The sequence below is a fragment of the Pogoniulus pusillus genome, chromosome 26, assembly GCF_015220805.1.
Source record: "Pogoniulus pusillus isolate bPogPus1 chromosome 26, bPogPus1.pri, whole genome shotgun sequence".
NCBI classification, from domain to species: domain Eukaryota; kingdom Metazoa; phylum Chordata; class Aves; order Piciformes; family Lybiidae; genus Pogoniulus; species Pogoniulus pusillus.
Genome location: NC_087289.1, coordinates 6,574,916 through 6,696,811, shown reverse-complemented (window position 1 = coordinate 6,696,811; position 121,896 = coordinate 6,574,916). Strand labels below are relative to the sequence as shown.

Here is a 121,896-nt window from a genome sequence, read left to right as displayed (position 1 = left end):
TCACTTCCAGAGACCCTCAATACACACCTCAGGGGCAGGTGAAGGGGTAGAGGCCCCCGCGCCGGGACAGCAACGAGTCCCGCCTCATAACAGGAGCGCCCTCTCCGCCCTCTCTTCCGCTTGCCTTCGGCGCTGCTTTTATTTGCACAGGACTCTTTTGTAACTTTTCCTCCTTTCCCCCCTATTTCTCCACTCGCCGGGGAAGGGGCGCTCGGAGGGAAGAGTAAAGACGGTGTCCCACCCGCCAGTCACCGACCAGACCCGCCTCAGGGGACGCGCGGGCCCGGCCCCCACAGGCACCGCTCCCTCCCGGCCCGCGGGGGCGCCCCCAGCTACCCGCCCACCCGCTCCGGCTGCGGAGCATGCGCAGAGAGCCGGCAGGCAGGCGCCGCTCCCTCGGCTCCTGCCGGCTGCCGCTCCGTGTGGGGCCGAGCGCAGTGGTTGGCTGCCGGCAGGCGGAAGCGGCGTCCTCCGCGGCCCGAGGCGGTTTGGCGGGAAGGGCTGGCGGGGCCTATGGTGTGGTGGGGCTAGTTTGGGTGTCCTGTCTGTGTGCGGGCCTAAGGACTGGGCTGCGGCGGGAGCGGCCGCCTTAGCCGAGCCGGAGCCATGCAGGCCTTCCTCAAAGGCCCGTCTTCCATCAGCACCAAGCCCCCTGCTGCCAAGGAGAAGGGCCCAGCAGGCGCAGCTGGGAGCAGCGGGGAGAGCAAGAGGCTCAAACCCATCCCCTGGGTGGAGAAATAGTAAGGGATTTCTGGGGCAGTGGGGTCGCTGGCCGGGATGCCGTTGCGTGGTCGTGGGTAGCGGGGGGGTGTTGGCTGCGGAGAGGATATGTAGAAGAGGGGAGGGGATGCGTAGCAAAGAAGGTCGCAGCTGGAGAAAGCACAGGTTTAACTCTTTGTATTACGGAGGAAAACCTGCACGCTGAGCTACTGTCAGAGCTCTGTGTAGGTATTAGCGACCAGGAGATGCTTCCGTTAACCACGTCGAGTGGTGCAGCTTCGTCGCTATGGAAATAGTAAGGATATATAAGCAGCTAGAACTGATTAGCTGTCTTTCTGAAACGGTATGAAACTTTGTAGTGTTTTTGAAGCTTTATTCTATTTGGTGGTCTCTATTCAATCCACTCTCCTTAATGGGGACACTAAAAGTACTCCTGGCATTGGAGCATTTTCCTGACTATATATGAGTCTCAGGTTCTCCCCAGTGGAAGTTTCTGTCTGCTGCATTAACTGAACTTCATAACACAACGGTTTTTTTTTGTTTCATTATCTTAACAAAAGGTTAAAATTCAGAAAGGAATAATGAAATCCAAGCTCCTTTCACTAGCTCCCTGTTTTTCTCTTCTCCCTCTGAGATATACAAGAACTGAAAATTACACATGCTCTATTCTGTTGAATCACATTCACTCAACATCTCAAGGTCCAGCAGATCAAACTTAGAGGGTTATGATACCTTCTCATTTGCTTAACTCCAGCATTTTCTCAAATGTGGCCTGTAGAAACTTCTAGTTTAATGCATAGAAAGGCCACTGTAACTTTAAAATTAGAATCAGATGGAGTCGCCGTCCCTGGGGCACTTCAAGGCAGGGTTGGACGTGGCACTTGGTGCCATGGTCTAGCCTTGAGCTCTGTGGTGAAGGGTTGGACTTGATGATCTGTGAGGTCTCTTCCAACCCTGATGATACTGTGATACTGTGATGTTCTATTCTGTTGAGTCGCATTCATAACCGTCTAAGTTTGATCTGCTGGACCTTGAGATGTTGAGTGAATGCGATTCATTACTATTTCGTCGCTATGGCTTCATGTAGAAGTGCATTAAATGCTTCATTTTAAAAAGGCTGTTATATGCTCACAGAGTGGCAGTCTCCTGTAAACTTCTGCTTCTAAAAACCGCACAGGTAGGTGTTTAGAATAGAAATAGACAAACAGCTTCCTGAGAAATTAGATCAGTAATACAGACCAGAGGCGTTAGGTTTCCTGCTATGATTTTGACTTCAGTTAGAAAATTCCCTGCAATTCTTCAGTACCTGATGTACCAGAAAGGGAAAAGTTTTTCTCTATTTCGTTTTTCTTGTGAAAATTTGTTAGCTAATAAATTGCATTTAATGTGTTTGTATCTAGTCGCCCCAAAAACGTGGATGAAGTCGCCTTTCAGGATGAAGTTGTTGCTGTGCTGAAAAAGTCCTTGGAAGGTGCTGATGTGAGTGTAATGATAACGTCTGTCAAAGTAGTTTCTTTAGGCAGGATCTTTGGCCAGTGATAATGAAAACTTTTAGTTTCTAATTCAACAATTACTACTTTCATAGTAGTACTTTATAGCAAACTAAGGGGCTTCCTCGTAGTGTGTTGTGATATATGTGTAAAACTTGTTATGTTTCTCTAAACATTGTAAATTGTCAGCTCTGTGATGCAGTTGGAATTTTTCTAGAAGAGCTCAGCTGGTAAACTTCTTTTTAGTAATTTCATGTCTGGAAAGGCTTTTGTTTTCTCTACAGTACTATTCAGTGACTGCTTTTGGCATTCATGTTGAAGAGGAGCAGGGAAATTTTTCTTTCATAAAAAAGTCTGAATTGCCACTAGTTCCTAAACAGTTATTAGTAAGGAGCTATTAACAGCTGAGGAGAAATGAGGTGCTGCCACCTATTCTGTCTGAACATATCAGTCATCTAACAGCATTTAGGTGATGGGTTGTGAAGTTCTATTTTGAGCAACAGCTATTTAAAACCCGACAGCTTCTAGATCAGCAGTGTTTCTTGGATTATGAGCCTGCTACACTTTTGTTGACTGTTTGCCTCCTGAGTTGAAAAGAAAAATGGTAACTTACGCTTACATGCTTTGCATTTTGTCGTAACTACCCAAACTGAGCAGGGCATTCAAGAACAAAATCATGCAAGTACTTGGAAGTATTTGACACTTCTAAAACTTGGACATTTTTGCTAGTTCTTGAAAGGACTCATTCTGTCAAAGGCAAAAGTGTAATTTAAACTCTGAGGTGGCTGACAATTTGGAGATCTGACAAGATCAAAGAAGCAGCTGTGACAATGCTGTAGGTTTGTGTAATGTGCTTTATTTAAACCTTGCTGTTGAGATCAAGTCTGTTGTTGATTGACCTGGATTTGTGAGCCTTGGTTTGGGACCTGCTAAATCGAGCAGGGGTCTAAAGTCCTTGGTATGTCTCCATCTGTAATAGCAAGCATCTGTCTTGTTATAAACTGTAGAGACCAGAGTACAAGTGGTTTTGAACTGGAGAATTTAGTGTCTGTCTGCAGGACTGTTGATTCGTTGTTTTTGCAAAGAAACTGACAAGTGTCATAGTATTCTTTGACTGCCACTTACTTGATGGTATCTTAATGACTTAAAAGAGAGTCAAGCATAAGATTGTCATTGCAATTTACATCTTCAGTCATACCCGCCTGGATGCATTCCTGTGTGATCTGGAATAGGTGATCCTGCTCTGGCAGGGTGGTTGGACTAGGTGATCTTTCAAGGTCCATTCCAGCCCCTGACATTCTGTGATTCTGTGCTAAAATACCTAGGAAAGGAGTTGAGGTTTGCACTGTATGTGGTAACTTTCCCCTAAGCTTGGTGATTCCTGCAGGTATCCTGCTTACCCCTAGCAAGCCTGGAAAATGGGTAACCAGATCAGATTGCAGTCTGTTTAAAAATACTGCCACGGTTACATAAGGCTCTGCATGGTGAAAAAGCAGTGTGAATCCTGGTGAGAACATCAGTGAGAAACAAGGATAAATGAGGTCGAAGCAGAAACAGTAGTAAAGTATGGGTTTAATGGAATTAGGAAACAGATTCTTACTACAACTAAAAAAAACCCCAACATTTATTAATACTCATTTTGAGAACTCAAAGAGTGTGAATTAGCACAGAGGCATGAAATTGTGACTCTCCACAAAAATGTCTACCTTTGGAGTATTCTAGTCTACCATGGGTGTTGGTGAATTTTCAGCTGTCATTCAATAAATATTTCCAATTTTTGGAGCTTTCCTAAAAGGTATAGAGGAAAAATAATGTTGTGGTTTCTAATTAAACTTGAGAAAACTTACAAGCACTGGATGATGTTTACTTTCTAGTAATTAGGGAAACAAGCAATGGATGATTGGCAGAAAGAGCAGGCAAAACTAGAAGTGGATTTATTTACTGTAAGTTGACTGTAGATTGAAAATCTTCTGTCTGTACTTTTTACAGTACATACACAGATGAATCTGTTTTCTGTGTCTTATCTTAGTTGTTAAAATGGGATGCTTGTTACCAAACTGGTCTCTTTCATTTTCTGATTATGGGTTGTGTACTACTCTACTTTCCTTGTCTCTCTGGATGACTTTGGGTTTGCTGTTCCCATTCTGTCTGCATTGCTTGCTATATTCAGCATAAAATTCTCTAATCTAAATTTACTTGACTCCTTTTTTTAATAAAACATTTATTAGGAGCTGGAAATTAAGTCAATATTGAGATGTTTGTCTTTTTGATAATGATCAGAGGAAATCACTCCTTCAATCACCTCACCCAGTCTGGATTGCTTGACTAAGGATGTCCTCAACTGTGTAGCTTTCCAGATAAAAGTCTTATTAGCCCCCTGTTAGTATTAGTAATTTTCCATCTGTATTGAAAGTATGCATCCTAGGACTGCTAGGCTGTTACACAGTCTTATGCTGTTTCTTTGACTGTCAGACAAAACAAATGATTTTATTCTAGCTGATGAATTCTGGGCATCTAGCAGATATTTAATTATATTCCCAAATTTTGAGATTTTTATGCTTTGTGCTGCTAAGCATCAGCCTATAATTATTGCTTCAGTCTTTGCTCAGCTGCTTTGATCTTCCTGTGTCAGCATATTTCTTTCTTTTCATGATGGTGATTATGAGGTCATTAATTAAATTATTTGAAAGATCAGTTAACCCAATCGTTTTAAGAAATGCCACTGGCCTTCTCCTTTACCAGTGCTATGCATTCCAGTCAGCCCTTGCCAGCATCTCTTTGATTAGTGTTGGACAATGTCTGCAGTGCACTCACTGCAGTATAGTGCAGGCATGTGGAGGCTACCTCGGATTTAATTCAGTAGAATTAATGGCAGCAGAGAATTCTCAGCACAGCTTGGAAAGGCTGTCTGGTGATCTGAGAAAGTAAGGAATAGTTAACCTGTGACAGATGTTGTCACAGCTGCATTGAAAGAATTGTCCAGACTGTTTGAAGGCATCCTTGGATAAATATCATGGCAATCATACTGTAAGTTCTGTAGGCTTTAGTGATCTCAGACTGAGCTGGAGTGGCTATATAAGAATAACATACAAACTGAGGTATCAGTTTTGGTAGAACATGTGGTTCCAACACAGTGCATTCTGTGTGATGATTCTCTTCATGCTACATTCTAAACAGCATTTTTGCTTTTTTACAGCACTTTGTATGATAACCTGGAAGTGAAAGACTTGGTATTATTTTTCAGGAGGAGTAGATAGTTTTTGTTCCTGTAGGTGCTCAGATTTTCACTAATTTTTCCTGTGTGTGGTTTGTTTATTTGCTTTTATTTAAAATGTTGCCTTGTTGTTTAGCTTCCCAATCTGCTGTTCTATGGCCCACCTGGAACTGGAAAGACTTCCACTATTTTAGCAGCTGCTAGAGAACTCTATGGGTGAGCAAGAATCAAGTTACTTTGGTGTAATCAACTATCATGTCTTCTAATAACAGCAGAGGGTGACTCTGGTCCTTGTCTAGATTCTGGTGTTTTTTTTCAGGAACATCTTCACATTCTAATTCAGCTCTAACATGAAATTTCTTTCTCATTTGTCCTGTTGCAAGTTGTTGATTTCAGTTATCAATATAGACTTCAACACTTGAGACTAGATCCATGTAGCCCTGTAGCAGATAGCATGAATACAAATTACTTCTGTATTCCTTACTGAACTTTGTTAAGGAATTCCAGTTTTAATGGTTGTTAGCTACACGTGGATCTCAAAGTACTTCATAAAATGTCTGAGTTGTAACCCTTCTGTTATGGAAATAATATTGAGAGTCAGACTAAAATTCGACATGTGTACATTCATCAACTCACTTGTAACACTTGAGAGTTTTCAGTAGTCAATTCAGTGTGCTATAAACAAAAAATGGATGAGAAGGTTGTTTGATGTTGTGATCAAATCTAAAGTTGACTTTAGTACCTCCCTTTCCTACCCCCTATTGTCATCTTTAATTTTTGGCTCATGTTGTTTGGAAATAACCATTTCTGGTATAATAGCAGAAAGACAACTCTACATTGTATATCTGTTTGAATTCCCAGAACTTAAAACCTACTGTATTCTTTTTTATCTTTTAATCAGAGGCATTGCTGCTAAATATTGCCTATACTACACTTTCTAGATATTTCTTTCTGATAGTTTTGCTATGGCAGAGTGCTGCCAGTGACTGTATCTGGGCATTTAACTTGTTTTTTCCACATTGCTCACAGCCTATAAGTAGAAAGGCATATATTACAGTGTTCTGAATGTAGGGTGCCAGCTTCCTGCTGTGTGGTGTTTTTTTTTTCTCCCTGGATAACTGATGTAATTTTACACTTCATTGTTTTCTGCAGTCTGGAAGGCAACTGTAAAAATAGCTAATGGTAGTTCTTACCTGGCGCTTAATGATCTCAACTGTCTTTTAATGAAGTCTGTTGTTTAGTAATGCTGGCAAAAATAACACCTGGCAGTCAAAAAGGCCAGAAGGGTCATTGATAGACTTTGTAATGTAACAAGAGTTAGCAGCTAACATGTTTTTAATAAAAAAATTGCAGACCTGAATTATTCCGGCAAAGAGTCCTTGAGTTAAATGCTTCTGATGAGCGTGGAATACAAGTGATTAGGGAAAAAGTGAAGGCTTTTGCTCAGCTGACTGCATCTGGAAGCCGTTCAGAGTAAGTGCTGGATCAAATTCCTCTTGCTTAAGACAAAGCATCTGATCTGATGGTTTCTATTTAGATCATTTTTTTAATTTTAATCTAAATGATTGGTCAGCACTGCCTAGAAGTTTGCAATATAAACAGTGCTTTGGCTAAGCTCTGACTTCATGTAATTTCATGTTGAAAATCAGGTACTGGATCATCCACAGTTGATAGCTTGAATACCTGAGAGGAATTTTCAGTAGTTCTGTTAGAGAGTCAGACAGGGAAAATCCCAAAAGACCAAACTTTCTGGATTTGGTGATATATTGTTGGTTTTGCAAATATTGTCTGATTGCCGCACAAAGAAGAGTTTCTTTGGGTAAATTGTGAAGGTTACTTCTCTACTACCTCTAATTTATTTAGGCTTGAGGTGAGGAGAAAGTTCTTCACTGAGAGAGTCATTGGATACTGGAATGGGCTGCCCGAGAAGGTGGTGGAGTCGCCGTCCCTGGAGCTGTTCAAGGCAGGATTGGACGTGGCACTTGGTGCCATGGTCTAGCCTTGAGCTCTGTGGTAAAGGGTTGGACTCGATCTATGAGGTCTCTTCCAACCTTGGTGATACTGTGATACTGTAATATGCAACATCTCATACCAGATGGGTGCTAGTTTATAAGACTCGAACAAGATTCTGATGGTGAGAAACCCTGTGTAGGTGAAGCTGCGTGTGCTAAAAGACAGATTGTGGAAAGTAGCAGGAAGAAACTGCATGCCAGGACCATCTGGCAAGAAAGAGTCGTGTGTACTGAAATTAGTCTGTGACAGTGTTCTTTGAAGTTCAAGGAATTAGGAAGCCTGTAAAAAGAAGAGCTGCATTTGTTTTTAAAAGAAGAAACTTAAGACTGCAAATCTGAGAAGACTTTGTAGCGTTCAGGTGTCCATTATTCTATGGGAACTCAGATATGTTTCCCTCTCCCCTTCATTAGTCCTTTATGTGGAAATAAAGAAAATTGAATCTCTGAATGTTCTATTTGTATAAATATTTAAGTAAAATATGAGTTGTTATTTGCAGTGAAGTTTTTTCCTTCACTGGGACTGTACATTGCGTATCTCCTGGGTTTCTTATTTTTCAGTGGTAAAATGTGCCCCCCTTTTAAAATCGTGATACTGGATGAAGCAGACTCAATGACTTCAGCAGCACAGGCAGCATTAAGACGCACAATGGAAAAAGAATCTAAAACAACACGTTTCTGCCTTATTTGTAACTACATCAGCAGGTATGTGTGGAATTTGTTGCTGGTTTGGGCTTGCTGCCCTTCTTGTTATAAAGTCTCTTCCCCTATCCCCTTGCCCTGGAAGAGCTGGCACCTGGCTTTCACAGTTCTCGGTTACTACACAGATGTAGCTATGTGATACAGGACAGAAGACAATGTTCACATTTCAACTTTTTTTTCTTTTAACTGAATTGCAATTTTAAGGCTTTTTTGCACTTTTGTGACTTGATAGCTTCATATGAACTTGACCTGTGTGTTTGTTAACCAAACACCTTCCTTCCTTTAGAATAATTGAACCTTTAACATCTCGATGCTCCAAATTCCGCTTCAAGCCTTTGTCAGACAAAATCCAACGGCAGAGGCTATTGGATGTTGCCGAGAAGGAACATGTGAAGATTAATAGTGAGGTAACTTCATGGTTGTCATATAATTTTATTCCTTAATTCAGTGTGTAATTTCATTGCAGCAAGGGGGATACATCAGCAGCCAGAAGGGGGATAAAGTGAGCTGCCAGACTGCTCAATTGTATTAAATACAATATATAAACTCAGTTACATGTTGTTCTTCCATAGATGGAATGAATTTTAAGAGTCTTCCTGAAACCTGAGCCATTTAATGCAAAACCATAGGGCTTTTTGTTCTGTGCTGAGTATGTTTGCATTAAGTCATGCTTTGTCCTGAAATTGCCAACACACATTAATATTAGTAGAGAAGTTGCTTTGCAACTTGCATATTGTGCCCGTCTGTGACAGTCAGTCTGCTTTGGGCACTACTTGATGTTTTGAAATCAGTGTGCTGAGGAGATGCACTAAATTTCAATCAACAGTGAACATGTTGTGGTGTTACTTTTTAGGCAGTGTCATACCTTGTTAAAGTGTCAGAAGGGGACTTAAGGAAAGCAATTACTTTTCTTCAAAGTGCCACTCGCCTGATGGGTGGGAAAGAGATCACAGAGAAAATAGTCACTGAAATTGCTGGGGTAAGCTACGCTTTACAGTTTTTCCTGTAATTACTCTGAAAAACATTTGACTAATCTACTTGCTGCCTTATCTACTTCTGGTCAATGTTTGATTAAAAATTTGGTTTATACCCATTAGTATTGCAGTGTGGTCCTGATACACCATCCACTAGAATTTTAAAGACTGCTTGATTATGTACAAGGAAAGCTAGAAAGTAGTCTTATAATTCAAACAGAAGTTGAAATATTCTGCCCATGAATGTGAAATTTACTGCCTTTTGAGGGACAGTAGGCTAGAATGCCTTTTGGCACTTCTCTGTGTGTGTCTCTATGTGTGTGAGTTTGTGTATAAATATAGATCAGTGCAAAATATAGTTTGGAAACACCCCAAGGGAACGACATTCAGTAGCAGCTCACTTTCAACTTAATGTTCCCAGTGACAGTGTCTCTTCAAGAATGTCTACATTTTGTTTTAACAAAACAGCAATGATGACATAGATAATGCTGACAGAAGCAGGAGGAAATGTATTTAATGAACCTTGTGTGAAGATGTTCCTGTAGCAAAAAGAACTACCCTCTAAAGCAAGAAAGGGAAGATTAGGAGCTGAGAATCTGAAAAATAAATGGAGTTTACTGATAGATGCACTTCCCTTGAAGGTGCTACCATCACAGCAAGTTGTCCTAGTTTCACTTTAATGGTGTCTGCCAACTTTTTGTCTTCTGACTTACTGTCTGATCTTGTTGTGTGTCTTTTATTGTATGTTTCCCTGGTGCATAACTGGAGATGAAACTGATTTTCTGGTTTACTTAGGCATAGCACAGTGCAGAAAGAACTGTCTGATCTAGTTGATGAAGTAGGTCCTCTACTTAGTGTCCTGATTTAAGCAAGTGTGTATTTGGTTTATGAAGATGACTTCTGACAAATCATTATCATTCTATAGTTTTTATTTCAGATAAGACAAATATTACAGCCTACTTCTTGCTCTCAAAATTTAGCTTGTTTGTCTTACTGGCTTGAAAGTGGTTGGGTGTGTAGAGAAATTCAATGATGAAATTGCCTCCTTCATAAACAGTTCTATCTGTTACTGTAATCATCAACCCCAATTTTAAGTTTTTGAAGTTGAAATTAAGAAATACAACTTCCTGTTGCAGGTCATCCCTAAAGAAACAACTGATGAACTGCTGGCTGGCTGTGGGAGTGGTTCATTTGAGAAGCTGGAAACGCTGGCAAAGGTAGAGTCCTCTTAGTGCTCCAGCTTGGATATTTTTCTAGGTCACTTCCCTGCAAATGCTTTGTTGCCACACTGCAGCTGAAGAACACTTAGCCCCAGGTCAGTTAGGATGCACATTTTAGGAAGCATGTCTTTTACCAGTTGGTCCTCTGATCTTCTACTTCTGAGAAAGAACTGTCAAAGCTGCAATTAAGATTACCTGCTAGTGTGATTCTGGCCTTCCCTTGAGTTAAAGTGATGACACGTGGAGCTATTGTGCTGAATTAGAGTAAGAATTCCTAGCAAGACACTTGGCTCAGGCCTTTAGAGCTGTGTTTTCAGTAGATTGGAGTAGTTGCTGGACTAGACACCTTCTTCATTGCATGGAAGCTGTGTCAGACTGGAAGTACCTGAATAATGCTGTAATAAGTATTCAATTTTAAAGTATTTCTTGTCAGTCTTACAGTACATTAGTGATTACGTTTGTCTTACAAACTGCAATAACTTAAAGCAGATCTTACTGGAGAAAGCCCAAGCTACTGCTTTTGTACAGAAGGGATTCTTTTTTCGAAGAATGGGAAATTCCTAATCTCATGGATTTAAAGGAGACCTAGACGTTCTTGAACTGGATTTTACATCAACTTGCTGTCTCTGACAGAGTGGAGCATCCCATAGTATCAGTCTCATTTCTGGTAAAGTGTTCTGTGCCTCTAAGGAAAAAGCCAGTATCAGTCAGCCTCCTGCTTTTCACTTGGATGAGCCTCACTGGGTAGTTCTGGCAGAACCTGTGGTTTTGAGTCTGGGTTTATTGTCCTGTAAACTTGCAAGAGATCTTAGAACATGGGGGTTGGCCTCTTCTCCCAGGCAACCAGCAATAGAACAAGGGGACACAGTCCCAAATTGTGCTGGGGAAAGTATAGGCTGGATATTAGGAGGGAGTTCTTCACAGAGAGAGTGGTTGGTATTGGAATGGGCTGCCCAGGGAGGTGGTGGAAGCACCATCCCTGGAGGCATTCAAGAAGAGATTGGATGAGGCACTTAGTGCCATGGTCTAGTTGACTGGATAGGGCTGGGGGATAGGTTGGACTGGATGATCTTGGAGGTCTCTTCCAACCTGGTTGATTCTATGATTCTACACCTTCACATTTACCTACCATGATACCTGATTATGTGTTGATCTTTAGAAAACCTGCATTATCATCTCTTAATCCTTAGAGCTGTTACAGTCTTTCATCAAACTGTGATCTAGTCTAATGCAGTAGGTTGGAACTAGTCTCCAGTGTCTGGAGTAGGTGCTTTGTGACAGGGTTTTGCTTCAAATGTTAGTGCTTTATGTGCAGTTGATAAAATTGGTGCACAATATGTGAAGCATAGGCATGTATTTTGCTGTACAGAAAAGTAAGGCTGCACTATGTCTTTTTCTGTTTTCATAAACTTCTCTCTGCTTAATGGCTTCATGGCTTCGGTATTTACTGGTTTTGTAACTGGGCACTACCTATTAATAATTCAAAAAAGGAGGGGGGGGGAGCTAGCTTTACTTGCCACACCTTTCATTTTATTCAAAAGGTTTTGGCCTTGCAGACCCAGACCTCTGCCTTCCTGAGGCTACCAACTGCCAGATGAAGAAAATAAATCAAAGTAGGTGGCACTTTAAAGTGTGAAGGCTGTGAAACTGCCACATGATGCTGTGGATGTTAAGCTTTCCTAATTTTAGAGTAAGATTGGACAGGTTCAGTGGAGGTTGTTAAATGCTTAGTAGTTCACTAGCTCATGAAATCCCTGAGATGTCAGAAGCTGGAAGAATGTTTGGGCAAAAATGATGGCTATATTCCTGTCATGCTTCTGCAGTCTTTCCTAGGTGCTCACATCAGGACATTGGCAGGCAAGTTGCTGACTTGGCCTATCAAAGTTCCATAGTAATTTCCAGTACAGGCAGAATTTATTCAATTGGTTTTCCATTTTGTGGTGTTTCTGCTGATAAATTATTTCAATTTTCCTCTTTCCCTGACACAGAATCTCATAAATGAAGGGTATGCTGTTGCTCAGCTTGTGAACCAGCTGCATGATGTTGTTGTTGAGAGCGAAGATTACAGTGACAAGCAGAAATCTGCCATAGTCGAGAAACTTGCAGTAAGTCTTGTAGTAATTGAGTTGAAAAAACCTACCACACTAACTTTCACTTTTATCAGATGTTTTGTTATGTGCTCTCTCTCCCAAGTACACAGTGGTTGATTTTTCTAGTTCTGAATTATTTCTTGGTAGAACCTGCATTTTTTTTTCCTGAGAGATGGTAGAGGAAGAAATTGAAATCCACTGAAGAGAATTATTAGCCATATTGTTCTAAGGGGACTCAATCAAGAGATCTGAGAATTTGGGTTTGCTTAGGTTTGTGGTTTTTTTTGTGTGTGCTCTTTGTTTTTTTTTAATGTAAGGTGGGAGGGAGAATGAAGATGGGATTAAGTCAGCACTTGAAAAAAAGGAGCTGTAAAAATGCAAACTTTTGTTCTGGTGTGCAAAATTCACCTGTTCAAATAAATTAACTTGGTGTATTTTGGCCAAGAGAGAAGAGAGTTGTGATGGGTTGATAACCTGCAGTGATGGCTCCTGCAACTCAGTTGAAGAGAAATGATGCATCCCTTCCTGTGTATGAACTGTTGTGTTTGGGCCTCAAACAAGTGGATGCTGGAGAAGCCATTTTACCAGTTTGGTGTGAGGGGTGTGGGATGTGTGACTGGACGAGTCATTGCCAATTAAGTAGTTCTCCATTCTAACCAGAAATCACTGCCTTGAGCACCACCATTTTAAGAGCTTTATCTTCTCCATTCTTTTGCAGGAAGTAGATAAATGCTTGGCAGATGGTGCTGATGAGTACTTGCAGTTGGTGAGTCTCTGTGGCCTTGTGATGCAGCAGCTGACACAGAACACTTAACTCCTCCAGCAGCGGCTGGCTGCAACTGGAGCAGCTTTTTCTTTCACTGGTGGTTGAAGTTCTGAGAGCAGGGTCTTGGGAGGCTTTTGTACTGTTTTTTTGCAATAAAAGTACTGCTTAGCAGATGGAAAAGCTTACTCGAGTATTTTTTTTACACTACATCAGAGATCAGTGGTTACTGAGGGGTCAGTAATGCTCTTGAGTTGTGGTTCTTGCAGACTTAGGTAAATGCACCAAAGTTTACAGTTGGGTTAAGTAATCAGCTGAAAGCAGGGAAAGGATGAGTTGCTCCTTTAGGCCCGCATTGGTTTTTAAAGTACTGATGTGCAAAGTAGCTCAATGGTTGTTGAGCACAAGTGATGCAAGCAGTCGTGCAGGTCCATAGTGGGTACAAGACCTGTCCCTTTCTACTGAAATGAAAAGGTATTATTTCAGTGTTAGAGATATGTCTATCACCCATACTGTGGCACTTCAGGCTCCAGCCTGACTCCAAATGCTCTAAAACCAGCCTCTGCTATTACTTACTAAACTCCCCCAGAAGACCACGTCTGGGCACTGCATAAACATACCCACTGAACGCTTGCACCAGCTGACACTTTCACTTTCCACACTTCAAGAGCTCCCAACCCGAGACAGGTTGACACAGCTGCTGGCACCCTCTCCTCTAACCAAGAAGCCACTATTTACAATTTAAGTGAATATAGAAGTATTTTATTGAACATTCAAACTTCATTAAGACATGTGCAATATGGCAAATTTTACTGGGTTTAACCCTAACTAAGACAATAGTATGATTGCTTGCTGGGGCTTAGCAACAGGGTCCAAATCACACTTACCACTAATTAAATACTTTATTGAATAAATACATATGAAACAAATGCATTTTAATGCTCTTATAAAAGTTTAGAGATTTTGAAAGGCCTTTCCAATTCAATCTGACATGTTAATAAGTACATACAATAAAGGAAGGTAGGCTAGTTTAACATAATTGGCTGACTTTATACAGCACTTATATCTTTTAGTCCATAAGTAAATTATTAAATGATAAAGAACATCTAATACAACCACTTCTACAGAACTAGGAAATAAATTTCTAATAAAGAAAAAATTTACAGACCCCATGACTTTCCACCCAACCCCAACAGTCTAACCCTAAAGTGGATAAAGCCAATGGCTTTCCCCACAAGAGCCCACGACACAAAGTCGCTTCGCTTATCAAAAATCTGTTTTTCTGATCCGTTATGAGCATTGAGACAAGATTCAATGTATCCCCAAAGAAAGAAGCACAATGCGCGTTGTGAAGTGCCTATTCAGCAACAGCGAGCACTGCATTCACAACCACCTCATCTCTCGGGGATTAAATCAGATCAGCCACATTCATCGGCATCTCCTCCACTGTAGTATTGTAGAAAGTCTCAATGTCTCGCAGGATCCTCTTGTCCTCTTCAGTGACAAAATTGATAGCCACACCTTTTCTGCCAAAACGACCACCCCGGCCAATTCTGTGAAGAGAAAACACATGTACACAGACGTGAACCACTTCAATCCACTTCCAGTGTCTCCAAGATCCATTCATTAACTGCTGCTCTTCTATCTGCCACTGGCCAGTTTATGCTGTGTCTATAGGACCAGCTGCTACCAAAGTCATGCCTGGTCCAGAGAGACTAGCAGTTAGTGCCAGCAGTACAGACGTGGTGTCCATCCTATGAAGGGTAGCAGAGCAGAAAAGGTTACTCTTTTTGGCTGCAAAGCAAAATCTTTATTTAATGGTTGGTACTGTGTTATCAAGTCCTAGCTTGGTCTCCCTCCCCTCTGGTTCAAACAGCCAAACCACAGGCATCCAGTCCCGAGCACATGGCACAGGATAGCTACTGTTCAAAAAAAATCAACATCCACTAAAATGAAACAGCACTCAGCTGGAAAAATGTAATTCAAACAGAACTGTTTCCAGTGGGAAAACTTAGCTTCTTTTTTTGACAACACTTGAAAAATCCAAGCTCAACGTTTTTAGGTAAGCCCAGGTCAATCACTAACACATCACAGTACAACTGCACCCACCATCAGTTCTACCTCCCTGCAGACTGCACAATAAAGCACCTAATCAGCAAGAGCTAAACACAGAAATGGCTCACAAAACTTAGGGAATAATCATGACAAAAGAAGTAAATAAATACCAACTCGCTCTTTATTCAAACTGTGCCGCTTACGAATCCACGTCCTAAATTAGGTCAACGCCGTTTCTGAGCACCATCTTGTGTCATCAACTGCTGCTATCGACTCCTGTATTTTTTTACATCAAGTAACAAAGCACAGTTTACTTAATTTAGGGACAGTCACTAGAAGCAGTTAACTAAACCTAGGGAAACAACTGAAAAGTGCTACCAGAAAACACACACCACAGAGGAAAGAATCCCACTGTAAGAGGAGCCACCAAGAGCAAACAAGGCACACAGAGCACAAACCCAGCTGGACCTCCACAGGTGAGGGCTTATCCTACACAACTAGATTGCTAGGAATATTAGTAAGGTCTGGTCATTGAGCAGCAGCAACTGAAGATCAACTAAGACCTAGCAAGCTGACAGTGCTGTCAAGATACCACACCAGTAATTTCTCTTACACTGCACAACCTACATGACAAAAACATACGTCAGTAGCTGATAATTATCTTGAATCTCAAAGAATCATCAGCCTTCACTGAACTCATCACACATCTAAGTTTTCCCACTGCTTTTATTGTACAAAAGTTCTGCTCTTCCCTTATTTCAGAACTGTGGCTTTTTTCAAGCAAACCCAGTTACTTTTACTTCCTGCTAGCTTTTTGGCAGTTACTGTATGAAAAGATGCACAACACCTCCAGTCACTGGCAAGGACTAAAGGAAAAACCAGGTGAGGCTCTGTGCTGATTTCTGTAGAGGACATGGCATTCAGTGTAGCACACCAACTGAAGGAGAAAGAAAACCAACCTGTGAATGTAGTTCTCACGATTGGTCGGCAGGTCATAATTTATAACCAGTGACACTTGCTGGACATCAATGCCACGAGCCTGAAAAGCAATAAAGAGTTTAGAATGCGAGGCACAGACACTAGGTTCAGCTGCTTAGCCCATGCTTTTGTTGACTATATGGTTAGTGATGAACTACAACTGTGCAGTCCATAGTGGAGCATAGTCTTTACTCTTCCAAAAAGCCTCAAACAGTTCAGGCTACAAGAACCTTCACTGGATTATGAAGCTTTTGGTACCAGGTTTAAGCGTAAACATGTTCAGTGAAAGCCAATACATACCAGCAAGTCAGTGGTGATCAGGACACGGCTCGATCCTGACCTAAACTCTCTCATGATAACATCCCGTTCCTTCTGGTCCATGTCACCATGCTGTGGAGTGAAAATGATTTAAAATTAATATAGATCAAGTACTCCAGACTGAAATAACCTTTTTTCAAATTGATGTATGAAACCAAGCGTCCCTACCTGCTGTGGGGACAAAACAGGTAGGGATAGATGGAAACATTTTTATTTAAGCAGGGGGAACGATAATACAGCACTGCACAGCTGTATTATAACTTTCCTGCTCCTCACAAATACAGCCAATTTCTTTCCATTTGCACACTGCAGTAGACAAGTTGTAAAAATGCCAATTCTTACCAGAGCTGAGACTGTGAAGTCCCTAGCATGCATTTTCTCTGTCAGCCAGTCTACTTTTCTCCTTGTGTTCAGGAAAATGACAGCCTGCGTAATGGTCAGTGTCTCGTACAAATCACACAAAGTATCCAGCTTCCACTCCTGAAAAGAGATGATCATTCCACTGAGAGCTGAGCACAGAACAAGACAACCTCCAACAACAAATAAGCCTGTAACTAAGCAACTACATTCAGTATGACCCTAGGAGAAGTATAGGCTGGATGTCAGGAGGAAGTTCTTCTCAGAGAGAGTGATTTCCCATTGGAATGGGCTGCCCAGGGAGGTGGTGGAGGCACCATCCCTGGAGGTGTTCAAGAAAAGACTGGATGAAGCACTTAGTGCCATGGTCAAGTTCATTGGACAGGGCTGAGGAATAGGTTGGACTGGATGATCTTGGAGGTCTCTTCCAACCTGGTTGATTCTCTATAGTTCTATGATCACAAGACAGTAAGCAGTATCTGCAGCAACTGTTGCACCAAATCTTCAGACACAGGACACTGGACATTAAGAAAGAGGTCCACCCTAGTCTTTGTGGATCCAGTGCATAGTTTTTCTCCTTCTTGTCTATACTCTGCTAGCATTACTACAGAAACCAAAGCTCAACTTTGGTTTCTGTAATTTTAGCACAGTGCTTTAGCAAGAAGGTGAGAACCCAAACCTTAAGTTTTTTCCAGGCAGAGAAAGTTCAGTTAATACCAACCTCTCTCTCCACATTAATGTAGAATTGCTTGATACCCTCCAGAGTCAGCTCTTCCTTCTTCACCAAAATACGTATAGGCTCTCTCATGAACTTCTTGGTCACCTCCAACACATCCATTGGCATTGTAGCCGATAACAACACAACCTAGAATGAATTTCTGGATGTTAACACGTGCTTACGATGCCAGTTTTGATTCAAGCAATTCAACAGATCTCAGTCACACTGCAGCAAAGTCTGCACCCACCAATTTTAATCCTGTAAAAGATTTTTTTACCTGGATGTTTGTGCTTAGTTTTTGAAAGATCTCATAAATTTGATCCTTAAATCCACGGCTCAACATTTCATCAGCTTCATCCAGAACAAACATTTTGATCCATTTGGGTGCTATTAAAAAAAGGGATATTATCTCATGAGGTTTCAGAAACACCAAATACTTATATTAACATCACACTCCTTTGGGAGTAAGCTTTCCAGTACAGCTCTTTCCAATGAATGCAACTTCATTATTACTTGAGGTTTTACTGGGTATGGAATTTATTATCAAGAGCAAAACTGAATTCATACTTACACAGGTAGCGTCTGTTTAACATATCAAACACACGCCCTGGAGTTCCCACCACAATGTGTGGAGCCTCAGCCTGAAGCTTTTGCATTTCATTGCGGACATTTGTGCCACCAATGCAAGCATGGCATGTTGCTCCCATGTAATCTCCAAGGGCCAGAATTACCTTTTGAATCTGAAATAAAACCCTTCCATTAGTAGCAGCTCTTGGTACATTAAAGATTAAGCCCTACACATTGGTGCTTATGGACAGCTTTGGAAGATAAGACAGCCAACAAGGACTAGGAAGCTTACGACTAGAAAAAGCAGTTACTAATGATTTTGCCCAATAGCTTCAATAACAAAGTCAGAGACACTCAAATTGGACTTTTGTTCCTACTAGTTGAACTAAGTGAAGAACTGACTAGCATCTGACGCGTGAAAAGCAGGGCCCCCAAAAGCACACCCCTGGTTAAGGCATCTTCCACACTTGCAGGATATTAAGGTTGTACAAATGCACTGCTATGTGCCAGGCTTCCAACAAATCTCACCTCACCTGTGTCTTCACAGTAGAACAAAGACTAAATATTCTGAAGTCCTTGTTCTAGTGATTTTTTAAAAACTATTTCCTATCTGATTTGCTACATTTAGTTTTACCTTCACTACAGCACTGGCACCTCAGTTTAAGCTAGCTGAAAAAGGCAGTTTCACTTCAAATTTAGTTCAACATTTCATCCTGAACCTTACTGATTTACACTCATCCTAAATTATCCTGTAAGCTTTGTTAAATGCTCCCATTTAGCAAAACAGAACGCCAAGCCTTGGAAGTGAAACAGGCATGCAGCAAGTCAGGAAACGTCACAAAAGTACAACAAAGTGACCACACACACACTGCAGTTTTCATGTTGCACAACTGCACACAGGTTCAAATGGCCTCTGAAAATAACTTTTGTTTCCACTCAGAACACTTGGCTTTAATATGTTTTCAGGTTTCTGATGAAGGTGCTCCCTCTCAGAACTATATACAGCATAGCAGCTGGCCCCTGCCTCCCTGCCCCAGCACATACTCCAATGCATCAGCTCAACTTCTTAAGCAGGCAGAGAACTTGTGGGACAAAAGCCAGCTTACACCCCCATTACTCAACACAAAAAGAGTTCTGAATGGATATAGGTTACAGCCCCTTAAAGAAGTCTGTTCATTGTCTCACAGTTGTGAAACCTGAAACCTATGCAACATACAAGCAGCTTTAACTACACTATCAATACCTGTTGAGCCAGTTCTCTGGTAGGGGCCAATACTAGTGCTTGGGTCTCCTTGAGATCAATCTCCAACTGCTGCAGGATGGAAATAGCAAATGTGGCTGTCTTGCCAGTACCTGACTGAGCTTGAGCAATCACATCATACCCTAAAAAAAGTAGGATACACATTTACTGATCCCACAGGTCATTCATATTTTCAGTTTTACTTTATTCCCTTTGAAGTAAAGTGATCAGTATTAAGAGTTCTCTCCATTTCAGGTCAGTCCCGAAAGATGGTGTACCATCATATCACTTGTTCAGCAATAATTAAAAATAAACACCACAGACTAGTAAAATACTGCATATATTTTACAGCACTTTACTAATTATCCGATGTTGGTAACAGCAAATGAATCACCTGCATACCTTTGATGCATGGAATAATAGCTCTCTGCTGAATAGCTGATGGCTTCTCAAAACCATAAGCATAAATACCCCTTAGGAGGGACTCTTTTAAGTTCATATCATCAAAATTGTCAACAATCTCATTCCAATTGCTCTGTAACAGAAAAAAAAAATACAGAAAATGTTAAATCGAACACCCATATCGATCAGTGATTAAATTCTTAAGTCAGTTCATATATGCTCACCTCAATGACACCATCGGGGTCCATTCCCTCAGGGCCGCCATGGTCTCTGCCACCGAAAAGAACAAGCCATTAACACAGGAGCAACTAACATGCAGAAGTGGGTTGACATCTTAGCTGCCAAATGTATCTGGAACCCGCGATATATCATCCCAGCAGGTGCTCTGGTATTTTGCCAAAGGGAAAACTCCGGCCTGCCTTGAGTGCCATGGACCCAAATCCTCAGACCTCAAACTGATAGAAGCTCATCCAAACCTTCAAGCCACAGAAGGACTCAAAATCCACCATGAAAACCACGTCTCGAACGTGGGCGAACGGTCTGGGCACACAGAGCTGCCACCACGTGCCGCGCAGGGCAGCCGACTGCAGGCAGGCCGGGCCGCGTAGCCACTGCGCGCTGCAAGCCAGCTCCGCTGCCGCAGCCGGGGCCAGAGCGGGGGGAGGTGGCGGGGGAGAGGTGGGGGGGAGGGGGGGGAGTGCGCCCTCCCGGCGGCGCTGCGCTTCCCCCGCCCCGCCCCAGAGCCGGCGGCTCTCGCGAGAACTCCACCCCCAGCATTGCGCAAACCCGCGATGGCTGCCGGTGCCGCGCCCCGCACCCCTCCCCGGCAAAATGGTTTCGCCCTTAGCCGGGCCGGCAAAGCCGGGGCGAGCCAACGGCGGGAGCCAGGTAGGGGCAAAGGGGCAGGGCGAGGAAGTTTAAGGAAAAAACCCCGAACAAGGCCTTCTAACATTAGAATTAAAGTGCAGCTCAATGGGGATGAGCACGTTAACGGCAGACTTATTTTCAGCGATGGTGATGACAGGAAATCAGCCACGGAGCAACGAGAGCCAAGGAAAGGAGCTAAAGCTCCATTTAACCGCGAGTAAGGGGAAATATGGAGCCCGAAACATCTAGAAACTGGAGGGCTCGGGCGCTGTTTAACCGCAGCGCCGAGCCGCCCTCGCAGTGCGCCTGGAGCATGCAGGCAACTCTCCAAACACACAACCTCGCTTCTTTCCCTCTCCCCGGCCCCCTCCACCCTGCTCATCGAATCTCCGTACGAGAAAAGGGCCCGCGGCCTCAGCACGCCCCTCCATACCTGCTATAATCCGCGGAGCCTCCTGACATGTTCCGAACACCAGCTCTGTCCTCAACTGAAAAGGCAAAGCCTCCGCCGCGCCTAGTTTATATATCCGCTCCCCCGCCGGACTACTTTCGCCCTGCTCTGCGCATGGATATACATCTCACGCCACAGTGAAAAAGGCACAAATCTCCCCAAACTGAGCCTCTTTCCTAAGAAATTCCACTCATCTCACTCTCTGAGGTACTCTGGACAGGACTCCCGAGCCATATCGAGGCCACAAACCCAGGGGAACGTGGAACTACTTTCCTCCGAGAGCGGAAGGATATTGCACCACTGGCGGCGTGACAACTCCTCGCTCCTTCCTCCCGCTCTGCCCCCTCCCTGCTGGCTCCTATGCACGGGGTTTCCCGCTCTGGCCCTGCTGCGGCGCGGGGGGAGGGGGAGCCTGGTGGAGTTGGGGGCCGTGTGGCCGGGTCGGCGCTGCGGGGGGGTGCGGGTAGCCGCACGTAGAGAGGCTCCGAGTGGGGCATGCGGCAGCAACGGAGGCGTAGAGTGGATCCCCGGCATGACCACTTTTCCCGCGCCGTGCCGGTTATTGTTACAGCCCTGCAGTGAGGGACGACAGAGCAGAGCGGCCTTCTGGGGCGGGTGCAGGCGGCGCCTGGGCCGTAGGGCTCGGCCCCTCCGTCCTGCACACCGAAATGGCATCCTTCTCCCCGCTAGGCAAAACACACCCTGTGTTTTCGCTTCTCAGCTTCTAGTGAGGGGCTGGAAGGAGCTGGAACCGGCTCGGTGAGCGAGGGGTGAGCGGTAGCTGAAGGGACCGTGAGATGAGGAGGGAATATGGTGGCGTTTGAGGGCTATTAGCAGCCCCTACCCCTCTCGGCCTGAGCCCCGGTCCTGCCGAGCTCCACTCACGCCGAGCCCAAGGCTCAGGAACCAGGTACCGTGATGAGCAGGCCGGGCAGGCCCAGTGGAGAGTCCGAGTGTGAGGCAGCAGCAGCAAGCTGAATCATGCAGATTTGTCACGGGGTGTTAAAAGCTGGATCATTTCTAAAGGGGATGATGACGGCGTATTTGGAGAGTGTTTGTAGGAGACAGCCAGGGTGGTCCTCAGGGTGCTGCTGGAAATGCGGTGCTGCGATGTGCTGCAGTTCCTCGTACAGCCATGTCCGCAAAAACAATCCGTCAGGACTGATTTAAAGGTTAGTGCAGTGTAGAATAAAGCAGACAGAGAATGTTACTGTGCAGACTGCTTCAGTGAAGGATCTGTGATCGTGCCCAGTGATCTACATAGCGTTGTAGGAAAAATACCTTTGTAATGCTCTTCTCACGTTTTGCAGTAATCTCTCAATTTCTTATGTGGGCAAATAATAGAAATTGCAAGCAATAATTTTTGCCCACTTTAATGGCTTTATGTGTGTCACTTCTCAAATTTGTTTCCATAGTGATTTATTGAGAGATATATATACACACAGACATACACAAATGGAGGCAGTGCTTGAAAAACCTGACCCATTACTTGTGTAGAATATTGCAAATTGTCTAGAACCATGTAGAATACCCTGATATCCAGGCAGGGAACCTCTGGAAGAGTGAATGTATGTTAGCTCTGCCTATGGTGGCATCTCCTGGGGTGATATTATCTGTAGAAATAGTGCAACACTTAGCAGTGAAATCGCAGCTAAATTACATAACTACAGCTCCTCTCTTGACCCACCCTAACGCTCTCAACTTGTGTCCATTTATGCTGGGGAGAAAATACTGAGAATGATTCTCGTACTTGCAGTTGAGACAGCCACACAACTATAACCACAGGCCTTTTGAAATGAGTGACAGCAGCTTGCATGGACCCACAAATCTGGCTGTAAGAGAAATAGGGTGGACTGAAGAAAAACATGAACACAGCTTTGTGCTGGCATGGTTAGATTTCCCATTTAAAATCACTTTGGGTTTAAGTGGAAGAAATAATACTACTGAATATTTGGGTTTATTAAGGATCTTGGTTAAGATCTTTATTAAGAAACATGTAGAATGTATCTGGGTTTTTAATGTAAGTATTGCAGCTAGGTCTTAATGTATTTGAAAGGCTGAGTGAAAAAGATTTTTTGATGTGGGTATTTCAGGAACACAAGCCATCATTTTCTACAGGCTTTAAATGTCTTTTTAAAAAAACACTTGTGATGTCAGAAACAAGTACCTGGTTTACCTTCTCCTGTAAAAAATTAGTGTCATTTCAGATTCCCTGTTTATTCACACCAGTTCAAAAGTTTGATTTTGACAAAAGTTGTTTTTAACAAGACTTTCCTAGCTCGCTTTGAGAATAGTTATAGGACATAGTTCCCCTTGCTCTAACCTTCTGCAAGTCTTGTTTTACTCCACTTGGCCAAACTTCATCCCATTAAAAAAAAATCCAACCAACCAAAAAAGCAAACAACCAAACAAAAATCCCCAAAACAGCCAAGAAACAACTTGATGTTGGGTTTATACTTCAACCAAGGGGTGATTTTACAAATTGAGTTTGTTATTCACTGTCTGCAGTAACAGCATCTGTGAGGGTCTCAGTCAGATGCCAAGACTTCTTTATGCAGGCATGAGAGAGCTATGGAGTAGAACAGCATCAGCTGCTCCAGAGCTGATCACTGGCATTTAGAGAGGAGCTTGAAACTTCTGTGTCTCAGGATCTTCTTCATCTGTGATTTACTTGGTGCTTGAATATTAACATCTGTGGGTGTATATTGGTATCTCTTGTCATGTGGTCATGACAGAATTTTGACAAATCTGTTGAGTTGGCCTATTATTTTATCTGGTTCATCATTTTAATCCACTGCTATAGATGCTCTGTATTTGCCATAAGTATTGTATGACTGGAACTATAAAATTGTCTTTTAAGAGATTCATATGGATGTGATATCAAGGCATTTGAAGAAAGGAATCCAGTGTCTCATCCAGTGAAAATCACTGACTTGTTTCATCAAAGGAAAAGGGGAAAGATTTTTTTTTTAATCATTAATTTTGGATAAGAGAAGGATTGGAAACAATTGAATCAGTTCTCCTTTTTGTGAAACAAGGTAGCAGAAATTCAGGACTGTTTGCCTGGCAATGACCCTAACTGTACTACAGAGAAAGTTCTAGATGGTTTGTACTTCAGTGTTTGAGAAATAACTCTTTGGCAACAGGAGGACAATCAGTCATTTAATTTGTGATCTCATATGTAATTTGTGTATTTTTAGACTGGTGGTAGCCATGCTCTGCTTGAGATTCTTTGTGATCTGACTTGGAGCATCATAGTGAGAGTTGTTGGAAGCTCAGATTTTGGCACTGACAAAACTCTTGGATTGACACTGGGATTTATTAAGGCTTTAAATCTTAGTAACCTTTCCAGTGCAGTTTCAACAGAAAACTTGCTCCTCAAGGAGCAGGTTCATGTTATCATCAGGCAGAGGAGATACCAAAAAGATACTAAATAATATGTCTGCACTGCTAAGGATAGGATCTATGGCCACATTTACATGTACACATAATATACTTAAGTAGATGTCTCTCCCCAAAAGACAATCCTGGTGAATCATGAGCTCTTTAGTGAGAGTGAACATAATTATACATTTATTAACAGGGGGTAACAGATGGACTAGCTGGTTTAGCAGCTGGGTTTCCAGTCATTATTCATGCAGTTTGAAGTAGAGAATGTATCTAAAGAAAGCAGTAGGAGCTGACACCTCCTGAAACTGAGCTCGAGTTGAGCAATCCCTGCTCATCAATATTCTGGCAAAGGCGTTGTCACAGTTTGCAATAGGAAATTTCAGAAATCTCTTTTTAGAAATCTCTTACCATGATTTGAATTTACCATGAAGCTGTCATGTACTTCACAGGAAACCTGGGAGATCACAAGTTCCTCTCCTGCATTGGCACATCTGGTGCTAGCATACATCCTGTACACTATTTGATTGCCACAACTAAAAGGGCAAAGAAAGTAATTGTAAACAGAGTTTGTTCATGGTAGGTCATGTTAAGAATCAAGATGGTTTGTTAGGGTGTTGTTGGTAAGAAGCAATGTTTTTCAGTTCAGCATTCCCAGAGGATCCTGCCTAAACAAAAGCATGCTTCCTCGGATGTAGGAGTGGATAGGAAAGATTCTGGAAAATCTCCAGGGCAGAGAAAAGTCCAAATTCCAGGACTCCCATGCTTGCAATTTAGATGCAGTCACAGGGTTTCATTAATGTAAGATACGCTTTTTTTGTTACTCCACTGAAATTATACTCTAAAGAAAATAATAAGAATTTCTAAGGTAGTGTGGTTTTAGTGCTTACAGAGAGCTCATTTTGTATTCTTCATTGTCCCAGGGTAATCTGAAATCCACATTATGATAACTCTAGTGCATTAGTCTGCTGAGCTTGCTTTGTCATGCCTTTTTTTACAGTCGTTTTACAACTTTGTTATGCTTTGACAGATATTTCTACTCTTTGTAACTGTAATCAAACTTATGTTGTGAAATCTCAATGATGTCTTCATTGAGTGAATTGAAAGTACTTCCAGACATGGAATTTTCTTTCCCAGTGGAAGTTTTGTCTCACTAAATAGTTGTGTGCTAGGCCAATAAGGAACGCTTTCAAAAATGTTTAAGGATCCAAGTACTGTCAGAAGCCAGTGAGAATTCGAGTTAGTATACATGCTCAGTCTGTTCAAAATATTCAGACCTATATGGGGTGGATAGGACCTTTTCCTGACCAGCTGACTCACTTGTCTGAAATGCTTGTGTGGTGGTTCCTGGCAGTGTGCTGCCTAATTATTTTGAACACCAGTCTCTAAGGAGTGTTCATGCTTCAGTTTGGTGTAGTTTTGTTTCTCAGCCTAAATTCCCTCATTCCAAGTAAGATACCTTTTTCTTGATGATGATCATCTGTTAAAATGTTTTAGACTAATTTACTCTTTCTTTTAAAAGAAGCAGTAAAATTATATGAATTCCATGTTGGAGGTTATTCATCCATTATCTCATGTTAGAGATTGGAGCTTAAATTCAAACTTGTAGAGATTTTAATGCTTTCAGAGCTATGAAGTTATCTGGTGCATATTTCTTATTCTGAAGTAATGAAATTCTCTACAAGAGAAATCTCTTTAAGAAAAAAAAAGAGTTTTTTTTTCATTTGTTTGTTTGGGGGTTTGTTTGTTTCTTTTTTATATAGGGGGAAAGTGCTTGTAACCTGCTGCTGAAAGGAAGTGGTGAAAATACTCTAGGGCCTCAGAGGAACCTGGGATTCTCAGTCCTGTCTCAGAGGACCAAAAATCTAAAGAACTAATGGGAAGTTAAATACTTTGTATTTTTATAATAGATACATATTATCCAAAGAAGGACAACAAAGCTGATGGAGGTTCTACACGACAAGTATTAGGAGTGATTGAGGGAACTGGGGGAGACGTTTTCATGCTCTGCAGCTCCCTGAAAGGAGATTGTAGCGAGGTGGATTTCAGTCTCTTCTCCCAGGTGATAGGAGGAAATGGCCTTAGGTTACACCAGGGGAGGTTTATATTGGATATTAGCAGAATTTCCTCTCTGAAAGAGAAGTGAAGCATTACAATAGGCTGCCCAGGAAAGTGGTGGGGTCACCATCCCTGTAAGTATTCAAACTCATGTAGATGTGGCACTTAAGGACATGGTTTAGTGGTGGACTTGGCAGTGTTAGATTAATGTTTGGACTTGATGTTTTCCAATCTTAATGATTCTGTGATCTTCCAGAGTCTCATCCAGTGACCTTTGAACTTTTGAAGAATTTTCCCCTTCAGTTAGCTTTACACTTGGCTTCTAGTTAAAAGCTAATGTTAGTTTTAGAAAATTAATATTTCCTTTCTTAGAAGTATGTACATTACTGTTAATTTTTTAGATGAGTGTAAAGTAAGAAAACTATTATATAGACTCACTTATGATGGTCCTGTGATATTAGTGGCTATTCTGGTAGTAAGAAGAATGTTGGCTCAATACAATCCCAACCCAAATACTTGGAACAGGAATACACTCTTCTCTACAACTTAATCATTCAGTCCTCTACATGCTGTAAAAGTTGATAATCATAGTTTTAGGTCTTGGATATCCTCCTTGATCAAGCAACTGTATTATTTCTTGCAGTTTTTGAGATGTGCAGTCAGGCCCAGGATGTGGAGTCTCAGCCTGGCTCTGTTTTCTGATGTGTTAAAATCTCCCAGTGTGACCACAAGCATGTAATTTTAGCACTGAAATTGAACAGATTATATTTGTTAGAGAGTTATGGACTTTTATTGGAATGAGAGCTCTTTCTGCACTTCAGTTTACTCCTCTGTAATGTGGCTATGTTGGTGTTTGCCTCAGAGGTGATGTGTGGGCATATGTTTGTAAAAAGTGGAGATAAGTAATGGTGAGAGATTTAGAAATCTTTAATAGCAGTTGCATGCATACTTCCAGGGCAGAACTTGTTCTTTCTATTACAAAAGTAAAGAAAGAGAGATTAAGCAAGTGGCAGCTGCTGCTAACATCGAGGCAGAGTACTGCAGTTACATTTGTGGTTTTGCTTTTTTTTATTAGCATGAAATAATGCATGTCATATAGTTCTGTGAGACACTCTGCAGAGTACATTTTTCCAGTTCAAAGACAAAGGTAAATATGACCCTCTGTGTTCTTTTGAAGAAAACATTTTTTCTTCTGATATTGGTTATCTCCCTATGTAAGTTACTTGATCCTATGGTTACTTAATTTGGAATTCATTGATGCTACTTGGGGTTTTTCATTGCTCAGCTGATTTCAATTGTTTAATTTTTGGAGCAGCCACTATAGGCAAACCTATGCCCTGTATTTAATTTTGACTGCCCTTCCTTACTGATCAAAAAGTTGAGTGTTATGTTCTTAGTAGGAGGAGCTAATGCCTGCGCAACAAGGCCAAGGTGAAAACACCAAAAAGGCCAAGTAGTTCTTTCATTTCACAGGGAGACATTCTCACAACCAGAGTTTGTGCTAAGAAACATCATATTCTCTAATACATGTTGTAGCTATACTTACCTTGATAGATGCTCCATGTCCTGACTGATGAAACCAAGTCATGCAACTCAGCCCTTCCCCATCCAAACTGCACTTTCACACTTTAGAATAAACACACTATGTTTTCCAGAGTTAATGAACAGCACTATGAGTTATGAGGGCCCATCTCAAATAAATGACAACAAAATGGCTATGTTTTGTCAACTGATACAGCACTGCACAGAAAGCTTTGGTAGGAGTGTCTTACAGGGCTTTATTCTCAGAATGTTTAACATGTCTGTGTTCCTAAACAGCAAAAGTGAGATACCTCTTTCTGTCCATGTTTAGCCTTGTGTGTTAACTGCAGACTCTTCCTCCTTCTCTAGCAGAGCATTTTAACCTCCAGAAGAGTGTTTTGCAGTTTATAGAGTTTGTTGCAACATGTAAATGTTAACAATAAATACTTTGTCATTAATAAAATGAGCTGCCTAGCCAGAAGTATTGCCTCAAGGTAGAATTTTCTGTAAACTGGCTGTTTTCTACTGAACTATACTTTCTAAGAGAAAATTGAGACCATTAACTTCTTCAAATATATGCAGCTCAGATTCCACAAGTTTAGTTTCTGCCACTGATACTGGCCTAATATGAAGTCACAGATGAGTAGTTTCAGATTTGTGCCCTTGTTTCACCTTCCTGTAAAATGAAATTTACAAGCCTGATTGCTTTAGGTGCGCTGCTTCAGCCTGCAAAGCAGTCAGTTCTGGGTAGAAGTTGAGGTTCTACCTGGGTAAAGTTAAAAAAAAAGGATCAAAATAAACATAGCAACTTGTTTAACAATTTTGTTTGGTTTGTTAAGGTGTCCGAGATTTTTTAGATGAGAAATATAAATGTTGGAAAGCTTTTCTGTTTAACAATGTAGCAGATGCATGCTGCTGTTGTGTTTGGGTCTGAAAGGTGTGCCCATGAAGCTGATGCTGCCAAGTAGGCTGCTAAAAAAATGTCACTGCTCTGCTCTGTTGTTTGGGGTTTCTTCTTAATGTCACAAAGCCTCTGTAGGCCAGTCCTGTGCTTTAACAAATTCCTGAATGCTATTATATATCATTTTGCCTACTAAATGAGCACTGACTGATGAGACAAAAATGAGGATAAAAGCTGTAGGATGGTAGAAAATTAATTCTTTTTCTCTCAGCTTCCATCTAGAAATACCTGCCTATGTTTTCCTGGAGTCCACTGACAGAAGCAAGCATGGACATTTGCTGATGCAAGCAGAGACAGGATGCAGGTGATCACCCTATTTTACTCAAGCATAGCTGTGGCATTGCTGATGCTAATCTAGGGCATGTACTTTAACATGCCATGTCACAGCAGCTGGCAGTGACCAGAAACCTTTGTTCTTTACACAGCAAGAGAATGAAATGAGAGTTCATGTTGAACTGCAGAAATATATCGATTCATTTATTTCATGCATGCATTTAAAGTGATTAGATTATCACTTGCTGGCAGTTTTTTTGCAGTAAATAAAATCTATATGCCTCTATTCAAAGTAGTTTTATCTTGTGCTAGGTACTTTAAGACCTCCTGGTAATAATTATTTGTCAGTCTTAAAGGGGCTGTAAATTTATTAGTGTAATCAGCATTTCTTTGTAGCTCAGTCTTCTGATTTATTTAAAAGTAGCAAATCATTGAAATACTAATTTTTAAGCAGGCAGATACTGTAGTGCTATGTAACCACCCAGTTACTGGCATATTTTCTTTGCTCTTTTGTTCTCTGTAGCTTATGTTACCATTTCTAGATCTATTCTGATAAACACTTTCTCATGCATTACAAGACTGCAAGATCTTGTATGTTGTTATTCCTTCTATTTCAGTAGGAATTTTAACAAACAACCCACTCATTGTTTGACTGAGTCTTTATTTGTTATTAATGACAAGATACTGTCATGGTTTAACCCCAGCTGGCAACTCAGCACCACACAGCTGCTTGCTTACTCCCCACCATTGGCGTTAGGGAGAGAATTAGAAGGACAAAGAGTTTCAAGACTTAATTTGGATGATGTATTTTGGTTATCTTAGACATTTCTATTAAAAAAAAAATAGTGAATTTAGACAAAGATGATTTTATGGCTAATTACCCAAAAGGAGTTCTCTGATTTCCTTTACTATTACTCATTTGCATTGCTTACATTCAGGAACTCTGGGAATACAACTTTGTACCCCCTGGAAGCACACTTTTTTTCCCTCAAATCACATTGGAATTGTGTTTGTTAATTTACATCACATCAGAACTGTCATTGCTAATTTACTGGCCAAACATTGTATCTTTATGCAGAAGGAAAGAAAATGAGAACTGTAAAGGAGTGCTGCCTTAGAGCTGCTGTTGCCATAGAGCTGCGAGGGAGGGGAAAAAAAGCTGCAGCATGGATTTCTTCTGCTGTTGAAGGTAAGATGAGGGCACAGCAAAGACTGTAGAAGGGGGAGGGGAGGAAGAGGGAGGGAGAAGAGGAAGAAAGTCTGCGTCCTTGCTGTCTAAAAAAGGAAATTCAGTTTCACTGTTCATGAGCAGAACTGCTGGTGCAGAAGAACAAAGCTATCTCAGTTGTTTAGGGTAGCAAGAGTGATGAGCAAGCCAGTGCACTCCAATCCTTTTGGGAGGAAATACTGCAAAGAAAGGAGAGTAAAAGAAGAGTGTTTTTATCATTTAGGAAATACTCACTGCTGCTTTAAGATAGCTGCTTTTTGATACCACTTTGGCATTAATATTGTTCCCCTGAGAAAAGACAGCTTTGAAAAAAAAACCTCAGGAGTAGATAAGCAAGAAGGAAAAGTGATGCTAAAAAATTCAGCATAATCCTGAGCTGATGGAATCTCTCTGTATTAAAATGTATCAGTTGTTGCATTCAGCTGTGCAGTGCTTTGAAACCTTTCAAAATGCAAGTGAAATTATGGCTCTTAATGGTAATATTGTTACAATAAATTGATCTGTTAACAACATTTTGTCGATGATCCTTAATTTTCTTTTGTCTAAGTAGATGTCTTTTGAGTGAAAATGTATACTAAATGATTGAAGATTAAATATTAGGTACTCAAGGGTACTGAGTACAGAACTGATATCAGGCATGCTTTCTGCAGAATTTCTTTAATGGGGTGGGCTTTGTAGACTAAGACTCTCCTGTCGCTGCAAAATTATCTTCAAAACACTCATCCAAAACTACTGCTGCTATTTATACATCTATCTAGCAGCTTACATATGGCAGCTTTTTACTACCCTTCACTTATGCCTTCAGTCTTCTGGCTCTTTGAAATGACTGAACCACATTCCCTGCATAACAAACCCATCGCAGCTGCCATGTTTGCAAAGTGAGGCCTTGAAAAGAATAAAACAACCTTTATAAGCAGTGATAACAGTGTCTTAGCTGTGTTGGTACTAGGGTGTAGTGCTTAACCAGCTAATTGCCATGTTGTTGAGTGTGCTTTCCGCAGAAAATCTTCTTTTGTGTGGTCACCAGTTATCAAATGGTGTTTGGCTGTTTCTCCCGGAGTCTTCAAACAGACTGGGTCAGGTGAATTTCTCCTGCAGCAGCCCCTTAGCGTGGCTGAGAATCAGTAATTCAGGCTGCAAATAAAAGCATTTTAGAGGTTCAGATCTTGTTTAACATTACAGGCTCTTCACTGTGAAGTTGTTATTCTTTGAGATTATAGCATTTAGTTCATACATGCTATTTCCCAGTCATGAATGGCACTGGGCATGGTATATTGATGAGTGGCTGTTTCAAAGATATGCCATGAGGAATTGGATGTGTGTGTATTTACTAGTCAGACACATTTTGTGACTCAGATTAATTTATTCAGACTCGTTAGCTGCACACAGATTGTTTTGTGGTCTTCAGAACCATTCTTTTTATTTACTGTAGTCTCCAAAGCAGTCAGTGGTTGATGACATCCTGATGAGATTTGCATGGGTTCCTTGAGCCAGCGCACATTAAGACCAAGTCTTAATCCATGACTGAGGCAAATTCTGGCAACCCAAATGACTGTGATTTCATTCAATGTCAGCAAGGGATTTAGTTATCTTCTGCTCTGAGCAATATTAGTATCTTCTTGGAGTGAAAAATTGTGTTAGGATGGAGTTCCAAGGGAGCATTAGGTGCTGCATTTCAGAAGAATTCGCTCGACTTGTGGATCAAAGTAGTTTGGGCTCCTCAGAGATCCAAGGTGATTAATCAAACAAGCATGACTCTGTTAATAAACACCTCCATGTAGAGTAACTAACTGTTCAAGAAGGAATGGATGGCCCCTCTGCAAACTAAAACTTGGTTACCTTAGGTAAACATTTAGTGGAAGGTTAGTGTTGCAGTCTTAGATCACACTAATGTTGTTCTTCACTGACAGCAACGGATAGCCAATAGCACATTGTTGCTAATTGACAGTTTATTCTCACAAGTTTGCAAACAGAATGCTTATTCATTGGTTGCACTACTGATGCTGGGTAATAGGTATTTAGAGTGGAAAAGAGAAGAGGTGCAGTAGTGCTAATACAGAAGTGTCTTGGCTGATTAACTGTGTGCAGTGTGTGAAGTGCAGATGCATGCTAACATTCATATTGACTCTATCCCTGTGCTAGACTATCAGGTACAAATAACAGGTCTATCAACTTCAGTGAAAATTTCAGAGATATTTTGGTTGGTGTTAGAAAAGTAACTTAATCTCAAGCTAAGCAAAGAAGAGGAATTGTTTGTAACATTTATAATCTTTCCATACATTTGTATAAAACACTGCAGAAAGAGACAATCTTGTAGTTTATGCTTGTTTATCCTGCTTATTCCATGTGGTTTGTATTCTGGCAGCAGTCAAGCAAACAAGGATGGCAACACCTTGCCCAGGACACTCTAATTGCTGTATTTGGGCCATGAAAAAAGCTATTAAGCAACCAGTGGTGCTGTGGTTAATGCCAGGACCTACACCAATTCCCAAAATGTCTTTAAATATAGGAGCTATATTGAGGGTTAATGCAACCCGTAATTACCTTATGCTTGCAAGCAGATGTTTCACTACTCAATGTCCATCTCAGCTTCTTCCAGGTAGAATCAATGTTCTATGCCATAGGCTTTGGCTGAGTGCACTAAGGCCTGATTTTTAGAAGTACTGAGTACCCACAACGCTGTTTAAAGTTAATGGGAGCACAGGTTTCTCAGCACAATTTCAAATTGGGCCTCTGTGCTAAAACAAGATTTGAATTTAGCAGTCATAAGACTGCTTAAATGATCAGTCTGAATTCTAGGGACTTTCTGGAACTTTTTTGTGTTTTGTTTTTTCTTTTTTACAAAGCATATTAGAAATCATACAGGAATCAAGCCAGTACTGAATGGGTTGATTCCTAGGAAATCAAGGTTTGTCCCATTATATTCCTTGATTTTTATGACTTTTATTAATATTGGTACTCTTTTAGCAACTAGAACACCATATAAATTAAGATAATTCAGTTGGAATAGATTTACGTTTCTGTGGCATTAATCTATTTTTGGTACTGGTTTGAATGGCAAGGAATTAACATCTGACATACCTCAGGTTTAGAATAACAAACCAAGCGATCTTCTTTTATTGTTCAGATTCCTTTACATGTGTTTTGGTGTGTTTTTCAAGGTACTGAACTGTAGTGTTTCGGGCCTGTCAGTCAAACATGCTGTAACATTCTTTGAACATGATGATGAGCATTACTTTCCTCCACTGAAATCAATAATCCTCCATTTTAGTCTACTCCAAGTAGTTTGATTTTTTTATAGTAATCTAAGTTTTAGCTAAAAAATATGTCCTCCCTGGATAAAAGGTCCGTCCTCATTTGTTCCCTGACTTAACCAGTTTTGTTTGTCCATTCTCTTGTTTTTTACTTTCACATTTTTTTTTTCCTTTCAAACCGAGAGGTCTCATAGTGTTCCTGTGACAGGTAATTCCAGTGAAGGTGGAGAATCATCCACTGAATTTATGCAGTGAATTCTCAAAGATATTTTGGGTTCAGGATCTTCAGTTTACCAGAAGTACACTTCTTTGACATAATTGGATTCTATGGAGATATCTGATTCTCTGTGTCTCGCTTTGAAGTGAAACAACAAGGTTCTGTAGTTTAATGCCTCATCTTCAGCTTGAGATCAGTGCTATCAGTGTTGATGACAGAAGAGAAAAGAAATGCTGTCAGGTTTATAATCCCTGTTACTCCTTTGGACCTTAGGTTTGAGTGTTTACTGAGCAGCTGATTGAAACCAGTTCAAACAATAGTAATATTAGTATTCATTGTAGCAAGATGCCTTACCCAATTAGGAAAACCTTCACTCTTTCTTCCTTAAAGCAGCCTTCCTCTTATTTTAGAACACAGTAGAAACATTGTGTTATTAATTACATTTTACCAAGTGAACTTCACTTAAAGCTTAATTAAAACTGTGGAGGCTGAATTATGCTAATGTAGTCTTGTAAACACAGCAGGAGCTGTGTGTGAATAGCTGGTTACAGAACTGAAAATATCTGTGCCCATTTGTTTTTTTAGGAATATTTGAGATTGTGTACATTGTGCAGCTCTGTCTGTGTGACAGTGGTCATGCAGTGTTGGCATTCCTAATTCTGTAGCCACTTAGACCTGTGTTACTTGCAGTTCCTAAACTGGCAACAATTTTCTTTCTGGTTTAGAGACCTGAGAAAAAAAGGCCAGAAATGGGTTCTTGTATCTTACCAAATGCCAGTGTTCATTGTTAATTCTACCCATTTTCTGTTGCTGGGTGCCTGCACATCTTCCTGCCATGGCTAGATAACTGTTAACTGTTTGAACTTAGCATTAGAAGGTCATTGGAATTGCTGTGTGATTAACAGGTCATATCTGAATTAAACAAACAAACAAAAAAACCCCAAAAATCCAATAGGCCATTTATAATAAAAGTGAAGAATGTTTCACTTAAAATATGTTATTTTGTCTTGTCACAGATGGAATGAACAAGAGCATATTAATAGGTTGGACTTGATGATCTCAAAGGTCTTTTCCAACCTGGTTAGGTGATTCTGTGATTCCGTGAAATCTAAACATCTGCAGAATGGCCATCAGGTGGCTCTATATCTCAGCAGTATCATGAGCAGAGGTTTAATTCAGATATATTTTCACACCCCAGACTCCTCGTTTCGATATCTGCATCAGTAAGAATGCAATTTCTCTGGTGCAGGACTAGCTATTATTTTCTATATTCATAAAATCGCCCTTGGGGCATTATTTAGGCACTTTGTTCATAATCAGTAACTGGCAAAGTGTATATGATCTGTTTATAGAGCTTGATATTTAAAACAGATTGCACAGATGTGATGTTTTTATCTGCAGTGTTGCTAACCCAAAAGAAACGCTGACTGCTAAGCTACTAACGCTTGCCTGGCAATCACAACCCCCTCATTTGGAGATCTTAAAACCCCTGGGGCCAAAAATTCTGCCATCTGCTGGCTCAGGAGGAAAGCACACTGCGGTGCCCTGAGTATTCTGCAATAGGAGAAAGTAGTCGTTTTGCAGAGCTTTCCAGGAGATCTGTAACACCCTGGTCAGTAGTTTTCTGGCAGTTTATTTTTCCATCAGAAAGTGTTGTTTTGGTATAATTAAAACTTTCTGTGGGAACACGTCAATGAGAAATTGAAATGTTCTGTTCAAAAAACACCAGAACATCCTGTTTCAAAATTTGCAAACTGAAATGCTGTGATTTTTATTCCAAAATTTTAATATATTTTAAAAGTAATTATTTCTGGGTTTGCATTATGAAAACACAAAGTCAAAATTGACGTCTTTGTGTGAAACATGAATAAAACCTCGGATCATTACTATAGCACATGATAAATTCAAGGCAGTCAACAACGTAGAAGTCACAGTATCACAGTATCATCAGGGTTGGAAGAGACCTCACAGATCATCAAGTCCAACCCTTTACTACAGAGCTCAAGGCCAGACCATGGCACCAAGTGCCACGTCCAATCCTGCCTTGAACAGCTCCAGGGACGGCGACTCCACCACCTCCCCGGGCAGCCCATTCCAGTGTCCAATGACTCTCTCAGTGAAGAACTTTCTCCTCACCTCCAGCCTAAATTTCCCCTGGCGCAGCCTGAGGCTGTGTCCTCTTGTTCTGGCACTGGCCACCTGAGAGAAGAGACCAACCTCCTCCTGGCCACAACCACCCCTCAGGTAGTTGTAGACAGCCATAAGGTCACCCCTGAGCCTCCTCTTCTCCAGGCTAACCAATCCCAGCTCCCTCAGCCTCTCCTCATAGAGCTGTGCTCAAGGCCTCTCCCCAGCCTCGTCGCCCTTCTCTGGACACGCTTAAGCATCTCAATGTCCCTCTTAAACTGGGGGGCCCAGAACTGACCGTTCAGTCTGTGGCTCACTACTTGTCATGGACTTGAGCTTTGTCAGGAATGTGCTTGTCTTATCATTTGGGTGAAGGAGATCAGAGACAGAAAGAAAAGAGTTTTCCTCAACTTTGAATCTAATTTTTTAATTGTAATTGTGCATGATTTAATTAAATTGCTACACTAATACAAAGAAAACTGATTTTGAGTTTATACTCCTTTTAATAATACAGCATACACAGAGTTCCCAGTTACAGTCAAGATCTTACCAGTCAATATTCAGAAAAAAAATAATAAGAAGAAAACAACTAGGGATAACTCAAGGCCATCCTTTGCCTGGCTTTGTAAATTCAATGCTTGTCATGTGTTAAAAAGAAAAGAGGCTTTGTGGTTTATCCAGCAAGGTAATGAATGAAAAAGAATAAGGGGGGGGAAAAAGCAGAATTTGATTAGTTATAGAGCCAGGAGTTATTTTTATATATTTCCTTCGAACGGGACAAAGTTGCATGACTGGTAACTTTGTTTTCAGAGAGGAAGTAGAGTGATCCTGATGATACATCACAAGGCATGACATAATCAGAAGGGCTGAGCGGTTCTGTTTACATTGTGGTTATTTTACAGCTGTAGGAAGTAGGCACTGGAGACGGGAAGTGTGCCTATGCTGTCAGGGAATGCATGTGAGTTAGGTTCTGAGATTTGTAGAGGGTTGCCCTGTCGTGATTAGGGAGATCATCCCTCAAGTCTTTTGTTTTTTGTTTTTGCTCTTACCTCCCCTCTGCAGTTCCTGTCCATTTTTTTGCATTCATGCATGCTATCTTCACCCATTTCTCCATTCCCTTCACTGTTTCCATTTTTGCTGTGGTGTTGCTATGGGTTTTTTGGTCTATTCACCCCATCTATATAATTCCACCTTGCCTCTCTCCTTTCCACTTCTGTATCTTCTGACCTTCCATTGTACTTATCTTCTCTATCAAGATCCTCCCAGACCTTTTCTGCCAAGACCTCCTGATCCTGATGGTTATCTATTTTGTGTTCTCTCAGGAGTCCTCATCTGTCTAGTTCTTCCTCAACAGTGAGGTGATGGCAAAAGAAGAACACAGCCCCACCTATTGAATGTATAGTCTTGATGCCACAGCAGTCCCAGAAGGTGGGATGAATAATTTCAGATAACATCCTTTTGGTCTGTATAGCTGCGTTGGAGGATACTTATGCTGTAGTTTCATGCAATGTGGTCTTCTACAACAAAATCAGTGAAGTGTTACCAATTTGTAGCAATTTTGTAGAACCAAGTAGTGATTCAAACTGGTGAACTGATCTTTTGCTGGGTGAATATGTTGCTGGGTCCATGCAGATGGAAAATATTTTAGTACTTTAATTTGCCAGAACTATTTGGTGCATTTCAGCTAAAAAAAACCTAACCTTTGTTAGACATCCAGTATAGAAAATTCAGTCCAGTCTCTTAATTATGTATACCTTGTAATGGGAGAAGACAAACAGATTTTAGGTAGCTCAAGTGTTTGAAATGTTGTCATCTTATCTGTAATATTTGTGCACTTCTGTCACGTGAAAATCTGTCAGCCATAATGCCTCTACTTGGTACTTAACATGATATGCATAAGGAATAATAAAGCTGCTTTGTTTAGGATTCTCTCAGCTGTCCTTGTTATCTTGTTCAGCAGAAAAGCCTGCTAGTGATGAACTGGTGGTAATATTAATTTATTTAAAGAAATTGACAGGTAAAACTAAGAGGTTTCTTTATTTTAAATTGTTCTTTAAAGTATTCACTACAGTAAATTAAAGAAATATTATTTCAGATATCTAAGAAAGGCATTCTTGCTCTATATTTGCTTTCCATTTTCCTACCTAAATTTAATTGAAATTCTTCATGTAACGTACAGAATTCTTTGTGCCATTGTTTTAGGCATGATACTGTGACATTTGATGCTGTGTTTCACTTTGTGTTTACAGCAGCTTGAGGCAAATGAGATACAGCTTTAATTCTGTAGCAGCATATTGACTTGCCTGGTACCTTTGCTAGCCTGGTTCTGAATCACTGGTGCCATTGCCTGAGTTACATCTTTGCAAATACATGCAAATGCAGAGTAGTGCCCTATGGTCTTAGGTCCCCAGAAGTGCTGGTCACTTCCTTGAGTATGTTAGCTAACAGAATAAAAATTTGCCTCTTCACATTTAATACATTTCAAAAGGTAGTATTTTTCTTAGTTTTCTATGTATAACATCTGAAAAGATCCTACAATGTTTGAATTATTGTAAGGCATCTGAGAGTTCAAAATCTTTGTTTTCAGAAGTTGTTGAGTCTTCTGTTGCTGGATCGATGTTTTCTACTGTGGAAGGCAAGAGATCCTCATCTCTGAATTCTCTGGGAAAACTAGAAGGAGCTGGCAGGTCTTCATTTTGTTTCCATGGTTTTCCAGGACATCCAGGAAGAGTTGATTCTGGGCGATCTGGCAATCCATGAAATAAAAACGTATCAGGAAGAGTTAGTGGTTCTACATGTGTACTGGTTGCCTTTCTTGCATCCCCTGGATTGACTAGCCCTGAAGCTGTTTCAGCACTGAATGATGGGAGGGTTTCATTTTGATTAAAACCCATTTCACTGGACTTCTCAGAAGATTTTGGATTTAGATGTTTGTGTTTATCATTTTTACTGTGTTTTTTATGCCCACACCCGTGTTCATTTCTGTGCCCACAACTAACTTAATGCCTATGCCTTTTGCTGTACTCATGATCCTTCTTACACCCATGTTTATGCCTGTGTTTATGCTCAGGTTCACCTTCTCTTGCTGATTCTTGTCCACCATCTTTTCCTGTTTCTTTGCCAGGACTTTGTCTTTCTTCGTTTTTAACAGAGCGTGAAATTGCATTTGGCAATTTTATGGCAGCAGAGCTTCGGAAAGGTGTGAATCCAGGAGGCCTTCTCAAAAGTACAGTCTGAAAAACATTGCAGTAATAGCTATAGTTAGATGAACAAAAACAATAACTTCAGATTTGGGAAATTCAGAAGTTGTCTAATTGCAGTACATGAGTCATTTTGCAAAATGCATTACCAGATTTTTAAGCTAAACTAAGATCTTTTCTATCTGTGACAAGTGTGAAAACACAAACATCCTCCCAAAAAAACTGCACAGTATTTTAGCAGGTATATCTTAAAATATTGGTTTATATAGCACTGAAATTCTGCCAGCTTAACATGGGAACAATATTATAGAGAATAAAAGGAGTACAGTTTTCTGTACAGTTGATTTCTAGGGCTACATGCACTTTTTAAAGTCTGAGACGCCAGTGTATAAAACCAGTTTATGCTAAAGACTATCACATCTCCAACTAGTCTGAATACCAGAATATTTGAAAGATCTGAGTTGTTTGGTGTATGAAATGTAACTATATTCGATTTTAGGTTTCTAGATTTGACACATGCAGTATGTAAGACTGCTTAGAAATAGCAGATGCAAGTTGGAGCTGATTGTATGAATCATTTGGTTGGTAGCGAGTAGTCTGTTTTCCCATCACTATTCAACTGGAAGACAAAGGCTGAATGCATGGTGTACAGTCACTATCCAACATGGGTTTCGTTTCTGTCTGCCAAAGTATAGCTGCAAATCAGAGTTGTTCAGGATGGAGCTAAATTTGCAAGTTGGTACAGATACAATATTGTAGTGAAAACTAAGAGGAGAGACGTTGATTAAATGGCACATAATGAATGCATAGGTAGTTATGAAAGTGCTGAGAAAGTGAGGTCACTGTCTGTAAATTAATCTATCTCATGTTATTCAGTGTATCTTTTCTCCTTCACTGGGGAGCATGGGAGTCTCTGCATTTATTAAAAGACTGCAATCAGCAGAACTAAAAAACTTACAATAATAAAATTTTAAAAAATTTTGTATTCTGTTCTGAAATTTTCAGTGACCCATGTTAGGGGCTAGTTAATTACAGAGGTGGGCAGGAAGAAAGTGGAAAGATCTTTCTGCAGTGATGATAGTTTGTGGCAGGAGATCTGCTACTCTACTGATATGAAAAGATTCATAGATGCATTTTTTAAACGGTGGAGTATAATTATTGTGTTGCCAAATACATTTTTGTCTCCGTTTTTAAACCTAGTATGAATAGGAATTCAAAGGAGCTGATGAGGCTTGATGCTTCAGAGCTTAACTGATAATAGAAGGGAGCAGTCACCCAACAGAATGTTCTCTTTGTCCTGTTGCCTTTGTATTTCTGTAATCACTGTGATGTTCACTGTCTCACCTTGTGGCGAAACTGGGATGTAACAAGCTGCTGAGGTTAGAAGGTGAGAGGAGGGAGTGTGGCGTTACTGAGGTCATTAAAAGAGCTATGTTATCCTTTTTTTGGGTGCAATATATGGGATTATTTGGAATGAGTAAACAATTTAATGACTGCTTTTGTTCTGTGCTCTACTTATGATGATGAGTAGTGAAGAGGAATCATACCATTGACCGTTCTTTAGAGCAGTTAACCTGGGAAAATATTTTATTCTCCCATGGGGTCACCAGAATTTGTGCTTCACATGGCAGTTGTACCTGTAGACAGAACAAAAATCAGCACATTAAGAGAACAAAACATCAGACACAAAGGAAGAGCATCATTCAGGAAGAAAAAACAATATTATTTAATAGTATTTTTAAAAAGAAATATACTTGGAGCTTGACCCAAATATCTGTGAAATCCATCCTAGTGATGGAGACTTCTGTATTGGGACACATCACTGCTTAGCTTTTTGAGGTTGCATTATATCACTTATGAACACTTTAATTCAATTTGGAATTGGAGATTTGATCTTGTAAAATTGGATTTTTCATCTCCATGACTTCTGGAGTACTAACTGTTTAATCTTCATGATGTTACTAAGAAATACTCGTTGATGGTATTTCTCCTACTAAAAACTGGAAAATTGAAAGACTTTTTTTTTTCTCTGTTTAGTTCCTGCTGTATTAACAGGTTTTAAAATCTCATAGACAAGCGCTGTTCGTATGATGGGAAAAGAAAAGGCAAATAAAGCCTTTCTTTTCCAACCAGCTCCCTTGCCAATGTTTTCTGGCCCTATCAGCATTATTTCCAGTGTCTGGAACACATTTTCCCAGTGTAAGCAGCATGCACTCCAGAAACACCATTCCTTTGCACATCAGTAACAATGCCAATCTCATGTTTTACTTAGCTGCAAGTCCACAGTCCGGAACACTGCAGCTATTTAATTTTGCAGCAGCTTCCTCCCCTCCTTTCTTTGCTTCATTATTATCAGAAGTTCCTTTTAGTTTGCAGTGAGCAGTGATCCTGCAGTTGGAGTGACTCAGTTTGAGCTTTGTGTTTTACTGCTATTGTCACTGGCTTAGGTTACAGAGAAAGTTGTCCTAGTTGAAACAGAAGTCTACAGAAAGAGGTAACAGAACTCAGGATGTGTTTTTACTTAAGTGTTTACAACTTCTGGTACAAATGAATTTTGTCCATTAGGAACATTAGAGTTGGCAACATCATTGTTACTTACACTGTCTGATATGGCTTCACAGTATTCATTAAGCTTTTCAAACTCTGTCTTTGAGCAGTTTGTCTTCCGGATTGAAAATTTTAAATGGTAGCTTTGTCCTGCAATCGTCTGAAAAATTAGCAAAGAGACTTTCTGTGGCAAAGGCATTTCATTGAAAAGGGTACACTGCAAAAGTGCTTTTCTACAAGTTTATACTCTAATCTTGAAGTCCTTACCACTGGGACAGCCTATGTTAAAAAAAAAATTATATATATATATATTTGGCAGCAAACCTATGTGCTTCTAATTGACTTATTTACTCCAGTTTCCATTCTCCAGCACTGAAACTGAAGGAAACAGAAAGGTCAGAGTAACATCAGGCCCACAGTTTTAGCTGTGTTTTATTGGATAGCTGTAGTAATTTCATTAATAACAAATGAAATCATTAGAGACACCACTGTGGAGAGCCAGGTATGATGTGAGGAAAGTGGAATGTGAGTAAAATGAAGTGTGCGATGAGCAGGCTCAGTTGAAAATTAATGTATTTGCCAAATGCATTAAGGAGGGAAACTGCATGGCTGCAAGAATGTGCCTGGTACAAGTTCTCTTGTGAATATTTTTCAGAGAGCCCAAGATAATGTATCTTGCTTCAGAGATAGCAGGCAGAACATGAAAATATGTCTCTTCTAACTCTGTTTTTAAGATATATGTATGCTAATATCAGTCATGATATGAAAAGTGAGAAAAACAGAAAGTTTACAAGAAGAAAAATGTTTAAGAGAAGAAAAAGCACAGACATTGTTAGTAAGATAATGTGAGCTAAGCAGAAAAATGCTGGTGTGCTTTTAGGGCCTTCTCCAGTGGTATAGTTTGTATTTAGGGGAAGTTGACAAAGTGTTTTCTGAACTACTCCACTGTCTTACTCTCAATTTTGTCTTCAACCTCTGATTTGATGTGTTGGGACAATGAGCAAGGCAACTACAAATGCTGTCCAATATTATGCTCTTGGGTCCTTGTTTTTCTTACTTGGTTGTATTACTCTGTTTACCTTAGGTTAGACACAGATGCTTTCTTGTGAATCTAGAATCAGTGCATAAATTAACAGATTTCCAAGGGAAGTTGGGAAGCCCCATTTCTTAGAGCTTACACCTACTTTAGGGTATACAGGGCTTAAAATAACATACAGAGTATTGCTGTGGTGGATCATGTGGGTTGTTTCCACTTTCCTACTTTAGAATTCCAAGGTTGGCTACAAAGGCTGGTAAAAATGAAATTAGATTCCTTAAGTCAGCTTTTGTCCCATGCTTTTAAAATCACATTAATTTAGGAAAAATGAAAAAAAAATCAAGAGATGGGAGATTTTTAAACAACTTCTGAACACAAGCCAAAAGGGATAAAAGTTTGCAAGAAGAACTGCATGGATCTTTCAGTGACCACGTGTATCAACACAGAGGGAAAAACATTATTTCACATCTAAGTACAAACTTCAGATAACATTGGGCTCAAACCAATAACACTGCCACATCTGTTCTTCATCTTTGTGCTACATCCCAACCTGAACTGTTGCTGCTTCTATTTCTCCGGCTTTATAGTAGAAGTCATCACTGTTTTCCAAGTTATACTTCTCCATAGAAATCTTCAGTAATTCCTTTAGTTCTGGATGGTCATTTGGGATAACTGTTGGACAACCAACGCAAGCTTCAGGAATTATCTCCTTAACTGAAAGAAACCAACAAAGATTGGATCTGAGGAACAAAAGAGTCAATGTAGATCAAGACTGGGAAAAGCAGTTATAAACCTCTGCCTTCTGGAGTGCTTTGAGTCTATCAGATGCAACAAAACACCTTGTTAGTTGTATACGTTCAGCATTTTTGTATCTTGGTTATCTAAAAGAGCATTGCTTAGTGTCACATTGGCCATTTAACAGCTTTGTCAAAACAATGCTCTGTACCATTTGTGGGTAGATGGCAAACAGGGAGGCAACGTGTGGAAGGACCTGAGTCATTTGAAACAAGTGGCAGCACATGAGTGTGTTGAATATATTTTCCTGAAGTAAAGCAAGTCTGAACAGGTGAGAATGCAGCCCTTACTACATGGAGTAGTACTGTATTCACTGTTCTAAAGCTCTGAGGTGATGACAGCCTTTGTTGACAAAGATGGCTGCAGGAGGTAGTAACAGTAAGAAAATTAGGAGTACAACTGTAATGAACTTACATATTCTAAATAATTTATTTACTGAGAAAAAAACAACCAAACCAAATAAGGCCTCTAAGATATCAAATGTAAATATAGCCATGCAATATGAAATAAATAATGATAGTATCAATAGATGAATTACCATTTTGGACAGAAACTTTAAGTGCTCAGTGCCTTTGTCTTTCAAAAGAATACATCAGAGCTGTTAGGAAAGTTAGAGGTTATTTACACAGTGGGATATCAACTCCCTTGTCATTGTGGTGGAAAATGAACAGATTTTTGTGGGACAATTACACTCTTGGAGACTCTCTCTTTTAATCTTCAATTGAGAATCAGGAAGCAGCTCCCTGTCATAGAAGTAGGGCAGTATGCAAATGATAAGATGTAACTTTGAGCTGCATATGAAAGACTTGGAAGAAGTGAAAAATTCTGTGGTAGTATTTCATTAAGCTGCAGTGCTTTTTAGTCCCAAAATAGTTGCTTTTCTCTTGTCACTCTGTTTCCATCTCTTGCATTTTACTTGTCTTTTCTTTACAACCGTAAGAAGCCATTGAAAACTGCAGAACTTTCAGAACTGGTAGTGCCTGCAACATACCTGGAAGCTTGCATTTGCTTGCGATATCTACGATCTGTGCCTGAAGATTTTGATATGCTTTGGCTTCACATTTACCTACACGCTGCAGTGAAAAGACCAAAATGGTTCCTTGTTATTTAGAAATAAAGAAGTAGTTCACATCCTAGCACCTCCTTACTAACACAGTAAGTCAAACATGCTACTAATTATTCCTTTCTCCCTTCAACAAAATGAGAGCAAGAAGTCTGACAGCCTGCAGAGCCAGTAAATGATCAAGGTTCAAAAGGACCGCTCAGAGAAAATAAAACTGTAAAAGAGAATCTAAATGAACTATTTGTATGTGTTCATTACTGAAGGAAATGGGGATGTTTACAGCCCAGAATCCTGTTTTATGGGTAACACACTGGAGTTTCTGCCCTAAACTGTAAAGACCAAAAAAGAAGATTACACAATTAACAAACCAAATGTTTCCGAGTTTCTTGTATTTACTCAGGTGTTCTGAAAGAACTGTGGTAGGTGGCTTGCTTAAAATTGCCTTGATATCTGAGGGCTGGAAGAAAGCAGACATTGATGCTGTTCTGTTTTGAAAAGGTTATAGAGCCATAAAACAAATGTCTGTACCATTCAAGTGATTAGAAATGGTAATAAGGAAAGAACTAGGGAGCATGAATACATGAAGGCAAGAGTGAGGGTTTCATTGTAAACGGAAGTTGTGTTTTGCAGATTTATCAAAGTTCTGCAAAAGTAGCAACAGAAGTGAGCAAAGGGACTTGTTGATAAAGTATTTTCAAAAAGGTTTCAGTAAAATCCCTTATCAAAGACTTTAAAGGAAACTAATCAACTGTAGAATAAGAAGAATGGTTCTTAACAACTCAGGATCAAGATCTTAGTGCTCTTACAGATACTTGAAAGTATTGTCCAATACAAAATGTGCTTAGTAGTGGTTTAGGGGGAAAAAAGTAAAGTCAAGGCTAGGGAGAGTGACACAACATCCAACTCTGTGGTTCAGATGCATGTTCAGTATAGGGTGCAATTCTGATAATCCCTTTTCAAAATGAATAGCACAGTGCCGAGTAATGGTATGAAACAACTTCCATGGAATTTGATCATTCCAAGACATGGAATTTGAAACATTATGAAATGTTTTTCTGAGACAACCAAGGAGTAATTTTCTAACAGGAGAGGCTCTTGAGTGTCATGCTCAATGGTGCACTTCCACAACAGCTGAAACAGATGCAAGTCAAGGCTCCTGTGTTTTTTCCTCTCCCATGTACCACCACTCTTCATTATGACTCTGCCTTTCTTCCTTCCTGTCTTCTGCATTGTATTTGCAAGAGCATTGTCTGACCTCAGACAGGGGACTGAGAGAGCAACTCTCTGGTTTTGGTACAGTTAATTTTGCTCCAGGTCAAAGAGGCTGAGGAAGTACCTGGTTGTGCAACATTGTTTAGCTAGAGTATGCATGTTTGTTAATAAATTCCACTTATTTGGACTATAATAGGTATTAAGTAATAATTCATCTACTTACTAGTCTTAGAAGATAAGTCTTATGCTGGAAAAGCAGTGCTAGTTTTAGTTACTTTTTTTAATTGCATCTGAGTAACTCCTTGAATAATAGAACTTCTCAAGTGATTTAATGCTTGGGTGAGAATGTTTAGATTCTATAGAACAATCTCTAACCATTTCAGTGGTCATCATTGCTGATTCAAAGGAAGACATATATGTTCTAATGCATAAATAGTTATCTACAAGCCTGGATTTAAACTTCATTCACAAATTGAAGCAAGCCTATGAATGTTTTCTTGAATCAGATCTCAATTATTTGTTAATATGATATCTTCCTAATAATTAGATTTTAAAGATTACTTACACCTCTAGAAGTGGTTTTACACTCTGAAGTTAAATCTTGAAATTCATCTTTGGAGCAATTAGTCTCCTCAATTTCAAAATGGATTTTATAATTCCATCCAGCTACCACCTGGAACAGATACATTATGTAAACCAATACAAACTTGGAAATTAAACTATTAAATGTGATTAGCAAAAAAAAAAAAAAAAAAAAAAAAAAAAAAAAAAAAAAGAAAGAAAAAGGCAAAACTGCTCTTCTAGTGCCTTCCATCCATCAAATCAATTTGCCATCACTGAGCCATAGAATATTCACGGACAGCAAAAAAAAAATCTTGTGATACAAAAAGTATACTAAGCCATGCATATATTAGAAGTGCAGTTTGTATTTGGAATCCACTTTTCCTGGCAAGCCTGCAGCCTCATAATTCTTGGTTTCTTGCACTTTCCTTCATAGAATCTGTTACTTATTATTTCCAGTAACAAGAAGCTGGTCTGGATAGATGACTGCACTAATAGAACTTGGCAAGTCCTGTATTCCTGAGCATGGGACATGGTAAACCAGCATCTAAATAATGTAACTTTATACCACTGGCATAATTTCTTCTGGAGTGTCCCGCATTTGTCATCTACCTATAACTGTGTCTCCTTTGGGCTTTACCTGCCTCTGCCTGCTGTTTTGTTCAGATTCCTGACCCTTTTTTTTTTTTTTTTTTTTTCGTTTTCTCTCCAGGAAACAGTTTGGTTTTCCTTGCTCTGGCTACTGTTGTGCCCCCATGAAATCTCTCCACATCACATGAGTCAGGTAGCATTCGACTAAAAAGGGGAAATGAGAATCAATTATAAGAGCTTTCCATCCCAGATCAGTGGAAGTGGAGGGCTCCAAGTAGTCTGTTGGCCAGGGTTGCATGATGGCTCTCTTTTCAGCTGCTGGATTGCAGTCTGTCTGTGACATTGTGTCACATGGCTTCGGTGTTGTGTAAGCTTGTCTTCTAGCTAAAGGGATTGTTGCCATCAGTAAATAAAAAGAGGACAGTCTGAAAGAAATTGTGGGTCAAATTGACATGAGACCAGAAGATGCTTTTTGGCTACATAAATGCATACACATTCAAATAAAAGGGCCTGTCTTTGGTGTCAGGTTATATAGTAGTTAAAAAAACAGGTGAGAAACTTTACTTCCTAGCAACATCACACACATGCGTAGGAGAGCCTTTCACAGGGAAAGAATTGTTCATGGAGTGGCAGATGACACAGTATTTCTGTGACCTAAGCAGCCATTTCTTGCAAGGCAGACATGCTTGTGAGCATGTGAAATTTTCTTGTGTGCAGAGATCTTTGAGCAGGTGACATGCTGGCTTTTTGTTGTTCTTTTTCCTATCTGGGCTTTACCCTTTCTATAGCGTATAGCAGCTGCTGACATATGGGTCTTCCTGCATTGCAAAGCCATAGATGCCGGCTGTTGTTTGAGAGGCTAAAGCATATATGAGACATCTGTGCAGGCTGGCAGTTTTGGCACAGAACCTAGGAGAGATCTCCTTCTGGTGCTTCAGGGAGAAGCCAGGTGGGATACCCAAGAGCATCTGAGATGACACGAGATGCCTGTGTCAGCACTGATTTAAAATAAACTGGTGCTAAGCACCAGTTAGATGCAACTGAAGATTAAAACAAAACAAAACAACAGAATTTTAGTATCAATTTCTAATGCTGACAGTTCTGAAAATCCGTAGGTAACCATTTTATCATTCCTTAATTTATAAGATAATTATTTCCAAGGTCTACATTCTAGATGTATTTTGTAAGCTTTTTATGAAACATAAGCCACTTTAAAATCAACCTGGTTGCTTCTATGATTCTATGATAAAGCAACCAACATACCTGGTTGGGGGTATTTTGGGGGTAAAATTTAGAGAAGAACCATATACAAACCTGTCTTTCAGCTTGTTTTATTTCCACAAGCTTATAAAGGGCAGGTTCAGCACTGTGGTTGTTAAACTTTTGAATGGCTTGTTTCAGAATTTCTGACACATCTGAACTGTCACTTGCTATAGGTTGGAAGCACCCAAGACAAGCACCCACAGCAATTCTTAGGTTTGGTGTAGCTGGAAAAGAAACAAACCAAAAACCATAAGGCTCCAAGTAAAGCAGTCTCATGTTTTCTTTTTTCATATCTGGAAATGAGACAAAAGATTCAGTGAGCAAGAACCTTTCCTGCTTTTAAGACATTAATTTTATTTAGGGCCATGCTTTGGTTTGTGGTGGTAGAGGCTACCCACAGCACTTGGATCCAGCCGTAGTTTTAGCAGCAAACATTTAGAGGAGTTCAGGAGTCACTGAGTCTCTGAAGAACCTTGCATGTAGTTTTGGCACCAGTAAGGAAGGGTCATCCCTCTCTGACTCAGGGCAGAACCCCTGGATACTACAACTAAGGAGATATTCTTCAGCATCGTCAAAGCTCACCCACCACGTGCAGCTGCTTACTGTCCTTGCCAGGTTTCAGTATGGGGAATTTGGCAGGAGTGTTTTGGCTCACCCATATGAACTGCTCTGACTCTGAGCTCCTAAGGGACTGTAGTTGAACTGTTCTACTGAGGTGTTGCTTGAACTCCCCTGGCTAGTCACTGTGGCTGCCAGTCACCACTTGGTGTTACTTTCAGGCTTAACCAACTGGATTGACAGTGGATAGACAAGCTTGACGGGGATGCTCAAACTTCTGTTTCCTACTACTAATCCTATTAACTCTCTTTCCTTTCTAGTAATCATGGACTGGATTTTCATAAATTAATTTTATAGTTCAATACATAAATTAATTTCATGATTCAGTGAGCTTGAGAATGAAAGTGGGACAATATGTGGTCTCTCTGGAATTGAAGTAAAATTTGTGTGCATGATCCTCAGCTGGCATAAACTGTCTTTAATGGAGTTAGGCCAGCTTGCACCAGCCAGGAAACCAGTCCAGATCAGTGTGATCGTGATCAAACTGTTCCACCAAGAACTCTGAACATTTCTCATGGTGGAGAAATCCTTTACTGGTCAGGGTCTACTCTTTTGCTTTTCCTGTTTGAATCATTTGGATTTGATTTGGCTCCTTTGTACATTTAGAATACCTCACTGTAAGCGGTACCATTTAGTCTTAGCTCCCCAAGGGGTACTTGAAAAAAAAACCTGGCCCTTTGTATTTCTAGCAACACTTACTTTGACTCAGTAATGACAAGTATATAGATATGACAGAAATAAAAGGACCATGTCTTCAGGGAGTGGTCACAAAACAACAGTGCTCCCAGCTCTAAACTGACTGTGGTCCCACAGAATTTTTGGAAGTGCTGAACAACTCTGAACTTTTTTTCAGAGTTGCTATAACTTGGTAAGAAGAAATGAGCTTCTTAAACCAAGTACAAGTCATGCAATTGGTGTGTATTTTTTTTTGTTGTTTGCTTGCTTGCTTGCTTGCTTTTTATCTGAGGAAAGTTTCAAATACAAATTTCTCGTGGATTCTCCGTGGGAGTCACATAGCTTTTTCCAGCACTAGGTGTCACCATTGCTCTACAAATGCATCTCGGTTAAGCAGTCTGTGTTCTGTAGCAGAACATGGAGTTTTGGTGTACTGCAGTCCCTAGAACCATACTAGTAGGCTGTAGGTACGGCCATTTAAGCTTTAAGCAAGATAACTAGGAACCAAACCAAACCAAACCTAAAAAGGAAAAGCAAACAAACAAACCCCCAAAACCCCAGCAAACCAAAACCACAAAACAACAAAACCAACCAAACCCACGCCCAAAATAAGCTACCAAACATCTCATAAATCATGGTAGATATTTCTGTAGTTAATATGCACTTAGCTCCCTGCTACTAGTTACATGGATATTTTAATACTAACTTTGATATGTCTTACACTAGGTATAGGCACATAGAGATCTCTGTTTCAAAGCTTTAAAACAATGTGACCCCTTTCTAAGAAAGGAAGTTACTATGTGAACATGAGTCAAACACAAACGACTTACAGGCAAGAAATCATAGAATGGTTTGGTTTGGAAGGACTATTTCAAACAATGTAGTACTGCTTCTTCTTAAGGTCCAAAAGGTATCACAGTCTCACATAAATACATCACTGCTAGGTTTTTCTTTTGTAAATTAAATGGGTTTTGTTCTTCTTTTGTTTTTATTTGGTTGGGGTGAATATGTGCTTTGTTAAACTTTAACAGAAATAGTTGGGTCATCTTTATTTTGGAGAAAATGAAGTACTATTTTGTCTTGTAAAGGTGTTTTTTCACATATATAATTTCTGGCACAATTTTATACTTGAATAAGGAAGGACAGAAAATTAAAGTGTGCCAAGTCTCTAAGTTACAGATATGCTTTTGGTCTTAAGCAAATTCACTTTAACTTGGTATAAATCCAATGGCAGGAGAAACTTAGTGCACGTACTGGTTTTCATTACCCTGGATAGAAACTACCAGTGCTTCACTGACTTAGCCTATGTGTGTGTGACAGTGAAGTGAAATTTCATCTCCAACATGTAGTTGCTTATGGAAGGTAATTTATAAATGTTCAAGAAGAAAGATAAGGAGCTCCTACCTCTAAAATCACATGAAAATCTCAGTATTGTATTTTCCCCATTCTTAACTTGTGGAATGCTGCCCCAAACAGTTACATACCTGGAAAAATGTTACAGTTCTGCGAAACATTACTTATTTGTTCAGCATTACTCAGGTGGACTCGAGCTGTGCATTCTCCTGTGCTCTGCAAAAAAACAGATGTCTTTACATAGAGTCCTATATATTCCTCTAGCTCTCCTCTGACAGTTGCAGATTGAGGTGGGGAACAAGTTCATATGTACATTTGGACTAATGTCTCATCTGCTGTTTTGTAACTGAAAAAGGAATAGTTTTGGTGATTGTGAGGAGAACAGAGAAGGAAGTGAGCAGATAATTGGAAAGATTGCTTTGTATCATGACTGATGCATGTTGATTAACTGAAAAATGCACAGTTAGAATAACGGAAATAAGCACAACCTCCTAAATGAAGTCTATATAAATTGTGTATTTACCTAATCTCCTCTCTGCTAGTACAAGATAAGCATCAATCAACATGGCATTTCACACCGATTCAAATGGTATTGTCAGCCATCACCCCTTTCTTTGCATTGTGTACCATGCAAAATAACAGGGACTTCCCCTGCAAATAGGCAGTCTTCCTCCACACTATTTGTGCCCCACCTGTACCTTCTCCAGGTGCTCTCTGGCATATTGCACTGTTAAAGCCCACTGGGATTTTTTTTTTTTTTTTTGCCATAGTGGCTTCCGTGTCAGTAATTTTGTTGGTGCAGATCTGAAGTCAATTTGGTTGTGCAAGTTCCAACTATGCATCATTAAAAACAAGTTTTATAGCCCTCGCACTCTCACAGCATATGTATCTTATGTTGAATTTGTTGTGAGCCTGCATATTGAAGCACTGAAATGTTCCCTTCTGCATGTGTTCAGGATGACAGTGGTGAAATCACAAGTAGAATGGTTAACTGTAGAGATGGAAACATTTGTGTAACTTTACTTTAGTCCTATGAACTCTCAAAAGCTCCACATCTAAGAAAGTTAAATTCTCTACTGTATTTTGCCCCAGGCAGCTGCAGCCTTGGTCATTACACTGATGTTTCTGCACGAAGGACTTGTAAAGAGGACAGATACTTACAGCATCTGCAGGTACTTTGTAATCACAGTCTTGCCAGAGTTTGTTTTCCTCTACGGCACAAGTGGTTTCTTTTATTCTGTATTTCACATAGAATTGTGGGTCAGGACCTGCCTGGATAAAAACAGTATGCATGTCATCATTTGCATAGTAACAAATCAAGTGAAAAGATAAGAGCTTGGAATGGTAAATAATATCCGTTGGTTACTGTAGGCTTTACAGAGTGGTTTCAGATTAGCTGCTGGTCTCCATGCAAGGTCTAGATCTTGGCAGTTCAATAATTAACTTACCTATTTATATTACTGGGCCCTTACCTACAATTACAATATATTGATACTATACATACAGTATGCTCAAATGTTCCAATGAGTTTAAAAACAGAAGGAAGTGATTAGGTTTTATACTTATATTCAAATGCCCTCCAAATAAGCAACTTCGAGTTGCAAGTTGGACAGTTAGTATAATTACCAGCTTGGACTGTGTGCCTTTCTGACTCTGGCTTTCTCCCAGAGCTGTCTACTTTCCTTCTGTACATCTCTACAGGAAGCCCAGCAACAGCAGCCAGCAACCCTCAGGCAGTCTGGCAGTGCCCAGTCTGCCTTTACTTTATGGTAACAGGGTACTTAATCTGCCCTGCCTTCTCAGGGGAAAAGGGCGAGGAGGGCATATGCTCTGGAGACAGCCTTTGGAAGTGCCTGCAGTTGTCCTATCGGCGTTACAGGCTGAGCTGCTCTTCAGCATAGGATCAGTAATCTCATGAGATGAATTACAGACAAGGTAGTAAGCAAAGTTTGGCCTGGCCAGTGGAAGTGGCTCTAATGTTGATAATCAGAAGGGAATCAGTGAGGGAGTATTTTCTCCTTGCCATAAACTGAGTACTGAGCCCGTAACATAACATCACATAACCACACAGCAAGGTGTGTTGCTCGTCCTTTAGGGGACCTACAAAGGCAGAAGTTACCTGTCTTTTACAACCACTTAAAGTGCACTGCCAATATGTCTTTTCAAATACAAACGCTGGCAGTTGCTTCGTCACTGGTTATGCTTAAATGATACTGCTGAGAAAATGAAATGAGAATTCCTGCCTCAGTGGTGCAGCTGAGCTGATGTGGGTAGAATGTGCTGGATTTATGCCCACGTAGAATTATATTCTGTGTTCTCTCAATTCGTGTTGTGCATTGCCACAGCTGTGAAGGGGTGCAGAGGTACCTGATAAATGGATGCAGGTTGTAAAACAGGATGAAAGGTCTCTAAAAATATAATGGATTTAATCCACAGCAGGTATAAATTGACATTTATAGAGCTGCATCAGATTATACTATCCAGAAAGTGGATTTGAAAAGAGCTAAATTCTGTTCCCTATTACAGTGTTCCAAATCTGTAATAAATCAGCTCAGTGAGTAAACAAAATAGGTGAGAAAAGACATTATTTCTGTAAGTTATTTGTTTATTTCATTATTATTATTATTATGAACAGCTATTCCTTTAACTGGGGCAGGTTCAGTCTTTTACCAGCCAGCTTTTATGTTTTATTACCTTATCAATAATGAATGTACATGAATATGTAAGACCCAGCTATTTAATTAATGTATTCAACATTGTGAGGCAAGCAATGAATAAAACCTATACTCTTTTTAGAAAAAGAATATCAAATATGAGGAAATTTCTGGTAGAGATTCCTTTTCTCTGTTTTTTACTTAACATCAATGATTCAAAGTAATAACTGATTTCCACCTCAGATCTTTGAAGAAAGGGAAAGATGGCTATCAAGAGAAGGAAATATACCTAACAATTGCAACAGATATTCATTCTTAAAAAGTAAAACATTGTTTAAGATAAAATACTGAAACCTGTCCTTTGGGAACATTAGCAAAAGGAAGGTGGTGTTACAGCTCTGATATAAAGATGTTTGAAGTAGCCTGTTGTTAAAGATGGATATAGTTCGTTGTAGACAGCAGGATCATTAATTTGTTTAATGCTAATTGTATAAAGGGTTTTTCCAGATTTTAGTCTTTGTCACTACATGCTAAAACCTCCCATCTGAAAACAGGAAAACCAGAGAGCACGTGCCAGGAGATTTGGGCAGTTTACTGTAAGGCACTTAGCAATTCATGTCCCCTTTCTGAGGTCAACGTCTATCTGATTAAAAGTATCTTCTAATTGTGGAGTGCAAAATATTCCCTCTGATACTGGATTTCTTCTGTTTTACATCTGAAAATCCAATCCACTAGAAAAAAATGCTAATGTTGTTTTCAAGCAAAGTAATGCTTGTCATTATTATGGTAATAATCATCTTTGTATGCCTCTCAGAGGTAAATACTCTTTTGTTAGATTAATGCTGTACAGGACTCCAGGCAAAGGATCACGACTCATTCTTCGTTTTTCTGTCACCCTGTTTGACTAAAGTACCACCTAATGCTTCTAGATAGATCTGTGACTCAGGACTGGAGTCAATCAAATGATGTTTGCTAACATTTTTTTTCAGAGCATTGCCACATTTTATGTCACTCTTTTTTGTGTTTGATGTCAGCTCTTCCCAACTCAAGGTAATGTTCAGGTTCTTTAGTAAGTGTGGTTTTGCCATGGAGCTGCAAACCTTACTGATGATGGAAAGGGGTAGGATTCCCAGTAGAGAAAGGAGAAAACAGAGTGGACTAGTAAGACACATTATATCAGCAACAGAAATTTTCTGTTCTTTAGCCCTTTCATTAATAAGCAGTTCACCAGCACACATAGTTGAGTTGATAAGAACAGAATATGCATCCCTGCTTGTCATGGTACTAAGTATCTCACTCTGCAAGTCATTCCTTTGGTTTTTTAAAACAATTTTGGAAGACACTTTGCTGTCATGCTTGCTCTCTTGTGAGCAAGATGGAAATAGTCTGATTCGGAGTACATAAACAGTTCCAGATATACTTACAGTTCTCTTGGCTTCCATCACCATGTATAGAGCAAATTGATTACCAGTTGCTCTATCTCCATTGTACTTCTTCAGTGCTGTGTCGACAGCTTTAAAGACATCAGGGTCATCACAGTTTGAAAATTCAAGTGGTAAAGGGTTGGCTCTGCTAGAGATAAAACTACAGCAGAGCGTGAGTACAATGAAAGTTTTCATAATTGGGGAGAAAAGGCCTCCTGAATTAGAAGGCTCATGAAAAATCAAATGGAAAAGGAATGCCTGTCAGGGTTTTAGTCAACTCTACTGTTTTTCAGGAGCAACAGCTAAGTAAACAGAATGAGTGGGTTGCTGGGGTTGGTTGGTTCTCATCATACCCTGTTTATACTGCAAATAAACTTCTGAGTTTATCTAAATAAACTTTGTGTGGTCACCAGAATGACACTAAGGTTATCCACCTGCCATCAAGATAACAGGCTAATGGCTGCAGCTGGGGACAGCAGTCTAAGCAGGACAGCTCCTGAGCAAAAGAGAAAGCAGAAGGTTTGCAGCTTTCTGGCTTCTTTTCTTTAAACTGTTACTGAGAGTGAATTTTAGAAGGCTTAAACAAAACACTCAAGAAGGTTGCAGTGGCAATGAAATTTTGGTTCTGAACAACAACTCTGTACATTTTATAGATCTGTTTAGAGTTCAGACTGCAATAGTTCTGAGAAGCTGGAACGTGTTTAAAAACATCTTTGGACACATGCATGGGACTGAATGTCACGTAGCTCTTCCAAAACACTTGCTAAACCTTGTCCTTCACTCAGCTATTGGAACTGTCCATTTTTGCTGCCATGTGGAGATACCTTGGGACCATGGATTAGTCAGTCTTTTAATGTTCTGTAGTCGTTACAGACAGGGAAAGTGGTGCCCAAGAACAAGGGGTTAAGTAATGTTGCCTGTGTTGGGCAGAGCAGGAGTAAAACCTGGCTGGGAACTTGTTCCAGTGTAGAGCACAAAACAGCTTTGCTTTGGATCTGTGAACATATTTGGTGTTGCCTCAGCTCCAGTGTTCCAGTTATGTCTTGCTACAGGCTTGGGATGAGGAAAATGCACTTTAGAGCCTCTGTGGATAGAAGTAAAGAGCCTCTGTAGAAGTAAAGTTTTCTCCATTTTGTTTCTTTTCCTTCAATATACTCATCTACTAAATTCTACTTTATGCCATTAGAAAGCTACTTGGAGGACAAAATTGCTAATTTTTGGAGATTGATGTCATATTCTTGCTTAAGAGTTAACTGATCTGAACTAACTCATTGGAGTCCCAGGTCTGTGTGAGTGGGATGTCTATGAGACATCAGTATTCCTTCTTCCTACTCCTCCCAACTCAGTTTCTAGTGAGGAAGTTCCAATGATAAAGAAAATGTTTTGGTTTTCTTTATCATTGAAACTTCCTCACTAGAGGAAGGGTGACAAAGCTGGTGAAAGGCCTGGAACACAAACCCTGTGAGGAGAGGCTGAGGGAGCTGGGGGTGTGCAGCCTGCAGAAGAGGAGGCTGAGGGGGCACCTCACTGCTGTCTACAACTACCTGAAGGGACATTGTAGCCAGGTGGGGTTGGTCTCTTCTCCCAGGCAACCAGCAATAGAACAAGGGGACACAGTCTCAAGTTGTGCCGAGGGAAGTATAGGCTGGATGTTAGGAGGAAGTTCTTCACAGAGAGAGTGATTGGCATTGGAATGGGCTGCCCAGGGAAGTGGTGGAGTCACCATCCCTGGAGGTGTTCAAGGGAGGACTGGATGGGGCACTTAGTGCCGGAGTCTAGTTGTTTGGATAGGGCTGGGGGATAGGTTGGACTGGATGATTTGGAGGTCTCTTCCAGCTTGGTTGATGCTATGATTCTATGATTCTGTGATTTACATGAAAGAGTTCTTACATGCATCTACTTTGTTTTGCTCTCCTGAGTGCAGTTATGCACTGCTTGAAAAGGGCTGTCCTTCAATGCAGTGTGTCTGGTACATCATCACCAGCAACTGTAGCAATGGAAGCACCTGTGCAGGCCTCCCTGAGGTGTTACAGTGCAAGTCATGAACTATTTCTAGACCTATTCTAGTTAATGGTGGTAATGCAATCACCATTAGTCACTTCATGCTCATGGCTTTTTACTAGGCAGCTAAAATTGTATAAATAGAACAATATACATATATAAAGAGGAACAAAAAGACAAAACTTTGACAACAGTATCAAGAAACAAATTTCTTATGGGTCTTTATTTTCTTTGATTCTTTATAAAGTATGAAGGTAGTGCCATGGGTCACTTTGTATGGGAGGTGGTCACGTTTCTTCAGAGAAGTACATTATGGATTATGAGAAAATGGAAGATTTCAATACTAGAGTATCTTCCTTTTTGTGAGAACTGAAGAGCATTGCTTGCTGGGGAGATTTGTACCTGCTGGCATTATCTGAGGGACACAGAATTTTGAGCCTTTCAGTTGTGGTGGAGTCTGTGATAGCTAGGATCAAGAGACAAATTGGAATACTTGCCTGAGCCATTTTCAGTGCTTCTCCCCAGAAATTATATCCTTTCTGTCCTTCTCCATGTGCTGCTTCCATCATTGTAAAACTATCATTGGCCCTGCACCTCTCAAGCCAGGAACATCTTTTCTGAGGTCAGGTAGGAGATTTTTTTGCCATGGAGCTATGTGGAAATAAAGGTAAAATTTTTGGAAGAACAAGTTTGGAGTTTCCTGGGCATGACTCTGATTGTGTAGGATGATCTGGAAAACTCAGAGCTTCTAGCATCTCCTTTTGATTTGAGTCAGTGAAGAGACTATCCTCCCCAGTTCTGGAGGAGTGAGGGTTACTTTGGGATACTTCAAGGAAGTTTGCAGTGGGAGGTGTGAGAGAATCCTGCTGATTTAGAACTGGAACATGATAGACAGCTCCTATTACCTGGAATGGAAAGTGCTTTCCTGACATGCTTGTCTTGTTGCAATGGTGTCTGTAATAATGATGATAAGGAGGATGGTGGTGATGTGGTCCATGAGGAGGGGGAGGATGGTGGCAATGTGATCCATGAGGAGGGGGAGGATGGTGGCAATGTGGTCCATGGGGAGGGGGAGGACAGTGTGGGCCATGATGATGACCAGGAGGAGGATTATGTGGTTCATCATGGGGAGGAGAAGAGGAAGGGTGTTGATTCAATTCATCTTGGGAAGGAGTAGGATCATGTGGTCCACCATGGGGAGGAGGAGGATGGCGATGTGGTCCATGAGGAGGGGGAGGAGGACAGTGTGGTCCATGATGGGGAGGATGATGGTGGTGATGTGGTCCATGATGGGGAGGAGGGTGGTGGCAATGTGGTCCATGAGGAGGGGGAGGACAGTGTGGTCCGTGATGGCGACCATGATTATGTGGCTCATCATGGGGGGGAGGAGGAGGAGGAGGGGAATGTTTGGATTCCTCTTGGAGAGGAGCATTTGGTCCACTCTGGGGAGGAGATTGAGGACAATGGTGTGGATAATGATGGTGATGATGTTGTCCACCATGGGGAGGAGGTGCAGGTCCTTCATGGCTGTCTTGATGTTCTTCATTGGAACTATCTTTATGCTCAGCATCTTCAGGTCTGGGTTGTGAAGAGGGTGGACACCCATGCTTATGATGATGTCTGTGACCATGCCGGTGACGATGTCTGTGACCAAAATGATGATGAGGGGGTCTGCAGTCATGTGGCTGTATATAAAATACACCAAGAGAGCAAAGATTAAGTGAAATGTAAATAGGATGGAAGAAAGTGGTGAGAAAGAGAGAGATGAAGGAGTTAGTAGGTTTGCATTTACAATTCTGGAAGGAAAAAAACCAGTGGTGTTTTTTCTTCCAAGATAGAAGAAAATCACCTGGAAATACTACACCCTGACAGAATAAAATCACATAACCCACGGAGAAAAATCTCGAGAGAGACCAAAACAATAGAAACCCCAATCCAGAGAAGCTGTTGTGATATAATCTGAAATTCCAAATACAAAAAAGATCCTCTCCCCTCTTCTTGCATTCAGAAAGTCCCTTAAATTTGTTTTGGTCTCTACTGTCTTTAAGGATTATGACTCAACTGAGAGAAGATAGCTTTGGAGGGAGCAGTGAGGACAGCTCAATTCTACTTCATTCTGGCAGCCAAAGGCCAGTCTTTCCTGACATGCTGCACCACACCCAAGCAGTAGTAAAGGGACAAGGGATGTAGTGACAGAAAAAGGGGTGATGCTTTTAAATTAGAGCAGGGTCGATTTAGGTTGGACATTATGAGAAAGTTGTTCACAGTGAGGAGTCAAACTTGTTGGGGCTCCGAACAACCTGATCTAGTCAAAGATGTCCCTCACTGAAGGGGGGTTGGCCAAGATGACCTTCAAGGGTCCCTTCCAACTTGATACTATGAGTCTATGATTCTGTGACACAAACAGCTGTTGCAATCATCTGTCAGTCCGGGCTGAGCAAGGTTGCTGTAGCCTGTGTGAGGCTGTAGCCAGAGACATCTGAGCAGGTGAGTACATACCCAGGGACGGTAGATTTCACAGCTTATATCTGTTCCATCGCTTTCATCTGGATCACTGATAATTCTTGCCTTGCAGAATCCCACATGCTAAGTAAAAGCAAAGGGAAAAAAAGAAAAAGCACATCTGGGTTCTTGTGATTGAGTTAATAGAAGCTATTGGAATGTCAACATTTTAAAAGCTAAGCTAATTCCTTCAGTACCTTCAGTATTTACACAACTTAGCTAGATCCTGATCTTTCTGACCAGTGATACTTACCAGTGATTCATAATGACTGAAATATATGCCAGTCTTGAGTGTTCCTGACTGTGAAGACCACTTCTTCATATGCATCTAGCAGGCTATCACTCACCATCTTGCTTCTCTTTTGGTGTCTGTAGGAACTGGCCAGCTACTGAATCCTTCAAAATTGACTACCCTGTGGGCAACTGATTTTTGTTCTTTTTTTTCCATCTTTGCTTGCAAACTTCTGTTCAGATTGGACTGTTCTGAAATTCTGCTCCAGACAGAGCTCCAGGCAGAGATTTCTTCCAGACTTACCTTTTGCAAAAGAGTCTATTATAGTAGTTTAGCATCACTTCCCTTAGTGTTCTCTGCGCCGTGACTTTCACCTGCCATCCAGTCATTGCATATGGAACTGCTCATGAGCAAGAGAGCACAGAGCTTGGAGAAGGACATCTGTGTAAGGTCTCTATAGCGGATGCATGACCTTGGTTATTTGGGCCATTAGTCAGCCATTATGATCACTGATTACAAAGGTTAATGGTATTTTACACATGCACTCCAGTGGTGGCAGCATTGAGAACAGAATTCAAAGCCTCTAGCCACCTGGCTTGTGCTTCAGTCATCAACTTTTGGCTCTGCTACCAGTTTGTTCACCTTTTCCAGCCTTCTGCCACATAAAGAGCCAGAAAAGAAAATGGATGTAGCTAAACCAAACCTTCTACATGGTTTGTGGTTTGGTTTGGTTTTTTTTTCCCCCCATACTTTTATTTAATTCCTTCAGTTTGATCTCTGGGGAATTATTTGTTCTCTATGATTTTGCCTAGTTGTTTCTTTGATGTAGATTACTGCTGTAAGGGGAAGATGGAGTGAGGAGACGACTTTCCTAGTAGACAGGCCTGAATTACTACACTCATTGTTCTTCAGTGGAAGAAGGGAAATAAAGTGACCCTTGGCTCACTGGGATGACATAATACATGGTTTGTTTTCTTTTTCCAAGATCTCTGACATGTATTAGTGTAATACTTTTTGAGAAAACAGCATGAATTATTTACTAGGGAGTGGCTTTCATTTGAATGTGAATGCCAGATCCAAACTGTAGAGCTCCTCACTCCTACATCTGTAGTATACCAGACTCCAGTTACATTTCAGTTTGAGAGTTCAGACTGGCTCCTAATAGACTAAAAAGAAGCAGAGGCAAAATTAGGATCTGGATTTGGACATGCTGGGTGTGTGCTTTTGAGGAATACTTGGAAATATTTTGGGAAAATCACCCTTGTCTCACCCATTGTATCAGCTCTTACTCTAGGACTTTACTTACAGCGTGCCAGTCATCCAGAAAATCACATTCCAGTGCCTGATCTGCTTGTTGTGTGGACTTGGAACAGTTGGTCTCCTTTATAGAGAATCCTAAACGGTGACCTTGACGGGAAGCAGTCTGAAACCAAGAGGTCAAAGAAGAAATAGTAACTAGGTGTATTTAGAAAAAACAATGCAGTCATTTTAAAAGCAAGCACACTTCTTATTGTTCATAGTGTTCATCCATTTGTATGTCTACAGTAAGAAAAATAGATTAGATAATTTGTACCTTACTTGTCACACCCCATTATGAGTTCTGGAATGGTTGTTTTATTTCTTTGTCTAGTATGTCTGTGTTATAAAACCTGTTACTTTTACAGCCTGTGTTTTTATGAAGTAGCATCCTTAGAGTCTTCTCCATAAACAGAACTGCTGCTCCTGTAGAAATACAGAGATCTACTGTATGGCAACCACTACTTTCCAGTGATGGGGGTGGTAACACTACAGTGGTGCTGTTAATTTGGCATAAAATTCTGCCAGTTGCTATGGGATTGTTACTTTCTCTCTTTCCAGTTGCATAATTAATAGAGAAGGCATTGCTCCACAAGAGCATGGCAGAAGGCCTGCCAGGTTCTGTTAGGATCCATAAAGAAGTGTTTCATTTTCATTTCCAAGTGCAGTGGTAGCTTACTTCAAGCTTGTATTGAAGGTGTCCATAGCATGTGTGCGCACATAAGTTTCACTAATGTAACTAAATTGCTTACACTACTTTATTTTTTACTATTTTTTTAAACTAGATTTAGGTTGGGGTTTTTTTTGGTGTTGGGTTGGGGTTTTTTTTGACTAATTGCTTAGCCTAGTTTAACTAAATTGCTGCACATACTTTATGGTATTTTTAACATTATAAGTCACAGTTTCTAAGTGTTATGCAGTCTGTTGAAATACAGTCATACAATCTAAATTGTCTATCTTGCTAAAGATGGCAATGTATGGAGTCAAAGGAATCCATGATTCCTGAATGTATCCATGATTTTTTTCCAGGCAACTTAAAAGCTAGCCATGGGCTAAATGGGAGTAGGGATATGTTCTGTGTGGGTGTACAGTGTAGAAGACTGTCAAGTTTCTGAGCAATATTAAAAACTGCAGGGAGGTAGGGTTGCATGCTATAATTTAGGCAGGTTCCAAGATCAACATGTATTACAGTAAACACCATGGGACTTGGTTATAGACGTGCCCTGAACTGACACATGTTGGCAGAATGATCCTGGTATGTTTGAGTGGAGGTCTCCAGTATCTACCAGCAAGAAATCATGGTGAAATCACCCAAAGGGCAAGTCTTCATGTCAACATCACTCAAAGATGGAGTCATTTGCCAGAGCAAAGAGTTCTTCAGCAGGTACAGCACAGATACAAATTTATCTCCCATGCCTGAGAGCTCTCAGAGCGCTGCTTTGCTCTGCAGCAGAAAGTCAAAATGCTACTGAGTATGTTCTACTTTGTATTGTAGCCATGTACTGACTAGTCCAAGAGTAAAAACATATCTGACTCCAGCGGACAGAATGTAACCATGATTTTACTGATGACTCTACAACTTGAAGAACTCTGGTCAGCAGTAAATAAACTCTTCTGTGTTGTGATATGATAGGTAGATAGGCGTTCAAACTGAAAATACAGACAGAAAGAAGGCTCTGACATTTTGGATGCCATCACACTGATACAGTTTTTGCCAGAGGAGAAATCCTTTTGCTTTTGCCTAAGTTACAGTTGATAAGTCTTTGCAGAATTAGGACCTTCAATTCTAAGCAGGTGATTTATGCTGAGAGGTGACAAACAATAGTTCTAATCCTACAAGGGTTTGAGTGCTGGTCCCATGGTTTTGGACCTGCTCACAGTATTTTGTTGTTCATAAGTAATTCTAGGACAAAATGCCACTTACCAGCTTTAAAGCCTTTTCAACTTTGTCCACACTGAAGTAGTTTGTGTGGTTACTCTGACTGTTGAACTTCTTCAGGGCCTTTGCAGCAATATTTTTATGTTGCTCATTGACTTCTAAAACTTCAATTTTCACAGGACAGTCTTTGCACTCTAATAAATCAGGAGGAACTGTGAAAACAGAAAATTGGCTGATATTGTAATGGATGTTAATACTCTTGATATCGTGTGTGTGCCTTCAGCGTGAGGTCATAAAGAGAAACTGAAATGCTAGTGTTTCCATGGATAGGTGAAATACCTATCACTCACTGCACAGATTTGCTTTGTCCTGTAACATGAAAAAAAGCCTTTAAGAAATAACGTTTTACTACATCTTTTAGCTCTGCCTTAGAGTCTTACCTCCCTAAACTGTCATTCTTTCCAAGTTTAATATTTTTTTCTGATACTCATTATTATGTTTGGGTGGACTGGCATGGTGATATCACCTGACATTAATAAAGTATGCTTTAGAAGAGCAGAGTAACCTTTATTCTGCTACTCATTCTTAACATTCCATTTGAATTATCCAAAATATGAATTGCAAGCAGATGAATGAATCTGTTACGGTTACCGAACACTAGTACTGCACAGACCTGTAATTTGGTATAAGGGCTGGATTGAGATATGCACTGGGTTAGAGCAGTGATTATTTTACCTGAGCTCAGGGTACAATTAAATCCATATAGCTGAGGTTTCTTCAGCAGCTGGTTTGTATATGTGATAATCTTACACTGGCCAAAGTCCTAAAAGAGAAAAAGAATACATGATTACTGTGTTATTTTTACTGGATTTAATTGGATATAGGTGATCACAGGAATTATGCCTCCTTTTAAAGTACAGTACATCTAGGAATATCAGATGTGGTCATTAATGGAATGTTTGATCTGGTACTACTCAAAATTTGTCTTCAGATAAAATAGGATCTCTGTCCACAAGATCCTTTATTTTAATTATCATTTTGCATGGCTGAGTAGACAATAGGAAACCAGACCAACCTTCTCAGTCATTCTAATGCTTATTTGCAGTAAGATAATATTAGCTAGCAGAGGAACTTAGGATGTTGCATTTAACAACTCTAGAATTCAACAGATCTTTTATAATAAGACATATTAAAACTTAGTCTTCATTTAGAGATTTTGTGACACAGGACAATGCCGATGAAGTTAATACAGACATGTAAGTCTGCCTGAGTGCCATTACTTGCCATGGAATAGAGGTCACCATATTCACAAGACTCCCAGTGTTTCCTGGATAATGCAGGGCATTCAGTTTCCACCACATCCAAAGTTAAGTAGAGGATTGATGAATTTCCCTGGAAGAGAAGTGCAGGTAAGAAAGAGTTTGTATGCAAGAAACTTCTTTTGAAGTAGATATGTTTAATTTTTAATGTAGGTTTGCCAGTTTCCTATTAAGGTTTTTCTGATCTGACAAGTGTAGAAAGGGCTTAGGCTGGAAGGGATCTTTGGAGGTCATCTTGTCTAGCCACTTGTTCAAGGCAAAGCCAACTTCAAAGTTAGATTCAGCCCAGTTCTGTATATCACCAAGACAGGTGATATACAGCGCAATATCCAGAGAGGTTCAACAAGCTCTCTGGGTCATTCCAGTACTTAACCACTTCCTCTATGACTTTTTCCTTTTTTAGGCCTTACATCTAGTCAGAATTTTCCTTTTGTATTTGTCTGTAGGAAAGTGACTCTCAACGCACATGTGGAACGGATTATAAACTTTAGGCAATGCCTGTGTGGACATTCAGAATGAAGACAGACATATTTTATTTTGTCATTTAGATAAAATAATGCAAAGCCTTTCACTGCAAATAAGTGTCCTCAGGTTTTATGAAATTTCATCCCTTGAAATTCCTTTTTCAGATTGCTTCTATATAGATGAGACCTTGAGAATGAATTACTGCAGCCTAGTGTAGTATTTTTATTAGTGAGACTCCACCGGCGTCGTCTTAAACACTGCAGCTACAGTGTGCCTATGTCTTAGCATTGCCTGTGGTTTTAAAATAGGGGCTGGGTGATTTGCACAGAGACAGGTTATTCAATAGCAGAATCAGGAAAAACATATCATTGTGCTGGGTACTCATCCTGCCCCCTAGCTATGTGATCATTCTCTACTTTGGGGTAGTAAGTATATCAGTGTTTATAAATCCCAATAATTCCAAGCTGCTAGTCAAGAGATAGAGTAAAACACAGACAGAGGACAGAACAGTGAGAAAGATTGGGGTTTTTTTTCTGATTTGTGTTTATGGAATTGCAGTGAATGGGAGAATAAGATGGGTAAGATAGTCTTTTGTAAAACGTGCTATTCACTAGGAGCCCTCTAAAACTGACATGACTAAATACATTCACTTTGTCACTGAAACTTATGAAATGCTACAGAAGCCAGTTCAGCCCTGCCAAACGTGTTTGGATTCAGTAAAGTCTGAAGCAGTTTGTGTGAAATTAAGTATCTACATCTAAATAGGTAGTAGAAAATTCATCTTTATCACTGGACAGCTCTTGGGGAGAAAAAAGAAAAAGGTCTCTTATATGGTGCCCTCTAAGTTGTTCTAAAAGCATATTTGGCACCAGAATTCTGTGCTACACAAGCCCAGAACTGTTCTAGTGTGAATGTTTGATTATCTTATGCTTCTGGAATTTACATGTAAACCCACTAGAGAATAGCTGTTTGTTTCCAAGAGGGTTGATCTGGTGGACTTGATGTGCACTGCACATGGAGATAATCAAAATAATGTTCTGATCTTCTGATCTTTAAATAAAAAGAATCCTACTGTCATCTTGGCAGTAGAGCCAGCATCACTTCTTGCATAATAGTGGATGTGATTAGTATGCAAGAGACCACACCTGGTGGCTTTGGTTCTGAGAAGGCACAGAGACCTTTACAGAGAGAATTCTTTAGCAGAAAGATAGAAGAGTGTTTTCTGTTCCTGTAGACTCTATATGATAGCTGAAGCTGGACTTCAGAGGCAGCAAAATTCATTAAGGGTACAAAGTAAAATACAAGTATAGTCGTCTAGTGGTTGTAGCATTCATCTAGAAGTGTGAATCCTCAGCTCTGGTCCCTATCCCAAGTTATGAGTCTCTGTTTATGTAGTCAATAATTGTGCAAAATTTATAAACATTGAGATTTTTGGGTTTAGATTTTTTTTTCTCTCATTCATTAAATGAATTTTGCATGTCCATGACCCAGTGGCTTGACTGCAGAAAAGGTAGCACACACTCGCATGGCAGCAGAATAACCTTCAAGGATGGAAGGAGAGGTTAAATCTCTTAATTGCTGAAGACCATTTGCCTCCTAAATGAACTTCAATTACCTGGCTATTGCATAAACCCCAATGGTGTCACTTGCCACATCTTTATCTTTAAAGAGCAAAATAATCCATCAGATTTTCTGAAAGTATACTGGAAAACCTGTAGGAATGTGAGCTTTAGGTTGCTTTCTGAGCCTTTGCTTGTCTTAGCAAGCAGTCTTAACTAGCTCTGTCAACAACTAGCCTGTTTATCAGTTGCCATACTAAGATTTGAAAAACTCTTCTTGAACAATGCATTTGTACTTGGATTCTAGTTTTGTAGCCAAAGAGATATAAGGCAAACCTACACATCTTGGACTCTGGTCTGCTAATTAAAGAAATTTGGTGTTCTGTTGCTTTTTCTGCTGTTTATTTGCTTTGGCATTTAGGTAATCATTGAGAAAGGTTTATATATCCTTCCTAGGAAACAGAAATAGGAAGGAAATAGGAAATATCTGGTATGGATTCTCTATCCAGCTCTTTCCCTGTTTTGTAGAGTGTCATTTTCATCTTCCTTGTTTCCTCTGCCTTTTCTCCTTCCATCCAGTTCTGCATCTATCTCCAGAATTCAGGTAATTACAAAACACTGACACTGTAGGATACATTGGTCTAATTAATGTTAAATGTTTGCAGATTAAAGAAACTTAAGTTTTGAACATAACATCTGAGAGCTGGCAACAGACAGGACAGATTAATTTCTGGTATTGTACAAAGCTTTTCAGAGCCCCTCTTACACCAGCATCCTGTCTGCCAAGAGAATGTGGAGCATCCAGCAGCGTTCCAAATCAAGTTTGCATACAAAAAAATGTGCATAAATAAATGCTGAAATAATGTAATTCAGAGCTGATTCGTTGGATTACATCCACACTGCTCTGTAAAAAGCAATAAACGTAAGCTTTTAATGATCATCTGGCCCATTACTTTAAAATCACAATGTTATGTAGATCAGCCTTTAAACTGCTACTTACTATATGTAGTTGGTGTGCATCAGCAACACGAAATAAACCAAAAACATAGCCATCTCTGCGATGCCTGTTGACCAAATCCAGGGCCACTCCTGCGTCTCTTTCGACGGCATGGCAGTCTGCAGGTGTAATGCTCCTTTCATTTTGGGCATTACAGCACTGCAGTAGTGCTAGGAGAAAAAACGAAGCTAGAAGCAGCATGTTGTTTGAAGTGTTAGGTCACTTCTGCCCATACTCTGATGAAGCCAGTAGTCTGCTGAAGTTGTAGCCTCCAGAAGTTGTAAATTAATGCTAAAAAGGCATGGTTTTATATAAATTTAAGTGTTGTGTCAGAGGGCCATTACCTTGACCAAGAGTTAACATCAGCAAACAGCAAGTAAATGATTAGATAGCGACTGAGCAGATTTTGAGGAAAGTAGGTCTAATAATACTCTTTGGACTACCCATCAAAGGGACTGTATTTGTGCTGCTTGAAACAGGCATTGTGTAATAGTCTTTCACTAGGAAAAGTACTTATTTTCTAAGAATGTGCTCCTGAGCCTGGCATTAAGAAGATCCAGTTAATGTTTTTCTGCTTTCTGTTTACTGTAAAAACAGTTGAACTGAGAATATGCTGAAATATTTGTGGTCAAATGAGGCCTATATCCATATCCCTGTTTTTACAGATCCTTATCTGGGAGCGGTACTGAGAGGGAAGCAAAGAGGTCACTCAGATTTGGCGAAGGGATGTGGCTCAAGGTGCACTTTCAAGCTGCTGGGTAGCTTCTAGTCAAATAGAAGTACAACAGAAGTTGTACTTCTTGAGCTCTTGCAGCTCAAGAAATTTCATTGCACTCTTCTCTCACTTTTAAATTGTTTCTGTCTGGTACACAGAATCATAGAATCAGCCAGGTTGGAAGAGACCTCCAAGATCATCCAGTCCAACCTAGCACCCAGCCCTAGGCAGTCATCTGCACCATGGCACTAAGTGCCTCATCCAGTCTTTTTTTGAACACCTCCAGGGATGGTGACTCCACCACCTCCCTGGGCAGCCCATTCCAATGCCAATCACTCTCTCTGCCAACAACTTCTTCCTAACCTCCAGTCTAGACATCCTCCAGCACAGCTTGAGACTGTGTTCCCTTGTTCTGTTACTGGTTGCCTGGCAGAAGAGACCAACCCCACCTGGCTACAGCCTCCCTGCAGGTAGTTGTAGACAGCAATGAGGTCCCCCCCTGAGCCTCCTCTTCTGCAGGCTACACACCCCCAGCTCCCTCAGCCTCTCCTCACAGAGCTGTGCTCCAGGCCCCTCACCAGCTTTGTCACCCTTCTCTGGACACATTCCAGTACCTCAGCATCTCTCTTGAATTGAGGAGCCCAGAACTGGACACAGCACTCAAGGTGTGGCCTGACCAGTGTTGAGTACAGGGGAAGAATAACCTCCCTTGTCCTACTGGCCACACTATTCCTGATACAGGCCAGGATGCCATTGGCCACCTGGGCACACTGCTGTCTCATCTTCAGTTACTCTCTACCAGGTCCCTTTCTTCCTGGCTGCTCTCCAGCCACTCTGTCCCCAGGTTGTAATCTAGGCATGGCATGAAGTGACATAGACCTGCCTTTCTGTTCTCATTCTGAGCAGGTTTTTCGTGCTCTTTGGCTGTAGTGGCCATCATGGATTTCTTTAGAGAGTTGCTGGTAGTTTTTTGAATTTGTTAAAATAATTCAGTACATCCTAAGATTCTTATCTTTCACAGGATACACCTAGATCCTCTGATAAGCAGAGAGGAGAAGGTGTTGTCTCATTATTCAAAATCTTTTACTCAAGATAGTTTTAAATGTTACTAAAAAGCCACAATCACTTGTCAGAGACAATACAAAATTCAAACTCTGAATATAAAAATACAAAACTTCAGTGTGAGTTCAAAATTATATGATCAGATTCCTAGGAGAAATTTTCCAAATCCTGATTGATGTAAAGGTTTGAATCAGCTTCTTGTATAAAAATCATCTTCTTTTATATAATTGACTTCATTTACCTCTTTGACTTATTTTTATGAGAAGCTTTGGGAAATATGCTGTATAATTACTCCTTTTGTTATTCTTATTTAAAAAAAACCAACTTTTAGCATGTCTAGTGTCTAAGAAATCACACATTAGGATGTGTAGAGGTGAAGCAGTGGTTTTCTTTTATAGTTAATTCAGGACACATTCAAATCTGACAAGATAAATGAAGAACTTCACTGTATTAGAACCAGAGGCACTCAAAGTGAATGTGAATCAGTTTGAAATGGCCTACCCAGCACAATGGATGGTCAGGTGCTGGAACCTTTTGCTGCAGAAAGATGTGAAAGCAGACAGTATCAACAGAGTCAGAACGCCTTAGGAAAGTTCATTGGCAGCAGGTCCTTCAGTGAGCAGATAAGTGCTCTTTAAAATGCCTAGTAAAATGCTTCTGAGTATTGGAAAATTGCAAAGGGAATGGTTTGCAGAAAGGGGACAGGACATATGTTTCTCCTAACCAGAATTGTCTTTTGCCACTGCAAGAGATAAGTACTGGAATGGGTGAACCACACTTCCTATGCAGTAAGACATATGTTTTGTCTGTGTTTTCATAATGCTTCATTATAATAATTCAGAATTTCTTCTGGAAAGAGAAAAGGCAATGAAATAAATATTGTGTAAATAATGAAAGACATTAAAAATCTGTCTCACCAGTTAAAAGCAATATTGACATCATTGCTCTGTTCCAAATTGCAGCCCTATTCATTATTTACAATGCCTGCCATTTAATTTTTGCAATGGGCAGTCATAATGAAGAAAAGCATCAGATTAGGTAATTTATAATGGAATAGACAGCAGAAGATGTACAATTACTACAAAACTGACTACAGAAGTAGAAGTGAGATTCTGTTCTCACTGTAGTGAGTATTGTCTTTGGTTTTTGGTGTTTTTTTGGGGGGGAAAATAAAGCTTGGACTCAATTAAGTACAACATGGACAAGCACTACAGGCACAGAGCAGTTAATTAAATATTTGTTGTACTTGAGTCAGGATAATGTGTTTTTAGAAATTCTCATCCAGTTTGATGTATTTTCTAATACTTATTTTGGTTCTATGTTTATTGTTTGTAAGTTTTGTGTGTTGTTTTAATGAAGCTATTTCTATAAATGGATTGCTGGCAGGACTATGAATATCTGTGCAAACATGGCATCTCTCTTGGGTAGTTGTCAAAAGCTTGTTTATCTCTGTGACTCATACCAAAGCTTGACCTGCAACAGTAAGAGGTGATCCAAATTCAAACTTTAAGGAGTTAGTAATCAATATCCATCCTAAACTTCTCTGCAGAAATCTGGGAGAACACATCAAGAAGAGGCTTATCTTCCCCACTTGAAAAACACTGTATCAAATGCTTAATAAATAGAACTTTATTCTAGGGAGCAAGGGCAGAGGTGGGGCAAGAGAGATGACAAAAACAGGTGAAAATATGCAACACCCAATTATGCCTTTCCTCTAGTATAGTCATGACTATTTACAGGTATCTCTGATATCTTGGAAAGGCAACTGCTACGTTAGCTGACTGTTCTCTGCCTTCTCCAGTAGCACTTCACTCACAGGCTGGGATTATCAAATCACACAGCTTAGTCATAGAATCAACCAGGTTGGAAGAGACCTCCAAGATCATCCAGTACAACCTAGCACCCAGCCCTGTCCAACCAACTAGACCATGGCACTAAGTGCCTCATCCAGGCTTTTCTTGAACACCTCCAGGGACAATGACTCCGCCATCCCCCTGGGCAGCCCATTCCAATGCCAATCACTCTCTCTGGCAACAGCTTCCTCCTAACATCCAGTCTAGACATCCTCCAGCACAGCTTGAGACAGTATCCCCTTGTTCTGTTGCTGGTTGCCTGGCAGAAGAGACCAACCCCACCTGGCTACAGCCTCCCTTCAGGTAGTTGTAGACAGCAATGAGGTCATTCCTGAGCCTCCTCTTCTGCAGACTGCACACCTCCAGCTTTCTCAGCCTCTCCTCACAGGGTTTGTGTTCCAGGCCCCTCACCAGCTTCATCATCCTTCTCTGGACACATTCCAGTACCTCAACATCACTCTTGAATTGAGGGGCTCAGAACTGGACACAGGACTCAAGGTGTGGCCTGACCAGTGTTGAGTACAGGGGAAGAATAACTTCCCTTGTCCTACTGGCCACACTGTTCCTGATGCAGGCCAGGATGCCATTGGTTTCCTGGCCACTTGGGCACACTGTCAATTCTGCATGTAGCAAGACCTTAGCATTCTCATAGACCTTAACCTGCCCCATAGCCAAAACCAGCCTGCTGCTGTTTCTGCTCCTAAGGAAAAGTACAGCTAACAAACCCATGTGCGGTTCCACGTGCTTATGGTCGAATTCTTGGCTAGCTTCTCTTTCCTTGCTTTCAGTCTGTGGTGCCTCACAGCTTCACACTACCTTGATGCACAAAATGAAGAATTTTCCAGGTTTTGAGATAGCTCTGCATTTAACAGAAACTTCCCCCAGGTATGATGGAAATATATGTAAATGTGCTGTGTGTTTATTCATGTCTCGTTTTTATCTGCTAGCTGTAAACAAGATGCCCCTGATGCAAATGCAATGTTATACAAATTTGCTTTGGCTGTGGTGGTAAAAGCAGCAGCTGCATCTATAGCTTCCCCTCCACACCTGCAGCTTACTTTTCTTTCTCAGTCACCTGGTTTTTAGCAAACTTTTAGAAGCTTCATCACCTTGTCTATCAAATTTTATTCAAGTGGACTTTAAGTTCAGAAGTTACTTGTGAGAGGCCAGCTGTCAACTGAGCAGGTTAACAATGTAGTTATTGAAGTCTTGTTGTTTATGACAACTAGTGCAGGGAATAAAAAGGGTGCCACGATTCCTTACCTCGTCCTCAGTGCCTTTAGCTGCAAATTATCTTCTATAAAAAAGCACAGTGATTGTAAGTTGAGGACCATAAGGATATATTGGAAGGCTGGCCTGTTTGCTAAGGGGCTTGAGATCCTGGAGAGAAAAGTGAGGATAAGCATTTGATGTTAAAAATGGGGTCAGAGGAACTTTGAAGGGATTTTACTTTCTCAGGGCTTGTGGCATTATACTGTTCCTAAAATTGAAGCTTTAACCCATGCTGTGGGTTGTAGTAGGCCAGCATAAGGGAAGTCTTGGCAACTGTTGTGATTGTATAGTACTTATGACTATATCTAGTGGGAGATCTTTTAGATCTGCCTTTGAAATCAAAATAATAAATGTATATATTCTGAATGCAGCTGCTTAACATGTATAACCTCAGAGATGCAGAAAAAGATATTTAAGCGTGAAGTGCGTAAAAAGGGACAGGTTCTGAAGCCAGACAAACAGAATATGTAATTAGCTTATTTTATAAAAACCCATTTTGAAAGCTTTGATGGCTGAGCTTTACTTTAAAAAACCTTTTTGATTGACCAAGAATGAGAATAGGACAAAGGTAGCTGAACAAATGCTTAACTAATGTATGCACAAATAAGCCAACATATCTTATTCTGAAGCCTTTGTATGTTACTGGCCCCCCTTTTTTTTGGCATTCCTGATACTTCACCTGTATTTAGAGATAAAGGCTTGATAATATCTGGTTAAAAAAATGAACAGTCCTAGAGGTCACTGACCATTGCTTATCTGTGCCTAGAGAAAAGAATCTGTCCATGTGAAAATGAAATGTTTGCTGAAATAAACATCACAGGATCACAGGATGTTAGAGATTGGAAGGGACCCAAAGAGATCATCGAGTCCAACCCCCCTGCCAGAGGCAGGACCATACAATCTATCTCAGGTCACAAAGGAATGCATCCAGGCAGGATTGAAAGTCTCCAGGGAAGGAGACTCTACAGCAGCCTCTCTGGGGAGTCCATTCCAGTGTTCTGTGACCCTTAGAGTAAAGAAGTTCCCCCTTGTGTTGGGGTAGAACCTCCTGTGCTGCAGCTTCCATCCATTGCTCCTTGTCCTATCACAGGGAGTAGAACCTGTCCCCCAGCCCTCAGATATTTAGAAACATTTATTAAATCCCCTCTCAGTTTTCTCTTCTCCAGACTAAAAAGCCCCAGGTGCCTCAGCCTCTCCTCATCAGGCAGTGTTCCAGTCCCCTAATCATCCTCATAGCCCTCTGCTGGATCCTCTCCAGCAGATCCCTGTCCCTCTTAAACTGGGGAGCCCAAAACCGAATGCAGTACTCAAGATGGGGTCTCACCAGGTTGGTGTAGAGGTGGAGGAGAACCTCCCTCAATCTGCTGGACACAGTATTCTTTATGCAGCCCAGGGTTCCATTGGCTGTCTTGGCCACAAGGGCACATTGCTGTCCCATAGTTAACTTGTTATCCACCAGCACTCCCAGATCCCTCTCCACAGGGCTGCTCTCCAGCAGATCACCTCCCAGCCTGTACTGGTGCAGTTTATTCATCCTCAGGTGCAGGACTCTGCAGTTATCCTTGTTGCACCTCGTTTGGTTCCTCTGTGCCCAGCTCTCAGTCTGTCCAGGGCTTGCTGGATGGCTGCACAGCCTTCAGCTGGATCAGCCAAGCCTGCCATTTTGGTGTCATCAGCAAACTTGCTGAGCAGACTCTGTCCCCTCATCAGTGTCATTGATGAAGATGTTGAACAGCACCGGACCCAGCACTGATCCCTGGGGTCTCCACTAGTTACAACTCTCCATCAAATGGGATTTTAGCTGGACTTTGCTCAGATAGCAAGTAATAAAGGCAGATGTAATACCATAAGATCAGCAAGTGTTAAAAACTGTGAAACAAAATTGCTAAGTGCATTGGGAATGGTATGCCAAAACCCACCCACTTCTCATCTCCAGGGACTTCTGTGTCTTACTGACTTGCTCTCTGCCGAGAAAGCAGCAGCCCTTAACATTTCATGATCCTGGGAGAAGAGAGCATTTGGGGTGTGACTGAATGTGCATAGGGTGTGTCACTGCCAACTGTTTTGCTCCATTTGGCTAGAAAGTGAGAGACCAGGCCAGAAGAGGGAGAGGTTCTGCACTCTCTGGGAACGATTTTTAGGGGACTTGCTGCAGTGCTATCTGATCAGGCTGTCACACAGAGGCAGTGTGTGAGGACTAGATGCATTGTGTCCTTTGTCTCTGTCTGTTCCATGTGGGTGTGTCGGAGGGAGAAAGCTGCAGTGCTGGCCCACTCACAGACTGGCATACACCTGCTGAATCAGCAGCAGGATGTGATGTAGTGAGGACTAAACATTATCAGCTGTTAATTAAATCAGCTCCATCTGGGAGTGCAGCAGTATCCAGGTATGTCCTGAGGACAAAGACACCACAGAAGCTGTGCATCTTCAGTCTCCTACTTGTGCCTCCACAGTTTACTGTCAGTTATGGACAGCATTAGTGATGGCCTAGGTGAGCATGAAAGCTGGGCATGGGAAATGCTGTGCTGGAGTGGCCACAGCAAGCAGAGGAAATGCCTGTGGATCTTCACTGACCACTGGTGTTTGCAGCTCTGTGCTGTAGGTACAGTTACTGCTTAGATACACACCTCTTCTGCTCTGCATTTTTTAATCACACAAGTGTTTGAATCCAAATCTCAGCTCCAAGCTAGAGAAAATGCTGACCCAAATGTCATTTCTGAGCCCTGTCTGCCAAACAGGCTAAACAATATCTGAATGAATGCTCAAAGAATGCTCCAGACTTTCAGATGTTCTCTTTAAACTCCATCTGTTTATGTTCACACCAACTCCGCTCCATTTATCCTCACCTGCTGCTGTTGCTGTTCAATTTGCTAATCAAGAAGGAGAACTAACTGAAATGAGGTATTCCTGGCTGTGGTTAGTAGCTAATGAAGATGATTTCTTCTCCAGGACTGCTTCTGGGCAAGAATCTGGTTATGTGTTGATACAAATCTCGTTAGTCTCATCAAACAGAAGGAGGCAGACCGCGATTAGAATCAGCATGCAGTGAATAAAACCAACCACATTCTAAAAGAGCAGAAGTGAAATACAGTGATTAATTGGAGAGAGGGGCAAAAAAGGCGTTTTGAAAGTCATTGGAGTGTGACAGGCTGTTCCCCAGTGCTCTTGTCCTCTGACTCACTAACGCCAACCACTGTGCCCTGCTTGAGGGCGTGGAGTGATGCCTGGCATCCCTGATTTTGGCAGTGCCTGTGCAGGGAGGTAGAACACTGTGGTTGTGGTAGGGATATCTAAGCTGGCAAAGGTGAGGCTTCCCAAGGGAAAAACAAGATGCTGTAATTTGATGACTTGATAAAAAGGGGAATGCTGACACAGCCTAGAGCTCATAGTGCAGTTAAGAATTGGATAGAAATTGGATGTTATCATTTTTGGAGAGCTACCTGATTTTGAATTGTTTTCTACTCTGAAATGAATGAAACCCAAGTATGCTGAAATTTCTCAGGAGGTGGAATTGAAAAGGAAACAATTTTTTGGCTCAGTTGATGTTTTCACACATTGCTTTCTGCCTTATTTTAATTAAATTTGTGGGTTTAAGAGTTTTGAAAACTGAAAACCCAAACATACATGTTATGAACACTACTCCATACAACATTGAAAGATTATTTTGTCTCCCCTCAAAGGAAAGTAATACTTTTATTTCTATTTTATTTATAATAATAAACCAATACATTTCCATCAACTTGCAAAATGTCAGAATAACAGAACCTTAATTTTTTTTGTTGGGAAGCTTTCTGAATGGAGAAATTACCCAGCACCTCTAGGGATGATCCAGCAGCATAAAAGCTTCAGGAACAGTAATATTTTATTGATTTTGTTTTGAACAAATTATTTTACAGATCTGGTGGCACCTAGAGAAAGGCTCTGTGGTGTCATATGAGTCGCATAATTATTGCAAATACCAGGGTACTCCTGGCCACAAACAACATTTCTTTCCTGTGTTCACTCTTCTTATTCTTCTTGTCTTCTCATTTATTTATATTTGTTATTGTCAGTGCAGTTGCTGTGTCTGGCTATAGTGAAATTGATTTTTCTTAGCTAGGGCCTGCAGAGCATCCCTGTGGGTTGCATTATATGGCAGTTAATATGACCTATCTCAAGAAAGAATTAGGCTGATTTTGTAAATCATCATTTTTCCTGCACAGCAGGGTCAGTAAGGCAGAAGAACCTGAATAGCTTGGGCTTAATTCTCCACCAGTCAGAATTATGTGCAGAGGTTTCACAATAGCCTTTTTGACTTTCTTTAAGCGACTGTATAAAGTATTAAGGAAAAAAAAACTTTCTTGAGATCTTCCATGGGAAATAAAATAAAATTTAAAAAAAGCTAAACTGATAACACTCTAATTAAGAAGTTAAGCTGTAAAATGCTAAACCCCACTACTTTTTAATTCTGGAACATTCTCCTTCCATGCTTAGCCACCGTGACACCAGGTGTGGCTCTGTAAGAGGATACACCCCTGGAGGCTTGGCTGCTGGGGGTGGCTCTGCGCCAACTGGCAGCAGAGCTGGGGTCTGTTGCCCTTCTCCTGGGTGACCTCGGGAACAGGCTCCCAGGCTACGATGTGGAGAGGTCCAACCCAATTCAGCCCCACATCCCGCAGGACCTCCTGGTGTACTGCAGCTGTGTCTGTGGTGGGTCATGGACCCTGCTGATACAGGCACAGGTCAGGACCCACAGCCTATCTTCCTGGCCTGATCTCAGACTGTGGACTTGTTTGGAGAACACTGGGCTGTCTGACTCTGGTTAGTGTAACCAGACTAGATCCTAACTCTGGCTTGGAAACTCTAGTTGGTTTGATCTCAGATGTGCCTCATTGCCCATGAACTTACATGGTGATCTGGCCTCCTCCTGTAGCCAAACCATCCCTGATCTGCTCTTCTCACCTTGCTTATGTACTGTGGGACAGGCCCCAGACCTGTCAGCTTGGTTAACACACTTGTCCCTGTCTCAATATTCTGTTTGGGAGCAGCTATCCCATGCTCTGTCCTGGCAGACATTTACTACTGTAGGTATTCTTTTCTGATGCCTTTGAGCAGTGCCAGCCCCACAGGATCTTTTATCTCTGCCATTGCCTTTCTTCCATATTCTTATTGATGGGAGGAATTGAAATGAAAATTGAATTTTAATTGAAATCAATTAAGAAAATTAAAAGCCATATGATTTTGTTGGAGGATGTTGTAAGTTGTTCTTGTGCTTTCTTAAAAATCAAGAACTCCAAAGATTTATTTATTCAAAGATGTTGCACGAATGGCAGGTTTGGCCCCTATTTTGTCACATGTAGTAGAGGTAGAGTAGAATGCTGACTAGACACTAGTGGGCTTTTTAGGCAGCAAAGGCTCAATGATAGCCTTTGGCTCCTTTGCTTCTCCTGGGCATGAATCTGATAGAGAGAATTCTTCAGGAAAAGGGAGAATAACTGGTCCAGTTAATGGTTTGGTTAAGTCTGGTTTGTCTACTTGACTCTTTTCTCCAACAAGACTGGGCTTAGATCCTGCAGCCTCAGGTGGAACTAGCTTTCCATCTTTATGTTTATTCTGACTTTCTGGTAGGGAGTGGAAAGAGATGTCCTCAGTTGAAGGAGGTAGCATTTTAACCGAGCCTGTTGTTTTTTCTAGGTATGGGGAGAATGGATTGGTTTCTGACGGGGGAGATTGTTGATGAGTCTGGCTGGAGTCTCCAGATGCCTGGTTAGCTTGCTTTTCAGTGGCAGGATCCTATATAACAGAGAATAATAATTACCTATATTGAAGCTATTCCAAATTCTTTCATGCCCAACATGGGCAAGGTCACACTTTACACAAAGCATCTGCTGCAATTCCAGTCTGCAAAAACCAGCTGCAGAACAGAAGCTCAAAGGATAGACATTGATCTGCTTCTCATGACAAGTGGAGATGGGTTCATGAAACTTGGGGAACTGCACAGTTATTGCTCTTTGCATTCCATTTGTTATTTACAGTGTCTTTGTAAAGCTTTCTGAGCAGTCTGTATGATTGACTCTCTACTTATTCTATTGCCTTTTTATTCACCTAGCGAGAGTCCGTTTCACAACAAGAGAAATTTCTTCCTGATTTGGCCTTATCACTTTCTTGAAACTCATATCTTTGTGAAAAAGAAAACATAAGAGGGGCTGGGCTTTCAAGAGTTCAATTCTTGTTTTCTAAAGGAGTATTACTCTTGCAGTATTAAGACTAGATAAAGAATTACCTGCCGAGTGTAGATTTCACAGGATATTGAGACAAACTGTCGATGTTCCTCACGACTGTTTACTACAGAGCCTTTACAGAAGCCTATTTGCTGGAAGAAGAAAATGCAAGCATTTTTCACATTGTAGCACTAATACTTAGCTCTTATCTTGTAAAATAAGTGATTATGAAAGGCTGGATAGTTATAGCTTCTACATGTATTTGTTGGGATAAGCAGCTTGGGCCAACTTTTATTTCAGGATTGGCAAGCTTACAAAGGCAGGCAGCATTCTGAAAAAGGCTTTACGTTAGCAAAAGAGGGTTAGGTAACATGACAGTAAAAGTGAGCTAGCAATTTAAGGCCCAATTACACACACACACACACACACACACACAGAGTATCATCAGGGTTGGAAGAGACCTCACAGATCATCAAGTCCAACCCTCTACCACAGAGCTCAAGGCTAGACCATGGCACCAAGCGCCACGTCCAACCTTGCCTTGAAGTGCCCCAGGGATGGCGACTCCACCACCTCCCCAGGCAGCCCATTCCAGTGTCCAATGACAACAGCACACTTAAGTTCTGCTGCAGCAGAATATCCCTATGCAGTCAAGTTGCATAATAGAACATATATTTTCTTCAGGCAAAATCAATTTCATACCATACTTGTGAAAGAAACTATGAAAAAATGTTTCTAATAGTTGTGGTTTTACTGGGCTGTAGGTTACAAGGCTTGGATCTAAGTTAAGATGGGACTTGGAATGTTATCTCTTGTCAGTATGCCATTTATTTGATACATTTTAATTTAGTTCATTTTTTTTCTTAGCAGACTTGATTGAGTATGAACATATTTCTCTATGCATTGATTGTGATTGTCTGTGCCTGTTTATTTGCAAGAAACTCTTAGGAATGATTCTGGGGTTTAAGGCAATGGCAACCCCATCTTTTTCTGGTTTTTTTTTTCTGCTTTCTTTGCTCTTGGACTTCTTAGGTGAAAATTCAGACCTTTTACTGAAATATTTTCTCTATTCAAAAGCAGCTGCACGTTTGCAAGACAGTACAGCAATACAACCCATAACAAAATGCTTAGGGGCTTTGACTCTTGTCCACAAAGAATCAAAGGCATAAGCTAAGGATTCACTGAGGAATCATAGTTTCTGAAAAATAGGTGTTTATACAAGGAAGATAACTTACAGCTTGTTCTGGTGGAAGTGGCTGGCACTTGGAAATGTCAACAGTCTTGTCACTTTTGGAGCAGGATGTCTCCTGAATTAAAAACTCTGGAAAATATGCAGGACCAACAACCCACTGTTAAAGAGAGACCAGTGACAATTAGACCTTATGCATTTGTCAGGAAGAAGAAAAAATCCTGCAGACCTTGAAAGAGATGTAAAACTCCTGCTAAGTGTGAAAGGAGCAGGTTATAGTTGCATCATTACTGTTACTTGCATTAAAATGGAAGGGGTTTTTTTGGCCAGTGCAGCTTTATTGTCTGGTTACAAATCTTAGTAACTCATGGATTTGTTATAGCTGAAATACGTTGGAGGTTTGTAATATGTTTGCATCCACATAGAGCTGCACACCCAAAGACCCTCATCAGGGCCTTCTCCATCATTTCTGGCTGCTTTAACAAACAAGATCACTTTTCCAATTTCTGAAGTGCAAATATCTCACAACTGGAAAATGGTAGCAGTGAAATAAGGTGCTGTAGCAACATCTAACAGCTTGAGGCAGAGTGAAAACTACCTTGTTATCTGTAGATAGTGAATTTTAGAAAGACCAGTTATTAACAGACAGGATTTAGTGAATGATCATTAACTCTCTGTTAGTCTAAAATTAGTTTTAAACTCATTTGGTGAATCACAGGTATGTGTTGGAAAGGATGACTGTGCTTTATTAAATACTTTCTATTAGGGAATCACTAATTCGTGGTGGTGGTAGAAGAAACCTCACACTGAGGCTTTCTTAAATTTTGGAACATAAATGTGTCTTGAATTTTGCATAAAGCCCTTCTTCTTGCAATAAATAGAGTCAGAGTCTTGGGTCAATGCAGATCCTAATTTCCCAGAAGTATTCTCTGTACTATACAGACACAAATTTTAAACAATCTGCAAGATACAACAAATCCTACAAAGTGTAACAGGTGGATCCAGACTTCTTGAGGGCTAAAGCAAGTTAGGTGAGCCTTGGCTTACCTGCATTGAAGCTCTTGTGACATTGAGGACAGAGAAATAATGAGTTTGTTCACTCTCTTCATTGAACTTGGCAAGGCTTTGAATAGCAGCATCCAAATATTTGGGGTCATTTGGATTGTCATCAACTGGGCAGTCAGGACATATTTTCTGGATATATCTGGGTGGAACTATTTATTCAAACAAAACAATGTTGTTAGAGGAAGCAGAACTATATGACCATGCTGATAGTGTAGGTCACTCTAAATGCATAGGTACCATTAATCCTACCCTCTTGTCCTCCAATCCCCTGGAATAACAAGATGTGGTTTGCTTTGCTCAACAATTTTGGATCTTTATGAATTGTGCAGAACCATCAAAGTGTTGTAGTGGAGGCAGATACAAAGTGCACAGACCTGGTCATGAATAGACAGGGTGATGGCCTTAATAGCTCTGGAAGATAGCTGTTGTCTTAACAATGGTAAGAGAGAATTCCTGCAGAGGTGGGGATTGACAGACTTTGCATTGCAGGGGTCTGGTGCACACTTCTCATTGTGATTTGGAGAGACACGAATCACCCCTCCTTCATTCTCCCTTTCCCCCCAAAAAAACAAACCCAAAAGTGTAAAAGAACTGCAACTTCCAGGGTCCAGGTGTTACCACAGAAGACACTGTTGGAATGTGCACTTACCATCAAGAACCTAGACTATTCCTGTGAAATCCATTGCTGGATCCAAGGAGTGATGATAGCTTCTTTTCATTCTCTCTCCCTCTCCTTTCTCTTCCCATTTTCCCCCTGCTCCTGTCCAACCAAGCACCTTTACCAAAAGTTTTCCTTAGCTCTAACAAACCAAATCATCAGCTGTTTGGTGTCAGTTCCTTTGTATTTATTCCAAGGGAGTTTAGGAATCTTAGCATGACCTCCCCTGCTGCCCAGGGCTGGCTCAGGATACTGGGTCATGACAAGGGTAAAGGCCCATATAAAGGCTCTGCTGGGTTTCTCAGAGATAGAAACAGTTATTGCTGCAGTGCTTTGACCATACTGGCCTTATGATCACTGACCTGAGGAAATTAGGGCAGCTGAAAACTAATGCAGGTGCTGTAGGGCCATAGTGACAATTAAAGTAATGCTGTGTGGCAGAGATTTTCAAGTTGTCTTTTAAAGAGACTGTGTTAAATAAAGACATACCTGGTTGTAAAGTGCAATCATAATTATTCAGATGAGCAATATTTCTTGCCTGGTTAATGTAGATAATTGCTTTGCATTGGCCATAAACCTAAAACAACATAAACATTTAGAAACAATTAATAGTGCACCTTTTGCATGGTCAGAGGGCTGAATCTCCTCCCCTTTGAGGACAGGCTGAGAGAGTTGGGGCTGTTCAGCTTAGAGAAGATAAGGCTCCAGGGAGACCTTATAGTGGCCTTCCAATACCTGAAGGAGCCTAGAAGAAAGTTCAGGGAGGACTTTGTACAAGGGCTTGTAGTGATAGAATGAGGGGCAATGGCTTTAAGCTGAAAGAGGGTAGATTTAGCCTGGATATCAAAAAGAAATTCTTTACAGTGAGGATGCCCAGAATAATTGTGGTTTGTTTTTTTTTTTCCCCATGTGAAGCTTCTTTCTCATCATTCTACATTTTATAAGTTGTTGGTTTTGTTTTTTTCAGAATCTTTTTGGTCACCTGTATCACAGTCTTAGATCACTTTCTGTCTTTGCAGCTTATCATCATCATAGAATCAACCAGGTTGGAAGAGACCTCCAAGATAATCCAGTCCAACCTAGCACCCAGCCCTATCCAGTCAACTAGATCATGGCACTGAATGCCTCATCCATTCTTCCCTTGAACACCTCCAGGGACAGTGACTCCACCACCTCCCTGGGCAGCCAATTCCAATGCCAATCACTCTCTCTGGCAAGAACTTCCTCCTAACATCCAGCCTAGACCTCCCCCAGCACAGTTTGAGACTGTATCCTCTTGTTCTATTGCTGGTTGCATGGCAGAAGAGATCAACCCCACCTGGCTACAACCTCCCTTCAGGTAGCTGTTGACAGCAATGAGGTCACCCCTGAGCCTCCTCTTCTCCAGGCTGCACACCCTCAGCTCCCTCAGCCTCTCCTCACAGGGCTGTGTTCCAGGCCCCTCACCAGCTTTGTTGCCCTTCTCTGGACACATTCCAGTGCCTCAGCATCTCTCTTGAATTGAGGAGCCCAGAACTGGACACAGGACTCAAGGTGTGGCCTGACCAGTGTTGAGTACAGGGGAAGAATAACCTCCCTTGTCCTACTGGCTACGCTATTCCTTATACAGGCCAGGATGCCATTTGCTCTCTTGGCTACCTGGGCACACTGCTGGCTCATCTTCAACTACTATCTACCAGCACCCCCAGGTCCCTTTCTTCCTGGCTGCTCTCAGCCACTCTGTCCCCAGCCTGTAGTGCTGCTTGGGGTTGTTGTGGCCAAAGTGCAGAACCCTGCACTTGGCCTTGCTAAATCTCATCCCATTGGCCTCTGCCCATCCATCCAGCCTGCCTAGGTCCCTCTGCAGGGCTCTCCTACCTTCCAACAGATCAACACCTGCTCCTAGCTTGGTGTCAGAGAGATAGATCTTGCTGATCTTACTTTTTTCTCCTCTTTCAGTGCAACTTTTGCAAAGCTGTCAGAATAAAAGTGGAATTAAACTAACCCCAAAATTGCATGTTATATAAAATGGAGATTCTTTTTATTCCCTACTTGACAGACTGTCTTTAAAATAAACTCTTACAGGGTTGCTATAAAAAGTAAACCATTTATTCTAAGTAGTGTCCTAGCATATCTATTTAGCTATGTCTGCTTAATAGCTTTGGTAGGAAAAAAAAATCTTTCAATTTTTCATTTTTAATATAAATCTTACCAGTCTATAAACTGATTAGAAAGTACAGAGAAAAAATGTGGAACTTAAAAGATGGGGTTTGAGTTCTTCTAAACTCTGCTGCCTACTAAATATGCACATGTAGGGATTTTGCTGTCATCAGTACTACCTAACACATCGTACTTGAGATTACATTAAAAAAGAATCTCCTTACTTGAGATTAAATTAGAAAAGAGCATCCTTACAATTGAATGAGGCACTCTGGTGTTACAGTTCTTCCACAGCTTTCTGCTGAGCACATGGCATTCGGTATCTACTACATCCAAGGTGAGATAGAAGACGGAACCAGTGATCTCCTGAAAACAAATAAAAGAGGATCGTATCCCGGTTTTGTGTAGAACAATGTGGGGACACATAAAAGGAAGAGATAGAGAAACCACAAAAAAACACATGTGGTGTATACACTGATACCCTGAAAACTGAACATTCTGTGGGACAAATTCTCAGCAGTCACAAATCAGGTGAGGCTCAGGTGCTCTTCAAACAGGATCGGTCACATATCTAGCCAACTTTAACTGATGCCTTTTCGAGTCAGTCTTAGCCTTTTGATTCTACTACCAACTAGAATCCAAGAATAAGGACTAAACCAGGTGATGTTTTCGTCATCAACTGTGTTTTATGGTTAGATTTGAAAGCTAGAGGGGGTTTTGCCTTCAGTAAGAATAAGACAATAAATACCACAACTGATAAAAACATTCTAACTCCTATGGAGACAGACTGAGGGAGTTTGGGTTCTTCAATCTGGAGAAGAGAAAGCTCTGAGATGACCTTATTGTGGCCTGCCAGTATCTTAGGGAGGCCTACAAGAAAGCTGATGAGGGACTTTTTAGGATGTTGGGTAGTGATAGGTCTGGGGAGAATGAAGCAGAACTAGAATTGAGTAGATTCAGATTGAATATTAGGAAAGAGTTCTTCATCATGAAGGTGATGATACATTAGAACAGGTTGCCCAGGGAGGTAGTGGAGGCCCCATCCCTGGAGGTTTTTAAGGCTAGGCTGGATGGGGCTCTGACCAAGCTGATCTAGTGTGAGGTGCTTCTGCTCATGGCGGGGGGGGAGGAACTGGATGGTCTTTGAGGTCCCTTCCAACTCTGACAATTCTGTGATTCTGTGAATGTTCCAAGTAGGCATTAGAAACACAAATATCTTCTCTCTTGGAGTAGAGTCTTTTTCAAGTATAGATGCTTTACACTTGCCATAAAGAGGCAATGACTGCATTCATGCAAACAAATGTTCTCTCATACCAAAATGTGCTGTGAGACACCTCACATATCCACACGGATTTCTTTGACACCCTTAAAGCTTCAGGCCAGTGCTTGAGTTCTGAGCCTGTGCTTTAGTCCAGATACCTTTATTCAGTTCAGTGTAGTGCAGATGCATGTAGCAGTTAGGGCTCAACTTCTGGGCAAACATCTTTCCATGTGAAGGTGATAGGGAAAGGCTACAAGTATAGCTCTGTATATACAGTAGTACATCATTTACAAGTACAGGTCTATATATATAGTAGTACATCATTTTGTAGAGAGCAATGAGATGCTGCATGGTGAAGTTCCTGGTTCTCCTTCCACTGTAGATATGAGTAAGCACCTTTTCAGGATATTTATCAGGGATGTAGCATAGTAGGATCATGTTTTACTTTCTGTATTGGAAAGCTGGAAAGAGGGCAACTGTACTTTGTGCATCCTGAATAATTTAGACATGAGTGTTAGCTACATGTTTAGTCTTTGCTGAAAAGGGAGGGGAAAAAAACCCAAACTGAATTCATTAATTTCTACCTAATTTCACTCATTTGTGGAAAAAAAAACACTTTATGTGGCAAGACTCTGAGAGAAATCTGGGGCCAGTATCTGTACAATTTTGTCTTCAGTTTTGATTTCTGTCTACCAGCAACTAAAGATCATTCAATAGGGCATCTAAAAGCTAGAGTAGTGCTGTCTTTGTTTTATACTGCTTAGGAAAACACTAAGAGGTATCTGTTCTTGAGTTCTGAGGAGACTGAGTGACACACACTGTTCTGGTCACACAGTATAGAGAGATCTCTGGAGACTCTGGTGGTGATTTTATGTGAGCTCTACTATATATACTTGCAGATGTAAAACTAGACCCTTTAAATATAAAAGAGAAAAATAAATAGAGGATAAATATAAGATTATTTTGTTGGCTTTGTCTGTAAGTCATGTGCAATTATCATGCTTTATACCATTTAAAAATATTATCATATCCCACTTTTTCTTCCCAAAGTATTCTAAGAACTAATCTGGTAATGCCTCACACTGAGCTTTCAAGGTTTGCCTAGGCTAACCCTGAGCTTTAATTATAAGGCCTGTTTTAAAGGTTGTGAAAAGATCAAAAGCTGCTTTGACAAAGAGTGAAGCAGCACTGTGTACAGTGGTGTGACAACATCCCCACACCTGGCTGCATACTTCCTTCTGGGGAAGAAAGTGATTGTAAGTCTCTGTTTACTCACAAGGTACCTAGTACCATGATGATATCTCTCTTTATTATGAGAGCTAATATAGATTAAATCAGTAAGTAGGAAGTAAGACTGGACAAAGAGTAATTGCCATTTGTTGAAAAGTTAGTGCAGCACTGGGTACAAGCTTATAACTTTAAAAGCATCCACTGCAGGAAAAAAAAACCATTGCTAAGACTGTCCTGCATGAGCAAGTGATAGCCAAGAAAAAATGTGCATCTTTAAGGAGTCTCAAAGTTGAGATTGGCGACTTGAGCTTTCGAGTCAGTTCTTCAGGTATTCTGGAAGCAAAGGCATGCTCATATCTCATTAAAGAAATGTTCTTATAATCAAATGTATTTGATGCTAGATGGGGTTATTCAGCTGAATCATGAAGACTGATTGTAAAGCTTGGTATCTTGGAAATTCTAAATGCAACCACGGTGGACCAGACTCTATTTCCTGTTGCCTGTAGCTCTCTTGTATAATATCAGCTCTAATACGCAGATGAGGTTATTATAAAATCTACACATCTTTTTGTCTACCTGCTTCTGTATGTATCATCCTCCACTGGGGAAAAGGTAATTTGGGGTTTATTCAGAGCTCAGCAGATCTCTGAAGGTTTCATCATCCTTATTTTAATTTTCATTAAAAGACCATTATGCAAAGCCTTTCTGATATCTGCTTAGGACTGAATAAGAACTTCTGTCTTTTCTGCATTGCCAAAAAGATCCCTTCCTCAGCACTGCTGATCTAGGATTGTTGCTACAATGCATACTGGGGAGCTTGGGGAGCCAGAAGAGATGTGGTGGCAATGCAGCATCACCTTTGTGAGAGGGTGAACCTGGTGCGAGGGAAAGAGATTAAATATTTTGGCATGTTTTGTAATTTTGTTTAAGTGCCTGTCAGTGAAATTAATCATGAGCATCTTGTATGAAAGAAAGGCTCTGTCCTACTTACATATAAGTTAATAGCAGATGGCTCATTAGTTTCAATTAGAGCAAAACTGAACCATAGGTTGCTTAAGGGCAGGTTTGAATTTGAAGTAACATTGAAAGTGTTTTTATCCTGAGTATTGGGTTAAAAAAAAAAAAAAAGGATGCTGACTGATTAAAAAAATGGCAAAAAATTATTTCTTTGGGTTTTCTTTTTGAGGGGAATAGAAGGTTGCAGGAGGCTGCTACTGCACATAAACATTGCTGACATAGCTGACGTGGTCCCAGCAGCAGCAGAAATGTGACAAAGGGATTAGATTGTCTAGTTTGCTGTTACAGTGTCTTGGAATACCTTATTTACAGGAGAAACATATTAGATACAAAAAGTTAAGAGTAAAAGTAAATTAACCCCCTAAATTAATAAAAGCAAAGTGTGTCATAAGTCAGGAAGTTAAGCATTTAGCGAATTAAGTGACAGACCAAGTCACCAACAAAGACCAAACTTCTCCTGTGCTGATATATACTTGGCACAGGTGAAGGGAGAAGCAGAAAAATTAATGATTTACAGCATGCTGCACTCTGGGGTGGCCATAGGGATGCTCTACTTATTGTTAGTAGAAAATAGCCCCAGGGTAGGAGGCTTGGTACCTACTCTATGACTGATGATATAGGATCTTGGCCAGCTCAGAGACATCTCCCATAGAAAAAATTCTCAGGAGACCTGGTTCAGTTGTTTGGTGGTTCTGTTGTGTGAAGAAAGCCACATAGAGAACATAGTGCAAAGCCCAGCAAAGTGCATCTTTGGCTGCAAGACCTCAGACTGCTCTAGGACACAATGTGTTTGATGGAACTGCGTCCTTGTGAGAGCAGCAGGAAGTAGTGTCATGTCTTTGCCAGGACAGATCTTCAAACAGCTGGCAATGAGACTGATTTTCTTTAAAGATTCAAAGGTAAGCTTTTTGGGTAGGATTATGGGAATGTTAGGAGCGTGCTTCCACAGTGCCTTATGTATTGTGGGCCTCAAGCACTCATTTCAGGTTGTCCCTGGCTAGTGCTAGCAGAGTCAGCTATTGTAACATGAAATAGTAATAAATTAAGCACACACGGAGAAATAAGATACTTGAGGATATGAGAGTTCTATTCCGTAGGTTTGTTCAGTGTAATTTGTGCACTTGAACTGGTTTCAGATTTCTTCTGGAGAATGAGTCATCATTTAGAGGTCTGTGAAGGAATTCCCTGGTCCCAAGCTGGATGTATTTACACCTGTTAGTGCTTACATCTTTTGTGAGAAATGCACGATAACTTAATAGCCTTTGCACTCCAACTGCTCAAGGCAGTGGGAGGAAGGTGTAAAATGAAATTAAATCAGAGTAGTGGTGTTTCATACCAAATTTGAACTGATGCCTGGAGCTATTCCAGGGGCAGGCAGCAGAGAATCGTGACTGAGATTTGCTCTCTAATTGCCCACAGCGGTGATGGAACTGTTTCTAGTCATCTGTGTGTGAAGTTGACATGGCCTCTGGAGTCCTGTGAATGTAACTTTACATTTGCCTTTTGAAATATTTCTTAGTTCACAGAGATATTGCTAAGGCATAGTGATAGACACAGGGCTCTTTGTGGGAGAAACAGCTACAGAACAAGCAGGTAGCTTACCTGAGAGTGTTCTCGGGCACTGAAAATTCGGTAGAGGCTGAGTATGTAGCCCTCTTCTCGGTCAGCATTGATCTTCCGAAGAGCTAGATCTGCAGCCTCCTCTACTGAAATGTCATCACAAGGTGGGGAGAGCAATGCTGGTGGTGAGCTTCTGCTAGGAGAGGCACCACAGGATGAAAGCACCTGTATGCCAAAGAGCACTGAAACAAGTGAAAACATTCTGCTTAGAGACCAGCAGAATCAGAAAAGTGAAAGTAGATCAGAAAGGTAAATCAGTAAGGAGGCACTGACCAGTGAGAAATAACAGGTTTCAGTAGTGGACCCCTGTCTCTTTATACTGTGTCCACTCTTCATTAGATAGTGCCCATCACCTTTCAATCTACAGCTGCAACAGCAAACACTAAGTCAATGATTATAAGGTCTTACAAATGTGTTGCTCTCTCTGAGATCAAAGAGCACTTTCTCCCGGCTTCACATCTCCAGCTTAACCTGGCTGGGCAGGTCATATAACTTTAGCTTCATTACAAGGAACAAGAATAGACACAAAGCTGTTTTATTAGGTAACCAGAATTGCTTAAACTCACATACTGGTCAGGTTTGACTGCAGCTGTGTTCTGTCACTGATCCTATTCTTCTTCCATATAAGACAGTGGCAAAGATCTCAGGGGCCACAGGTTGACTAGTTTTTCTACCTGTTAAATGCAAATTGTATACAAACATACTGACTCTGTTACATGTAGTCAGTGTGGTTGGAGTAGAAAGCTCAGTTTGGATTCATTCTTTGAGTGTTTTTACTCAGCTGGATACCTAACTCTTAGCTCAGGCTAAGCCAGCAAAATGCAGTCCATGAGCAGACAGGAAGCTTCTGGATAAGTGGCCTCCTCAAGGTGTTAAGTTGGTGCTACATCCATTTGGCAGCCAGTCACTAGTGGCATTTCCCAAGGATCAGTCCTGGGCCCAGCCCTGTTCACTATCTTTATTGATGATCTGAACAAGGAGATGGAGCCCAGCATCAGTGAGTTTGCAGATGACACCAAGCTAGGAGCAGGTGTCGATCTATTGGAGGGTAGGAGAGCCCTGCAGAGGGACCTAGACGTGGTTGGGTGGGCAGAGGCCAATGGGATGAGATTCAGCAAGGCTAAGTGCAGGGTTCTACACTTTGGCCACAGCAACCCCAAGCACTGCTACAGGCTGGGGACAGAGTGGCTGAGAGCAGCCAGGAAGAAAGGGACCTGGGGGTGCTGGTAGATAGTAGCTGAAGATGAGGCAGCAGTGTGCCCAGGTGGCCAAGAGAGCCAATGGCATCCTGGCCTGTGGCTAGCAGGACAAGGGAGGTTATTCTTCCCCTGTACTCAACACTGGTCAGGCCACACCTTGAGTACTGTGTCCAGTTCTTGGCTCCTCAATTCAAGAGAGATGTTGAGGTACTGGAATGTGTCCAGAGAAGGGTGACAAAGCTGGTGAGAGGCCTGGAGCACAGCCCTGTGAGGAGAGGCTGAGGGAGCTGAGGGTGTGCAGCCTGCAGAAGAGGAGGCTCAGGACAGACTTCATTGCTGTCTACAACTACCTGAAGGGAGGCTGTAGCCAGGTGGGGTTGGTCTCTTCTCCCAGGCAACCAGCAACAGAACAAGGGGACACAGTCTCAAGTTGTGCTGGGGGAGGTCTAGGCTGGATGTTAGGAGGAAGTTCTTGCCAGAGAGAGTGATTGGCATTGGAATTGGCTGCCCAGGGAGGTGGTGCAGTGCCGCAATGAAGAGACGGGGAGCAGCTTGATGCCAGCTAAGTTCCATTTATTGCACTTTCAGAACTTGGCTATATACTTTTAACATACAAGCTAAAGATCATGCCAAATCCTAAGTGGTCATCAAGGCAGACCTCAGTACAGACATCAAGACAGACTTTGTACCTTAGCAACTAGATAAGCAAGAATTAACAAAACCTGCAAGTTCATGCTTTACATTGTTTCATCTGTTGCAACATCCTCTAAGGTCATTTCGACCCTCTATTTTACTTAACTCAGTACTTTTCCACTTATACATTCTGAACCCATGGCTTATGTTCCAGTGTGTCAAGATCAAGCAGCTGTACAATGCTAAAAGTCCTACCATTCCCAACAGTGGAGTGGCCATCCCTGGAGGTGTTCAAGAAAAGCCTGGCTGAGGCACTTAGTGCCATGGTCTAGTTGACTGGACAGCGCTGGGTGCTAGGTTAGACTGGATGATCTTGGAGGTCTGTTCCAACCTGGCTGATTCTGTGATTCTAAGTACTCTGAGATAGCATGATAACAAGACAATGTAAAGAAGTAATTATTTTGGTTTAAGACATTCCATTGTGTTTATTTGGGACTTATAATTGACTGTAATTGAATATAGTGGCATAAATGGGAATAAGTTTTATTTTCATCCTGAAAGACTTTAGTTCTGTTGGTAGAATAGTGCAAAATATGATGCTGTAAGAGAACAGAGGACATAGTAAGTGAACCAAGGCTATCAAAGTGGTCTCATGCTGTCAAAGGCTCTATTTCAGGATTTATTTCCTCTCAATGTCTTGACTTCAGCCCATTTGTCTTTTGCTTCCCAAAGATCTTAATTTCATGAGACCTACCGTGTAATTGACCCCCTGCTCTGACCTCTGGATATTTCTTCATGTTTCATCCTATCTTCCCCCAACTTCTGACTTTGCTTTTACTGCCATATTGTACAAAGTACTGCGTGAGCTTTCCATCGTTACATGTTGCTTCTGATGGCAAAGAGCGAGCCTTGTTTCCTTCAATCTCCTCAGAGTTGAACTTTTTTGCTGCACCTGGTTTCAGCCCCTGCTGGCAGTGCCTAGCTTTTTATATTCCTGTGGGTTTAGAAGCAGGTAGAGTTGCATATGAGCTCCACTGCTAATTGTAACACGCTGCTGCATTTTTATTGCCTGAGAACAAACTTAGCAATGATGTAAGAACCATCTGAAGTTATATGCTGAGAGGGGAGGGAAGAGAAAGGTGGCCTGTAAGAAAGTTACAGATCTGGGGTTGTTTGCACTTGCCTCACTGCCAAAGTTCTGAAAGGGAGAATCTGGTAGAAAGAGCTCTAAGGAAAAGAGACCACCTAACGTAAGCTGGAGGGCAAACTGCCCTGCATTTGATTTCTTATTGCCAGTGCCTTCCTCCTTGCTCTTTCCACCTCTTGCTCTTTCTTTTTTGACTGTGAATTATTCTTTTTGTACTTCCAATCAATGAAAACTTACATCCAGCTGTTTTTTTTTTGCCAGTTCACATCACCTTGCGTAGCTCTTCCAGATTTAGGCAACAGATTTCTCTGTCAGCTGCAGCTACTTCTCCTGTAATTGGCTCTTGGCTGGACAATTTAGGACCTTCATTTTCTCTTGTTCAGTGTTATTGTCTCCTTTATATTGTGTGGCCAGAATTGGCTCAAGGAAACCAGTCTCTCCTGCTTAATCTTTAGCTCATTGGTTTCTCTAACCACTTCCACAATCTACCCCAGTTTAAGCTGTAGGAAGCCACAGGAGAATTGTTGGCCTGTGGCTATAGGCTGAGGAACAAAGGAAATTGGTTCAGCAATGTCACCATTTTAATTATTTTAGCACTACTCAGTGCTCTGCTTTTTGTTCATTTTCAGAAACAATAAATAATATAATCCTGGAATGACTGGAAACTGACTCTAGGGGAAGCCATTCATTGACTTAGCTGTTTCTCTCATAGTGTCACAGAGCACAGGCTAAGCTGTGCAGGTTTATTTGTACCTTTGACTTATCCTCTCACTGTGGAATTTAGAGGTTGATTTGCCAACTGAGAGACTGACTGCACTGTGGCCACTATTGATTCTCAAGTGTTTTGCTGAGTATGGATTAAAAAGGGTCACAGAAAATTCTGCCTGAAGAAAGTTTAGTTTGAAATGACAGGGGTGTGTATTGTGGCCAACCTGTCAGGAAGCAGAGGGGAATAGCTGCACAAATAGCTGTTATCCTAAAGATCTGGAGAAGTGACAACCACCATTACTTGGGGAGGATCCCAGTGACAGTCATCATTTTCTGCTAAGGGGCAGTTCTGCAGTATTTCACCTTGAAGGAGACCAGAAGCTGGGTAACCATTTCCCTAGCCCTCATTTTCTGTCCTGGGAGCCTCTGTGATCACAGCTATCTGCTGGATGACACTGAATACCTTTAGGTTTGAGGACTGCCCTGTATTGAGTGAGGAAGGAAATGTGCAAGTGAAGGACATAATTGTCTCTATTTAATACTAGTGTAAAATTCGAGGGTGTTACAATTTTATATATTGTCATGTTTTTTCCACTGGTGGTATAAAGAAGCTCAGCTCTTTAGCCCAGCAATGCTCAAAGTGTGCACTTCTGGGAGGCAGAAGAACCTAAGGGAATGCCCATCGAAAGCTGAGTGTGGTTATCTGTGCAGCCAGAAACATCAGCAGCACTGGGGCTGGAAGTGTTCTAACAACAGTTTGGTTGGTGGTAACCTCAGATAGCAGGACAGAAGGGGCACATGGTTGCTAGACTGAGCCCTCTGAAGTGTTGCCAGTTGCTTTGCAATCTCAGAGTGAGGCATAAAGTATGGACTGTATCCTGGAGAGAAGGAATACAAGGGATTAATGTTGAGGAATACTGCTGTAGCCGTAGTACAGGAAGAGTGGAAGCAGCAATGCAGACTTGCTCACCTTGTTCCTTGTGCCTGGGGATGCTTCTCCTGCAGCTAAAGGTTAATAATTCATTTTCCTTATGCTTACACTGCATATCCTTTTTGTGGAGATGGGTGCCAGTTAGTAGTGCCTGTGTTGCTACCTCTTATAATGGGGAATTGCTATATCCCTGACTCTATTCTTTATGCTCTTCTTCTTGTTGGAAAGGAAAAAGATTCTCTGTTGAAGTAGCTAAACTCAAAATGTGGACGCAGCTGGGAAATCTGAGCATGTCCAGCCAAAGCAGCACTTAAAGCACATATGCTTTGGCAAAACAGGGTTGGAAAAAGCTGAAAAACCTTGTCAGCCTGTGGTGCAGACCTGACAAAACTATCCATGTGGCATTGCAGGGATGGAGGGTTTTGTCTTCCATGTATTGCCATTTCACAGCACTCATTGCCCAGGGCATCTCTTACAAAATACCGACTCTGTTACTAAGGCCCTGGTACATGAATACAGGGCCACGCTGAGGGAAGACAAAGTGACTCCTTCAAAGCAGTCAGGGAAAACTTCTCCTGAAGAGAGCAAAACCTGTCCTTAAGAAGAAAGGTGTTAAGGAGAAAGATAAGGTGCAGCAACTAATTGGAATGCACAGAGCAATTCTGCTTTTTTCCCTCTCCTGTGTTAGGAAACAATGGAGCAGCAATGCCAAGGTGTAGGAGAACATCTGCGAAGTGTAGGGGCTGCAGATGTTCAGCTACATAGCCTTGCTTTGTGTGGTTGGAAAAAGCAACAAGAAAATGCAGCAGTTCCAGAGTTCAGAGATCCCCATGGGCAGAGATCACTTTTATAAATACACTTTTTCTGGCATCAGAGAATTTTCTACTCCTGGAGGACACTGTCTCTTCTATAACTTAGTGCCCACTTGGTGATGAAAGAGACAATTTGTACTGTTTAGTTAAGGCAATTCCTAGCTTCAAAAATACAAAAAGCTAGGAAAACAGAGTTGTCCCAAGTGAGTTAAAACCTCAGCTTCCTGTGTCTGAAGTTATGAAATCCTGTGCTGTGTCTGATGGAGTGAGATGGGAGGATCACCTACCTTACCACTTTCAGAAGTGTCTGCAGCTTAGCACTAGCGCTTTTTGACGGAATGGCTGCAAGCAGAATGTATTGGAGCCAGTGCTTTGCAGAGGAGCAAAAACTTGCTGAGCAATGACTGGCAGTAGCTGGTGCAATTGCCTACAACACACTTCTGCAAGAACTCAGCATATTCCTGAAATGTGAGAGCCACGGCCTTGGCAGGAAGAGCTTGTCAGCAGTGTGTTACCAGCACATCAGAGCGGGGCTTGTACAGCCTCGTCCCATTTCCCTTTTCCTTTCCCCTCTGCACACCTACTTGAAGCACTGCTGCAGGTGCCTGTGGTTTTTTCCTTTCTCTTTGATATATAGAGCAGAACCTTTCTATACAGCAATCTGTTGCACTGTCACCAAGAACCTATGTTAGTTGTGTTGCTTGCTGGATACTGGAAGGTTGTAACGAGGAGAACAGGCTAGGTTCTTTGAAATTCAGAAACTACATGTGTTCTGCAGCTTTTGCTGCCTGCATGATAATTACCTTGTAGCAAGTGCTGTTCCTGGTTAAAGATTCATGACTATCTCTGAGACTACTCCCTCAGGCCTGCAGAATTCAAGTCTGGCTGGCAGTAAAGATCTTTCTGGCCTCTGTCCCTTATTAGTTCTCTACCTAGAATAGACACTACCGTGTCAGAAATTCAGGGAAGATTTGACTCTTAGGACAATGGTAAATTACCATCAGTGTCTGGAGCCTATTATATGAGACACATGCTTGTAGTGTATTTTTATTCCCTTGAATTGATATTCCCTCATCTGCACACAGGGGGTACAGTACTGTGTGACCATATTGCACCTGAGGAAAGACAGAGAATCCACAGAATGTTAGGGGCTGGAAGGGACCTCGGAAGAGCATCTTGTCCAAACTCCCTGCCAGAGCAGGACCACCTTTTTTTTTTTTGTTGTTTTTACAGTCCAGTTTTCATTTTCATTATTTTTTGGCCCTACTTCTCCCCCAGTTCCCTTCTTTCCTTTCCATCTCCTATTTCCCTCCATCTTCCTCCTTTTTTTCCCACCGCTTTCCTTTCCATCTCTTTCCTTTCCTCTCCATCTTCCTCTTTCCCCAATCTTCCTCCTTTCCTCTCCATCTCCTTCCTTTTCCTCATCTTTCTCTTTCCATTTCCATTCTTTTCCTCTCCATCTCACTCTTTTCAGCACCATCACTCCTTTTTCACCACAGCTGCCCCTTTCCCACCCCACATTGCATCTGCCCCTTTTTTCCCCCAAACCCAGAGCACCTGGGTTCTACTGGAGTCTCCTCCCACTGCAAGTGTGACCACTTTGCCCTCCCTGCCCACTCCCATTTAATCTGTCCCAGGACAGACAGAAGCCCCAAGCTGTGCCCAACTGGGCAGAGGAATCTTCTTCCTGTCATTACTGGTGAGTCCCTATGGTGCACACTGGGTGAATGGGAAGGGGATAAAGGCTGGGGGGCCTGGTGGCCTCCCGGTTAGGTAGGATAGAGAGTTGCTGGTCACTCTCCTTTTGTTCTTGAGGTCCAGACAGAGGTCTCTATTCAGCCAGGCCAGAACATGTCTTTGTCTGGAAGGAGTGATGCTTTCAGCCTGTGCAGCAATGGAAGTGTCCTCATTCCTTGTTCTTTTCATAGACATGTGGATGCTTTTATGCCATGTCCAAAAGTACTGATGTGTTTCTGGTGGATTTTAAAAGTAGATGCATGCTAGGAAATACTACAGGTGGGAGGGAAAAATAGATTTTTCTCTGACACTTCCTCAGTGTTATTGGTGCGTGATCAAAAGAAAGGACTGACCTGATTTTCTGCAGTGCTCAGCACCCACACATCCCAGTGAAGCTGAGGAGAAGTGCAGGAGCTTACTGTTTTTGAAACCAAGCCCAGGCTGTGATTCATAATGCTGTGAAGGAGATACTTGACAACTAAATGAAAATATACACAGATAAAAGGCACCAAAGCATTTCTGTTGAACATTTTATTGTGAAGTGACCTTTCGGGTGGTGTTTCTATCAGAAAGATACAACTGTTGTATAGCTCTTACAACAGTTTCATTGAAACAATACTTTCTGTGTTCTGAATAGAGCATCTCTGTATGTAGAGAAAACAACAGCTACATGTTGTAAGAACCTATATTTTGAAGCAGGCCTTTGCTAGATCCTAGCTATGGCTCTGCTCTCTGGAGAGTAAAATTAATTTGGGCTCAAACATTCTCACCTATTTGAACTTGATGCTGTGGTCTGTGCATTGCTGCTGCACCCTGATCTTTCTGTTAGCTGTATTGCCATGTCTGCAACACAACCTATATCTTGAAATGACGAATCTTCCCAGGGCATGGAGGAGGAGGAGGCACAAAGCCAACTGGGCGAGGTACTTTGTCATGCTGAGCAACCTCTGCAACTGCTCTCCGTGCTACAGATTTTGCTGAAAGCATGGAAGCAGAAAATTCTGAAGAGAAGGATTCAGATGCAAGAGGGTTATTGTGGGAAAGCCTGAGATTATGGTTTATGAAGCCTTGCACAACTCCAGGCACCAATCCTGCTGGTGTATATTGACCTGGTGGAGAGTAGGTAACTCCAGGCTGAGGAAGAAAAATAGTTTGTGCTCAGTGACTTGGGGCTTAGGATACACAGGTCATTGATACCTTACTAGGTACCCTCCTCCTAACTAGCTATAGGCTTCCAACCCAGGTACAAAATGTTCCTGGCAGTCACAGAAGTTTATTGCATTTGAACACAAACACAGGAGCCCAGGAACATATTCAGTGCCAAATGCTCATGCCAAATTCTGTGATCTTTCAGGGCCACCTATGCAACTGATAAAATGTTCAAGACCAGTGATCTTATTCTTTCTTTCCTATACACCCTAGACAGCTAATTACTATTGTGTTACCAAGAGCTCTGGTCCATAGGAAGTGTTCAGCCACCACCTATCCCTTCTCAGACCTAATGGAGGCTAAAATACCTAGTGAGCACTCAAGTCCAATGCTTATAGATTTCCCTCCTATTGCTGTAGCAGTACAGATCAGACTTCCTGAATTCAGTGCAATTTAAGGGCTACTAGCAAAAAACCCAGCTGATTTAATCTACCAAAAAAGGCTCATTTACGTTTTACATCTGTCTGCCCCATCCCCCCAGCTGAGCACAATTTGGTTCCCTTTGCCCTGCCAGATGGCTAGGAGGACAAACTGTGTGAAGCTTGGATGGCAGAGGTGATAGTTCTTGGCACAGAAATCCATAGGATACCATGAGCTATTTTACCTTGGGGTTTGGGATACAAAGTTAAACTCATCATAGCTAGCTAAGACAGTGGGAGAGGTAAACTCAAGGTGATTGCTTCTAACAGTACTAACAGACCAAAATACTCTGGAAAGGAAGGGAGTGTCTGGAGTTGGTACCTGATGTCCATAGAGCTGGCAGTTGACTTGGAGTTCCTTTGAGGGTGTTATTACCTTTGTTGCTGTGCAGAAACCAAAATTCTGGCAAAGCAGAACACAGTCAAGAGAAAATAGTTTCAAAATAGAGGAAACTTGCATTACAATTTTAAATTTCATTATATTTAGAAATAGCTAGAGCTCATGTTTTATCTGAGGGGGAAAGTGCTTCCTTCTCAGTCTGTTGGACTCAAAGCCAAGCTGTTTTAATGTATAACCAGCAAATAAGTGAAACTACTGTGTTCTTCTAGAGTAAGATCCTTTGCATGTCTGGATATGAGGGAGGGGAAAAAATATATAGGAATCTAGGTAAAAGGTTCCCACCCACTGAAGCTCTGTAGGACTCAATTTCATGAAGAAGCAAGAAGAATTTTAGCATGATAAAGTGTGTACTGTATAATTTTCAGGAGCCTATGTATCAGGGCAAAGCACACTGACAGCACTTAAACTGTAGCAGGCAGTGCACAAACACACAACAAAAGGGCAGACTGGTTTACCTTGCGGTAAAGAACCTGATTTTCTCAGGTGCTCATGTTAAGAAGACTAACCAATATTATCTATCCTGTTGACTAAAAATATAGTGTGTTAAGGACACTTTGGTCCTCAAGCCTTTTTGAGATACATTCAGATGCATCAGGATTTAGTCCATATACCTCAGAGAGAAAAGCAAAGCCAGATTTAGCTTTGGGAATTATACACTGAAAACCATATCACGATGGCATACAGCTCTTGTGCTTTCACCCTTACGAGGGTGTATTCCTGCTCAAGCGTGAGTGCAGCCAAGCATGCAGCTGTGAGATCAGGACTGATGTGCTGGCATACTTACAGACTGGTCATCAGGCAGCAGTTGACAAGTCTCCACATTAGCCTCTTCTGTTGAGCAGTTTGTGGCAGCCACAGCAAACTCGACAAAAACAATATGTGCTGGGTGATGCTGATAAAACAGGAAAACTGTTTAACTGACTTTGCAGTGTGCAACTGCAGAGCTGCTTGGGAGAAGATAAAAGGCGAGTGTTGTGGCTTCTAGCTCTGCATCTCCTATTGAATTGAAAGGGATTCCTGTGGCTAAAATGACACACAATGCTTGGGAAATGAAGGGCAGTTCAGCAGGGCAAATTAGAGCAAAGGAAACCTGTTTGCAAACATAACTAGTTAGCACTGCACAATTACCACAGAAGAAGGATTCTGTTTACACAGAAGGCTAGACACAGTTCTAGCAATTACCTGTATTTTGGCTCTGCCAATCTCAAGGAGCTTGATGTAAGCACCACCATTTTTGCTGTTGTAATCATTGAGTGCTTCGGTAACAGCTGCCTGTACCTCAGTGTCATTCCAGGCTGCCAAAAGTGCACAGTCAGGGCAGTGCTGGCGAACATCTTCACCTGAGTCTGCAGGAGGAACCAAACAGATTACATTTCTATCAGATTTTAGGTTGTTTTGAAAAGCATTATAAACCTATTCAGTCACATAAACCAGTGTTTCACGGTCTGTTCCAAATTACAGTGGAAAGAATTTTTGCAGTACAGGCTACAGATGGCACTGTTTCACATGACTTTTGCAATCCAAGCCTTTCGGCAAGCAGAAGTGCTGTGGACTTCAACAGTACACTTTGAATGTTCTTACTTGGGTTTTAATCAAGTCTCTTTCTGGCAAACTATCCATGATACCAATTAAAAGATGTTTCAGCTCATGCAAGGAATGATGGAAAAGTGAAGATGAAAAATGAATTGCATTTGCGTGAATGTGTTGGTTCCTTCACGCACCAGTACTGGAAGTAGTACAGAGGATGTCTTGTGTAGAGCAAAGAGAGCTCACACAGAGGATGCAGAACAGAGATTCTGCTTTTCCGTGACAATATTAAAAACACTGGTTTAATGAATAGGCAACATCTGACAAAAGGGCTCTGAAGATCAACAAGCTCAAGTAAACTCAGACCGACAAGCAATCGAATTCTTGAGTGGAAAGCCTCAATACCAGCAATCTCTAGGTCAAATCTGGAACTTGCTTCTAGGTTGTCTTATGATATCTTAACTGTCATAGTAAAGAGCAGCAAAGGGGCAAGGCTGCATTTGTAGGGGAATAAAATCAGAGAAGGAGGAAAATTACTCATCGCCTGGGTTTAGAAAATCCTTTAACTATCATCCTTTATGCCATACCTATAGACAGTGATTTGAACCAGAAAAGCTTGTGAGCTACAATCACTGCTGTAATAATACTCCAGCTTCCAGATTAAAACCTAAACAACAAAGTCTTTACCTGCATTTGAGTGGCATTTACTAGCAACTACAGATAACTGTCCATTCGTGTTCTGCAGTTTGACATCACAGTCACCCTCCACTGCCTAGAGAAAGACAAAAATCAAAGGGTTACATCATTCAGATAAATAGGAATTTCTGGAAAGGGCAACTATTATTAAAATCAACAGAACAGATCCTGGCTGAATGTTCCTGGCAAAATTAGCCTGATTGCAAAGGCGCTGCTAGGCGTGTCCTGTTGTCTGTGGTTTTGTGAAAAACAGACCAGAGCTGCAAAATTTGGATCCAGATCTGGATTTAAAGCGTCAGAAGTGCCAGGGTAGCCAATTTATAGACATCTGGTTCAGGTTCCTCTCTCATAAAGAGCAAAGAATATGAATACTTATGTATTATGGCCTTCTGCAGAGCTGTTTGGTACCATTCACACTAATATCAACTGGTCAGTGGCCATGGCAACAGCAGAATGTGCTGCCTTGTGTGCAACGTGCAGGGGAGGAGGTGGCAAAGGCAAAGCTGGACTCGTTGGGAAAAGGGAACAGTTAGTGTTACCACCCCCAAAATGATAAATGTGATCTGAGCTCTGGTGAATACAGGGGTGGATCAAGATTTGGATTTAGTCATGAGCACTGTGAATTGGGCCCTATTCTAGGAGCAGCAGGCTTAAATTGTCAGCTGCTCACTCTGTTTTCTGCTTTGAAACCAGTGCTGCCTGCACTCGGACAACACTTCACTGCTTTGGTTAGGGAAAGCTTTTCACAGCTGGCTCACACTTGCTTAAGAACAAAATATTTGAGGCCAGTACATTCCAGCTAAGCATGACTTTGAAGGCAGAACCCTATCTGAAGGGAATAGCTCTTCTGCAGTCATGGCTAGGACTAGGTGGCTGAACTTGATGGAATGTCACTAGTTAACACCATACATGAAGCCAAAAGGTTGTGTTTGCACAGTTACATAGCCTGCCCTGTCCATAGTTTGCAATGAGACAGTGACATCTGGAATGACCATGGAAATCTGAATCTGGAGCCCCTCAACAAGACCCCATGGCATTCATGAACTGTATGTGGGATGTTATGCTGACAGCAATCTGTCCTCTGTAGGTAACAGGACATGAAACACACCCAAGAGTGAAATCATCCATGACACAAAGACAACTAAATCAACAAGGAGATTGCAAGTGGTGGGGTGGTTCTAGGCTGGCACAGCGATAGAAGATTTGCTTGAAAATCTAACTGATTGTAGCTTGGCAGCTAGCATCAACATACTGAACATGCACCTTTGGACTGAGCTAGTAATATTTTAGATACTCACATGGTCTGTGAAGCTCCTTACTGTGCAATTTTCAAGAGGTGTAGGGCTGAGAATGTGACATGTGGTCTCTAATAAGTCAAGTTCAAGAAATATGATCTCATTATTTGGCCCCTGGAAGAAAAAACAAACTCAGAACTGTAGTAACTACTTCATAAAATATCACTGGATTTCTTTAGAGCTGTACTGTGGACTCTGTTGCTGACTGGTACTCCAGGTATACACTCAAGTAACTGCATAGAATCAACCAGGTTGGAAGAGACCTCCAAGATCATCCAGTCCAACCTATCACACAGTCCTATCCAGTCAACCAGACCATGGCACTTAGTGCCTCATCTAGTCATTTTTTGAACACTTCCAGGGATGGCAACTGAAAGTACAATAAATGGAACTTAGCTGGCATCAAGCTGCTCCCCGTCTCTTCATCGCAGCACTCCACCACCTCCCTGGGCAGCCCATTCCAATGCCAATCACTCTCTCTGTGAAGAACGTTCTCCTAACCTCTAGCCTATACCTCCCCCAGCACAACATGAGACTGTGTCCCCTTGCTCAGTTGCTGGTTGCCTGGCAGAAGAGACTAACCCCCACCTGGCTACTACCTCCCTTCAGGTAGTTGTAGCCAGCAATGAGATCACTCCTGAGCCTCCTCTTCTCCAGGCTAAACAACCCCAAGTTCCTTCAGTCCTTAGCAATATCCTATATGTTTAAAATCTTCAACATTTACCAGTTTGAAGTTCAAGTGCTTCCTGTCACTAGTCATAGGCCAGCCACGCTTTCAAATGCAAGAGAAGAGACCAACCCATAGGACCTTACTCTTCAATTTTATACAAATCAGAGCTCATGTTTTTAGCTGGAGCAAGTCAGGACATTCACACTGATAATTTTTTTTTCTGGCTAAGGAACTGGCCCATGAGTTTTGGAAACTGCAGCCTGTATGTAGTGGTTCAGTTCTCTTAAGCTAACTTAATTTTAGTTTTTTGAGTAGCTTTAAAAGAAAATCAACAGCTGCCTTTGTTGCAAAAGCTTTGTGCTTCTGTAACCAGATACCAAATAAACAGCAGTGCACATTGGCCTGTCTCATTTAGTCCATCAGAACTACACTGAATTGCACCAGATCAGTTCCAGCCCCAATACTTACACCGTTTATGGGCTGCAGAATCTTTTATGGTTGTTCCTGAACCTTTGCAATAATAACATAAGACGTGTGAGTGGAAGGGCAGAAGATTCCAAGCTCTGAGGCTTGACTCAGGAGCAATTCCATTAAATGAATGAAGTTATTTTAGTGTAAAAGTATTAAATGTGAAGTTATTTTAGTGTAAAGGTATTAAATGTGAGCAAAGCAGTGTCACCAGTGTTTTTGTGTGGGTGACTGTGGGCATGCTTCTAATCTCATTAATGTCTGGTTTAGTCTCTTTTTTATGTCCTCTCTCTCATAATAAGTAGAAAACAGACATGGAATTTCATTCTTGTTAATATCTGGGACTGTTTTCAGTGTTTTGAGACAATCAAGGCTTCTGAATGGGTGCATACATTGTATTCATGACCATTTCTACAGCCTGCTAGATGCCTGCAATGATGACAATAGATCTTAGTGAAAATGGGACTGTAAGCTGCAGTTATGTCCATTCAGCTTCCTTGTCAGCTCAATGGGATATTAGGTAAAATTAATGCCTAACACAAAATCACTAATAGCATGGAATTTTGACAGGTATGTGTTTAGCCAATAAATAATTACCTGCCTCACGAAGATTATCCTAACAGTTTTCCTCCAGATTACCTCCTGGGCTCATGATTCAGCACTTTGGACGATCTGCCCTAGCAAACACACTGCATTGGTAATCGGAGCCCGTTCTAGCGTTGTACAAAAACATCTGAACATTTCTCTCTTCCTCTCTGTTCTGCTCTATGAGAGATACATTCCAGTGACCTGGATTCTCAATTGCTACCAGGTGGCATTGCCCCATTTAAATCAACAGAGCCCTCCTGCTTTAACCCATGTGAGGATACAGCCCTTGGCAGGGCTTGTTGGTCGCTCCCAACCGTCTCCAGGTTAACAAAATGCTCTGCCCTCAAGCTCCTCACTTACCTGGGGTAGCACACGGATATTCTCGATTCTGTTTAAGGTAAACATGTATCCATGATGACTGTTGCCATTAATATAATTCACAGCTGCTGCTGCTGCTGCTTCAGATTTTGGGTCATCACAGCCTAAGGGAGCAGGGGGAGCTGCTGGTACAGCTTTGTGAATCGGAAGCTGAAGAAGCAATATTAAAGCTAGCAGTGCCTTCATGGCACCTGAGGAAAGCTGATCGCTTTCAGAAATAAAGATATAAGAATACTGTCCAGGTGGTAGCTAGAGCTGAAGTCTCATTTATATAGTACATACCACAGACTTTGCATTGAGCGCATGTCTGACAATTGTCCCAATTCCAATAGGCATTGCAAACAACAAAAGAGATAAGTAAACGTTGGGACATCAAACCAGCTGATTAATATTGGCCAAAGTAAATTTTATCAGGTAGGATATTGCAAAGTCTGCTAAAGCAGCTAAAGAAGAAAGGGTCAGCAAATAACGTAGCAATTTTTAGACACCAACCAAATAACAGCGCACGCAAGAGGAATATGATCCCTCTGTTGAATGTGCAGAGATGCTAGTGCTAATTAAGCTTTCTTGTAAACAGGACACAATCTGTTAGGGCTCAAATCTCAGCAGACACCAGTCTAAATTGTGAGATCAGTAACAAGATAAATTAAAAAATGGAATTTGAATCCATTCTAGGAATCACATGCAACAGCAAATATAATTATATAGCAACTTTTCCTATGGCACTAAGTTGGAATAGGAAATGAGAGGTAGATTCTAAATCTTTGGTATCAGCTCCTGGAATTTCATTCTGCAAAGCAAGCATCTTGTGGAAATTTTTCTGGAATGTGATGTACAGATTTGAGGATTTGGCAGAAGATCCTGAAGAGCACAGCCATGTTTTAAGGAGAATGCAAGTGAAAATAAGCTGCTTAAATGCTCAGGAGTGCTGGGGCCCAGTTTATATTTACATTCACAGTGTACACATTTACAAAACAGTAAATGGATAACAAAAATGTTCTATGGAGTAGAACATGGCTTCTATACTGTATCCAGCATTTAACGTGCAATGACTTTAGACAGACAGATTCTAGCTCAGTAGCCTCTAGCTCAGCCAGTAGAGGAGTTTTTCCTGCGGGAATTTCAGAGTAGGTTTCTATGATCCATTTTGTGGTGGTGATCAGGCTGCAGAATAATAAAGGTCACTTTTGGCTTTGAAATAAGTGTATTTCTGTTATCTTTTTCAAGAAGTTCGATAATGAGCTGCAGATTTGACATCAATAGGAGGATTTCAGCATGTTTAGGAATCTTCACTTTAAGTTTTTCTCAGCTTGCAAGATAGTGTGAGCATGGCTAATAATTGTGAGGGGGAAAAGGGCAGTGGAATCAAGCTTCTGTCTTCTAGAATCTGGAATTAGGGGAAACAGAATAAATGGAAAATAGTTGGTTAGACAAGTGGAGTGATGGGAAAGGCAAAAAAGAGGGAATTCTTTCCTTCATCTGTGTGGGCTGAGGTGAGGTTTGGATACTAGGAATTGCATATTGAAGAGATTCCTGGAGAAATCTCTGGCCCTGAGTAAGGCATTTGACTCTGTCCCACATGACATGTTGGTCACTAAACTGGAAAAACAGGGACTTGATGGGTGGAGCTCTGCTGGATAAGGAATTGGCTGGATGGTGGCACACAGAGAGTGCTGATCAAGGGCACAATGGCCACCTGGAGACCAGTGCCAAGTGGCCCTCTCAGGGGTCAGTGCCGGGACCAGTGCTGTTTAACATCTTTGTCAGTGATATGGACAGAGGAATCAGTGCACCCTCAACAAGTTTGCAGATGGCACCAAGCTGTGTGGCACAGTTGACTTGTTAGAGGGCAGGGAACCATCCAGAGGGACCTGCCCCCCCCTTGCAGTACTGTGTCCAGAGAAGGGTGACAAAGGTGGTGAGGGGTCTGGAACACAAACCCTGTGAGGAGAGGCTGAGGGAGCTGGGGTTGTTTAGCCTGGAGAAGAGGAGGCTTAGGAGTGACCTCATTGCTGTCTACAACTACCTGAAGGGAGGCTGTAGCCAGGTGGGGTTGGTCTCTTCAGTCTCAAGTTGTGCCGGGGGAAGTATAGGCTGGATGTTAGGAGGAAGTTATTGCCAGAGAGAGTGATTGGCATTGGAATGGGCTGCCCAGGGAGGTGGTGGAGTCACCATCCCTGAAGGTGTTCAAGAAAAGATTGGTCTGATTGACTGGATAGGGGTGGGTGATATGTTGGACTGGATGATCTTGGAGGTCTCTTCCAACCTGGTTGATTCTATGATTAATGCTCAATGCAGGGTAGAATGCTTGCTGCTGGCACTTTTAGGGTGAGCTCTGATATGTATGAGGAAACCAGTATTTGTTTTTTATGTTTGGGAATGAAGTTTGCAAGTGTCATCAGGCAGTCTGGCTACAGGTAATACAACAAGGAGCTTGTCAGCTCTTGGATACAGACTTGACACAGATCTACTTAATTCATTTCTTCTGGAAGTGAAATTGCTGATGTCAGTTCCCTGCAGGCCTGGCACATCATGACTGGCCCCTTCACTTAAGAGGTAATAGTTGCAGAAAAAATGTTTTTATTGAGCTCAGTATGGATCTATACTCTCTCTTTCATGTCCTGGATGTAGTAAAGACCTATCCTTTATCAGTGGCTGCAAATAGCTCTTGCAGCATGAGAAAGTGAACTGATTCCCATGGGCTCCTGGACAGAGGGTCACAAGACAAAGCCCATTGAAGTGAACAAGGCTTTCGCAGAGTCAGTGTCACAGAATGGACACCTAGAGGTCATCCTGTCCCACTCCACTGCACAAGCAGGGCCACCTACAGACAATTGCTCAGCACCATGTCCAGATGGCTTTTGAGTATTTCCAAGGTGGGAAAATCCACAACCTCTATGGACAGTTTGTACCTGTGCTTGGTCACTCTCATAATAAAAAAGTGCTTCCTGATGTTCAGATAGAACTTTCTATTTCAGTTTGAGCTCTGGACATGTCACTGGATACCACCAAAAAGAGCCTGGCTCCAGCCTCTTTGCACTCTGCCTTCAGGTATTTGTGTACATTAATAACATCCCTCCAAGCTTTCTCTTCTCTGTGCTAAGTAGTCTTGACTCTCTCAGCATTTTCTTGTAGGAGGGATGCTTCAATACCATAATCATCTTTGTGGTGCTTTGCTGCACAATATGTCTATGTCTCTTCTGTACTGAGAAATCTAGAACCTGGGCACAGTGCTCCAGCTATGGCCTCATCAGCGCTGAATTAGAGGGAAGGCTCACCTCCCTAAAGTGAGCAATACTTCACCTAGTGCAGCTCAGAATACTGCTAGACCTCTTTGTGGCAAGGCCACATTGTTGGTTCATGTTCAACTTGATGACCATTAGACCCCTAGATCTTTTTCTGCCAAGCTGCTTTCCAGCCGGGTGAGCCCCAGCATACATTTGCACATGAGGTTGTTCTTCGCGAGATGCAGGATTTCAAACTTGTGATTGAACTTCATGTGATTCCTGGCATCCCGTTTCTCCAGGCTGCTGTGATCCCTCTGGATGGCAGCATGACCTGCTGACAAATCAGCCACTCCCCTGAGTTTTGTAGCTACCAACTTGCTGAGGGTAGAGTTTGCCTCATCACCCAGGTCATTAATGAAAGTGTTAAACAGGACTGGACCCCAGCATTGCCCTCTGGTCTACACTGTTAATTATTGGCCTCCAACTAGGCTTTATGCCCCTGATCACCACCCTCTGGGCCCAACTGTTCAGCCAGTTTTCAGTCCACCTCAATCCACCTTTCACATCAGTAGTGTTAGACTTTGTCCCTAGTGAATTGAGTTTCCTGAGAGATTTGACAAGGCATCACTGTGATGGAAGCAGAACAAGCTGGCTTTACTGCCTTTGTTATATATAAAATCTAGTATCGATTCTATGCTCAAGAACTGAGGCTCCACTGAATCTCAGTTCTTAATAATTCATATAAATCACAATGGAAAGGTGAGTTGATGGTTTTCTTTTTCTTTTTTTTTTTGGTTGGATGCTTAAAACAACTACTGATGAGTGGAAGCTTGCTGCCCCTGCTCAACCTCATCTGGAAAAAGAATAAATTGCTTCCACAGGATGTCAAGTTGACCCCTTCCTGAGCTTAGAATTCAAACAAATGAAAGAAGCAAGCACATAAATATTTTTTTTTTTTTTTAAACCTTCAGATCAAAGTTAAACAATTGTGGGGATTTCTGAGGCTCCCTTTTCAGATTACTAAAAGGTCTCTTTTTGGTAAAGCGGACAGAACGGGTCCAATTCTCTACACCACATCAGAAGATGCATTTCTGATCAGTCAAGCATTGTACAATACTGCAAAACTTAATCACCTCTTGCTTTACACTTGATTAAGTACATTACTTTCGGATCATAGAGTTCACAAGATATAGGAACATTAGGGTTGCCTTCTATACAGCCATCACCTACACAGAAACCTGCACACTAATGCAGGAAGATGTCTGCAGGGAGAATGTCAGGTAGTTAAAGTGACCATTCTTGTCAGGGCAGTATATTGCTTCCTTAAATGACAGTATAATCAGCATTTAAAAATAAGAGCCTGTGAAACCCCATAGAGCTCTGAGAAAATCCTCATGACAAATTAGACTAATTGATTTGCATAGTCTTATTGGCCCCTTAACGCTACATGGGCAAATCTTCAGCAGCTCTAAATTGACTTAGATTTACTACAGTCCAAGTCTCCCAGTGTTCCTGTACCAGAAATCTCAGGCTGCAGGAAAATCTGTGAAGTCTGAAAAGTTTTACCAGACTGTAGTAGTAGAATATTATATGATAATTGATATATTTATGGGTTTTAATATGAAAGCATTTAAGAGAAGGGAGTCTGATCATGTGCCATAGTTTGCTGTAGTATTTGGAGTTGAGAGATTTCCTAATACATGAAATAGAACATGAAGATACGACATCAAATTTGAGAGCCTCTAGCTCTGTGAGCCCAGCTAGAGATTCCTTTTCACTCAACTTTATTATATCAATCTGTGAATCTCTTATTTTCCATTTTACTTCTGTGGCCTGAAATAACTCACTGAATTTTGATATCACTGGCTGAAGGATCTATTCAAAGCATTAGAGGAATCAGTGTCAGGCAAAACAGCTGGCAGTTAGTAACAGTTTAGCTATTTCTTCCTTTACTGGAGATGTAGCAGGATTGAGAAGGTTGAAATCAGGGCTCCCAGACTTAGTTTGATCATTTCAGACTTACTTTTTTTTTAAGTGCATGAAAAATTGTCAAGAACTCTGAAAGTTTTACTGGCATGGAAATTCCAATCTTTGACCAAGCCAACCAAGTCTATTTCTGTTATGTTCTCCTTTTTGCTATTTTGCTTTTCTATTGTCTATGCCACTGAAATACTTGAGTGCCTTCCAGAAGTACTTCAAGTGACATAACTAAGCATTTGTTACATGAAAGTCTATTCTCCCTCTCATCCCAGTGGGAAGATTATATAAGATGTTTTGTCTTAGTGAAGTTTTTAATTGATTTAAATTTTCCTCCCCACTTCCTCATTTTCTCCGCTGCATGTTTTGGTGTTGCAGTCAGTAACAAGAGCAGTTGTCTGAGTCAAGGATTTTCAAGTCCCTGTAGGACACTCCCTGTGTTATGCTGTCCTGGTGCATAAGACTCCCCTTCCTAAATTTTTATACTTTTTTTTGCCCTTTTATCAAGGTCAAAGCTATTTATGTTGCTATGCAACTCTTAACAGTGGGATATTTTTGCTTCAGCCCTGCAGGGATGTCATGGTTCTCTCAGTATCATGCCTGTGCAATTTGATGGGTGTGGGAAAGCTGTGTCGGAGATGGATAGGTGGCAACTGTGAAATCAGAGATTAGCAGCTACTGAGATTTTTTTTCCTTTGGCTTGATGTCCTTATACCATATTTTGGGGTTCCACCTTATATAGGTGCTCCCCATGATCACTGCTTCATATCAGAACCTAGAACAAATAAAGCAAGATATCAGGAAGAGAGCGCAGAGTTGAACATCAGGAGCAAACAGTGGATCAGACAGCAGAAACAGAGTATTTCACACTGAGTAAACAGACACCCTGCAGTCAAAACGACCTCTCCTTGTCTCAGTGAACAGCATGTCAACCTAAGTGAATTTAAACTCCACTCGCTCTGAGGACTAATGACTGTCCTGGCATTACGAGGGTATCCACAGACACACTGCTCCTGTTTAAAAAGGCAATTCGGAACATGCCACATTAATTCCTTCTCTTACAGGAATGTTTGAAGATGTAAATTCAAAATTGGTCTGGATGCTGTCATGTCCTATGATGCTGTTAGTCTCTTTGATGGAGAAATCCACATGATAGCTCCACATGGTATCTTCCCTTGCTGAGTTAAAGCCTGAAATTTAGTAGCAAGTGTTAGGGAAACCTGCTGTGCTCTCCAGATTCCCACATGCTCAGCTGCAATGACATATTTTTGATGTGAGAAATGAAGTTCACTCCTGGCACCGTAAGGAAGTGCTTTTTCCACTGAGTTTGGTGGAAGAAACTACACATTCATCCTCGTGCCATGGCGGTCTGAGAACACAAAACTGTTAACTACATGTACTGGGCTACTGTTTTGGAAATGGTGCATGTGTCTCCATCACAAGGCTCGTTGGCATGAGTGACAGGAGGGTCCGTGCTGTTGCAGGCAGGGCTACGGAACGGCAGGTGGGAGGATAGCAAACTGATATGTTTTCTCACCTTGGAGCGTTGCTTCAGGGGCATGACAGACTCAATCAATGTCCCAGTGAGAAATACATAATTCTGACAAGCAAGAGGGTTTTAAAAAATTAAAGTTATTTATTTTTAGTGAGGCAGATGATCAAGAAAAGGCTTTTTTTCCCCCCACTGTTACATGTCCCTAAATTATCCATTTATTCAACTCCTGCTGCTGCTTTCCAGCCACACAGCTCAAAAACTGGAACTAGGATGGAAACATGAGTGGGATATTTTAGTTGAATAGCACAGAGGCAATGTATTAATAACACATTTGCAAGAGGGGAGGTGGATCTTTCCAAGCTAGTGCACTTTAAAAAGAAATTGTGTAGACGTTCCTGCTTAAGGAGTTGAAATTTTGCATGTTAGACATGAAGTATGGATGACTTTTATGATAACAAAGTAGCTAAACTTACTGCTTTTCCTTGCTGAATTTATACTGCATCAGATTCACAGAAGACTGGGACTCCAGGCTGTCAAGAGCAATAAACATGAGGCAGTCTGAACAGACACAAGTGCCCAGGTGACCTTCTCCTTAGTGTCTAAAAGAAAGGGAGATGTGTGTAAGCATCGTGGGCTGATTAAAAACAACATCCAGTGTCACATTTATATAAACAGGTGCACATCAACAGCTTTTCCTGAGATGTTTGTGAATTTGTTAAGCTTTGTAATGCCAAAGGAAAAAGGGTTTTATCTCTGTTTACACTCAGCCCAGAAATTCTGAACCCAGCAGTGATATTAAATTCTGCCAGTTAGAAAGTGTACACAAAATTGGCTAGAGCAGAATGCTGCTTTTGTACTCGTGGATTTATGAATAAAACAGATAAAGGTAACTCACAGAACTGCTTTATTGAGGCTACAGGATTTCACAGTGGGCATCTCAGCCTTTGCCTTTGGCATATCCCCTTTGCTGTCCTGTCAAGCATCATTGGTATCAATAGGTGTCTAATTTCTCCATTCATTATTTCAGTTCTTTATTGCTGGTGGCAGCACCCTTTCTCTGACACCCAGGTCTGTCTCTTGAAAGGGATCTTGGGTGTTCTTGAGTCTTGCTGTTTTAACACAGTCAGACTGGGTCTACATCATCCTCTCTTCCTGGCAGATATATCTGAAATGCTTGTTTTCTGTCACTATAGTTCAAAATGTTTGAATGTGCTGATTTCCATATGACCTCCACAGCACCACCACTGATCCTGCCCCCTTGCTGGTCTGCTAGGTATGTCATCTTTTCTCCAAGTGGTTCCCCATTCATGAGAATATCTAGCTCAATTTTCACCTTTCATCTGCAAGGCTCTGTTCACCTGGATCTCACCTCCTCCTTTCTGCCATCGGAATCTCTTTGAGCTGTTCAGCCATGTCACTGACAGATATGTCTCTTTCACTCTCTTCAGAAAGAATCCCATTCCTGAGCTTGTCCTTGAGGCTGTCACCTCTCCAAGTTCTCACAGGGCCTCAAGAGTTGCCCCTTGTCACATTATCTATAGTAGTGCTACCCGACTGTGTTTATTATACAGAGAGCTACACTCATGCTGAAAAGATTTTAGGACTCTTCAAGGCAAAACATCTGAAACCCACCTAAAATGGTGAGTTTGTCTGCTGCATTTCTGGTTTGCCAGGTATTTGCCTAATCTGCCTGTAAGAGCATTCATGGCAGTGTCACTCTGGGGATAGCCTTATCATCTTTGCTTAACCAAGTGCAGTTTGGTAAGACTCATTCCTCTGAAATTGGATGTCTTAGGAAGAGACCAGCTAACTGTTACCTGCATGTTGGTTTATGTAAGGAGTGAGGAAAACCTCCTGTAGTCCACAAGCAAGTCTCAAAAATGAGACTTATCCTTGGAATAGCTGGAGGAAGACCTTTCACTGATAAAATGCAATGCATAATATTTGCTTGCTATAGAAGCAAATGTGAGATCTAGTTCATACATTTTGAAACCTGTGAGTTCCTAGCAGGAAAGTTCTTAATATTGGTGTTTATATAACTCAACTGCAACTCAGCTGCACTTAGGTATGTATTAACACTGAAGCATAAGGCTTGACTGGTTTTATGGTGTGGCAACTCCCAGGTACTTTCTGAAAGGAAACAAGATGTTTTATTAACTTTGCACCAATAAGAATGTAGAAGTTACATTCATCTTTTCATGACAAATCATTTGCTTTGATGCATGAAGCTTCTATTATGCTGTTGTTTAATGATGCAAGTTAAGGATTCAGTTTTTGAGAGAAGTGCTGGGTGTTGGTTAGAAATCTTGCAGTCTGAAATATCACTTAGTAGGTATTTCCAGAGGAAGTAAATTTTGAGTGTAGCTGAAGTATTGCTCAAGATTATTGTGTACTGTTACATGTGTACCATAGGAAGAGGTAGACACAGAGCTCTAAAGAGGGACTTCTTTGCTTGGTATTGTCAACTACTGTCAGTGTTCATCCCTTTCTTGGCTTCTGATATAGCCCTGCAAGTTCCTGAGCATCAGGTTCTTGGGGCAGACTCATGAAATGGCAGTACAGATGGACAGATGCACTACATGTGCTTTGGAGAGCTGAAGCACCATTGCACAGAACTGCTAGACACTATTTGTACACACGGAACCAAATAATTCCTATTCCCTGCTCTGTAATCAAAAGCCATTCTTGGCTGGGGGATATCCCTACAACAACATTCTTGCCTCCCCTTGAGAGAAGGAAGCCAATGATTATTCTGCTACCCTTCATTATCATTCAGTGTGGTATAAACTGGCCAGGACTTGAACTCTCAAGTGCCCAGGAGGGCCAGTACATGAATATACCTTGTGTCAGCAGAGGCCATTTCAAATAATACAGATGATGACAGATTGATGTTGGTACCTCATTAGGCAAAGCACTGACCGAGACATCAAATTCCTTTCAGCAAGAATATGGCTGGAGTGTTTGCTGTTGTGCATTAATGGAGAGACATTTTTCTTCTTTGATTTCTCTTGCTTCCTGCTTCCCATGTTTGCGTCAGACGGTGCCCACTATCAGATCTGTCATCATGTTTGACTTTCCTAATTCAAACAGCTGTGCCAGAAGAATCAAGGTGTAAAGCTAAACTCAATCTGTAGATATAATATGTAATACATTTCAACAAAAGACCTGTGTTCACAAGCCTCCTGTGGCATACAGATTTTAATATAACACTTGGCTCCCAGCTCAGCCAGATTCAATAGCACAGTCTTCCCACCCATGCCTGAAAAGAGAGAGAACAGATTTCTGAAACTGTGTAAGGTGTATTTAGATTGCTGTCTCCTTGATATGCTAACTCCTGCTCTTGTGGATTATGCTTTCACACTTTGGGAGCACGGATGGGCCCCCGAGCAACCTGATCTAGTTTAAAGGTGTCCCTGCTCACTGCAGGGGGGTTAGACAAGATGACCTTCGAGGGTCCCTTCCAACCTGGTGCATTCTGTGATTCTGTGTCATTAAGCTGGTAGCTTGTGGGCCAGATCTGTCCATCTGCCTCATCCTGTGGCAGAGTTTTCCAAACACTGCCACAGTTGTCTATCTACCTGTCACAGTCCAACAGAGGAATCCAGGTGACTTCTTCTGCCATCAACTTCCTCAGTGATTTGTCTGGGGAGGAAGACAGAGTGAACTTGGACAACGTGCTGCAGAGAAGAGATCAGATGTTTAGGAGAGGAAGGAATCCCCAGACCATATCTGGTCCTTGTGCCCAGCATGGATACCATTCTGTGTTGTCTTGGGGCTAAGAAAGAGCAAATATGTCTGAGGCGAGTTGGCCACCGTGACTACCGAAGAAGGGCTGGTGCCAGTATACCAGAAAGGAGTCCACAGATGTTGAGAAGGACCACGGAGATAAGATGGATACCCAAAGGAAGAAATCAAAGCAAAGAGAGGAGAGGAGAGGAGAGGAGAAGAGGCATCTTCAGAAACTGAAAAGACCCAAAGGTGAGGATGGGTGCTAAATAACAGACTCTGACGGCTGCCTGCTGCAAACAGCTCCTCAGCCCCTGTGCATACCAGACAGTTAATCCAGCCTCATTGTACAGCAGCATCTCTGGAGATGCTTTGCAGCCTTGCAGTTCTGTGGCTTTGGGATTCAATAAGTTATCTTACAATACACTGGGTACTTTATCCTCACAGCCAATATTATACACTTTGCTTTTCATATCCAAAATGATTTTACAAACTATGTGGGTAATCATCGTTCAGGAGTAGGAAGAGAAAAACATTGCATTTATACAGAACACAATCTTGGAGTAAACACCACTGCCTTTTGAGTGTGGGAAATCTCACAAATGGACCTGATTGCTGCGGGATAAAAATTCACTGTTAAAGCCAAGATGTGTTTTCCCCTGTTTACTGTAGTTTGCTCTGATGGTTTAGGTCCTCATCTTTTCAGCTGTGATCTAAGGTCTACCCACAGAATAAATTGCAAGGCTTGTGATGAACAGCTTTAAATAGAACTGGCTTTAGAGAAAGTCAATGAGAAGTGATGCTGTGGGGCAGGAGTAGCCTGTCAGACGTTTCCCACGTCTCAGTGTTGTGCTAGACATCTTAATGAAAAGATTAGTGTTAACATTGCTTCTAATGTTACTAGTCTGATGATTCACATACCTTTTATTGATTTGCTTTGAATTGAGTTTGCAACTGTTGGTTTGGTCTTAATTTATAGAACCAGTGGCCAAATGTACTGTTTTCTTAGTAATTCTTGCTAGATGCAGTGACAGTAACTGCGCCTGGCAGTCTACCATCTGGGTACATGCTAATAAAATAATCATCTGCATAATTTTGGAAGTCATTCCAGATACTGGTGTGTGTGGGGGGAATGTATTGGGTTTGATCTGAAAATTACAGACAGCCCAGTAGAATAATAATGATGCAAATAATTTCCCCTAAAATCTTGAAATGGTCTCTGGTGGGATTTGTTTTACACGCATCATGAAGCTGCCTATGTTAACTTTGCTTTGATATCAAAGGTAAATAGAGGGTGAATGATTAAATAATTTCTCTTCAGTTTCGCTGAAAGTAAAATTTAAGTCAGTATGAAATGAACAATTTCTGCTCTCTATTATGACAGTTAATGAGGGAGGAAACCTCCTTTTTTTCTTGTGTCACTATAAAATAAACTGTTAGGGCCTACAGTTTTTAGTCACAGTTGGGTCCTATTGTTCAGACCAATATGAGTTTGTAAGAAGTAGCTCACTCTCTAGGGAATATATGCTTTTTGGTTGCTTCTGCATTCTGAAATCAACTCTAACTCACCCAGAACTGCCCCCAGATAAATCCAGAAAAAGTGTTATTTCCTCTGTGTCTCTGCAAGATGTGTGTGGCTCAAACACATAAGCATCATAGTGTTTTTTTCTGGAGTAATTTCCCCTATTCCTGTCCAAGGACCCTTCTGCAGCTAGAGATGAAGACAAAATATGTTATTTTGGGGCAGGAGTGCCCACACATTAGGTTATTTCTGAAACAGCTCTTTCCATATTCATTTTGCACTGTCTCCATCCAGTTTATCCTTATTGGAAACACTGGAGAGGGTGCAGCAGTGCCTGTGGGGGAAAAAACATTGGAGCAATGAGCCAGACCAGTTGGTATCTTGTGTAGAGCGCAGAGGGACACTGGAGAACTTCTGATACTATGATTTCAGGTGCCACAAATTTAAACTTCCCAGCAGGTGAAGTCTTTGAAAAGAATTGTGGGAGGGAAAAATAGGAAAGCACGTTGAGATCCACTGCAACTCATCAGGTTGGAAGAGCCAGCACAGAAGTTGTGTAGATATCTTTAAAAACTGGCTGGCTTTATAGCCTGGCCCTTCAGAAGAGGGACAAGGTGGCATAGTTAACGCAGAAGACTGTACTCAGGCTTGTGGGTGATGGATATTTAAACAGAGAGATCAAGCTAGGAAATCAAGTTTGAAGGGACTACAGGATGGAAAAATACTAAAAGCAAAAGTGATACCAAGGCAATGTTGAACAGAATTATAGAATACTATGCAAAGCTTGCACTAGCAGAGAGGAACAAATGAAAAGGCTTTCCTAGAGCAGGAGTTCAAGTTTGCTTGTGTAACAAAGGTCTAAGAAATGAGACCTGAAATAAGAGCAGAAAAGTATCCATGTTTTTGAACAGAAGCTATTAGGGCAGAAGAGCCTGGGCCTACAAAAGAACCCAACCAACCAAACAAAAAATGCTTCAGAGTAGCTATGAACTTCAGCCAAACATCTTAGAGCTTATGATTCTAGTGTTCAGAAAACTGTGGAGAACCTGCACCAGCCACATGTCTCAGAGAGACATATTCTGGATGCAAGGGTTTGTACCTCCAGCGAGAAGGTGAACATGCTGGAAGAGAATTAAGAGCATGCTGCTAGCAACAGGTATTAAGTAGTGGGCTAAGGGATTGCCACTGCCAAGTGTTTCACAGTCACTGCTCCATGCCTGCAGACCAAATGCCAGGATCCATGCCCAACCACAGCATACTCAGGGCAGTCTGGCAGATGTCCATCAGAGGTACTCAACCACATCTGTGACGCTGTGACGGGTTGTGGGAATGGGGCAGGCGTGAAGAGCGGAGCAGGCTCAATTCCCATGTGTGCCCATAAGGCATGGGTTGACGTTACCAGTCGGCTACCTGCCGTGGAAAGGGGAGGTGCCATCCCCTCTTCCTAGCCACAGGCTCTCACCATTCTCTGACATTCCTCCGTCATTCATCTGGCCACACAGTCACCAGAAAACGAATCCTTCGTTGCGGTAAGGTTACCTCTTTGGCAGATTAACTCCATGAGTTGGGTTAACAGGGATGTGACGAGTGGCTCTGCCAGCACAAGGGGAACAACAGCGGCCAGCGGGGAACCTGGATAATCTAACCAGTGGAGTCACTGAGTCATAAAAACTCACTTGGAGGGAACCTCTGGAGACCATTTGGGCAAACCACCAATGCAGAACAAGGCTATCACCGGTGTTACAGTGGTGGTCGGAAGCGCAGGCTGGTTTAGCTTCGGTTTCTTTGCACGTGAAATAGAGGTAACCCCACACTGGTGAAGCTGAAGAGCTGTTTGATGGTGCATCTGGAGATTTATAGGTGGCAAGTAATGCCTTAGCATGAAGGACTTGCAAGACCTCCATAAAGCTGCTGGGTGCCAAGAATAGGAAATGTGTCTTCTCCAGCCTTTGTATAAGGTGCATGGTATGGAGTGATGGTTTAGGTGCAAGGATGGATTTGCTCAAATATTAAGACTTCTAAGCACATCCCATGGAAAAAATACAACCGTGTGTCACGGAAGAGAGGATGATGCACAGCCCTAAATATTCATCTGTTTCTCAGTAGGTTTAAAACCTGTGATTGCCTGGAAGCTATTCCTGGTGTGATAATGGCTGTCATATTTGTCTACCTAAACACAATGATGTCAGAAAAGAAAGACCTTCTTTGCTCCTTTATAGTAGCTGTTTCAGCCTGAATCAGTCATAACCAGTTCCTTTAAAACAATATTTACTTTTCATCAGAAGTTTACATAACATGTTCTCCAGAGGAACAAATACTGTGTTTCAGTGTAGTTTGAAACATGTGAGATGGGAAAGAAGTTAATGAACAACATTTAAGTCAACATCAAAGTGCTTTCTTTCTCTAGTAAACACCCAGACCATCACACTATGATGCAATAAGAAGTTCATGGTCAGTCTCTTTCAGCTTGCTCTTCGTTACCTTTTTGAGACATCATGGAAAAATGCTGCACTGGCCTTGAAAGAGTTAACCACACCTTGGGGTGAACCTCGTCTTATTAGAACAGTCTGAGGGAGAATTACATTAAAGCATTATAAATACATGAAAATGAGAAAGTCTGAAATTCATCTCTAGAGGAAGAAAGAGCCTAGTAGCAGATACTGTGGGGTTCATGGAAAAAAAGATCTTCCAGGCTTGCAAGAGGAGAGGAATGAGTGGAAGAAGGTTAGTAACCTCAACCCATGGCAGGGTTCTTGCCTGCGAGTCCTGTGCTGGAGAAGAAACAGAGCCTGAGTTCATTTCTGGGGATAAGGATCTCTCTTACAACAAACCCACATTATTTGAGTTCAGAACCAGAGACCTCTGGTTGGTGTGAGGACGCTGCAGTAGCTAAGCAGACCTGTGCCTAAGTATTCATTAACTGGAACACTGAGTCTTGGAAAGAACTAGATCTTTGCAGACAGGCACAAGGAGTTTGTGATCCCTGCAAGGGACTATCCCAGTCCATGTTCAGTATCTCTCAACCCATAGCCTTGCTCTGACTGCAATGGGCATTAGCAGCAGACTGCCAGCATTCCCCTTCCCTATGGAATATAAAAGTCATGTGCAGAAGAGAGTTACAGCGAAATCCAAAGAGTTCTGAGCCTTTTCCTGGAGGGAAGAGGGCACTGGGTACAAGACACTTTTTTGTCCTAGAACTCTGTCAGAGTGGTCAAAGGAAATTGTTGATCCCAGGTATATCTAACAAATGAGCAAACAGGACATCAGACTTGTGACTGGGGAACAGCAAATAAAAATTTCCTGTATTTACAAGTAGTAACAACAGAGTTGCTAGGCTTGTAACAATAGCTTGTAAGGCTTATGAATAGACTTTAGAGGGACAAATAATATGAGAGGAAGGATAGGAGGGGGAGAGAGAGGAAAATGGAATAAAATACAACAAGCTTGTACCAATTTTGGGTTGTGTCACACTATTATTTTTGAGATAATAAATTTTCACAGCCAGGGAAAATGTGGTAAATCTCCCAGGCTTTAATAAGTATCTGATGGCTGCCATATGGGGAATTACTGAAGATGTTACTTACATGTTACAATTCTGCTGGATAAAGGGGAGACAAAAATATGTGCTATGCTCAAGAAAAGGATCAGCTTGGAGGAAAGCTGATAGTGATGTTTCCCAGATATCTGGTTAGTCTTAAAACTGCTCCTGCTTCTATTCATTAATGTTCTCAGCACACAGGTAGGGACACATTCATGCAATTTAGGTAGCATTTAGAGGTGACCCTTAGTGAAGGTGGATCAGGATGTGCTACACAAAGGGCCAGAAGTGGAATGAAGCATAACAAATGAAGGAAGAGAAAAGTAAGGCCATGTGGTGCTGTAAGGTCAGCAGTAGCATAAATGGCAGGACTGGAAAATGTGGACATTGAGCCTGATTTCAGGGTGATTGGACTGTTAGCATGAAGCATCTGGCAAGAAACAAAGTGTCTGGTGGTGTCCTTAGAAGCAGTGGGCCAGGGAAGTATGAAAGCCTTTGCCAAGGGAAGCAGTATAACTGCAGTGCCATATTCTGGTATGATCACCCCACTCAGCTTCAGTGGAGGTGGGTGTAGGAGGCAGCTTCTACAATAAGCAGAGCCTCTCATACAGTAGCAAACCATGGAAAAAGAATGCTTTTATTCTTGGAAAATGAAGACTGTGGGGGCAACAGCAAAGAATGCCCTTTTTTTTAACAGTACAGCCTGTCAGACATTATCAGTCACTAGAACCTGGACAGATTGAACAGTCTGTCTGCTTGAAAAAGAGCAGTTCACCCGTGCATCCACAGCCTACATTTGCATTGTGCAGTGTTCTGGAAGCCCTAGGCATGGGCTAGTCCCTGCAGGCCCAGCAATGGCCCTCATTAGAGCAAAACCAACCTAATCAGACCCATCTTAATACAAAAAGGGAGAAACTGCAGAGATGAGGAATGACAACGTGGAGAGAATTCCATCTCCCCTGTGTAGGAGGCCAGTGTGCGCTGACTGCAGAACTATTAGGTATTTATCTATGTATCCTATAAAAAGGAGAGCTGGAGGATGCTGATGAAACAGCTAAATCTTGAAATCTGCTGCAGAGCTTGTTCAAGATCTTCCATCACAGATGGATAAAATAAAAGCATGTAAAGTCATGCGAATCCCATGGCAAGGCAGTTTTCCATAAGCGTATCAGTAGGGTTATGTACCTAAATCAAGTGGCCTGGAGTTGCAGGAGAGCAGGCTGGACTGCAATCTCTATTTTGCAGACCTGAACCTGGAGTGAGTCTGCCAGAGTAAGTGAGGTTACACCAGTTGGCTTTCAGCCCACTTTGGTTTGCTTGACCAACTGTCTTTTCACCTTTGCTCACAAACAACGGTAGATAAAAGTTGGCCTTATCTGTGCTTTTCTTGGTGGCTTAATCCTTAGCACAGGCTTACTTATCAGACCTCTGTACATACGGCAGAGTTAATTGGCTCAGATCCACCCCAGTAGAGGTCCCTGAGGCTAGGCTGATTTTTACCAGAAAATGTTCTGACCTAGCCACTCCATTTCCTTATGTAAAAGAACTGCCTGGGTTTTTCAGTGAGCTTAAATTAGTGATAAAAGATGAATCTTTCCTCATTTCGTGAGTTTGGAACATATTTATTGTGCACCGAGTACTTGCTGGGGAGGTGAGAAAATTGTTCCCAAGGCATAGGGATGTATTTGCTTCATCTTCCTTGCTCTTTAAGACCAGTACTGTGATTTGGCTGCAGCGATGTGTGTCCGCCTGTGAATCCCCCCTGGGTGTCGATGTCACAACCCTTTCCTAAGTGAGTTCTGTTGTTATTAAAATTACCTTACAAAATAAATAAACATCTAGAAAGGTAAATAAGCAGAAGCACAAAAGGCACAGAGACATAGAAACGGCTGAAGGTGCAGTTCTGGCTGACTAACAGTAGATGGTACTGATGCCTCTCCAGCAGCATCGCCTTTCTGATGGATTTGAAAGGCCAAAAGAGGCTTAGATCTGAATCCGCTAAAAATCATAGAAGCCAAAGGCTGTAGAATATCGTCTCCTCAACATCAGAGGGTGTTTAGCAGCCCAGTCACGGCCGTGTGTCAGTCTGTTGAGCTTTGCTGAGTTCTCAGCTGAAACACAACCATATAGGAGAGTGGCAGGAAGCAGAGCAGTTGTTAGGAGACTTTGTGAATTTTAAATCTATTTTCAGGAGTTCATAAAAAATTCTCTCTGGCCTGCACTTGAGGAAGCACTCTGAAAAATTATTGCAAAGATATGAAAGGCCAAGGTGGAAGGCTTCTGAAATACAGCAGCATAGATTTTTATTCCTTATTTTAACCTTTTTTACCCTGCTGATGTCCCTGTTCCGTATCTTAATTATCTCTGAAGGAAGTCCTACTCTTTCCTCCCTTTGTACACAAGATCCTGCAAATGTCACTAAGTCACACTGTTTCATTGCACCGGGGTGCCCAGGGAGCATTTCTATCATCCTTATGCAGGTGATTAACATAGATCTTTGTAATGGGTAGTGGTTCACCTGGACCATTTTCCACAGAGGTGTTAAGGGGGAAGTGTGGGATCTCACACTCATTTGCTAAGAACTGAAGGGGAGGTGAAAGAGACATTTCCCTTCAACCTTTTGTTTTTTGGTGGATGTCACTAGTGCTAAACAATTTCCTTGCTGGATTTTGAGCATTCAGGTACTCTTCATAGACATACCCTCTGAAATTTGCTGTGAGGACTGATTAAAGGGAGGCAATCAGATTTGCAAAACGACAATTCCTTGCAGCAACCCCTGAAAGGTCAGTCAAATACTTGCTAACCAGTAAGAACCACTCAGCTCCTCTGCATCTTTACTGATAAGGTGAACTATGCCTTGGTTTGAAGGCTGCATTGCTACCAGCTAGTGCAGTTCATGTAAAACATAAA

At 41.4% G+C, this 121,896-nt stretch overlaps 6 protein-coding genes, 1 long non-coding RNA gene and 3 other non-coding genes across 10 annotated transcripts; 2 read left to right on the top strand and 8 right to left on the bottom strand.

The window, feature by feature from the left end:
• Positions 1-385: 385 nt before the first annotated feature.
• Positions 386-13,365, top strand: RFC4 (replication factor C subunit 4). The gene is made up of 10 exons (XM_064165491.1): positions 386-740; positions 2,121-2,199; positions 5,561-5,640; positions 6,778-6,897; positions 7,995-8,138; positions 8,422-8,542; positions 8,989-9,114; positions 10,246-10,326; positions 12,318-12,434; positions 13,138-13,365. Exons 1-10 carry the CDS (start codon positions 607-609, stop codon positions 13,231-13,233), a joined length of 1,098 nt encoding a protein of 365 aa, XP_064021561.1. The 5' UTR covers positions 386-606; the 3' UTR covers positions 13,234-13,365.
• Positions 13,366-13,928: 563 nt separating this feature from the next.
• Positions 13,929-21,221, bottom strand: EIF4A2 (eukaryotic translation initiation factor 4A2). The gene is made up of 11 exons (XM_064165486.1): positions 21,118-21,221; positions 20,042-20,087; positions 19,818-19,950; positions 19,419-19,558; positions 18,180-18,348; positions 17,886-17,995; positions 17,612-17,755; positions 16,876-17,013; positions 16,516-16,605; positions 16,197-16,276; positions 13,929-14,735 (listed from the first exon to the last, which is right to left on the bottom strand). Exons 1-11 carry the CDS (start codon positions 21,144-21,146, stop codon positions 14,591-14,593), a joined length of 1,224 nt encoding a protein of 407 aa, XP_064021556.1. The 5' UTR covers positions 21,147-21,221; the 3' UTR covers positions 13,929-14,590.
• LOC135187228 (small nucleolar RNA SNORA63) lies at positions 16,678-16,804 on the bottom strand. The gene has a single exon (XR_010307246.1). It is a non-coding gene; the product is annotated as a small nucleolar RNA SNORA63 (small nucleolar RNA).
• LOC135187236 (small nucleolar RNA SNORA81) lies at positions 17,377-17,557 on the bottom strand. The gene has a single exon (XR_010307254.1). It is a non-coding gene; the product is annotated as a small nucleolar RNA SNORA81 (small nucleolar RNA).
• Positions 19,637-19,706, bottom strand: LOC135187237 (small nucleolar RNA SNORD2). Its single transcript, XR_010307255.1, has one exon. It is a non-coding gene; the product is annotated as a small nucleolar RNA SNORD2 (small nucleolar RNA).
• A 393-nt stretch (positions 21,222-21,614) lies between the features above and the next one.
• LOC135187095 (uncharacterized) lies at positions 21,615-38,066 on the top strand. The gene is made up of 4 exons (XR_010307190.1): positions 21,615-21,894; positions 29,274-29,366; positions 30,414-30,524; positions 37,484-38,066. It is a non-coding gene; the product is annotated as an uncharacterized LOC135187095 (long non-coding RNA).
• Positions 38,067-38,171: 105 nt separating this feature from the next.
• Positions 38,172-55,361, bottom strand: KNG1 (kininogen 1). The gene is made up of 11 exons (XM_064165485.1): positions 55,154-55,361; positions 52,237-52,347; positions 51,207-51,291; positions 48,481-48,653; positions 46,580-46,687; positions 44,731-44,812; positions 43,495-43,658; positions 41,961-42,068; positions 40,909-40,998; positions 39,238-39,394; positions 38,172-38,907 (listed from the first exon to the last, which is right to left on the bottom strand). The coding sequence occupies exons 1-11, from the start codon at positions 55,346-55,348 to the stop codon at positions 38,708-38,710; spliced, it is 1,473 nt and encodes a 490-aa protein (XP_064021555.1). The 5' UTR covers positions 55,349-55,361; the 3' UTR covers positions 38,172-38,707.
• A 2,001-nt stretch (positions 55,362-57,362) lies between these two features.
• HRG (histidine rich glycoprotein) lies at positions 57,363-67,604 on the bottom strand. Its single transcript, XM_064164708.1, has 7 exons — positions 67,407-67,604; positions 64,348-64,455; positions 63,799-63,886; positions 63,109-63,275; positions 61,195-61,311; positions 59,654-59,740; positions 57,363-58,839 (listed from the first exon to the last, which is right to left on the bottom strand). Exons 1-7 carry the CDS (start codon positions 67,602-67,604, stop codon positions 57,778-57,780), a joined length of 1,827 nt encoding a protein of 608 aa, XP_064020778.1. The 3' UTR covers positions 57,363-57,777.
• A 9,916-nt stretch (positions 67,605-77,520) lies between these two features.
• On the bottom strand, positions 77,521-88,885 carry FETUB (fetuin B). The gene is made up of 7 exons (XM_064165387.1): positions 88,667-88,885; positions 83,812-83,922; positions 81,907-81,994; positions 80,742-80,908; positions 79,741-79,854; positions 78,568-78,657; positions 77,521-78,077 (listed from the first exon to the last, which is right to left on the bottom strand). Exons 1-7 carry the CDS (start codon positions 88,883-88,885, stop codon positions 77,667-77,669), a joined length of 1,200 nt encoding a protein of 399 aa, XP_064021457.1. The 3' UTR covers positions 77,521-77,666.
• A 7,482-nt stretch (positions 88,886-96,367) lies between these two features.
• AHSG (alpha 2-HS glycoprotein) lies at positions 96,368-103,718 on the bottom strand. Its single transcript, XM_064164804.1, has 7 exons — positions 103,484-103,718; positions 101,401-101,511; positions 100,094-100,178; positions 99,062-99,225; positions 98,664-98,771; positions 97,802-97,882; positions 96,368-96,985 (listed from the first exon to the last, which is right to left on the bottom strand). The coding sequence occupies exons 1-7, from the start codon at positions 103,685-103,687 to the stop codon at positions 96,707-96,709; spliced, it is 1,032 nt and encodes a 343-aa protein (XP_064020874.1). The 5' UTR covers positions 103,688-103,718; the 3' UTR covers positions 96,368-96,706.
• Positions 103,719-121,896: the final 18,178 nt, after the last annotated feature.

Coding starts and splice junctions, on each gene's coding strand:
- RFC4 (XM_064165491.1), top strand. CDS start 607: ATGCAGGCCTTCCTCAAAGGCCCGTCTTCCATCAGCACCAAGCCCCCT. Junction 8,139..8,421: donor ATTTGTAACTACATCAGCAG/GTATGTGTGGAA, acceptor TCCTTCCTTTAG/AATAATTGAACCTTTAACAT. Junction 9,115..10,245: donor TAGTCACTGAAATTGCTGGG/GTAAGCTACGCT, acceptor TTCCTGTTGCAG/GTCATCCCTAAAGAAACAAC.
- EIF4A2 (XM_064165486.1), bottom strand. CDS start 21,146: ATGTCAGGAGGCTCCGCGGATTATAGCAG. Junction 16,277..16,515: donor TGATCACCACTGACTTGCTG/GTATGTATTGGC, acceptor ATTGCTTTTCAG/GCTCGTGGCATTGATGTCCA. Junction 14,736..16,196: donor CGTGAGAACTACATTCACAG/GTTGGTTTTCTT, acceptor TTCTCTTCACAG/AATTGGCCGGGGTGGTCGTT.
- KNG1 (XM_064165485.1), bottom strand. CDS start 55,348: ATGAAAACTTTCATTGTACTCACGCTCTGCTGTAGTTTTATCTCTAGC. Junction 44,813..46,579: donor GTAAAACCACTTCTAGAGGT/GTAAGTAATCTT, acceptor TTTTCACTGCAG/CGTGTAGGTAAATGTGAAGC. Junction 39,395..40,908: donor GCTCTAAAGAACGGTCAATG/GTATGATTCCTC, acceptor AATGTTTTTCAG/ACTGTACTTTTGAGAAGGCC.
- HRG (XM_064164708.1), bottom strand. CDS start 67,604: ATGCTGCTTCTAGCTTCGTTTTTTCTCCTAGCACTACTGCAGTGCTGT. Junction 59,741..61,194: donor TTCTGGATGACTGGCACGCT/GTAAGTAAAGTC, acceptor GCTTTTACTTAG/CATGTGGGATTCTGCAAGGC. Junction 58,840..59,653: donor GTGAAATCTACCGTCCCTGG/GTATGTACTCAC, acceptor TTTTATATACAG/CCACATGACTGCAGACCCCC.
- FETUB (XM_064165387.1), bottom strand. CDS start 88,885: ATGTTTTCACTTGTTTCAGTGCTCTTTGGCATACAGGTGCTTTCATCC. Junction 81,995..83,811: donor CCAGAGTGCCTCATTCAATT/GTAAGGATGCTC, acceptor ATGTTGTTTTAG/GTTTATGGCCAATGCAAAGC. Junction 79,855..80,741: donor TCACAAGAGCTTCAATGCAG/GTAAGCCAAGGC, acceptor TCTCTTTAACAG/TGGGTTGTTGGTCCTGCATA.
- AHSG (XM_064164804.1), bottom strand. CDS start 103,687: ATGAAGGCACTGCTAGCTTTAATATTGCTTCTTCAGCTTCCGATTCAC. Junction 100,179..101,400: donor TAAGGAGCTTCACAGACCAT/GTGAGTATCTAA, acceptor GTCTTTCTCTAG/GCAGTGGAGGGTGACTGTGA. Junction 99,226..100,093: donor TAAATGCCACTCAAATGCAG/GTAAAGACTTTG, acceptor TTCCTCCTGCAG/ACTCAGGTGAAGATGTTCGC.